Source organism: Lepisma saccharinum, chromosome 17 (assembly GCF_977018435.1).
Source record: "Lepisma saccharinum chromosome 17, izLepSacc3.1, whole genome shotgun sequence".
In the NCBI taxonomy this organism is placed as follows: Eukaryota; Metazoa; Arthropoda; class Insecta; order Zygentoma; family Lepismatidae; genus Lepisma; species Lepisma saccharinum.
In genome coordinates, this window is record NC_139245.1 from 5,329,126 (window position 1) to 5,473,304 (window position 144,179).

At 38.0% G+C, this 144,179-nt stretch overlaps 4 protein-coding genes across 8 annotated transcripts in view; 3 read left to right on the forward strand and 1 right to left on the reverse strand.

The window, feature by feature from the left end:
• The first annotated feature begins 11,727 nt into the window (after positions 1-11,727).
• On the forward strand, positions 11,728-40,108 carry LOC146001166 (uncharacterized). The gene is made up of 6 exons (XM_083138456.1): positions 11,728-11,858; positions 23,974-24,085; positions 27,848-27,977; positions 30,978-31,133; positions 35,754-35,905; positions 39,323-40,108. Exons 1-6 carry the CDS (start codon positions 11,849-11,851, stop codon positions 39,495-39,497), a joined length of 735 nt encoding a protein of 244 aa, XP_082994582.1. The 5' UTR covers positions 11,728-11,848; the 3' UTR covers positions 39,498-40,108.
• Positions 40,109-43,914: 3,806 nt separating this feature from the next.
• On the reverse strand, positions 43,915-55,763 carry LOC146001167 (mitochondrial import inner membrane translocase subunit Tim21). 4 transcript variants are annotated; one of them, XR_014443537.1, is made up of 6 exons: positions 55,679-55,763; positions 52,942-53,185; positions 48,614-48,848; positions 46,783-46,882; positions 46,011-46,227; positions 43,915-44,194 (listed from the first exon to the last, which is right to left on the reverse strand). XR_014443537.1 is itself a non-coding variant. In XM_083138457.1 (5 exons), exons 2-5 carry the CDS (start codon positions 53,165-53,167, stop codon positions 46,111-46,113), a joined length of 678 nt encoding a protein of 225 aa, XP_082994583.1. In that variant the 5' UTR covers positions 53,168-53,185; positions 55,679-55,763; the 3' UTR covers positions 45,586-46,110. The 4 variants fall into 4 exon arrangements, 2 of the variants coding, with proteins under 2 accessions (XP_082994583.1, XP_082994584.1); XR_014443536.1 differs by having other exon boundaries at positions 43,916-44,173; XM_083138457.1 differs by lacking the exon at positions 43,915-44,194 and having other exon boundaries at positions 45,586-46,227.
• A 1,270-nt stretch (positions 55,764-57,033) lies between these two features.
• LOC146001488 (solute carrier family 66 member 2) lies at positions 57,034-103,006 on the forward strand. 2 transcript variants are annotated; one of them, XM_083138859.1, is made up of 6 exons: positions 57,034-57,176; positions 62,337-62,598; positions 67,536-67,672; positions 74,964-75,044; positions 87,664-87,880; positions 92,882-103,006. In XM_083138859.1, the coding sequence occupies exons 2-6, from the start codon at positions 62,396-62,398 to the stop codon at positions 93,075-93,077; spliced, it is 834 nt and encodes a 277-aa protein (XP_082994985.1). In that variant the 5' UTR covers positions 57,034-57,176; positions 62,337-62,395; the 3' UTR covers positions 93,078-103,006. The 2 variants fall into 2 exon arrangements, with proteins under 2 accessions (XP_082994985.1, XP_082994986.1); XM_083138860.1 differs by lacking the exon at positions 74,964-75,044.
• A 20,141-nt stretch (positions 103,007-123,147) lies between these two features.
• The window catches only part of LOC146001776 (ubiquitin-conjugating enzyme E2Q-like protein CG4502), a 63,921-nt gene continuing 42,889 nt past the window's right edge, over positions 123,148-144,179 (forward strand). Inside the window, exon 1 of the mRNA XM_083139497.1 lies at positions 123,148-123,239. The gene's annotated coding sequence lies outside the window, so the exon portion shown is untranslated. The remainder of the gene's footprint in view (positions 123,240-144,179) is intronic.

Consider the following 144,179-nt stretch of genomic DNA (forward strand, 5'->3'; position numbering starts at 1 on the left):
TGAACCGTTTGATTGTGTTCACTATATATGGCAATCACTTCATTCTTTACTAAGTATGAAGAGCACAGCTGTGCAATGCAGTCAGAAGCACTGTTATCTTTTGACAGCTTGAAAGTATTATCTGACAAGGATAAGCTAAGAATGTCTTGCATCATCATGAAAAGAATTAAGGTACAAATCTTCACAGCACGTACGCCACAAGTTGTCATGTTCTGATAAATCGTTCAACTGAAATATAAAAGCAATATTACAATATAAGTGAGATACTTGGTAAGAAACAACCATTAATTATATCATTAAAATAGTTATTAATTAACACAATAAATAATAATTTATCCTTGATAATCATTAATTATATCTTTGGATGAACTTAATGTGGAACTTCATCTTAACGAGACATGAAGAGGTGTGTGACCTTTTACAGTTCTTGGAAGGACATCCACACCGACAATGGACATATTGTAGCCACACTCTTCGCATATTAATAGGAAGATGTGATCGGACTTTCTACAAGTTTATCCGGAGCTGTAGTTTTTTTTTTTTTTTTTTTTTTTTTTAATGTCACTTTTCTACATCTTTATGTTATTCTCGGCAATGGAGTTAAATGATGATTAGATGAAATTGATGAAGTTACAAACGCAATGCATCATACAATGCGATGACAACAATTTGACAATCTAAGGTTTGAGGGATCCCTACCTGGGTATGCATGTGTCCTTTGTCATCAGCTTCAAGTAATCACCATTCGTTCTCATCTTCACGATTATTCTAAATCAGTATAAATGAGACATAAAATAAAAATTAATGCAAATACAATGGAAAATAGAATGCACAGACCTAGAGTCAAACTAGAATCTTCTATTCTATTTGTTCATGTCAATTTCAGCTTTCTCCTGCTATTGTATGACTGAGAAACAACAATAAGAGCATGCAGTGCGATTGGACATTATATGTTGCCTAATTTTCACCATTCCAACACCCGAAAACTCTTCTTCTACCATCTCAGGTAAACTTCGGAGATGTAGAGTGATGATAGCACACTGCATTAGTGTCAAATTACAGGTCTGATGTGGGTTCGACATGATGACGAGGTAAGATTGCATGAACCACTGTCACTAACAATCTGAGCTTTCAAGAACTAAACATCACTGTCACCCGCTCATCATCCTGACAAAGAATTTTTTAATCTTGAAAAGGTCCCAATCTTATCTGGTCGACAATCGCGAGAAAACCTCTTCGATGTCACCAGACCGTATGATATTTTACATTAAAATTCTCGGCAAGTTTTAAAAGATTATTATAAGAAAGAATGTAGAAAATATTTCTACGGTATGTGTTTTATATATATATATATATATATATAATGTATACATAATTACGACAAAATAACGTGAATTAAAATGCTTAAAATATTTTGGTTTAAGAGTCTCTGTAATAGGAGGAAAATATTAGAACAGCTACTTGTATAAACCAATTAATGATGTATTAGATAATAACTCCTTTCTCGATTAAATACGTACATTTTAATGTACGAAAAATTATCTGCGCAATGGAAATATTCTAAGATTTAAAAAATTCAGAAATATAAAAACTCACTGATAAATAGAATGTGTGATAGTTACAATAGTCTTGCTACTGACCATGAGCGCCCGCAAGGGTATCCCCCCCCCCCCCGAGATATCTGAGAAAAGACAATTTAATTCGAGTGGTGATATTTTAATATAAATAATATTGTTTTTTTGTGTGTGATTTGCAGACTAAGTTATAGCAATTACTGCCATGTCGAACAAAATAACGGAAGACGTTTTTACCCGAGGCATTAGAATCATCTTGACTGCCGGAGGGTGCGCCAGACGAAAAGGTTTTGGTCGAGACGGGATTGGGAAGGGAAATCTGGATTGAAAAAAGTTGCCATTTCCGGACCAGATTCAGGATGGAGAACTTTTGAAATTTACGGATGCGGTGAAAATCTCGAATTCTACACACTATTCCCTCCCTTTAAAGGGATTGTTTTCGCACTTCTGGAATAAAATCAGTTAATTTCAAGAATTTTTTGACAATTTTAGCGCACAAAATATCAATAATTAACCACTTCTCAATAAGATCCTTTGGAATTTCTCGTCTGTTCGTGATCCCGGAAATCATTTCCCCAAGTCAGCATCTGAGTTCTACAGGGTGTCGCAAAACTCTTTCAACAACGCTTGGTAGCTGGTAGATATCATAAAAACAAGTAACTTTTCCCTATAAAGTTTACCTCGAAAGCGCTTAGTTTCTGTGCTATAAGCGCTACGTATGCAACACAACACAGCAAACGCTTGCTATGACATAACTAGGGAACGGAACTTTATGTGCTAAAAAACTCAGAAATATTTATTTTTTATGTGTCATAAATGTTGAAAATATGTGATAAAAACAGGAAAATATGTGACAAAAATAAAAACATTTGGTAACAAAAACAAACTATAACATGCATTTTAAACACCTGAAATCAGTTTCTAAATGATTACCTCTTAGTGAGCTATTTTTTGGAAGAGTTGCAGTGGATCACCATAGTTTGTTTCCAAATTCTCCATTGTAAATCTGTCACGATTATCTCTAAAAAGCATCTTATATTGTGAGAAAGATCGCTCCGCGTCACAAGAAACAATTCTTGCATATTTGAAGCACGAAATGTCACTAACGCTGAAGTTTTCAAAAGCTTCCTCTTCCTCTACTTCACTTTCCAAAACACGTGCAATTTGGCACAAAGTTTGAAAACCTTGTTTTTTCCCAAAAAATTCTGTACATTTAGACATTTGCACTCGTGCGTTAGATCCAGTGAATTCTTTCAGTTTCGTTTCTACTATACGCGGACGATTCAAGCTTTCGTATGGAATTGGAGAGAAAGGACAGGTTTCTTGAGATGTATGCCAATTCGACTTTTAAGAAGGGCTCCATCAACAGTTCTTGCAGAATTCTTCTTTGTCGAGATCATTTACAACAGATACAATTTTTTCAAAGTTCTGGGCATAACATCTGCATCCAACCAAGTGCCCTATCGCGTAACTACAGGTGTAGGGGGAAGGGGAACTTCAGGACATTTTTGTTTAAAAATGTCTATTCTTCTAGGCGACTTGATAAAAACTTTCTTCCCATTTGAAACCAGTTCATCGACTTTGGGATAAAGAGCTCTTATCTTTTCACATATTCTATGCAACGCATGAGCCACACATGTAACGTGCACCATTTTGGGGTAGCTAACAGCAAGGCCTACTGCATGTAAGCTGCAGCATCTGTCAAGAGAAGAACATTGTCAAATTTTATGCCTTCCGGCCACAATAGCTGCATTGCTTCATTAAAAAGCCTTGCTATCGTTACGTGTAGCCAGCCCCAGCTACTTACAGCTATTTTCTCCCAATAGGATCGTAGGCGAGGTGCCAGAAGTCTGCCAGCGAGGGTGCTTAAAGACAAAACAAACCTAACACTCTCGATATGAAAGAGGTGCGGAGAATAAACATTTTTCCTTCGAGGATTTCGAGGTAGATGAAGTCAATGAGCGATTTTATGCATTTAAAATGAAAATTCGCAAAATATGTATTTACATACGGAAAACTGGAAAATATGTGTTTTTATGTAAAATAAAATTTGCTGTGTTGACATATAAGGCTATGATCAGAATTTTGGCAAAAATGAGGGTCTCTATCTTATCGCAGAAAAAACATTTATTTACCTGAAGTTCCTTTCCCTAGACATAACTAGCAGGGGCGCGTGGCAGGGTTGCCACTAGCGTTCCTCGTAAAGAGAGACGACTTAAAAACAACAACTTGGGAGTCTTGCTTGAGCAAAATCGAAAACATTAATGATACTTGCGATGTTGTAAGAAGTATTCACAGTATTTATAAACTGACCAAAACAAATAATGGGCAGACTGAAATTCAAGATTACTCATTCTAAAATATCTCCATAATTGATTGATTGATTTGGTTTATTTTAATTCGCTTTTCTGCCACCTTTGGCTAATCGCGAAGATGAGGATGATATGATGAAATAACAAATGACACCAATGTCTACACCAGGATTTAAACCCGAGAAACCTGGCGCCGTAGCGAGCTGTGCTAAGCACATCACCACGGAGTGTTTCGTACATCATGCAATATCAACAATTGCAAGGGACACGTGAGATAGGGGAAATCCACGAACGAACAAATGTAAGCATGATGTGTTTGCTGCTTCGTTTCGAACACGCAGACTGTAATGTAATTACATTTTATTTATTAGAAATAAAGTGAACTAGCGCTATTGCAAATCGAGTTCGTTATAAAAAGCAGGCTGAAAAGAAACAAAAATCTCCGGCAGATGAATATTCTTGAGCCACTTCGGTGACTGAGTACGTTTAGTGATCAACACATGATCCCTCTCTACCGAATGTTCCGGACACGAGTTTCGACCTGGACAAAAATGTCACTGAATCTTATGTCCTCGTATTTACTATTTGCCCGAAAGTGTAGGAAAATTACGTACAATGAGAATAATATAAATTCACACGAATTATTCCGGAAATTCATCTAGATGTCAGAATCTCGCTCGTTTGCTACAAAACGTTGTTTCCAGGGTGAACTAAAAGTTGACATTTTGGTTGACATTTCAATGTTGATATCAAGTTGCTACAATGAATGATAAATATGTACAATTTATGACGTGTACTCAATGGTTTCCTTTTGATTATTTTTTTTTCACGTTCCAGAATGCTAAGCAAAGACACAAAATGAAAAAACTAATTCGCACACATGAAAAGAGTGCAAATTACGAGGATTTCTCTTGATGTACCAATATCAAACAATATCGTGAAGTCCAGAACAAACTAGTACAGGCAGTAAGTATGCACCGAACTCAATGTAATTCCTTTCAGTGAAATATTAATTTCTTCCTACTTCTTTAATAGAGCATTCAAGATTAACTAGTTTGAGTGGAAAGAGAGAGAGAGAGAGAGAGAGAAAGAGAGAGATGGGGGAGAGAAAGTTTTTAATTCGCATGTTCCTAGTATTGCAAATAATCGTTGGAATTTTCTTGATACCAATTTTTGAAACATATAATTTTTCTTACATGCATATCAGTTGTCGGTAAAATTTATAGGTTGCCACTGTTTTCTAAAATAAGCTAGGGGTCTTGGGTTCGAATCCCGGCTTGGGCATGTATGTTTGTGAGTGTATATTCATCAATTTAATAATATCATCACTCATCACCATCTTCGTATATTAGCCAAAAGTGGCACAAACAGCTAAGTAAATTAAAGCAAATCAATCAAGCAATGAATGAATCAATCATTAAATTAAAAGAGCCTCGCAATTATTTCCTTATGAAACAAACACGGTTAGCAATAACGCTATTACAGATAGGAATAATTTTCAAATAAATTGTAATAATCCGGGTTCGAGTCCTGGTCGAGCCTGCATATTTCGCTGAAAATTTCTACATTTCAGTCTGCGTGTTCGAAACGAGGCAGCAAACACATCATGCTTACATTTGTTCGTTCGTGGATTTCCCCTATCTCACGTGTCCCTTGCAATTGTTGATATTGCATGATGTACGAAACACTCCGTGGTGAAGTGGTTAGCACAGCTCGCTACGGCGCCAGGTTTCTCGGGTTTAAATCCTGGTGTAGACATTGGTGTCATTTGTTATTTCATATCATCCTCATCTTCGCGATTAGCCAAAGGTGGCAGAAAAGCGAATTAAAATAAACCAAATCAATCAATCAATTATGGAGATATTTTAGAATGAGTAATCTTGAATTTCAGTCTGCCCATTATTTGTTTTGGTCAGTTTATAAATACTGTGAATACTTCTTACAACATCGCAAGTATCATTAATGTTTTGGATTTTGCTCAAGCAAGACTCCCAAGTCGTCTCTCTTAACGAGGAACGCTAGTGGCAACCCTGCCACGCGCCCCTGCTAGTTATGTCAGAGAAAGCGTTTGCTGTGTTGGGTTGCATACGTACAGGATAGACTTTAAGCGCTTATAGCACAGAAACTAAGCGCTTTTGAGGTAAACTTTATAGGGAAAAGTTACTTGTTTTTATGATATCTACCAGCTCCCAAGCGTTGTTGAAAGAGTTTTGCGACACCCTGTATAATTCACGCGCCGTCGTTTTGAATTACTGTTTTTATACAGTAGGTTTTGAGGCGTAAAAACATGAAGCATAGGTGCGATGATGGTGATTAAGTGATATTTGATTGATTGATTTGCTTTATTTTACTTCCTTTTTGGTGGCACTTTTGGCTAATTTGCGAAGAGGGTGAGTGATGATATGATGAATGGACACACTCAAACATCCATGCCCAGGCCAGGATTCGAACCCTAGACCCCTGGTGTGCTAGCACGATGTGCTAACCACTCCGCCACGGGGACCGGCTTACAAACTTCTTGCCTAAATGTATGAATATAAGTGCATACCTGGTATCTCGGGTTGTTAAGGCGTCCTGGGGCGTGGTGCTGATCACATCACCCCCACCTTCGGCCGTGATCAAGAAAGTGTGGGGTCCTAACTCCACATCTCCTATACCCCTTAATGGCGTGGTGCAAAGCACAGGGGAGCACTTTACCTTTTTTTACCTGGTATATGTAATGTGATGTTGTGTGTGTATGCATATGTGTTTATATACTCGCAAATAATTTGTAGAAGTGCAAAGAATAAGAAATAAATTACATACTTTTTGTAATTATCGTAGTCTGGTTGGAGCAATAATATTTTCCCCCTCAAGCCTGTGTTACAAATCCAAAAGCTCCTAAGCATAATCTGCTATTAGGTACATCAAACCACAGCAGAAATGGCTTCATAATCATTTTTATCAACGTTTGTTTTGCGTTTTATTGATGATAACCAATAGAATGATTTATAACAACAGATCCTAAAGGCTATTGTTGCAAAGAGTGAATCTACATTATACACCTATTTGTATGGACGCTTAATGGTTATAACATAAATGTACTTTGTTGCTTTCAATAAAGGCTTTAGATATTAGCTATAATGGAATCGATGCGTACCCGATAACAGTCACGATTCGCTTAAACGTAACAGCATTCAAAAGAGTTTTACTTGCGCATTAATTTGCCCATACAAAGCACTACTTGCACTATACTTTCCGTCACTTTTGTGCACACATTTTGCTCCAAAACGTGTCAATTGACACAAATATATTGACTCCAGAAACGCATAAAAATGCATAAACTGTTAATTGTACATTTTTCTGACTCGTCAAAATACATCAGTGTGCTTATATCAGCTGCTGTTGAAATCAGACACGATGATTTCAATGAAACCAAAATCGCACGTTTAACTGTGTTAATTGATGCACCAAGCTTTGATTTGACACATTTAGGGTTGTATACTCTGTCCCATCTATCTGTGGAGCAAGGCCGCGCATAGCGTCAGAGAAGGGGAGGAAATCGAGTGGGCAGAGCGAAGCAGTACACGCTGCTGCGAAGGCTGCTAACTCCCCCTCCACGCAATCCCATTCCCTCTCACGTGTTCATTGGTAGAGCCGTCTCGCGTCACTACTTGCGCAGAGACTTATTTTCGTTCGCCTGCTCCAGAGATACCTGGGACAGGGTATATGTGAGCAGGACCGGCCTTAAGTGGTTTCGGGGCCTGGGGCATACAATATACGCGGTGGCTATAACCAATGTTTTTTTCAAAGGTTTGAAAAAATCATGGATTTTTGTTCTGACGTCTGAAGAAGGACATGACAATTATAAACAACTACCTGATTCCCCGGGTATTTATTTATCCCAATCTTCTATTAGACAGGAAAATAATGAATTCTAACTATAGTGTAAAATGAACTTTGAGTTGAACGGCATTGGGAGTGTCACTATACATTTCAGCGGCCCCGAAAACTATGGATTCCACACTAATATCGGTCGTTTTACATGTCACCCCTTCCCACCCCCACCCCTAGCGGTGTCTTGGAGTTGAATGTCATTGGGAGTGTCACTATTCATCTTAGCGACCCCGACAACTAATGATTCCACACTAATATCGGTAGTTTTCGATTATTTTTAAATGTCACCCCCTTCCCACCCCCACCCATTGGGTGCCAGGCGTGTCTTGGAGTTGAACGGCATTGGGACAGTCACTATTCATCTTAGCAACCCTGTAAACTATGGATTCCACACTAATATCGGTCGTTTTCGATTATTTTTACATGTCACCCCCTTCCCACCCCCACCCATAGAGGTGACAGGGGTGTCTTACCCCCACAGTATTTCTTTCCAGATTGGAAGTGATACATGTACCAAGTTTGGTTGAAATCGCTCCAAGCCTTCGAGAGTTATGCCGGAACAAACACATATATATACACACACACTGTGTGACCAGACGTCCTCTTTTATCCGGACATGTCCTCCTTTTTAGGCGTCTGTCCGGCGTCCGGGCGGATTTTTTTAGAAATCGGTAAATGTCCTCCTTTTTTTTTTTTTTTTGGAAAGAGTATACTGCATTGGCGTATGCTGCACAGAAAATGTATCCATGCATAAGGATCATCATTTATTATTTTACATCTAAAGGTTGGATGTTTTACTTCGCTTGGAGCGCGTTAAATATTTGAGCAATGTTTGCTGAGCATCTGAGAGCTTGTCTACCATCATTTTATCCAAGGATGTCATCAGTATCATAAGAGAGCATACTGTTATACAATCTCTACAATTCTGTTACGAACGAGTCATTCATACGCTATACCAAGGTTTTAAGGATGGGAGAAACGAATATGAGGCAGGGTGTAAAGTAGTCAGTCACTTTCCCCTGCTGATGAAAGAGTGCCAGAAATGTTCACGGCAATAAAATTATATTTCTTGTCCCAACGTAAACTACATAAAATATTAATTAAACGATCCGTAACAGTCAGGATTCTAAATGGACATTTTATTGATTGATTTGTTTGATTTATTTATTTTACTTCGCGTTTTGTGCCTCTTGGCTAATTTGCGAAGAGTGATGAGTGATAAAATGATGAAATTGATGAATGGACATTCACAAACAACCAAGCCCGAGCTGGATTCGAATCCGGCACCCTGGCGTCGCAGCGCTAAATACCCCCTACACGGAGGTATCCCCCACCATTCACACTTTTTCTCACTTTTACACATTTCAATTGTTACAGTTTCTCAGTTTCCTATCATCTGGACAAACACAAATACCCATACCTTACTCGGGACTCGAACCCGGAATCCCTGGCGTTGTAGCGCGCTCTGCTAACCACTTCGCCACGGAGGTTGACACCACTCGGCCACAGGGTCCGGCAAATGGACATTTTAAAAAGTGATAAATTCTTGATGTCTTCTTCATTAGTGTCTGAAACTTCTTGGAATTTATTAGAAAAAGCACTCAATGGGATATGACGTGTAGAAATCGAGATTTCCGCATTGTCGGGAAATTTTGAATATTTTCCGTCCCGACATTGCGAATTTCCCCCCCCCTTCCCACCTCCCTCGGGTTAGCTAGGGTAATGGCAATTGTGTTGCGATTTTTTTGCGGTATCCTCTATTTTTGGGCTTTGTCCTCCTTTTTCGCCATGCCCTGTCCTCTTTTTTGAATGTATGTGTCTGGTCACCCCAAAACACATCAATATAGAGAGATTATTTTACGTATATATTTCGTATTATTACCTGAGAGGATTAAGTATAACGTGTTGGAGGGTAATTAAAGTTTCGATACGCTTTTTTCATTTCGGATGTGTCGCTGTTGCAACGTTCATTATCTTTTATTACGAAGCTCAATATCAAGCTATTATTTTCCCCATTAAACTGGCAATTTTTAATCATACCAACAACATTTTCCATAACAATTCTCTTTTGTTTACTTGTCATTGAATTTTATCCTTTAAGTGGATTTATATTTTTTCATTTTAAATAATATTTTCCGTGATTTCATTCTACAATTAACCGAATACTACTGAGAATACGAGTTCATAATTTTTCAGTCCAGGTATGTCAAAACAATCCATGAAAACCGGAAAATCAGATTAGTTGCATAATTGGAAGCAGCAGTATTTTATAAACTCGGAACAAACTGTGCACAAACAATTATTTGTATCTGAACACGGGGCTTCCTGTAGTTCGTTGCCTAGGGCGAGTGTCAGAGTTGCCCCTACCTATACCGCGTTTGTTACAACCTGTCCCCTTTCCCGCGCTAGGGAGCGCTCGACAGTTTCGGTGCCAATGAGAAACGAGGAAAAAAATCGTCTGCTGGGCAGCGAGGAGCGAATGGAAGCCAGAAGAGAGGCGCTTACGTAGACGCTGTTGCGACGTTGCTTATTTTAATTGGCTGCCTGGCTTTGACTTTCCCCAGCACCGAGAAAAGCCAGGGAGCAACTAGCGCGGGAACCGGGACAGGTTGTAACAAACGCGGTATAAGACCGGCTCTGTGCGGGGGAAGGGGAGCAGTGGCACAACCACAGGAGGGCACGGGGGGACGTTGCCCCAACCTTGGCCGGAAATCAATTTTGATGACAAACATTACCGGCCAAGGGCACCTGCGGGGGCACAGAGGGGTAATGGCCCCCTCGATTTCAAATTTTATGCACATAAAAATACATTTAGTAAAATTTTCTCGCTCGTTTCGCTCGCAATTCCTGCTTTTCTTAGTCTCATGAAGTTCAGAGCCGTAGCTAGGGAGCGGCGGTAGTCGGCCCGAACGATCCAAATGAAACAAGTTGTTAAAGAGAAAATGCCATGGCGCCCACTGAAATTATTTGCACCCTATTAAATCAATGTTGTTTTCAGTTTGCAAGAAATTGGATCTAATTCTTGCTAGCTTCGCTCGCAATATGGTTGTTTTCTGTAATGTGTTGTAAATTACCAGAGAGAGAAGTAAGACTTATCATAATTGATTTTGTCTTAAATACATGCACAGTTGTTTTCAGAAGAGGGAGCGCGTACATTTGAGAGATCATTTTTGTTAGATGATTTTATCATGTAATGTATTTAAATAATATATGTTGTGATATATGTATTAATGAAACTTTCAATACGTACGCAATTTAGTGTTATCATGTTGCATACTATGTGTAAAACATAATGTCGTACGTGAAAGTCAAACATGTTACATGTACAAAAGGAATTATATTCGGAATGCATTTATCATGCATTTCCTGCCATTCAAAAATACAGTTTATGCGCTTGTTTTCCATTATAAGTTAATGTGAAATTGAAAGTTTTGAAGAAAATATTTCAAATAGTTTGTTCCAACACAAATGCTGTAGCAGCGACTTCTACCGCTTTTTTTCGTAATTTACTAGGATAATAACTACTTTGATACTAGCACACGACTAATAATAATAATAATGTCATTATTATTATTATTATTGATACGTTTATCCTGGTACTTGCCCCCCCCCTAGACAAGAATTCGTGCTTGCGCCTCTGAGGGGAGAGAAGGGGGAGGGACAGGAATTGTTCTTGGTCCACTTTAAGCTCAGATGGCTAATTGGGATTGGACCTACAGCCATTCTTTCCCTCTGCATATGTAATTGTGAATCAAGAATCAGGCAATCATTTACATAGCCACGAAAGCTACTCCCCCGCTTTCATCTCACCTGCCTACATCTCCAATTCTACCCCTTCTCCTCCCCTTCCCCTTCCCCTCCTCTCCTCTTTATCGGCGAACAATGAACAATCTTTCTTTTATGTCACACAGATATGGAGAGCGATAAGAATTAATCTAATAAAGAGAATATTCAAGATAGTTTCAGTTTGTAGTGGTGTAACACAAATCTTATCAATTCCTGCAGTAGTACTAGCACTGCCAAATATACTACTAGCTTACTATGGGACAAAACAGGTGACCGTTACAGAAGACGACTTTTGCGCAGATGCAGAACAGTAAGTTGATTTCATATTTTTTAAAGTGTAAAACTCTTTTGAACAACACATCTCTGCAGTTGATGATGTGATGACACAGATATTGGTAGAATTGTTTAAAAAGAACCTTGTTTCATGCGACTTCGGTGGCGATGCCCAAAGAGTTGTCACTCCCGGAATATTGGCCACCCCGTGTCTTTCCCCCAAGTTTGACAAAACAATCTTACTATCAGTATGTAATGAAATCAAGTTTAAAATATAGGCCTATATTATATGAACGTGTGCAGTGTCAACAAAACTGGGGAAGGGGGGGGGGCAGTATAGTCGACGCATTTACTTTGTTAACGTCGAAGAACTGAAGAAAGCCGCCGCCACAAACGTGGCTGGGGATAAACAGCGGGCGAGTTGTTTTCGTCCAATCACACTCAACCTTCAGCCAATGGGCGCAGCTGTCATTCTGCTCGTCTAATCCACGTGGAGTCTCAGTCACATGACTGCGGATACGCTGTTGCCGTACTTCGCAACTTCAATGTGGAGACCGTGTGGAAGGTACTTCTGCGCGGAGGGACAAGGTGGCGTAGAGTAGATGTGTGGCAACACTTTGCGTTGAATGTGATTGTTTCAGCTGGTGGGCGCGATCCGTGGACTTCAAAGCCAACCGGTCGTTAACGTAGCTAGCGCGTCGACCAGAGGCGTCTCCTGAATGCATGCGGTGCATGCTGCGCATGCGTCAATTGTGGGGAAAAGGACAGCTTGCTCTGCGACGACATTAATGAGCATTTCTACATTCTAATTTCTTCATTTTATACGAGAACGCTCAACTAAGCTTATATTACATTTCTTGGATCGGAAGTGAAAGAAAGGAATAATTCTTTTCCCACAATTGACGCATGTGTCACTTCAGATGCAAGAAAAGTAATATAATCTTAGTTGAGCACTCTCGTGTAAAATAAATACTTCTCCTATATGAAGAAATTAGAATGTAGAAATGCTCATTAATGTCGTTGCAGAGCAAGCTGTCCTTCTCCCACAATTGACGCATGCGTTCACGAGACGCCTCTGGCGTCGACTATACTTTCTTTTGGTTGATAAGGCTTAGCATTAAGATGCTCACGTCCACACAACGTTACATCTACCCACTCAACTCCTAACACTATCTCGGTCAAATAGACGTACTGAAACACACTACATACCTAAGAAAACGACAACGAAACAAGTATCATATTAACAAACTTTGTAAACCGGATTTCTTCTGGACTACCGAACAACCCCGGTACCAGATCCTGCGAATTACATTGTAACTTGCAGGAGTGTATTTGTGTTCTTTGCACCAAATAAAGTCACGAGGAAATGAAAACGGGGGAACTGTTATTCCGTGGAAAAGAGGCTCTGGTCTTTTTAGGTACCAGAATTCAAGCGCAGAACTGGCAAAAGTAGGGGTGGGCAACTGCCCTCCGTTGCTTCCCCTAATCGCCGACACTGAATATATATGTGATTGGTTTGATTTACATAACTTCGTTTTTCTGCCACTGTTGACTATTCGCGAAAATGATGATGAAGAAGAAATTGATGAAAGGATAAACGCAAACATACATGGACATAGGCGTGCGCAACCCCTAATGTGTCCGGGGAAAAATGTAGAAACTACCATTAAAATATAGAAATAATATCTGTGTTTAATAAAATCCCCCCACACACACGTCACTCTCCCCAAAATAATGTGATATTGTCTACTATAATAATAATCGGTAATCATGTTGTAAAGAAGATATAATTATTTTACTTTAAAAATTGCACAGAGCTCGTCCACAAATCGCACTTAGGGCCTATATAGCCCAGAATATCATGTCAAAATATCATCTTTATGAACGTAATAGTTTCAGTGAAGAAGGAACGTGGGAGTTACGCTAATTCCGCTTACTACAAGCCGCAAAACCCCGCAGTGCGGGAGGGGACAAGTAAGCCTTTAGGGGGCCCTCAACCATTGACATAGTAGAGGGTTCGCATATGTGAAAAATAAACGTAGTACCTCAAGGGTACAGAAACGAATACAATATATACAGGTAAAGTTAAAGTTCCCTGTGCATAAAGCACCCTACCATGAAGGCACATTTAGGGTATGTGGGGGTAAGACCGCACATATTTTCGATGTCAGCCATCTCGGAGATGATGTGATCAGCACCACGCTGCGGCCGCCTTTACCCCCCCTCCCTACCAGGTACCATTTGATTTGAGGCTCGGTGGGCCACAGAACCGCTTTATGCGGGGACAAAGTCGGAAGAATTCCGTTCTTAGATCCCCAACCCCGAGTTTCCCGCATGGCAGTCAGACTAAAATCAAATGAGGCAAGAATTTCACGAGAAATGCAGTTGTGAACGTTTCTTCAACCTGTCTTTAGTCAGGAAAAAATAGGACTGCACGATTGTAACAAATGAAATGTCTCATTTTCCAGGTGTAATATATATATCACATCATCCCCTTCCCATTTAAAAATTTTGAGTTGAGTTCAATATGGCGGACGTCCGCTTTGTTCCTTTCCTCCATAGCCTAACCTGTTTCTATCATGACCAAATGTTTCCGACCTAACTTCTTTACTTTCTATAGGCGGTGCTAATGGTCTTTTGAATCACCCCCTAGACACTTATAGGTGGCTGTGTTCATGGGCGTCTGCAAAATTTTTTCCAGGGTTCGCATATGTATTTTTTTCAGGAGGGGCAACAAGGCACATTTCCCCCCATAATAGTGTTGTCCCCTCAATAAGCATTGCTTCGATTTGAATTTATCATGTTCAAGCAATAATTAACACATATTTTTGTGGCTGAAATGAAAATAAATGTGTGAAATATATAATTTTTTGGCTGACTTTCATTTTTCAGGGGGGTATTGCCCCCCCTTTCCGGACGTCCATGACTGTGTCAACACGAGATCAAGAATTACACACACACATACATATACCGTTGTTGTGTGTGTGTGTGTGTGTGTGTAAAGGTAGGTGGGTAGCTAGAGGTGGGGGGGGGGGGCTTTGGCAATATGACGCCAACATTGCACAGACAAGCAACTGAAACTTCTCTTAAGGCAACCCCAAATAAATAGTCTGTGTACGCCTATGTACAGTCACCGGCAATAAAATCGAGACACCTATATCCTGAAATACTCGCTTCCCTGCAAGGCGTTAGGTGTGTTACCCAACTGTACGGCAATAGTAGCAGTTGCAATTGAAAATTTGGTATTAAAAATCTACTTATCGCCCTAGAATTAGGCAACACACCATGCAGGGAAGCGAGTGTTTCAGGATATAGGTGTCTCTTTTTTAATTTACTGGTGACTGTACATGGACAGCACGCAACCACAAATCTCACAGAATGTTTAGTTCGCTGCACTTTTGGCTCTCTCTGCATTCGCACGTCTAGTTGGTTACACCAGGTGCTTGCAGCCTCGTATCACTCCTTGCTTTCGTTTTGAAGCCAGTGGGCGGGAGCTTATGGTCTGAGTAAGATGGCCGCATGCTGCCGCCCGCATCTACTTCAACCAATGACTTCACAGACAGAAGAACATCGCATCGGCTGCTGCAAGCGCACGCGACTGGAAGGAGCATGGAAGCAGGCTTCAACTACTACAAAGGCAAACTCGAGGTCTACTTTACACTTAAATACTACAAAACGAACTATAACTAGCTTTATTTGCAGATGGAATATTATTCCTTCAGGTTTCCTGTCGCTTCTGTTAGTACAGCCGTGTGTTGAACAGGCACCATTGCGTCCTAAATCTTATTCAAAAGTACATAAAATTACATGCTTTCTTACGGCGTCTTCGAATGTTTTGGTCTGGCTTCTCCGGTTCTGTCTTACTCCCCCTTTCTTACCTCCATGGGTTGAACGTCATTTCATTGCACCAGCCTAACACCGGATACACCTGCACTACACCGAGTGTCAAAAAGTGTAGCGAACTAGACCGAGCTGATATACAGAACAAAAACAAACTATAAATATATATTACATATATAATCCTAAATAAATAGTTCTTCACCACGCTTGGGCAGTGTTGCCACAATATGAGAGCACAATTTCCCTTTCCAAGGTGCAAAATTTCCCTTTTTGGATCAATTTTTCCCTTCACCTAAGCAAATTATATAATAATAATAATAATTAGTAGTAGCAGCAGTAGTATTATTAGTGGTGCTGGTGGAAGCAATAGTAGTACGTACTTAAGTATTCCGTTGAATTCGTTATTCGTTTAAATAAAAAATATATTATTTTTAAATATTCACATTTCAGTTTCATCACTTCCTGACCGTCCCAGGTTTGAATCCCATTCAGGAATCCATTTAATTGTTAATCCTCATCGTTACTATTTATCCAAAGTGGCATAAAAGCAACGTACAATAAACTTAAAGGAGCAGAAACAAGTAGGCATAGCAAAATAAATAACATAAAAATGTGGCGATGAAAGTCGAATTTAACATAATAATAATAATGTAGACAGATGAGCTTAAAATTTCCCTGCAACTGTGGTATTATTCATCGAAATTCCCTTTTCCCTTTTGGCTAAAATTTCGGTCTGAATTTCCCTCCAAAGGGAAATTTCCCTTCGTGTGGCAACACTGCGCTTGGGTTGCTGACTGTTTTAGATAAATAAAGATGGTGTAATGTAAGCTTTATTTATTAGAGAATTGGATCAAAATTGACAAATCTGACCATTCTATTGTCACGCTTCCTCACAAATCAGGGGGGTCAGAAGCGGAGAAAGTATACTATCACTTCCACCCCCGCCCCTCCAAAAGAAAAATCTGGATAAGCCAAGGCGTCGATTTAAAATAAATTTGGGGGGGGGCAAGGTTGGCATATTCAATATTTTATGTATGTAAATACATATAATGTCTGTCCCTTTACGTGAATTTGGAGGGGGGCAGAAAGTGCCTTGACCCCCAAAATCGGCTCCTATGCCTGCCCCTTAGGTTACTTTGTAGTATATCACTACTTACTTTCTACAAGTGTCCTTTCAACAACTGTACGTTATGTTAAACACATGTTCCCTTACAGAATAAAAAGTGACGAAAACAACTTGAACATTGCCCTTCAAAACGTGTGTATTGATAACAAACGTGTTGCCTAGCAACCAAAGAATATAACTTCAATATCCTTACATAAGGTACAAGAAGGGGAAGGAGAGAATCTAACAAATAAATAAAATGGCACTAAATGATGTGAACCGCGACAAATGTACCCTGTCCATCCACGTCCATTATCGTTCCATTATGTGACGAGTCGTTGAATGGCAGTTGTACAAAATCTTTCTTCCTGCTTTTTATGCCTAACTTAGAGTCCAGCGCAGATAATTCTGCCGTGCAATGCGCGACAGAACTAAAGAAGCAGTGTTGCTAATGGAGCAGATAGAAAAATCGCTGCGGTGCGCCGATGCACAGCTGTTACGTACAACAATAAAATTAGAGAATTCAGGTCTATCTAACGTTGAGTTTTAAACGTCATGCATTATACCAGGACTAGGATTAATATGTACTAACAAGTGACTATGTATGTAGCTACATACATATGGACTAAAAATTCGCAAAATATGAACTAACACATAAGTAAAATTACCAAAAATGCTGCAAAGAAGACTTCTTCATACGATTCCTTATTTGAGTGATTTCAAACAAAATAAAAATATATATATTATTTTTCATTGCATTAATGCACTGGTGGCGTTCTAACTTTTCACTCCCAAAACCCGTATACACTGGTATGGAACTGCAACGGCAGAGAATAACATGCCAACGTGTTAAACCGCTACAATTGCACCATAACACTCCTCCTGAAGCAGTATTATTATTTCCTCTCTGAGATCGGCGACAGTCGGTTGCCTTTGTTGTACATTTACAAAGGATGCCGGCTTCCACAACAATAACAAGTACATATACTGCCACTAGACGATAAGCTGCGCGGCTTTTTCTTTTGTTATGAACCAGGGCCGGCGCTAGTCATTTTGCCTCCCTGGGAGGTGGCGGCAGATGCCGCTCTATTTCGACCCCCCCGGTCATTACGCAGCAACGGAAAATTGAAAATCAATATATTCCTAACTAAAACATCAAAATATAAAATAAATAATGAGACTTCTTATGCTATTTCAATACTATTCAGCGCAAAAGAATATCTCGCTCGATCACAGTTTTCAATAGGCTTATTTTTTTCTTCTCTTCAAATTTTGCCGCTCTGGGCGATGGGACGGTTCGCCCTCCCCTTCCGCCGGCCCTGCTATGAACTTGGTCACCCATCAAAGCATGGCAATTTTAACACAGAAAACAATATGTATCGCATTAAGCAGCAAAAATGACAGCCTCCTCTATGCAATTTCTACAAGAACACGTGCCGGAGCCAGAGTTGAAATGATGTTGGAGCCACATAATTTATTTATTTTGAATAATTCCAAAATTATGAAATATGAACAATTTGTTGCTGCTGTTCGCTGCTCTCTTGCCAAAATGCTTTATTGGGATGCTAACACCATGACTGGCTTCCTCCTTCATGAACTCGTGCACGTTGCTTAGAATTTCCCGAGCTTGGCTATGCAAGGTTTTTGATTTCAACTTCGACAGAACTGGAGGCATTATGGAATTTAACGTTCATCAGCAAACACACACTTTTACATAAACACACGCAATACACGCACACAACGTCAAACCGGTCAAATACTTAGTATAAAATAAAAATATGGTGCTTCCAATCCAACAAAACTCACCGCCACTTTACCTGCTTTCCCCTTCCGTGACAGAAATAGTGCTTCATTATTACAGTTGGCAACACTAGTTACTAGCTAGCCAATGAACATGCACTGCATAAAAGAAGCAACGACTCCGCCGTGCTATATTGCCACATTGCCGTCCCTGCTGACCGGTGGGAACCGCGAGCTGGAGCGCTGTTCAATTGTTTTCAATGAAGTTTGCGCGAGTGTGTCCAGGAATGGAATGACAATATGGCAACAATAGCGAAGGTTTTCGAGCAGGGTAGAACACGTGATGCTAAGAGAGAGGGAGACGAAACGAAAATACGTTTCTACGCAACGGCAAATTTACGTGTGTGGCACTCTACCTAGGTACAACTGTCAAATAGCGTCAGGGCCGGATTAGGGGCTTGAGGGCCACAGCTCCAGCTATGGGCCTAACTTGGGACTTAATTTTGGGGGGGCAGGTACGATCTTGAGTCGTAAGTTTTTGGGGGAGCTGAGTTGAAAAGTTTTTCATCCCATAAAAATATTGCCCAGGATTACAGCTAAATAACTGTTACATTTGCGAAATCATAAATATTATTATTTATAACTTAGCTCCTCAGGTCTTTGGATGTTAACAAAAGTATCCTTAACTTGTAAATTTTAACAAAACTGAAAATTTGGTGGAGGGCAAGTGCCCCCCTTGCCCCCGCCAAGGCTTCAGCCTTCATCTGCCCATTGGCAGAATTTGCTTTGAGAAGGGATAGGGAATGAAAAATTCTGATATTTTGAAATGTAGTAAAAATATACAAAAATATAAGTTATGTTTTAACTGAAATTATATGTAGGGAGGGCTTTACGATGTTGTTTGCCCCGGGGCCTCCACATATACAGGGTGTCAACAAATGATTGAAGCGGTTTTATGATGTTACTGTACATGTATTATTGAACGTATCACGAAGTAACTTTGGAGTTTAGTAGAGAAACTCAAAAAGTTTTGTGACACATTACAAGTTACGGGGGTTTTCTGTTCCCCGTGGCGCATATTAGTGACTTTCCGAAACTCAATGCTTTTTGTGCAATCTCAAAATGTAGAGTTTACGGCCCCTCCTTCTTCAGCGAACAACTATTACGTAATACGGGTAGGCCTATCCTGACATGTTAGAAAATTGGCTCATGCCACAGTTCAAGACAGACATTGAGAACTTTATCCAGCAGTCGGATGGTGCTCCACCCCAGTTCCATCACGATGTTCACGAATTCTTAACCGCCAGTGTGTCAAACCGATGGGTTGGTGGCTGTGGAAATGATGATCAACGACTTAAGTCACGTGTTTTATTTGCATTAACTTCGTTCTTAGAGTGAATGGAGAATAACTTAGTTATGAAATATCGATTTACCATTTCCGAATAGTAGTCGTAGAGTGCATGGTGGCTACAAAAAACATAGCTACGCTCAGTGGCGAAGCCTGACATTTTTACGTAGTCATCGCAAGACTTGCGAAACGTCAGGGTCAATCTTTCAACCAGGGAAGGGGGAGGGGCATTCCTACATTGATAATGATAACAGTGTTCGTACATGACGTGTGAAGTAGGGATGGCTAAATCTATTCTAAAAAAAAAAAAAAAAAAAAAATGGAAAAATTGTTAAACTTCTCTCTCCGAAATCCGGGTAGTAGAATTTTTGAATCAAGATTTTTAGATTTTCTGGAATCCTGATATTTTTGGCCATTCCTGGTGTGAAAGTAAGATATGTAAGGGAAAAGGTTCTGTTTGAGTAAGTATGTCTATCACCTCGAGAACAAAAATCTTGATCAATGTTGTCATTTGTAAGCATAGTAAACACAAAACAGCAGGAAGTACTTCGGGCTTTGTAAATCAAGAACATTTTTTTTTTTCCAGAAATCGATATTTGAACCGCAGGTTCCAAAAAAATTAAAAGAAGAAATACTATGAAGAAAATAGGATGGATCCAGAACTGATTTTTTTCAGTTCTTTCAAGCAGTAACCGTGTGGAAATTTATGCTTTTGCTTACTATAATCCTCTACGTCTCTTGTTTCCCCTTTAATACTAAAGAAGTGAGACGAGGATTGTCTTATCGGCGCAGTGGAACGTAATTATCATATATTAGGTACTTAAATTATTCAATTTAAACTTAATATTTTTTAACACATATTCTTTATTACAAATAATATTATTACTTATACTTTCCAAATTTAGTTAACTCAACAGAAATTTCTATGGATTATATCCCCGTTAAACTAGTACAGTTAGTCCCATTTGATTGTCACCGTCAGTAAGTAAGGGCTACATGAGTCTGAGCCAACCGCAGTCCCGCCCAAAACCCCCACAGCCAACATGACCCAGAGCAATCCACCTAAATAATTAAAACAAAAACAAATTCCTTTTCTTGCTCTTTTAAGAACTCAAAATAACTATATTAATTTTAGGTAAATTACATCCGGCCATGCAGGCCCCAAAAGGGTGATAGACGGTAATGCAGTATACTCAGCCTGTCCAGCCTTTGTCCAGTCCGTCCAAAGTCTCTCTCAGTCGGCAAGGATCTGCCACGCTAGACCTCTCGCTCGCCCAGCGCAGAAGCCCAGCCAATGGCATAACCTTCCTGAGTCACCTGTCTATTGAGTCTCAATACGTCATTCATGAGTAATATTACACTATGGGCTTACATTACTTATATTTTTTCTATGCACCATTACTTTCATGTGTATTCTGTGTAAGTTGCGATGCGATGCGATGCGATGCTCTTCAATATTTTTCTCTCTCTCAAAAAACAAGAGCATTGCGTGCTTTGCAGTGCTGGACATTCTGAGAAGTTTCATCTTCATGTCACAGAAACCCTGACGTGTTTGTAAACAAGGAGGCTGAAAAAAAAGGTATCTTATGACCAGACCTTCAAAAGCGAGGGAAAAGCGGTCGAAGGACCTTGGATTCGCAGACCTGCTGCGATGAGCTGGCCCGCCTGACACCATTGCACTCAACGGAAACGCAGCGGGACGGTTGGGCACGGGGGGAGGGGGTTGTAGAACTGGGCTCTCCTATCGATGCGCTAAACTTAGCGAATCTCTTGCGTATTTCTAGCTGTTTAATGGCGTTACTTGACTAATTTCGCTCAAATATGCGAATATTCTGATTTATTTTTTCTTCTCTAAAATATTTAAAAAGCAATATTTTTATTATTTTGCTTTGTCATCGCCGCATCTCCCGATGACCGCCACTGGCTACGTTCTATCCTGAGAAACTCCGGAGCAAGGCCGCTCATAACGGTAGAGAAGGGGAGAAAGCGAGTAGGCTCAACGGAATCCCATTCCCTAGCACATGTTTATTGGTCGAGTCCTCTAGAATCACTACTTGTACTTGCGTAGAGACTTGCTTTTGTTCGCTCGCTCCAGAGATCCCTGGGACAGAGTATAAGCTTTTCTTTCTTCTTCCCTTCCCACAAAGATTTTTGCTTGATTAATTTGGATTATTTTACTTTTCTGCCACTTTTGGCTAATCGCGAAGTTGAGGATGAGTGATGATAGGATGAAATTGATGAAGGATGAAAAGTATGCGTGGACAGTCAAGTATTGGCATATTAATTAACCCTTCGTTGGTATACGTGTTCTAGAGTAACGCTGTTGGTACACGGTGAGCGTGGCGTTCACATACGAATTTCATCGGGTTGTTGTCATTTTTTCGAATACATCTTTACATTCAACATATTAAAATTAGTTTGTAAACATCTATTGGCTAACATACAGGGTGATCCAAAAGTGTGGGGACACCCGAATAAAAGTTGAATAACATACTGTTCCACAAAACTAACATTGTAGGTTTGTAATAGGGGTAGGGAAAAATGTTATAGGGCGTATGACGATGACGGCCGCCATCTTGAATTCAACTTCAAAAGGTTAAATGGAAATGGAGTGATATGATTTATCAAATCAGACTAGAATTTCACGAGAAATGCAATGGTGAAGGTTTTTCGACGTATCTTCAACCATTAAAACGTTATGACTGAATTCTTGTACCAATTTGCTCCTTTTCGTGGTGTCAGAAAAAAGCATTAAAGTGTATTTAGCGCGTCAGTAACGCATCGAGATCAAAATGACGTCTAGGGAGAGAAGTTCGCATGCCATTGCACACGATTTTAATCGAGTGCATGCAGGAAGAGCTGCGCATTACGAATGGTTGTCTCAAACAATTACAGTGTGACGCTCCCATTGAATGAAAGGTCCTTCACAGTGACAAGGCTAATGTTTATGTTCATAAGGAAGTTCATAAACAGAATATTTTTTTTTTTCCATAACAGACATTTTAATGCTTTTTCTGACACCACGAAAAGGAGCAAATTGGTACAAGAATTCAGTCATAACTTTTTACTGGTTAAAGATACGTCGAAAATCCTTCACCATTGCATTTCTCGTAAAATTCTAGCCTGATTTGATATATCATATCACCCCCTTCCCATTTAAACTTTTGAAGTTAAATTCAAGATAGCGGGTTTCAAGATGGCGGCCGTCATCGTCATATGCCCTATAACATATTCCCCCACCCCTATTACAAACCTACAATGTTAGTTTTGCAGAACAGTACGTCATTCAACTTTTATTCTAGTGTCTCCACACTTTTGGACCACCCTGTATATCACTTATAAGTTAAAAATGAACGAATGTATTATATAATAATAAAATTTATAATTTGTATTACAATATTACTGATTACCTATTATGAGAGACGAATTATCAAGGAATAATAACACTTTTTATAATTTTATTTGGAATTTACTTTTCATGTTTACTAATTTGCATAATAATAGTAATAAATTCCATAATTTGTTCTTTGGTGACTAGAAGGATGTACATTCTACTTCGTAGTTATCCCACCCAATATATTGAGAAAGGATAAGTAAATTAGGTTTATCTTCATAAGGAAATTTATCAGTTTGCTATCACCTATCAGGATCACTTTTCAATGACTTCTTAACACCATCATCTTCTGGGCCTTGAGAATCGAACCCCAGGACTTCTCTTTTCTCATCACGTGGTTCAGCAAGCCTTGCTCAGAACTGCCGTTCTTCATTCGTGATGACTTAATAGTCAAATAAAATAATTGCCGAAGAATCAAAAAGAAATCAGCGATACAACACAAATTCAGTGAGAACAGAAATATAATGTGTTAGCAGAAATTGGTTACGCGGTTGGTATACGTGTGAGCGTGGCGCTCTCGAAACATAGAATGTCATCAAGGCAACATGTCTGTGCAGACTGAGAACAATGCTACAACATGTAAGCATGTAACCTGTGTGGCCATAAACATTACAAATGATAGCTACACAACACCAGAAAGTGATATATTATCTGGGCCTGAAAAACTTACAATTATATCCTACGTACATCAACATAGGGTTAAGCTTATTTTTTATTTCTTCTAGGTCCTCTGCTTGCCGCAAAGATGAAGTTCCCATTCATAGCAGTTTTTGTTATGATGGCCACATCCTGCATATCCCATTCTGAAAGCCAGGGAATGTTAGAAATGGAACCCATGTAAGTGAATTAATTCTTACTCAAATACACAAGATTGCCTGCCAACGAATTAGACTCGGCCTCCATGTTGGAGTGGTCAGCGTAACATGCTACAAAGCCAGAGGTCCCATCCCAGGATGGAATCCTATTCAGGAATGGATGTATTGGGTTTGTTCCATCACAGTGGTGTAGTGGCCGCCCCCGCAATGCGGGAGGGCCCCGAGCTGTTGGGGCCCCGCAACGTTCTCTCTCTGTGCTCCTGAAATTTTATATAATCCCAGAAATTCAGTAGATAGTGTCGCTTCTTTAAAAATTGGATTTATGAAACAGTTATTTGGTTCTCAGTAACATATCGTAGGACGACGTCTGCGATAATAAGCGGTGGCGTATTGTCTCAGCCAGAGCGCAACTTGGCATTATGGGTCAAGCCAGAGAATGGCTTTTTGGGGTGAAGGCGTATCCACCTCTGTCCTAAAAATAGTGTTTACTATCCTTTAAACAATTTCGCCAAACAGTATTTTTTTAAATATATGTGTATTATATGTAACTTAATTCAAAAAAACGTTTCGAACAAAAAATACAAAGGATCACGAACAAAATAGTTGGCTGTGTGAAACCTCCACTGTCCTTTTGGCTGTGCCACTGGGTTGAAGTAACAGAAAATATTTCTAATTTCTTCATCCAGTTATTTATCAGAGATCCAGACCACCCTGATTTAGTTTCGACAAACTACTAAATTGATATATAGCCTAAGTCGATGACAAAGAATGGGAAGGCAGGGTAGTAAAAGTTAATTCATTTTACAACTGGAGGGAGAGAACTAACTTTTGTGTGTCCGTCCCACTCTGACATCAAATCGATTTTTTTTCCACTGAGGGGGCCCCCAATATTTTGGGGCTCCTAGAGAACTGCCACTGCCACTGTTCCATCATCTTCTTAACAAAGGGCAAAAGCCATCATTTCTTAATACATGGCAGTTCAGAGTGCCACGTTATATGGGTAAAGAAATGTTTCACATGGCAGTTCAGAGAGCGTGTCATAGGTTGTATTGAAAGCATCCGTGTCTCTTGACATTAACAAGGCATCAGAACTCCTAAGCAAGGAGTTCCCAAACTTTTTCGTTTCACGGCATCCTTAGGCCATGTCCGAAAGGTGCAAGATCGTACTTGAAGCGAACATCCTCCGAGTATGGTCTTGGAATGCGGTCTTCAAGTCGTGGACTGGAAGTGAAAGTCTTTCGAATTGCACTTCGACTGCAGCGCCAAATACGATCAGTGGATAAAACTTAGTACTCGTTGTTTTCCCCACGGTTTAAACACTTGTTTTTCACCATCGAAATCACATACATTTCTACACATTATAAGAACTTTATAACTAACAACTTGCTGGCCCATAACGTATATTTAACCCATGTTGCTGGCTTTCTACCTCCGTGATTTTAAACAAATGAACAACGAGTGCGGAAATCACGTGACCTAGTCAGCTCCCGTCTGTACTGCAAGCTGTGCACTTGCGTACTTCTGTTCTTGGCACTTTTGAACTGTACTAGTTGAAGTCACTTCCACTAAGACCATACTTCAAGTCCGTTCTTTGTACCTTTTGGACAGAGCCTCGGTGTTTCAAGACATTTCCTTGGCACTCAAGTCAGAATGTAGGCCTATCTAATCCTTGCAATGCTCAGTTAGTGATGTTAGGTTGCTTGCCTGAAGTTAAAAAATAAACACATATTTCAAATTCAGAAATATTTTGTGTGTAAAAAGTACTAAATAAGCACATATTTGGAACTATCATGTCATTTCACTGAAAATATTGGAACATTTAGCGGCACCCCAGGGTGCCACGGTGCACACTTTAGGAACCAATGTCCTAAGCTATAACATAGTAACTAAATAACTAACAAGCATCTTTTCAGATCGTGTCTATGAATGGAGAAAAACCGAAACAGTTTATTAAATAAATGCAATATGAAAGAGCAAGTAAATTATTGCTATTTATATGTTCAGTAATTTATTTGTTACAAGAGTTTTTATTGATAGTATTAGCCTATTTGTTTTCATGCATTGCGGTGGGGAGTTGTGTGTGCAGGCCTGAATTTCCCAATAGGCTTCATAGGCCCAGGCCTAGAGCGGCACTTTGGTAGGGGCGGCACGATTGTTTGTCTTAAATTTATAAGGAATGCCTAATTCTCGGATTGGCTCTTTTTTCTCCGGACACACGAATGGAATGACTTAATGTGGTTGTATCTATTGTAACTATAAGTTAACGAAGAATATTTCTTAAGAGAGAAAGGCTAGCAGGGCTCGGAACTAATTTACTAATTTGTTGTTTTAATTACCGACATTGTTGTTTCGAATGTGCAGTATTGTGCTGAGCCAGGTTGGCGATTGCGGCAAGAACGTGGAGCCTGCCGCTTGCTTTTGAAAGACAACACCGGCTTGGCTGCGTTCCAGGAACGCCGTTCCTTGTTTCTGCCGGCATTGGCCGCATATCAAAAGCATGTTATTCGCGTTGAATTGTTGAGAATTAAAGTGTCGGCGCAAGCATTATTAAAGGGGTATCGCATTGTACTATTCTACTGTTAGTTGCTCAAGAATATTATTCAAGAAGTAGGTGGTGTGTCGCATCTCGCATGTGTCAGTGTCCGACGTGTGTTTGTTGGGGTAACTTTAAAACGTCATTATGCTCATTATCAGTGATGAAAGAGTAAGACTCAGTGGGTCAAAATACAAAAAGTGAAAAGTAGAAAAGTCATATCGCTTTGTTACATTTTTTGTATGGTGGTACATGTTAAAATGTAATTTATATAATTTATGTCATATCGCTTTGTTACAGTTTTTGTATGTAACTATCATTTAATTAATACTGCATGTCGTTAATAGTAAAAATAGTAATACAGAAAATAATGTTGTTTTTTTTCTTGATAAATGGTATGGGGGGCGGCAGAGCTTGTTTGGCCTAGGGGCGGCAAAGAGGTAAATCCAGCCCTGTGTGTGTGAAAGCTTCGACCGAGTTCTATTTGTGCTTTGTATGCAGTTTTAAATGGGCAGGCCATGTGGTACGAATGGGAAGAAGAGTTACAGGATTCTTGTTGGAAAACTTGATGGTAAGAGACCTGTAGCAAGGCCAAGCAGAAAATGGGGGGGGGGGGGGATAACGTTGAGATGGACCTAAAGGAAATGGGTAAGGATGGAAAAGATTGGATTGATCTTGCCCAGGATAGGGTCAGATGGAAGGCTTGTGTTTCTGCAGCCATTAACCTTCGGGTTTGCAGAAGGCTAGAGAGTATGTAAGTTGTGCAAATAAAGTAAGTGTTAAGTGCTGAAGGAAGCTAAACTGAAACGTCCTGGTTTTTACGCTGGCCAGAATCTGGTCAACCTACCAAATGAAGTAGAGGGCCATGGACGTCTGCAGGATTTTTTTCCGGGCACATTTTACTCCCTAATAGCATTTGCCACGTCAAAAACACTCTTCCAGTTTGAAGTTGTGTTCCTTCAACGTCCTTATTATAATAATTGTACATTATTGTAAATTGATATTATATAGTTTCTCTCTCACGCACACAATATTGTGGTAAGCTTATTTGTATAATTATTTAATTTTGGATAAGTTTTCTTAGTACACTTGAGATTAAAAAAAAAAACTTTCAAATTGATAAAAAGGGGTAGGCAACCATGACTTTTTTATGGATGCAGTTGACAATGAAAGCAGTTCCTTTCAGCACACATGCACAACATTTAAAGTTTTAAGAAAATTAATATGAGCAACATTTTCTTTTCATTCCAGGTCGCAAATAATTTTGGATGAAAATAATTATGACTACAGTCTTTATGTGGATATATTACTTGAAACACTCATAAAATATTTGATAAAATATTTTACATCACAGAAAGAATTAAACTTTTCTTCCATGTCGGTATGGATTATTTTACTACCTCTAACACAATTTATTTTTAAGATCGTCATTTTGCTCATTAAGTGCACTATGCACAATTTAGTGTAATATTACAGTACAATAGTACAAATTTTGATCATATAAATGGCTACAATAATTTATATTGTTCTTTACTTCTAAAGTGATAGTTTACAAATAATTATATGCAGTCATGAGGAATGAAAATGTTCAAAGTTATGGGGTTAGAAAGGCAAGATGAAGGTCTGTGATCAGTAAATATGTACAAGGAAAGAAGCTACAGAAAATGAAAGGCATACAAAATACGAGGGTCATCCGGAAAATAACTTCCATTTGGGTATAAAAGAAACACCAGGACATTGTGTTATATTTATTATATACAACTGAAAGAGACAACTCTAAGCTATATTTCTACATAAGCACCGTATCTGTTGAGACACTTATCATATCGGCGAACAAGGTTTACATTACCCATGTCAAAGAAATCTGCCGCCTGTGCATTCAGCCATGCAGTAACACTGTCCTTGAACTCCGGGTCATTGTTGAAGCACTGTGCCCCTAGCAACTTCTTCATTTGTGGGCAGAGGTGATAATCGCTAGGGCCAAATCTGGGGTGTAAGGAGGGTGGTCAAACAATTCCCACTGAAAATGTTGGAGAAGGTCCTTCGTTTGAGAAGCAGTATGCGAGCGAGCATTCATGCATGAGAACAATGTCAGAACTCAACATGCCACGACGCCTGTTTTGAATTGCTCATCGCAATTTCTTCAAGGTTTCACAATACACTTGGGCGTTGATTGTCGTGCCTCTTCCAGAAACTCCACCAACAGTATTTCTTTTCTGTCCCAAAACACAGTTGCTCAAGGATAGTGTTACTGCATTGCTGAATGAACAGGAGGCAGATTTCATTGACATGGGTATAGTAAACCTTGTTTGCCGATATGATAAGTGTCTCAACAGAAACGGTGCTTATGTAGAAAAATAGCTTAGAGTCGTATCTTTCAGTTGTATATACGAGGCTTGTCCGGAAAGTAAAGATACAAACACATTTGCACGTTAGGGGAAAAATGTGTACCAAAGTTGGCAACACTGGCAGTAACCGTGATCCATACGACGAGGATTGGGAGTGAGTCGACAGTGCTGCGTTGAGTCTTGTGCGAGGAACACGCGTTGGAAATGGCAACGGCGATACCGAATCCCGCCAAGTGTGAAGTGCACGCCGTGATCAGGTTTTTGCAGGCACAAGGAAAGCGTCCATCGGAGATCCACCGAGAAATTGTGACTGTGTACGGGAACGTAATGAATCGTCAAAATGTGGCGAAATGGTGCCGTGCCTTCGCAGAAGGTCGACGTGATGTTCATGATGAAGAGAGAAGTGGGAGGCCGTCAAAACAAACGGAGAGGCATGTTGTCAAGTAGAATCCGCTTGATTCATGACAACGCCCGCCCCCATGCAGCGAATGTCACCAAGGATCTGCTTGCACAGTTTCAATGGGAGGTTCTTCCCCATCCGCCATACAGCCTCGACCTTGCACCCAGTGACTACCACCTGTTCCTGTACCTCAAGAAAAATCTTGATGGAAAACACTTTGCCGACCACAATGAAGTCAGGCAAGAAGTCACAACTTGGTTCCAGATGCAGGAGGCGGATTTATACGATTCAGGGATACAAAAACTTGTTCCGCGTCTGAACAAATGTTTGGACAATGGTGGCACTTATGTGGAGAAATAGCCTTTGTATCAGTGTATCAAGTGTAACTTTAGTTACGAGCAATACATTTATTTTATATCTTATTTTTGGTTTGTATCTTTACTTTCCGGACAAGCCTCGTAATACGAGGTGCATTCAAGTTCTAAGGTCTCCTATTTTTTTCTTCATTACTAGAAGCAGTTATAGATGTGAGAGTTGTTCGAGAAGAAGCATCCATTCTTGAAGGTTGATGAGGCCAGATGACAGCACGAAACGGTCCATAGGAAGCTAGTGGCACTATATAACGATGGACATGTTTTTGATACTGGAAATGACATCACTTACATCGAAAGAACAGTGTGTTATTATCCATTTTCTTCGCCTGCATGGAGTAACACCCATCGATATTCATCTTAAATTGACTGAGACATGCTGTGGTGGTGTCATGGACGTGAGCAATGTGCGTTTGTGGGTCCGATAGTTCAAGGAATATCGAACATCATATGAAAACAAACCAAAGGAGCCTCACCCACGAACCAGATGCCAGTTACTCCATTGCTGAGAAAAGAGATATTTTGGGACAGCGAAGGCATTATGCTCACGCATTGCTATCCTAAGGGTACCACAATGATGGGTACAAACTATGAAACTGATTTGAGGACCAAGTTGCTTCCAGCATTGCAAACGAAACTGCCGGAAATGGCTGAAGCTGTGTTCTTTCATCAGGACAACACACCTCATTGCGCGGCCATTGTTCAGCTGCTCTTCATGGAAAACAAATTTGAAGTGAATCACATGCTCCGTCCATACTCCCCTGACCTTGCACCTGGTGATTTTTGGCTTTTCCCAACGCTGAAGGACTTTCTCCGGGACCGCGCATTTCCCTCTCCTGCTGCTATTGCATCGGCAATTTTCCAGTGGGGCAAGCAGACCCCTAAAGAAGCATTCGCGGCGGCCATGCAATCATGGCATCCACATTGCAAAAAGTGTGTACGTCTAGAGGGAGACTATGTTGAGAAGTGGATGAAGTTTCATCTCTGTTGTGTAAGTTGTTTATGAAAGAAGAAATAGCAGACCTTAGAACTTGAATGCACCTCGTAAAAACTCTCATAATGTTCTGGTGTTTCTTTTATACCCAAACGGAAGTTATTTTCCAAATGACCCTCGTATATACTAAATAATTTGCAAAAAGGTATTTCATTTCATAAGAAATTCCCTTAACTCATCTTTATTTTGTCCAAAGAAAATGAAGTTTCAATACCATTTAATATAGTATTATTTTAAATTACTATTTTAAGATTTCTTTTTCTTTAAGCTTTATGCTGGCAACGTATTTGTGACTAACGTAATAATCAAAGCAGAGTCATTTCACAGTTCCTACCTGAGAAGGCAAGGCAATGCAACTTTTTTCAAATATGGCGATCTTGACGTTACATCCTTTGAATTTACAACTTTAATTGACCAAGTTAAGGTATGTACTTCTTTCTCTTCCATATTTAGTACCATAATGTTTTGCACTCAATCTACATAAAATAATACTCCCTCTGTCCCATAATTATAGTCCGGTATGCCAAAATGGTAACTTTTTATTTATGTTCTTTTGGATATTTGTACTGATCCTTGAGTAATAATGTTGTATGAATCATTCCCATGTTTCATTTTCTTCTTCTGTATACACCAATGTCACAGTTTGCATATTGGACAATTATTATGGGACAACAAACAAACGTGTACCGGACAATAATTATGGGACAGAGGGAGTATTGAATATATGAAATAAGGTTCATTCTTGAGCTGGGTGTATTTTATTTACATTCAATCAGCATAAAAATATCATCAGGCCCTAAAATCATGTATTCACTTCTGTGAATTTTAAAACTGAAGAAGTAAGTTTAAATAGTATTAATAGTGAGAGCAATAAGGACTTATATCCACAGTTGCTTATGGTGCAAACTGTATAATCGGTGCTTTATGTGCTCCTCTGCCAAAAAAATTACTCATCTCTATCAGAGCTTACTTAATAATGGATGACATGGCCTGGATAATGACATGATTCCTGTGTGATTGGAGCTTCATGAGATTGTGAAGGTATGCAAGACCAATTTATAGCCATTCTCGCATCACAAGGTATCTAAATACCAGAGTATGTAGATGTCTGTTCATGACTTTTCACCAACTGTTCCAAATTGACCCACAGATTCTCTATATCGGTGGTTCCCAAAGTAGGTGCTGTGGCTGGCTTACAAGGGTGCTGCAAAATGTTTCAATATTTTCATTGAAATAACACTTACTTATTAGTGTACACATTTTTTTTAGTACTGTTTACATATAAAATGTTTTGGAATTTGAAATGTGTGTTTATTTTTTAACTTAAGGCAAGCAACCTAACCACACTAATGGAGTATTGCAAGTGTTACATAGGCCTACATTCTGACTTGAGCACCGCGGAAAAATCTTGAAGCACTAAGGGTGATGTGAAACAAAAACGTTTGGGAAGTACTGCTCTATATGATTGAAATCTGAGGAATTAGCACGTCAGTCAATGAATGAATGAATGAAATAATTAAAAGTTTTGGGTCCATCAGCACATACACCCATTTTGGACTCTTGAATGTACACAAGGACAAATCCTCTTATCTAAACCCCTTACCTTAAAGTTAACAAAACAGGTGTAAAGAGTCTCCTTGGGAAAGGTTAAAAATGTAAGGTTTGGTTTGAGTTGGTGTTTTAAGTCCACTTTATGCACAGTAAGGCTAATCGGGACTGGACCTACGGTTTAAAGTGGGATCCGAACCACTGACCATGTGCCTCCACCAGGTATCGAACCCGGGACTCCTTGATTACAATGCAACGATGCTACCACTGCACCATCGGGAGGCCTAAAAATGTAAGGTTCTAAAGGGTTCTGCACATGACATGTACAACAAATTAAAAAGATAAATAGTTACTAAAAAGTTCTCAATAGTGTAAGAGGCCCAATTTCGTAAAAAGCTAAAAACAATTGTTAGAACACAGTCATCATCTCCTAACATGGATGATAACACATGGGAAGGTTAAAACTCTGTCTGAGGAAAGTAAATTGAGCACATTCGAGAAGAATACGCTGAACACTTAAAATAACATTACATACACGACACAGCGGAGGGTCCAGCTCTTGTAGCAAATGACCATGAGTGAGACAGCTGTGTCCAATTCGAAGTCTAGTTAAAATAATATCTTCTCACCGGGAGCGACAGTATGAGGAATGCCATGTACCAATGGTGGAATTCATAGCATGTTACCTCCCTGTTACCTTGTTTCACTCTTCCTGCAATGTGTAAAAATGAAGCAACGGAACACACTCTGCAGATCCCTGGCTGGCAGAAGGTGGACGAGAACATTACTATAAGCATTGACAGACTTGGCGGCAGCACATCAGTCAAGATGAGAATGTGTTGCAGCATTAAACTCAAACACCATGTAACTTGGTGCACGTGGCAATATCATCCAGGAAGACAACAGTGAGAAATCAGGCAAAACCATGGTTGACTCAGTAGCTCAGTTTGTAGAGCTAGAGACCCAGGTCCAAGTTCTGGTCGAGCCTGCATTTTTCACTGAAACGTTTACATAGGAGCATCCATGTTGTGTGCATCACGGAGATTCAGGCTAAAGAACAGCAGTAAGTCATTCAGAATGCTTGTTCAAGGTCTTAGTTACTTGTACATGAGTAACCAGATCACCACCAGAACGTCACAGAACCCTGTCCAGCTCAACAATACCTGCAATGAAGTACAGATGAAAGGTTGTTGGGCATACACAGAGCCACCTATTTATGGTAAATAAAAGATCAACATTTCGGTACAAAAACTTAGCATATTTTGGGATCAAAAGTGATATATAAAATGACATTTTGGTGTTAAAATGGTGAATAAAAACCTACATTTGATTTAAAAACTATTCTTATTACACAAAATTAGCATTTCACTTCTAATAGTAGATTTACATAGTTTTCAGAGTATTAACTTTATTCTTGTGTAAAGACGTCATTTTTTGCTTATCAAATACAAGGTGGTGCAAAAAGAACACATGTTTTTGGACTAAGTGTATCGTCGTTGATTTTCAAGATACAAACGTTTTATCAACACCAAAGCCATCGGTAAGAAATGCAGTTTGGATAGGTATACAGTGATGATTTAAGTATGGAAGATTATGTTGGAAATATGACGTCCTTGTTGCTGTACACACATCTGGAGCCTCTCCTTTAAGGAACTTTGTGTACAGTAACAAGGACGTCATTTTTCCAACATAATCTTCCATGCTTAAATCATCACTGTATACCTATCCAAACTGCATTTCTTACCGATGGCTTTGGTGTTGATAAAACGTTTGTAACTTAAAAATCAACGACGATACACTTATTCCAAAAACATGCGTTCTTTTTGTGCTATATTGTATTTACAGCAGAATTAATCACTTTTCCATGATTTGAATAACTTACAGGATAAATCAGACCTCAGAAGGTGTTGCGTCAATAAATAAACCCTAAGTTTCATGTTTAAGAGTTTATCTCACATCTTGTAGAGGAGTGAAAGCTATATCTCTCTTCCTTTCCTTTCTTTCTCTCTTAGCCTCTCTCTCTCTCCTTCTTCCTTTCTGGAGAGAGAGAGAGAGGCGTTCTCTCCTTCTCTCTCTCTCTCTCAATTTCCCGATCCCAGTCCTGACCCCCCGAGAGAGAGAGAAGAAGAAGAAGAAAGGAAGTGTCTCTCTCTCTCTCTCTCTCTTTTGAGAGAGAGAGAGAATTCGACCTTCTTTCCTTCGAGAGAGAGAGAGAGAGAGAGAGAGAAAGAGAGAGAGGATGAGAGAGGAAAGAGAGAAAGCTCTCTCTCTCTATCTTCTTTCCTTCTGTCACTCTCTCTCTCTCTCTCTCTCTCTCCCCTCCCAGGGTAGATAGAGAGAGAGAGAGTGACCTCTTTTCCTTCTTTCTCTCCTTCTTTCTTTCTTTTCCTCTCTCTCTTCCCTTTTCTCTCTCTCTCTCTCTTAGAAAGAAGGAACAGAAGGAGAGAAAGAAAGTAAGTCGCTTCCACCCCTCTGTCTCCCCCCAAGAGAGAATGAGAGAAAAAGGTCTTTGTCCCTCTCTCTCTCTTTCTCTCTCTCATACAGAGATTGCTGCTCATCCTCATCCTGTATTACTAACTTAGCCAGGCAGGGTCAACATCAGAAACTACACTGCTAACAGGGTGTCTACCAAAATAAATCCAAAACTCTTGACTTTTTCTTGACCTTGTGCTTAACATTTATTTAATCAGCCTCTATTTACGTATGGTTTGAAATTAAGAAATTTATATTTTATGAAAAACCCCTACCACAAGCCAGTTAACATGAAAATTGAAGCTGTACTTTAACAAGAGATTTAAACTTGCTTTAATTTATTAATGCACATAAAAATTAATGCATCCGACTTCATCCTGAATGGGGAATGGCCGCATTACACTACTTAATGTACTTTCTTTCTTTCTTACTTTCTTGACCTACCTGTTGATTTCTTGACATTCCTGACTGACCTTGGATCATTTATTTCCTGAAAAATCTTGACAATGGTATTACTAAATTATAGAACTATTATATTTTCCAGTATTATTATTAATAAAATGTTATATTCTGATTGGTATTGTGTTAACATTAAAGAATTAAAAGCTTGAAGATTTTTATGGAAAAATTTGCTCAATGTGCTCTCCAAAATGAATACACCAAGAAAATTTTTAAAAATACTGACAGTCTGGAACTCTTTGCTTAATAGTTGCCAACATTTTGAAAACTACACGATTTCTTTCTCAAGGCACCCTGGATTTTGTTTAATGTACAGTGTACACCATTGGTGTTGATGGTAAAAACAACTAAAATTGCAATAAAAACCATCAACGTTGTTCTGCTGCAGGTGAACACGTGATTGTCTGCAGGAAGAATTGCATCAGGAATCCAAGGACTGGTGTGTGTGCGCATTTTGTGGTGTTTGAAACACTGGCAACTATTAGGTAGAGAGCTCCAGACTGCAAGTGCCTTTTTAATTATTGGTTGTAATTCACAAAGATAAAGCAAAGATCATTTTTTGCAGGTTGTAAGTGTAATCTACAGTACAAATAATGAATATCCATTTGGCAACACAATTGAAGCCACAGTCCATGATGTTAGATGCATCAATACTTTGAAGATAGACTACCATAAAGGGGAACTGGTTGAATATCAGGCAGGCTTCTTACCATTTGAGTAAGTATGACTTACTTGTTTTTCTCATTGTTCAGTAACAATAAGACACATGTGGATGGACGGTTTAGTTCCATTTATCAATCCTCACATATAAATTTACAGAATAGCTCTTACCATATTGTATGTTTATTTTGGGGGGAGGTTCTCTCATGCTGTATGTAATGACTTTGTACAATTAACTTGTAATATCTGTAGGGGTGTGCGGGACAGAAGTTTTTGGGTCGGCACGGGAAATTTTTTAAATCCCGACATTCGGGACAGGAAAAATTTAGCAATTTCCCTACAATGTTCAAAATTTCCTGAAGCTTTGGAAATCTCGAATTCTACACGTCATTTTCACTTTAAGTGATTGTTTTTGCATTTCTTGTACAAAAACTAACAATTTTCGATAAGTTGCAGACATTTACAATGCAGAAAACGTCGAGAATTAACAACTTTTTAAAATGACCATTCGGTATTTCCCAACTGCTTGGGATCCTGAAAAGTCGGGAATTCATTTCCCGAAGTCGGGATCGGGACGAGAAATTTTATTCCCGATCCCGGTCCTGACTTTTCGGGATCCTGCACACCCCTAAATATCTGTAAAGCATTGATTCTTCATTTTTATTTAAATAATAATAATAATAATCAAAGAAGCCACGGTAGCTCAGTCATTAGGGGGTTTGACTACCATGCGAGAGACCCGTGGGGGAGAACCGGGAATTTTTCAACCTGTTCAAGCAGCACCGGCACCCACCCAGTGTCGTATAAAGTGGGAACCTGAAGGAAACGGGGGGGGGGGGGGGGTTTGAAGGCAGCCAGGGGCATGGTGCTGATCACACCACCTGCACCTTCGGCCGTGATCAAGAAAGTGTGGGGCCCTAATCCCACACCCCCTATATGCCTTCATGGCGTGGTGCATAGCACAGGGGAGAACTTTTTTTTTTAAAAAAAATAATAACCAATATCTTATACAAAAATTGTGTATGCTTTGAAAGAACACAATTTATTTTAATACCATTGAGATAATTTTTGTTTTTAAATTTTTGGGGTTATCTCTATATTCAATCAATTTCTTTCATACAAATATTATAACATCAGACTAAACTTCTAAAGAGCTTTTGGATTGAAGTGATAAGCGCCACCAGCCACTTGTAAATGAACCTTCATAAATAAACGTAACCTTTCCTACCGAAGTGACACAAGCTGCACAATTGCTTGTCGCTCCATGCAGTTAAGCAGCCTTAAAAAACTGGGCTGTTTTCTCAATAATTTTTCAAGGTGACACATTAGCATGCATTGTGTCACCTTGCTCTATTGGCTGTGCTTGTACAGTGAATGCTTTTTCTACAGACTGGAGGTTCTCGCCATTTCAATGTGAACGTCCTCTATTATATGTTGACTGTTGCTTCTATCTGAAAGCTGCCTAAGGAAAAAATATATATACAGTTTCTCACAATGCTGTTCATACAGATGAATTGTGAGAAGTAAACGAAAGCAAAAATTACAATAAGCCTTAGTACATTAGGCATTCTTCCTACATGTAATTATAACACATATTGTGATTTATTTACAACCGTTTGTTCCTCCACAAACTTTATTAATAACAAAAGAACATTATATTTTAGCACAAATTTGATATCACATTTCTGTTCGTACAGTTGCAATGAAAACAGAAAAACAAACATAAAAATGTTACAAAATGAGACAATTTAATAGCCAGACTCATAACCCTTGGCCTTAACAATGGTTTGGCATCTCCTGTGCATATAAGCAACCAAAGTCTTGCAGATGTCTGGCCTGATCCCCTCCCACTCTAAAGCGACGGTCCTCTTCAGATCTTCTTTTGACTTGCACTCATGTTGATGGACACGTTTCCTCAAAAATGTCCATAAATGCTCAATCGGATTCAGATCTGAACTTTGAACTAGTGTTTTCAACTGCTTTGGTACATTCAAAATCAACCAGTCCCTGTTGAGTTGAGCAGCATGATTGCTGTCGTTATCCTGCTGGAATGTGAACACACGTGGCAACCCCATTTGCTGGGCACTTTTTTCACTTTATTCTTCAGGATATTATTACAGACATGTTCGTTCATGATTCCACCAATGACTTGCACATTACCAACTCCTTTAGTTGACATACAGGCCCAGATCATAATAGATCCTCCACCATGTTTTACCGTGGGCATTGTTTTGTCAACATTGTCCTGCGTATTTGCCTTCCTCCACACAAACTTCTGATCCTTATGTAAATACTCTTTAGCAAATCCGACTCTGTCGATACGTTTGCCCTGTACGAACAACATTGTGAGTAACTGTATATATATATATATATATATATATATATATACAGAGTTATTCATAAGTCCTTGAAACATTTCAAATATTCGTAAGACATGAACTACTAATCAAAAACAAACATTTTGTATTCATAATAAAGACACACTCAGAGTTTTGTTTCCAATATGACAAAGTTACAAATGCTCTATGTGTCGACCTTTTGTGATGCGGCAAACGTCTATGCGATAATCCAGCTCATTGCAGATACAAGCTAAGGCAGCATATTAGTGATTCAGTCCCTCGGATCCTGGATATTAGTGGGCAGTGAGAGGGGACATAAACAGTTTCCTTCACAAACCCCAAGAAAAAACTACAACGGACAAACTTCTTGCAAACTCAAGAACACAAAATGCCTGCTCCGTATACTGAACGACATATTGCTACTATGGCCTCCTAGCATCAAAACACAGCAACACCGCAACACGCATTGCTTTCATAAAAACTTAACAGTGTTTCTCTCTCTATTGAAATTACAGTTCTAACAATCTGTTGCGTAGTTTGATATAACTGTTTTAAATGTTTCACTGACTTTCAATAACCCTGTACTTCCAAATAAGAACACGACTGTCATTAATATCAATGTAAAACTAATTGTTGTCAGTTAATTTTGGTGAGTGGATGATAAAGAATATCGTTTGACATAACAATGTTCTATTACTTTGCTAAATATCTTTTTTTGCTCTAACAAAATCTTGACCCAATTTCATGTTGTCATTAATTTTAAAAAAAATAGTAACAATAATTGATTAGACAAATTTCTTAGTTAATTGTCACTCATCATAATTGTTACTATAAAGTAGTATTGATTGATTTGCTTTATTTTACTTCGCTTCTTGTGTCACTTTTGGCTAATTTGCGAAGATGGGGATGAGTGATGATATGATGAAATTGATGGACACTCACAAGCATCCATACCCAGGCCAGGATTTGAACCCGGGACCCCAGGCATTGTAGCAAGATGTGCTAACCACTCTGCCACGGGGACCGGCAGCCATTCATGCAGATCAAAAGTACAAATTTATGATTGTTCATGAAAATATTTATGTGTATTATTGAAACAAATGTTCATGCATGTCTCCTTCATTTTCATTTTCAGGCTCATAGAAAATGAAGTAAGTTTTGTGAATCCATATTATTTTGATGACTTGCTGGAGGACACAGTGTATACAATAGTGGATGAACTGGAGGAATTCAGTAGACACTATACAGAAATGCTCAAACCTGCAATGAACAAAGCCATTGAAGAAGTTGGCTTTCCACCACCACCATAAAGATGTATCATCGTTCCATACAATTTCAGATATGTTATACTGTATTTTAAGTGGCAGCAATTCTTTGAAAAAAAAATTGGAACAGTTTACATATACAGTCCATTTAATACAGGATGTCCAGGCTAGAGGTATACAAAAATAACTGTGTATAATGCAAAAACTGCTCTTTGTATTGTCTCGTAGTGAAGCTCAGTCGATTGACCATCGATACAAGATTTCAGTAGTCCACTTGGACGATCAATCGTGCTGTTGAATCACGCATGCGCAGGAACTGCATGGCCACTGCGATCCCTAGATTTGACACCATTAGACTTTTTTTTGAACGGAACTTCATTAAAGATATTGTGTACAAGAGGCAAGTTCATGATTTGGGTGATTTGAGACAGCATATTGTTGGGCTAATAACGCCTCAAATGCTGGTCAACACTTGGCACGAACTTGAGTATCGTTTGGATATCTATCGAGCTACAAATGATGCACACGTTGAGGTGTACCAGCATGCATAAAAACTTTCTGAGTTACTTTGTACAAAACCAGGACAAGACAGTTAATAAACTTTACAGATGCTAAAATATATGTGTGTATTTCTAGCCTGGACACCCTGTATAACTTACCCTTCCATTTAATAAATATATGTAATAATGTGATCCATAAAACATTCTTAAATTTTTTTTGAAATGCTGCATATTTCAACATTTCAACTTGCATATCAAAACGTGTTTCCTCTCCAACAATTTATTTTGTAGTTTTCCAACAGTATTGTCATCATATTCATACTGACAAGTTAACCATATTATATGAAAAAGAGCTAGGATAATGTACTGACCTTCACCAACGTTACATAACCTCAAGATGCTGCCTCAAGGTTGAATACATTAGTGATTTGGCTTATGGTCTCATCTCTGAAGGTTCAGAGTTCTAGTCCATGTCTAGGAATGGGAGTTTCTTTGCGAGTGTCCCTTCATCAATTTAATTTAATCATCGTTCATCCTTGTCATCATATAATAATAATAACAAAAACATGGCATAACGGCCCATGAGGCCTCACCGATTGGAGTGGTAGCAACGCCGCCTTGTAATCAAGGAGTCCCAGGTTCGATACCCGGTGGAGCCACATAGTGGTTTGGAACCCACTTTAAACTGTAGGTCCAGTCCCGATTAGCCTTACTGTGCTTAAAGTGGACTTAAAACACCAACTCAATCAATCAATCAATCAGCCCATGAGGGCCAGTGCCTACCTACCAACTGCCGGCCTCACGTGGGAGATCATCAAACCAGTTAGGGAGTGAAATGTGGTCAGCACAATGAACCCCTAGTTGTTATTGTAAGTTTTCTATGACCTGGTTACACTACTCATTCGTATCTCCCCAATTTCCTCATGATGGGAGGTGGCCATGGGTCCCATACACAGGCTGAATTCTCAGGAGAAAGTTGTTACGATTCCCTTAGCAGACTCGAACCTGCACATGTCCTGTAGCCTGAGCCCAACCCAAAGCTTGCAACTTAAACCGCATGGTCAGGGTGCAGGACCCTCATCATCATACCAAAAGTAGCATAAAACAAGAAAAAATAGAAATGCGATACAACTTGAAGATATAAAACAGTGAATGTTGTGTTGAAGCAATATATCTGATTTCACGGCACTTGCATTGAAGAAGCGATGATAATAATAAAAATATCTAATAATAATAACCCGTGGCTCTACAGCCCTGAAAGTACCTTGGCCTATCTCCCGACTGCCAGGCTCCCTCCTACAATCCTACCTCAGATCTTCAACTGGTAATCGGGTGAACAGGGAGGATGGAAATGTAGACGAATTATGGATCCAGATGTTTAAGCGATGGGATAGCAAGGGGAAGATTGGTTTCCAGGTCACTCTGGCCGTAATCAATGCAACGCGCAAGATACATTTCCAGTTTAAAATGGCGTAGCAGTGGGGGGGAAGGGGGAGAGCAGGTAGGGGCGGGGAAGCTAAATCAGTTACCATGTAGACAACGTTGCTTGAGGTGGGAGACATGTTTTTATGGTTGTTTTTAGGTTTGAGGTTCATGCTTGGCAATGTGAGAAAGTGAGTTTTTATGCACACAAAGGGCAGTTTTAACAAATACCTTTTTTAACCATGATCTTTTACTATCACCTTATTCCTTGTTCTTTGTGTAAATTGACGTAGGCATGAAGTGCACCTGAGGAAGAGACAAGTTGCGTCTCGAAACGTTGTGTTTTCTATAAAACATATAGTCACGAACCATAACTAATCATTTTTATAGTATTTTTTTAAGTACTTATATTGTATTGTAACAACGTGAGTACGTCGAACATGCCTTTTTTTTATAAAATGGGTAATGGGGTGACGTGGGGTCAGCACGTAGAACCCTCAGTCGTTATAGGAGAGTTCCCAGACCGGGTTACGCTACTCACTCGTAGCTCCCCAATTTCCTCATGAAGGTGGGTTGCCACTGGTCCTATACACAGGCAAGAACCCAAAGACTGAACCAAGGACGACTCGAACCCATGCCATCCTGAAGGCCAAAGCACAGTGCCATAGACCGGACAGCCACGGAGGAGGACATAACCTCCTAAAACTACTTTCAATTCTGATATCTGCATTTGTGTTGTATTTGTATTTTTATTATTTTATGTTACTTTTGGCTGACTGCAATGATGAGAGTGATGACGATTAGCATGAAATTGATAAAGGGATACTCACAAAGAACATACAACTCCAGACCAGGATTTGAACCAAGTTTATTTGGTGGCAAGATAGAAAATCAACCACTTAATGCATTGACGACCGAGATGGCACATTCTTTCAGTTTCTAGCAGTGATATAGCATTCACTGTTTATATCCAGTGGCGGCTCATGCTACTTATTGTTAGGAGGGCTGCATTCATAAATAAAAAAATAAAAACAAAAAAAAAACTTTACCTTAACTGTTTGAAGATGAACTCCATACGGCAGTCTTTCATTGTAGCGAACTTGTCAATCACTCATTTTTACTTGTACGATTTACCATTCAGAACACCAGATTATACTATAACTTACTGCCAGAAAACAAATAACTATTTCAATCGATTCGAAAACTTAAAACTATCACGCATTTACTGACAAGCGAAACGGACGCATTACATGGCCGGACACTGTGTTTCTCTGTAATCACATGTTTATGTGCGGTGTCGCCATATCATAGTGTGAGAGCTTTCAATTTCTACCACTTGCAACACCACTGTACATTAGACTGCAGTGAATGCAGTCCGCTTTTTAGCATTGACAAGGGCAGGAAGGGAAGTGGAAGCAGTCCTTACGTTAGAGTTAACATGGAGATGTACTGGCAGTCACCGTGGGGAAAGCGGCTTCATATACCAATTTGCCACTTGTCGCGTGCCAAGTGAATTTGAAAGCTCCACACAGCGCAACAGGACACAGTAAGATAGCGGAAGTATAAATATTTAATTATTGCACTAATGGCAACAAAATATAATTTGTTTGGAGGGCTGGCCGCCACTGTTTATATCCCATTTTGGTAGAACTGTCAGACAATTTCTCACAGGTAAAAAGGTGATTGTGAAAGATCAGGCACAGCCAGGTATGGTTCAGTAGCTCAGTTGGTAGAGCTACAGCATGGTGTGTCAAAGAGTTGCATTTGAGTCCTGGTCAAGCCTGCACTTTTCACTGTAATTTCTATGTATGTGCCAAATCATAAGAGAAAAATTAGTCAAGCAAGTTATGCAATCACATTATGAAAGGCAAGGAATTGATTATCATGCGTTCTCCTAGATCTTTCTACTTCAGGTTCCTTTAAATAGGTCGACACCAGGTTCTGAAAGAGACATCTCTCACTAAGATCATCATTGTTCTTTAAACAATCAATATTTTGTAACTTACTGAAAATTTGTGAAACTTGTGGATAAATGTGATATGTAACTTCAAAGTCGATGTGTCATGATCAGCACCATGATCCATCCTCTCTTTACACCATGTTTGCTCCCAGGTACCTGCTGATAAAAGATTTGGTGAGCCCCAGACCATTCCTACCTACAATCTTCAACCCTGGGAATTGAACCTGCATCTACCACTCAGCGGCCAGACATTCAAATGTAGTTTGAACCAGTCTTTTTTACTAGCTACAGTCAGGCGTGACAGGTTAAAATAAATGCTATACTCTGTCCTGGTTATCTCTAGAGCAAGCAGATGAAAACAAGTCTCCGCCCATGAACACGTGAGGAAAGGGGATTGTGTGGAGGGTGAGAAAGTGACTGCAATTACCAGACTTCACTCTGCCCACTCGATTTCCCCCTTTCTCTACCATTATGCGTGGCCTTGCTCCACAGATTCCAAGAAAAGAGTTACATACATTTCATTTTTTAGCATTTCAACTAAATTTAATAAAAGAACAACAACTTTGGAGTTTGCATTTATTAAACACGTATTGCTCTCATACCAGCATTTTCAAATACATATATAGTTATGACTAGGTTGAAATAGAATCAGAAAATTATTCTTTTTTTAGTATATGATCAAAAATGTATAGGAATATAGAATGGGTTTCACATGAGGTAAGTAGTCACTCTTGCAGTATTAAATTACTTCTTAATTCATTGCACTGTTTGGATTCATGCACTATTCACCACTCTAGTATTAGGCTGATTAATAGTTGTATGCTCCTCAATTTCATTACCTGATGAAACAAGGTTGCAGTCTTTGCAATTATTAGGAACAAATTCTTCAATATTCTACTTTGCTACCTATGCAATATTGCTGTTAGAAAGTGGTTGCTGGTTGAGATGGGCTACACTGCTATAACATATAAATAATATTTGAAGGAAAGTTTTAAAATTTAAACGAAGTAAATTAAAGTTTAAGCATCAATCAACTACATATCTCTCTACATATACACTCTATTCCTTTCAAGCAAACTCAACACTTTCCTAGTACTTATGCAGTCTTGCCTAAGAACAGGCTACATACAAATTAACCCAGTTCTGTCACTCCACAGAGGGATGCTTGCTTACGATTCTCGTGGTGAAAGCAGCAAGGGACATTCATCTGGAATCATGCTACCTCAATTGATTGATTGATTTGTTGTTTTAAGTCCACTTTATGCACATGAAGGCTAATCGGGATTGGACCTACAGTTTAAAGTGGGATCCGAACCACTATGAGCCTCCACCGGGACCACTAGATTACAAGGCAACGACGTCACCACTATGGCATCGGGAAGGCCCTCATGCTACCTCAAGCTCTAACCTGTTTAGTGTTGTCAATCCATGCTAAGGACAAAGTTTTGGAAACTGTGTGTGGACTGTGAAAAACTATTCTTTTTATGTGTGCTTTCCAGACATTTAATGGCTACTAACACATGATCGATTTATCCGAGCAGGTTATGTTCACTCTAACATTCAATAAGAAATATAAAATTACTTTTCAAGAACTTGCCAAAATGTATTCATTTCTTGATTTTAAATTTGTTCTTCTACTAGGAAATGCGAACAAGACTAAAATCTAAAAAATAATAGCTGATAACCTCATCTTCACCAACCTTTTCGATAATTATGATCAAATTGTCAATGTAGTTTAGATATCAATCAGACATCTGGACTGTAAGATTTACTTTCATATTCTTTCTAATATCTAGCTAGTATTATAAAAGTGCAAATTTAATACAGAAATTTGAAGGAACCATAACTTTGCATAAGACTGTGAACCATAAGAACGAAGGAAACAAGTTTCTAAACTGAATCTTTTTTGGGAATGGAATCACAAGAACCGAATCCAGAAGTGGAAGCAAACTGCTTGTTCATTTTGCAACTTTTTCTCTCGCAGACTCCAAAATGCACGTAAATTTCAGACGATCTACAAAATTCCCTGATTATTCCCTGACAAGCAATATTCCCTGACATTTCCCTGTTTTCCAGGTTTTCGAGATGCATAGCAACCCTGAGTAAGAATATGGCTATATCAGTATTGGTTCAAAGCTGTTGCTAACATGAACATCTCTTATAGTTTTCTTGTCTTTTCTTAAATCAAAGTTTGAACTGCAAAATTGGGGCATTTGTATACAAATCACAACGTATGAAATGAAACTTTCAATTGCAATATAAATCTTTTAATCACGCATCTTGAAAACATACTATTGTACATAAAACACACTATTTTCACAAAATTCAAATATCGTTCTGCCTTTGGAAGCTCTGCGATATAATTGTAAAAATTAAGGCAGCATGGTCTATCCGTTATTGTACATAAAATATAAATTTTAATGTCATCAAAACATACTTTTCAAACAATTCTTGCTATTTCATTGTTAACTTCACTTCATTCTTGTGTAAAATAATTCCAAAGAATGTACATAATGGGATTCTATCTAAAAGACTAGCATACAAAATTATCTACTACACTCATTTTACCAGAACAACAATATACAAAGAAAGTCATTGAACTACAGCTGGCAAAACAGACAGCTTTTACCTAACATTTATGTGCAGTATCTACTTACAAAGTAGTAAGAAATTTACCTGAAATATTTTTTTCAGTCTCATGTCTCATACATAAATATCAGGCAGTTAATACCAATGACTTTTGTTCAGTACCCACTGCACATTGCAATATTCATTCCTATGATGTAGGCTCAGTTGGTTCATCATACCTGTTATCTTCCAGTACAATTACTTGCCTAGGGAAATCATCCAGTTGAACAAAAAAATACCTGTATTCAAACTTTCCAGATTCATTCTGTAAAATAAGATAATTTACAATTATTGTGTTGACTGGACAATAAGTTACAAATTCATATTTACAGTATTATTTAGTATATTATTGGAATGATTAATAAGACTTAGGTGGGCACGCGATGTGGCACGAATGGAAGAGGAAAGAAGAGTTTACAGGACTCTTGTTGGGAAACCTGATGGAAAGAGACCAGTAGAAAGGACAAGACAAAGATGGAGAGATCTTGCCCAGGATAGAGACAGATGTGTTGCTGCAGACATGAACTTCGGGTTTAAGAAGGCTAGAGACTTAGTTAGTATTACATACCTTGAAAACCTGTGTAAACAGTGTTTTTGAGAGTAGTATGTATTTTTATTAGTTTGAAGTGGAGCAAAGATATTTTTATATTTTACAAAACCATATTTATTAATCCACACAGTGTAAATTTTAAGAAGTTTACTTTCATGTACCTAAAATATTAAATTTTTTCAGTCCAACTAACCAGATTCATGTTAAATGTTTCAAAACTTTTAGTTTTCTCTAAATGCTAGAATTTAAATACATGCATAGTTATCTTACCTCTTTCATTTCTAAATGAACAGTTCCCATAGTTTGTGATCCTTTGATATAAAATTTCATTCTTAAATAATTAATGCCATCTTGCTCATAGAAAAGATGACTGAAAGAATAAAATAAAATTAGTTGTAACAAGTTTTCCTTTCAATAGCATAGTAAAAAAGAATTCAATTTTCAATTGCTCAGTCATGGAACAACACCATTAAGTTCTCCCTTCACTGTTTGGTTATTCAGCCAAGTAACATTATATGAATACCTCATTAGGTGTACAAATGCACGACACACACAAAATAAATTACAAAAGGTAAGCTCAGTAACAGACAAAGATTCTATATTTTGGTCAGCAGAAATTTAGGATTATTTCCGAAATAAGTGTCTCGGCATATAGTTGAGTAACTCTTTTACCATTTATTATGAAACTTTACATTGGACTAAGGTAATAACAAGGAAAACTCACCAGTAATTAACTGCTAGGTAGGGGGAGGGAAGCAAGTAAGTATCGGGGGTGAACTTTTGTGTGATGCTTCACACATATTGACTAATGATTAAGGAAATATTTGTTTCTTAAAACCCATAACAATTACAAAATAAATAATACAAACCGTTATGAAAACGTAGTAATATATTATTGCAGATAGTTATCTACTAAACACTAAAAAAAATTGCAAGAGAAAACTGGTAAATACCAATAGCCACTTATTGTATTAGATTTCTACATATGTAATAAAGAGTTCCAAACATGATCCCTTTCCTATGGTTTTAATATACGAGGGCAAATTGAAAAGTGTTTGCCCCTATTTTTTTTCAGCCGAAATATTAGTGTGATTGAGAAACTGAGATATACAATCAATGCAATAGTTTTTTTGTTTTTTTGAACGGCCCAGCATCAAATCTCGGCTGCTCCAGTTTGTAAAGATGGCCATAGCATTTGTTAAAAACAATAAAATTACACACAAACCGCACGATGAAAAACACTTAGGAGTTCTTCCAAGCTTCCTTCACGGACTCATCTTCAGGGCTCCTAAGTGTTTTTCATCATGCGGTTTGCATGTTATTTTAGTGTTTTTAACAAATATGTTGCCAGCATGTGACAGACATAAGAAGTTTTCTACTGTCATATGGCTATAGTACTCAACACGTGCATGTCATATGAGCAGCGAAGTGTTATTAGTTTTCAATGGAGCAAGGGACGAGCACCCATCGAGATCCGTAGCGAAATGCAGCTGATGTATGGGGACAAGTGTCTCGCTTTGAGAAGTGTGCGGTGGTGGTGTTGGTAGTTTGAAAATGGCCGAGGAGACCTTCATGACAATGAGCAGTCGGGGCATCCTGATCTGCCTCGGAAAATGTCCTTCAGATGCACACGCAGATCCGCTTTCACCATTGACCCACATGGGCACTGTTTTCCGTTGTGTTTATGATATCGTTCACAAATCCTTGGGGTATCCTGGCAGGACAGAGGTTCACTTGCGACAATGAAGCTAAGACCGCTGTCCAGCGGTGGGCGATTCCACGATCAACCGGCCAAATTCTACAACAGCAGCATGTAAAAACTAGTGGTGCGATGGGACAAGTGCCTGAACCGCTGTGGTGACTATGTGGAAAAATAGTGCAAGGTACATAGAACAATTCCTATATTTTGATTTCCCTGCATGTTTATTATTTCGGCTGAAAAAAAATTGGGGCAAAGACTTATTGATTTGCCCTCGTATAATTTCTACAATATTCAATATATCAAACTGGTGTATATTTTGTCCAAACAAATACACAATATTATACAAAAACGAATGGTGAAAATATAGTATATGTTTGCAAGAACTAGTGATTAGCTTACCTGACATGTCGTCTTCTGCCTCTCCTAGTTTCTTCACCAAAGCCTTTAATAGGCTCCCCTAGCAAACTAATAATTTGAGGTTCCTTTCTGCACCTCTTCAAGGCTCTTGAATAGATGGTATTTGGACTTTTACTTGAAAATAATTCAGCAAATATGGTATAAAACATTAAAGCAGTCACTCCTACGCCAATCAATATTATCCCTGTGTATGATGCAGTTTTTGTATTTTCTTTCACTGCAAAAGGTAAAAAACAAGTATGGGAAAACTACACAGATTCAATCATCCTATTTTAAGTAACCTCTGCCTTTATTTTAAAAAGCAATGTTAACCATATGAATAAGATCATGTCAAATTCGAACAACACTGTACAGCCATGCTATTATTTATACATAATTAGGTATGGACATGTATGATACTCATATTCTACAGGGTGCTCGGAAATTCCCCTTACAAACTCCTAGGGCTAGTAGAGGTGACTCAGTAGACAATATTTAGAATAGGAACCCATGTCCGGAAACATACCGTTTCCGTGCTACAACCATGACAATGTGTCGGATGTGCCTGTGTTGGTATAAAACCGGGTAGGCAGTACATGACATCAGAAGATCACCTGATGACCTAAAGTGTAATCATTGACATTTATTACAACCATGTCAAATGAGGTGTTACGTAAGGTACAGAAGTGAATGACATGTGACTCAGTTCATAATACAAACAAATTTATTTGGTAACAATGCCAAGCTAACAAAAAAAGAAACGTACTATTCATTGATCACAATAACACTTGTGTCGACAGTGGAACGCAACAATTTGTTTCTGTCTTCTGCACTGGATGTGTCGCATACGGCCCTGCTCAACTACAACAGTGGCTCGATGTGACTATCACCAACATTGTTGCACACATTGTACAGACGAATCATGTTCCGGTACACTCGCTCCATCACACCTGGTGTCCTGTCAATCTCTTGTGCAGCGACAATAACTTGTGCCAGCAGTTTGTCCTCTGTCTCTACAGGAGTGTCGTACACCATACTCTTCATACAACCCCACAAGAAATAGACCAATGGCGTTAAATCCGGCGATCGTGGGGGCCACGCAATTGGACCACCTCGGCCTATCCATCTTTGCCCGAATATTCGGTTACGATGTCTCCGAACGTCACGTGTAAAGTAAGGTGGTGTGCCATCGTACTGAAACCACAGTTACTGACAGACTTTCAATGACACAGAATTCAAGAACAGGGCCAATACTTCCTGTAGGAAGATGAAGTACGCGGTACCCGTTAGCCTGACTGGAAGAAGGTACGGCCCGATCTCATGACCATTCAGAATACCTGCCCACACATTGATAGCAAATCTGTGCTGTCCCCCGGACATGCGTCGCATGAGGGTTTTCGTCTGCCCAGACATGGCTGTTTCGAGAATTGAGAACACACTCCCCAGTGAATTTACATTCATCTGTGAACAGAATTCGACGTGGAAACTGGGGATCGTCGATGCAGCGGTTCAGAAACCATGTGCAGAAGTTAACACGTGATACAGAATCGGCTGGTCTCAAAACCTGTACCCTTTGGTGTTGGTAAGGATGTAGTTGTTGCTCATGCAGAACATCCCACACGATGCTGCGAGAAACACCCATTGAACGTGCAATTTTTCGCGTACTTATTGACAAGTCCTGTTCAACGTGGTGCAGTACAGCCTCTACCAATTCGGGCATGCAGCACCACAGTCCATCCTGTCGGCAGCGAAGGTACCTCGTTCTCGGAGCCGTTGCGTAATGCTGGCAAAAAGGATATGCGATGGAGTCGCACGTTGTGGATAACTCTCTTGATACAGACGACGAACTGCTCTTCCATTCCCTTCCGCTGCGCCATACACAAGGATCATGTCCGTGTATTCTGCAAACGTGTACTCAACCATGTTCATCGGAGATGCACAGGCATGTGGATGGGGATCCAGGCAGGATACCGTGGCAGGTTAGACGTCATGTGCCATCAGGTGCTCTTCTGACGTCATGTACTGCCTACCCAGTTGCATACCAACACAGGCACATCTGACACATTGTCATGGTTGTAGCATGGAAACGGTACATTTCCGGACATGGGTTCCTATTCCAAATATTGTCTACTGAGTCCCCTCTACTAGTCCTAGGAGTTTGTAAGGGGAATTTCCAAGCACCCTGTATAAATCTGACATAAAATTTCAATAGTTATTGGTTTCATTAATTACTGTTGCATCAATATACGACAGTATTTTTTGTAGCCCTTATGATGCTTTGTTAAAAGTTTACTATATGCGCAGACAGACTAACCAGGGCTGAGTCCACAATATAAAGTGGGATACAAAGCACTGTGCAATGATTCATATTGCATAAATCTGTTTCACCATGGTAAGCTGACTTACGAAAAGTACAGGAACCTTTCTTCCCAGACAAAAAAGAAAAAAATGCTTAGAGTCAAGTTAAACCTGCCATTTTCTTCCCTTTGAATCATAGGCGGAGTTCTGGAGGGGTCAGGGGGGCCTGCCCCCCCTCCCCCAACTTAAAAAATACTAAAAAAATAACACATGATGAAGTTCAGTTACTACATTTATTTTTGTTATGAAGCCATACCGCAATTCTTGACGTTTGGCATGATGGCATGTGCGGTAATTATGCCGCAATAGCAGGTCTTAAACGATTTGATTGATGTGTACAGTTTGAAGAAAGAAAAACGTAAAATGACTTTGTGTTAAGTCAACAGTTACTGTAGAGGCATCAAAAGAACTTTTCAATTTAATTTTTCTAAAATTTCTGAAGCTTACTATTGTACCGTAACTTTTTTAAAGTAATACGAGTATTGTATTAATAAAAAATTAATGAAATGCAAAATGCAATAATCGTACTGTTTTGCTTCTTTTAAAACTGACAACCAATCTACTAATTAATATTTGTTTATATTTGTTTACTTAAGCGAGGAATTTTAACATTTTCAAATCTAAAAGGCCTAGAACTTGGTGTTTTTAAGTTGTTGTTTTTAATTTCCTTGGGAAGGTCTCCGGAACCCTTATAAGCTAGGGGATATTCAACAACCCTGAGGTACATCATATGCTTCTCCCAGAGTCTGCCCCCCCCCCTCCAAAGCAAAAGCTCAAACTCCACCCATTCTTTGAGTTTAGAGAATCCTTTTTTTGAAGAAGAAGAAGAAGAAGAAGAGAAGAATGATTATTTTTTACTTAGATAATACGTCCGACCATGTTGGATACACAAAGGAAGGTTACATTAAGAGCCTGCCACACCTTCCTCTTGTTTTTGATTGTAATCAATCCTTATTTTTCTTTTAAAAAAAGTCACAGAACATAAACACACAATAATGACCACACGTGAGGTTTTCAAAATGTCCTGTACTCTTGTGTGAAGAGGTTCTGTGAATTTGGTTACTCAGAATCACAAATTACTCAATAACTAATAAGTACACTATTTACATAACCTAAGTGTGTTGAACAAAATTAGAAGTTACACAGTCTGCACTAATCAATAATTTTAGAAAAAAATATTTCCACAGTAATTAAATTATTTATTTTGTCGCATTAATCAGAACTCAATTCTCTTTTATTCATATGATGGAAGATGAAAGTAAACTTTTACAACAGAAAAGGTGACATTCTTGTATTGATTGATTGATTATTTTACTTCACTTTTCTGCCAGTTTTAGCTAATCACGTGCTAATAAACAACAACATGTGTCCGAATATTTATAATGATACCATGCCCTTAATGGTCCAAATTCCTTTTGTTTTATTGTGATTTCATCATGTTATGAATGCAATTTTAACATGGTTCGATTTTGATTTACTTCTGTTAACACATACTGCGGAGTTTTGGTGATTACATAAGATTTTGTTCAATATATGCTTTTGTAGTTAGATTAGGCAGGTCAGGTTTGGTTCTCTTAGCATTAAAAAACAGTTCCTAAATGCATTCTACTAAGGTTCCGATTTACTTCTACATTAATTCCAACTCTTCTATGATACTTAATGTCGCTTTCCAATGGGGAATACCTTGTTCATGGGATGCGTGCATGCTTGGTAAGTTAATTTTAAGGTGTTTTTTTCAACATCCAATCAGTGCTCATTACTTTAAAACGAAGGTTCAAATTTCGTGTGAAAATTATTGCCAACATTTTAAGATAATTAGTCTTCCTGCTAGGAGAATTTGAGAATTTGAAAAATCATACAACAACATATCCCAAGATAAGAAATTTTCAAATCAACACAATATCGGCATTTTAGTTGTTCTGTTGCTGAAACAACAGCATAACAAAAAAAATTTAAACACAACCATTACTCACTCTGCTTAAATGTCGACACTTCTGAAGAACCTTTTATTAGAGATGACTTTTCTTTGTCCTTTTCCTTTTTAGAGCAATAACGCCTTTGGATGAAACATGATGGATATGGCACACTTGTAGTTAAACTGACTAATTTTGCATTTCTGTACACTGTATGAAGCCAGTGGCTATTGAAAAATATGCTGCATCTAATGAAGGATGGAGCAAGTTTTGAAACTGTAGCCATTGTGTTACAAATTATATCCTGAAATAAAAACCATAAAATTAAATATGTTAATAATACTACCATGACTATGAATTCTTCCTTAAATACTAAACTTCATAATTGGTTATAAATTTCACCATGGTCAGAGTTACAACGGTTGGGAGAATGTATGAACAAAAAATATGGTTGGTGTTTTACATCAAGTGTAATAATACAGAGCATTCCCCGACATTCGCTACGAGACTTGGCAGCAAGCGGCCCGGCATCAGCGCTTGTCTTTCCCGGTGAACGGGATCTGGGACAGTCGCTAGAGTTGGCTATTAAAATTACAGTTTTCATATTGTGTACTAACCTTGACTACAGAAGGTGTTGAAATGATGCCCCTCTGCTGCAACACATTCCTGGCATCTCCGAAGGAAATTGGCATTTACACGTGCAAGTTCGCCTACTGTAATTCTCCCGATTTCTCGTACAATACTCTCTTCTAAATCACGGATGGTGTGCTGGTTGTCTTTGTATACTTTATTTTTTAGATTTCCCCATTTTTCTTTCCACTTTTATTCAGAACTGACACTGTTACTCAAACTTTTTTTACGAGGTTTAATATAGTGGTCCTATGTGGAACGGGAACACCAGGAAATTTCGTTGTAAAACGTCGTCTCACTTCTCCACAATTCCTCTTTCCGAAGTAACACTCGACAACATAAATCCTTTGTTGTAATGTAAACTTTTGTGGTGCCATAAGCCACAATCGTCACCACACCGACACAACAAATCTTCCGAGGGAGGATTATACTGGCGTCAGTCTGCAACGAAAACAGAAAGGGAAAAAGAGCGAAGGCAGGGAAAGCGAAGAAAGTAAACAAAACAAAAAAACAAAATAAAATAAAACAAAACAGACTGTAGCGTGCGACTGTCATGGACCCGTTCAGCGGAAAAAGACAAACGCTGACGCCGGGCCGCTTGCCACTGAGTCTTGTAGCGAATGTCAGGGAATGCTCTGTATATTATACCTGGATTATGCATTGATTTAATACCAGCTGAGTTAATTAAATATGGTGGGAATTCATTAATATGTCAAATTCATAAATTAATTGGTTTAAGATGGAATAAAGAAGAAATTTACCAACAGTGGAAAGAATCAATCATTATTCCTGTGTTTAAAATAGGTGATAAAATGAACTGCAATAATTACCATGGAATTTCTCTCCTCTCAACATCATATAAAATATTACCTAACATTCTTTTAACAAGACTAACCCCATATGCTAATAAAATTATAGGTGATCATTAATGTGGATTTAAACGTAACAGGTCAACTATAGTATATGTAATATATGGTATATATTACACAACATATACTGTGTTACATATAGCAGCAAAAAGTGAAATAATATAATCTAATTCGGTAAATCTTCGATAGCGTCCCAACGGATTTCTTCATTTTTACACAAGAAACTACTTACCGAAATGAGTTTCTGTAGCATTTAGAAGTTCGTGTAGGCATTTTCTTTCATCGAGAAAAAACGATGTTGTCCGTATATGCTAAATTGAACATAATGAGTGCTAATGGAACCTAACCTAACAGGCTTAACCTAACCTCGTAGGCATACCTCGTCCCCGTGATGGTTCGTGGGGCTACTCATGGATGGTTTTTGGGCTAACGTTAATGGTTTGTGGATGGTTTTTGGGCTAACATTAATGGTTTTTGGGGCTAACGTCAATGGTTTAATAATTATTCTTAATGTCAAAAATTGAACATCTTTTCGTGAAAAAAGAAAAATACCAAGTTGAAGAATATTTTGCAATGCAGAATACGTAAGTACAAATGTTAAAAATGACGAAATAAACGAGTGAGAGGTGTTGGGACGCTATCGAAATTTTACCTTAAATTCAATTCAAATCATGTGTCAAGAAATAATGTATGTCATGTCAACATGTCTACACTATACCAAAAGCAAAGTGTAAAGTGTTTTCTGTAAGTTTTTCAAAAAATAAAGGATACTCCCATAGAGTGACTTTGTGTTTTATGTACAAAGATGATTTTTCTCTCTTCTGCAAAAATCCTTCACATAGCTAATTTCCTTGCACTACATTATTCTTTAATTGCATAACTATCGTTTATCTGCACCACCATCAACTGGATATTTGCAAAATAAATATTTCCTACAATGTACGCTATAGTTATACAGGGCTTTTATGTTGTACTGAATATTGTGCCTTGTACCAAACAATTATTGCATAATGTCAACAAACCTAAATTTCCATTCATGTTTGAAGCTATGTTTAAGTGATTTCCTCCAATCTTCTATTGTCCTTTGGACTATGCATTTTGACATGCAACTATGAGGCATAATGAGAGCAATCTTGGTGCCAATAAAGAGCAAACTCGTTATTTTATACTGTTTAAAATTTTCGAATTATCTATCCATTTTCCATTCTCTACCCAGAAAACACAAATGAAACTTAGACAATCAACATACAGAATTTTAGGACCACCGTGCAAAGCAACGACAATTATGTTCAATTCACCTTTGTTTTTCATAGTTACGTAAATCCTTCAACGATTATAACCAACCAAGGTTGATCGCTCGCAGATGAGAAATGAAAAGTTTCGATTTATGTAGGCATTTTCTTTCATCGAGAAAAAACGATGTTGTCCGTATATGCTAAATTGAACATAATGAGTGCTAATGGAACCTAACCTAACAGGCTTAACCTAACCTCGTAGGCATACCTCGTCCCCGTGATGGTTCGTGGGGCTACTCATGGATGGTTTTTGGGCTAACGTTAATGGTTTGTGGATGGTTTTTGGGCTAACATTAATGGTTTTTGGGGCTAACGTCAATGGTTTAATAATTATTCTTAATGTCAAAAATTGAACATCTTTTCGTGAAAAAAGAAAAATACCAAGTTGAAGAATATTTTGCAATGCAGAATACGTAAGTACAAATGTTAAAAATGACGAAATAAACGAGTGAGAGGTGTTGGGACGCTATCGAAATTTTACCTTAAATTCAATTCAAATCATGTGTCAAGAAATAATGTATGTCATGTCAACATGTCTACACTATACCAAAAGCAAAGTGTAAAGTGTTTTCTGTAAGTTTTTCAAAAAATAAAGGATACTCCCATAGAGTGACTTTGTGTTTTATGTACAAAGATGATTTTTCTCTCTTCTGCAAAAATCCTTCACATAGCTAATTTCCTTGCACTACATTATTCTTTAATTGCATAACTATCGTTTATCTGCACCACCATCAACTGGATATTTGCAAAATAAATATTTCCTACAATGTACGCTATAGTTATACAGGGCTTTTATGTTGTACTGAATATTGTGCCTTGTACCAAACAATTATTGCATAATGTCAACAAACCTAAATTTCCATTCATGTTTGAAGCTATGTTTAAGTGATTTCCTCCAATCTTCTATTGTCCTTTGGACTATGCATTTTGACATGCAACTATGAGGCATAATGAGAGCAATCTTGGTGCCAATAAAGAGCAAACTCGTTATTTTATACTGTTTAAAATTTTCGAATTATCTATCCATTTTCCATTCTCTACCCAGAAAACACAAATGAAACTTAGACAATCAACATACAGAATTTTAGGACCACCGTGCAAAGCAACGACAATTATGTTCAATTCACCTTTGTTTTTCATAGTTACGTAAATCCTTCAACGATTATAACCAACCAAGGTTGATCGCTCGCAGATGAGAAATGAAAAGTTTCGATTTTGTTTTGTTTTGCTAATTTGGTATGATATATTAAGCAGTGCACAATATTGTTTTTTTCAGCTGTAAAAATTAAAGATAGCTAACATATATCTTACATTTCTGCCATTTATCACGTACAGTAGTAAATATTGCTCTCATTAATATGACGAATTAATGCATCACCGAGACAGATGCACCTATTATACATTTGGTTTAACGTTGTTTCATATACTAGTTTCGAGAAGCAACATGGAGGAAGTGTGAAACAGGTGATATCGTTAACCGAAGAAATAATACGTTTGTTTGGTGTGTATTAATGTTCTTCGTGTGAATAGGGGTAACAAAGCGTACATTTAGAAGTATCTGCTAGTTTAAAAGGGTAGTGTTTGCACATTTCGTGCTTTGGATAATTGTTTACAAAAAAGTATTGCAAGGTCTGTATGGTCCCATGTAGCCTAAACACAGTCGAAATTTGAGCATATTTCATATGCAGTCTGTTCCTAATTTGTGCATGAAGTTCAATAAAAATTGCTTTTTTATTTATATGCAAATGTGTGTCACCGTAAAATTTTGTTGTGTGAAAATTCTTGCTCTCAGGAAAACATGTCATTCGTATAAAGGAAGGAAAAGGAACTATTGTCAAAGGTTGATTGTTTTACTTAAGGAAAATTTCAGTAGTGGTGTATTTGAAGACCACAGGAAAGAAGGTGTTTTGTCCATTTTCTAGATTTTACAGGAGAACATGTTATGTCCTTTCTATGAGAATGTCTTTTCCCTGTATATGCAACCAAAACCTCTTTGCAATGGATGGAAATAGCACGTTCTATTCTTGTACAATTCCTAGTTAGAAATACCCTTCATGGAGCTATTTGATAGCACCTTTACCCCAATTTTGCTACAAATGGACAAAGCACGTTTTTTCCCTGTGGTCTCCATTTAGAAGTCAAAGAAGATTCGGTAACAGTTTCATTCATCGGAGACTCATTTCTTCATTTTTACAGAAGAAACTACGGTACTTGTTTACTATCCTTCAGACACATTTATTTATTTTTACAGAAGAAACTACGTACCGTAATAAGTTCCTGTAGCATTGTCGAACATCGGGAAGGTGTTTTGTGTGATGTGGGAATGTTTCATAGCTGAAATTCTTGTTGTTTGTTGAAAATTAATTCTCCGACGGAGAATAGCTAGCCCCACGAACCATTGGCACGTGGATAGGTTAGTTCTGTTAGGTTAGGAAACATAGTTAAAATTTGGTGTCATGTTAGTATCAGGATCTAGAAATTGGAAATAATTGCGAACCATTGGCGCTAGCCCCACGAACCATTGGCGCGTGGTTAGATTAGTTCTGTTAGGAAACATATTTGGTGTCGTGTTAGTATCAGGATCTAGAAATTGGAAATAATTGCGAACCATTGGCGCGTGGTTAGGTTAGGAAGACGTACTGGTAATGTGAAAAATTGCAATTAATTTCATCAAAACAACGTTGATCCATCTTCAGGAATGTTCAGCGAAGCAGATACGTAAGTACGAATGTCAAAAATTGACGAAACAAAAAAATTAGAGGTGTCCGAAGGATAGTAAATTTTTACCGAAACTACTTACGGAAATGAGTTTCTCTGAGGTTTCCAACGTTCGTCGAGGTATTTTCTTTCATCGTGGAATTTATTTGACCTGGAAATCATGTATTTTTCAAGAGAAATATCTTACCGACGCACAATTGCCTGCTTTCCCTACATGAACCGGATGCTGCGTACGTTTGATGACGTATCCCCCTGTCAGTATTTCCAACCCCCCCTTTTTTTTAACTATGCTTGTCTAACCTAACCTTATCGGAATGGTTCGTGGGGCTATCCGTCAACTACCCGTGCATAATATACAATTTGCACACGTGACGAACACGATAGTAGGTATTTTGCGGTGAAGGTTGGAAACACTGTATACTCACTACGGTAGTTAACTTTTGCTCGCCATATTGTGTGTTAAGGAAGCGAAAAAGGGAATAACAAAAATTGCTCTGGTAAAACTGTCAAAGCCAGGAATCGGCTGTAACTTGTTTATTCTGTAATTGTTGACATTCGTACTTACTTATTCTGCATTGCAAGAGATCGTTTAACAAGGGATTTCACTTTTGTTTTTAACGAAATTAGTATCTATTGTCGACATATCGAGTAATTATTGTTCGTTCTTTTCTTGCTTCCTGAACACTCAAAATGGCGGGCAAATCTTGACTAGCATTGTGTTTCAAACGGCAAAGCAGTGTTTCAACCTTCTTAACAGAAAAATTCCTGCATAGCCCAGAAAACCATTCACGCATAGCCCCAAAAACCATTCACGGTAAGGTTAGGTTGGGCAATATAGTGAAAAAACTGTGTGTTTGGAAACACTTACCAGGGATTACGTCATCAGATGCTCGCAACATCCAGTTCAAGTACATGGATGGAAATGCAAGCAACAGCTTTCGTGCATTGGACAGACATTATTATAGAAAAATACATGAATTAGCGGCCAAATACATTGAGATTGGGAGAAAACACTTCTACAACCTTCCGAAATTACACAGAAACTCAATTCGGTAAGTACTTTCTCCTGTAAATTTGAGGAAATCCGATTCCTGGCTTTGATAGTTTTACCACAATTCGGAAGTACGAACCATGCGAAACACATAATATCCGATTTTAATGTGTCTCCGATCTATAAAAGTGGTACCGAAGATTCATGTGCATACGCAAAACAAAGAATTGTGGATTACATATTTGGACAACTACAATGCGAATGATTTTTGTTTGATCTTTCAGACACATCATTCTTTATGATCATACAACCTAGAAGAGCACAATTTTCATTTCAACGGCTTATTTTTACTATTTTACACTTCATTAAAGTAATATTTTTTCATTATATTACATTACTTTGACATGCTATAACCACAATTTGACAAAAACAATTAACATATTATATACAAATTTTACAGCAGAGGTTATTGCCAATCATATTTTCTCTATCTTTTCTGTTACATATTTTACGTGTTACAGGTTTCGATTGTGTAATTCTGATATTATCATTAACAGATGCATATTCTACATGATTCTAATTCTCTACATATCCATAAGCCAGTTGCGTATTCTGAAAATTGACCTGGTTTATCCCAACAATTTTTATTATTGTATATAAATTAGATATAATAGAAATAAAGCACCAATGCAGACATGCAAGTAAATAAAAACAGAAGTCTGAAAATTTCCATACTTTTAAAGAAGTTGGTTTACCAACTGTAAACCAGATAACGTGGGAGAATACACTACTGCCATAAGCACACATTGAAAGGGTTTCCTGATTACTTGCAGTGTTTTTGTGCAGAATGTTTTTTTTTTTTTACATTCTGCTGGATATCCTTATGTGAGTAGGTTAAGAGTATGAATTTTGGTGCTTTTAACATAATAATTTACTCTTGTGATTTCCATGTTCCCATTTATACATTTTAAGTAAGTTAGGCTTGATGGAGTTAGTATTTCCATAGTTTCTTTCATACCTACAAATGGTTTCAATAATGTCTTGTACATATCTTCAGACATCATCATTTATAATTTTGTTGTCGAGGATGTTCTCAGGAATTTGTCAAGAGTACTAGTACCTTCATGAATAGAACCCATTCTCTGGAAGTTCATCATTGAGTAAGCCCAAATACCTGATAACACCTTGGGAGAATGAAAGTGTTCACTTTTTTCCCCATTAGTTAGTAGGGCCTACTTTTTTTTTTACAACCTTTTTATGTGTGTGACATATTTTCTAAAAAAATATGAGCGAAAGGTTAGTTGTGAAGTTCTGTCAACAACCTCTGTGTATGATGTGCTGTTTAAGATTACAAAAACAAACATCGGTCTTTCTAATTCTTTTTGGCCCAAGTTTTTTTATTTTTTTTTTATTGCAATTTCATTATGCTACAAATGCAATTCTAACATGGTTCGGTTTCGATTTACTTCTGTTAACACATACTGCGGAGGTTTAGCAATTACTTAAGATTGTGTTTAATATATTGGCAGGCCAGGTTTGGTTCTGTTAACATTCTACTAAGGTTCTGATTTACTTCTACAATCATTCCCACTAGTCTACGGTACTTACGGTCACTTGTCCACGGGAAGCGTGCATGCTTGCGTAAGGTAATTTTTAGTTTTTTCAACATAAATATTTTTTTTTTTGGAAATTCAAACAGTGCTCATTACTTTCAGGAAGTCTCAAATTTCATGTGACAATGATTGCCTAAATTCTACAATAATTAGTCGTCCTGCTAGGAAAATTTGGAAAATAAAATCATAAAACAATCGGTACTGTTACCTTTTTTCATATATTTGTTTTTATTACTATTTTACCTTTTCAGTTTGCATTTAAAGTATCAAATGTTAGTTTGTAATCCTTCACTTCTTTCCACACTCAACTCCAAAATTCATTACCCTCACAGTATACAATGTATAAACATCTACACTGATGTTTCTCTACGAATAATTTTATTTATATTATCATTATGTGCAATAAAATCTTTGCAAAACACATCAAATGTGGCATGAGATAACACAAACTCAAATCTTCATGAAGGAAATTCTGATCTTAATTTATGTAAATTCAATATGTTGCATTTTAAAAGTCTGAGCATGTGCATGAGTTACACAGACTATTGTAAGATTTTTGATTTAGTTGTATTCTGCTAGTCTACTGGATACAATTACAAATATAGTAGCACTAGTGTACAGGTTTTAATATGTTACTTGATAAGAATGTATCATATTTCGCCATTTCCTGCCTCTGGCAGGCATAGAAGTCAAGCTTGTCCATTTTTTTCTCATCTTCCACCACTCCTTTCTTTCCATGGTGTTCCAATCTTGTCCTCTTCTCCTAACACTATCTGCTTTTTCCACCGACATCTTGGTCTCCACCTTGGCCTTATTCCCACTCCTTGTGCATTGTAATCTCTTCCTGGCAGTCTTTCTGTACCCATCCTTTTCATTCGAACCATCTCATCTGTGCCTGATCTATCCTGTCCTGAAGCTTCACAACCCCCACTGTCTGTCAGATCTCCTCATTCCTTATTCTATTCCTTCTAGTCTTCCCAAATACACTCCTTAAAAATTTCATCTCCACTTCCTGCATCTTTCTTTTGTCATTGCCCAAGTCTCAGATCCATACGTAATTATTGGCACATAGTATGTGTTGTATATTACCTTCTTGCATTTAATAGGTACATCCCTGTTCCATATTAATTTTGGAACGCTTTGATATAGTCCACCATCCATTTGTTCTCTTCTGTTTACCTCCTCATCTATTCTTCCACTTCTCTCAATTATACTTCCTAGATATTTGAAACTCTCCACTACCATCAACTCTTCTGTGTCATCTTTATTCTTGGTACATTTCTGCAATTTGAGATTAAATATTGTTTCCATAATATTAATACTGTTTATCCCTTTTTAGGGTTCCATACAGGAACAAGAAATGTGGAGGTGATACGGAGTACAAATCATTAAGTTATCATGGATTACATTCTAGAAGAAGTGCAAAATGTGTCAGTATCCAAGAGCATATCTTGGATATGTTCGGCAGCAATGATGTTTGGTGGTGTTGTTCCTTACATTCCACAGTATAGGGAAATTAAACGTACAGAAAACACAGAAGGTTTTTCTTTGTATGTGTGCCTTGCCCTTCTGATTGCCAATACACTACGAATCATATTTTGGTAAGTAACTTGTGGGTATACTTGAGCAATTTTTACGATATTTTATTGCAGATTTATTAGCTACTGCCTGCTAATTCAGTATTTTGATAATATTTACTTTTAAGATTTCTGCTAAACTGTTCAGTGGCAACAGTGGTGTTTGTAGTGTTGTTATAAATCAGAAAATTTACTTGCCAATAGTCGGAATTGTAGCATTCCTGGCAACGTTATTCGAACAAGTGTTGTCAGGTAACACAGAAGACTAAAGTCCTATTACAACAGTTGTACCATTCATTACACACCCGTACAGAAAATTAAGCAGAATTCTTGCCAGGCATGGGGTAACAATAGACTATTACTCAAGGCCAGTGCCCTACTCGGATCAGTTAAAGATGACCTGAAACTCTATATTCCAGGAGTATAGCACATACCCTGCAAATGTGTGCCACCGTACGTAGGACTAACAGGATGAATCATTGAACAGAGATGAAATAAACATCAAAACTACGAGGCACATTTAAAGAAAAAGGGTCGATGTTTTATAACCGACTGGCAACAGTAACACAACTTGGTCCATTGCCTATCCAGCAACCATACTTTCGCTAGTCAGCTGTTCGTTATCGTGTGTTAAAATGGCTGCGTGCATAAACAATCACGCCAGGTGCGAGATCTGTTCTGTGATTCAATTTCTTTACGCCAAAGGACAAAATGCTGCTCAAATTCATCGAGAATTGTGTGAAGTGCATTGTGACAGTATAACGAGTGAAGAAAAGGTGCGGCAATGGTGTCGCACATTCAAAGAAGGCCGTACAAATATCCACAATGAGGAGAGGAGTGGAAGTTCGAGCATTCAGACTGACGTTTTGGTGCAAGCTTGTGAATTAAAAAGTGCAAGAAAATCGTCGCTTCACCATTAGTTCTCTAGCCATCGAATTTCCAGAAGTTTCGCCATCCATATTGTTCTGCATTGTAACACACACATTAGGATATTGGGAATTGTGTGCCAGATGGGTCCTCAAAATGTTGACAGACCTTCACAAAATGAAACGAGAGACATCGGCACGTGCCTGTTTGGATCACTACGACCGAGTGTGTGATGATTTTTTTACCCACATTGTTACAGGTGACAAAAACGTGGATTTCTTACGTCAATGTTGAGTCCAAACAATAATTCATGCAGTGGCATCATTCAGATTCACCAAAGGTGAAAAAGTTCAAGCAAGCTCCATCTGCACGAAAAATGATGGCAACTGTGTTCTGGGACCAACAGGGCATGCTTTTGGTGGGTTTCCTGAAACCAGGGAAAACAATTACATAACAAGCATACTGTGAAACACTTTCCAAACTCAGACATGCCATACAAAACCGACGACGTGGAATGTTGCATTCAGGAATTGTGCTTCTCCATGACAACGCCAGACCACACACAGCTGCCCTCATGTTCAGACAATTCAGAAGTTCGGATGGGAACTTTTTGATAACCCCCTGTATATTCCTTCTTGCGCCAAGTGACTTTCACCTCTGCACCTAAAAAGGTGGCTTTCGTCTCAACGATTTGAAGAAACTGAGGTGTTGAATTGGCTGAACTCCCATGCGGTGAACTTTTATGCAGAGGGTATAAAAAAAGCTTGTGGCATGGTACAGAAAGTGCTTGGAAAATAATGGTGACTATGTTGAAAATTGAAGTGGATATGTACATGTTTGTAACCAATAATACAATGTTGCTAAAGGTACTTTCTTGTTTCCTATAAAATATGGGCCGTTCTTTTGAAATGCACCTCGTACATCATAATGTTCCATCCAGAAAAGTGAGGACTAGCAGAACATAGCATCACAGAAGATCACAGAGTTTTATATCACCAAGGGTCACAGAGTTTTATATCACCGAGGGTCACAGAGTTTTATTTGCAGATATGAAAATCATAGCCTAATGTGCCAGTTACTGGGACAGAAGAGTAAAGAAAGACAAGCCCGAGAAAGCGCAAATGTTAACAGGAATGTGAGACTCCAACTCAGTCATGCCTGAAATCCACTTCTCTGTAAATGTACGTCATTTGCCAATAAACACCGGGATTCAAAAAGAAACTAATGGAAGGACAGAGTCAAAGCTCTGCCACTTAATACACATATTTAACCTCATACTTCTTCTTCTCCAACATTTCCTAAAGATGAGAGCAATGTTTGCACTCAAAACGTTGGATGCTAATGCTGAATTAACCTGGCTGATAGCCCGAGAACACTTGTTCATACTTGTCAGTAATTTTTTTGAACTTAGTATGATACTCATATTTATATGATTAATTAATACAAACACAATGCCATTACTAGCCTGTATATATGAGGGGAGTTCCATCTTGATTTACACTTTTGAAATTCGCACTATTGGGGTGACCTTCTACGTAGTACACCCAATTATCAACCTCACTTCCACATAGTACACCCTGGACTGCATTTTGCAAACGAATAAGGGACTGGCACTATGGCCAGTCTATAGGTGTGTTGTCCTGTTTTCTGTCCTTGTGTGTGTTAAGTGCCCCTTTACAGTCTCTACTTTTAACGAAAGTCAGAATATTTTAGTAACACGACACTGCAATTATCCTATTTTAGTTATGGTAAGGGGCTGGCTGGACCCGTATAATGTGATGGGTACAAAATAGTCTGTGCTGATGCACCCAAAATTTTAAATTCAAATTTAATAAAATTCGCACTATCCATGGTCTGCCATTTGGCTTGTCATAACGGTCACTGATAGGTAGTGCATATGTCTGGCACCAGATGTCAGCACAAAACAGACGGATGCAATACCTGTTACCCACAGTGCATTTTGCCAACAGCTGTCGGTACATGTGTAGACAGCATGGATGGGGAGCGATCAGCAGGGACAACGCTGGACGACGTGGTTTCTGTGGAAGAAGGATGTAACCACAGCAGAGATTAACAGCCGATGGATAGCAGTGTGTGGAGAGCATCCACTGTCATGAAAAACCGTGTACAACTGGGTGGATGGCTGGAAACAGGACCGCACAACAATGGAGAAAGGAACCAGTTCCGGAAGGAGAGTGACAGTGACGACGGCAGTCACCATCTTGTGAGTGAAGGGGCTTGTTGTTCAGGATAAGAGGTGTATAACATTCTCGGAAATGGAGGCAGCCACGGGACTCACAAGAGTCACACTGCATTGTGTCTTGCACTAACACCTTAAACAGGAAAGTGTCTGCCAGCTGGATTCCCAAAGCTCTGAATGCAGCACAGAGAAAACAGCATGAGTCACAATCTCCTGCAATGCCACAACCAGGTAGAAGGCTTCATATCCAAACTTGTGACCAGCGACGAGACTTGGCTTCATTACCGAGAAACCTCTGCATGGACATCATTTCACAGACGTCAAGGACCTGCAAACAGCTGTCCGGACGTGGGTGCGACACACTTGTACACAATGGATCCAGGAGGGCCTGGAGAAGTTGCCACACCGCTGGAGCAAGTGTATGGAGAGAGGCTACATTGAGATGGTGGACATATCTACTGAGGTGTAACTATTCTGTGCAAAAAATGAAAATGTAAATCAATATGGAACTCCCCCAGAGGCATGGCATGTATGCAGTCGGTGTTACCGCAGGTAACAGCAAAGTGTAAAGAATTAAAAAGTTGTTTCAATAAAATGACAACATTGTTAAATACGTTAATGAACACCGTTCCGTCAAGTAGATATTGCCTAGGACATTTTTTCTGCAGCCGACAGAAGCGAAGAGGGAGGCCGTTCCGCTACCCTGAAGAGGCAACAAGGGAGAAGACGGCGCCAATGCAAGGAAAGAGTGGGGAAGGACTTTATGGGGTTATTCATATGCCTGTTAAGTGGCCCTGTTGCCGTCAGACCTACCGGTGCAGCCAGTGTTGTCACATCGGATTGGCAGAAAAGAGCTAAATCCCACCTAAAATAGGAATACAATTTCTGTGAAGCGACTGGAGGTAGACTGCAGAGCCAAGGCTGGATTGAACTACAACTGAGACCAGTTAGGTAATAGACGAAAATATAGTTCCTTGGTGTGATTCGTGATTTGGACAAACCTTGCTGCAAAATAGTAAGTTGGCAACAGTAGTGCGTACAGCTGGGCTTCCCTTCCACAAAGGAGCAGAGTTCTGTCGTCTCCTCAGTGCTCACCACACAAACGTCAACTGACCCGAAAAAAGTGTGGTTCTTCTTCTTCCCCTTCGCAGCTCATTGCAAAGAAACGGAGACAGATGAAGAATTGACAAGGGTCTACCACTATTCATTGGATTTTCGTGGTAACTGTCTCATGAGTTGTAGTTCTTTCTAGGAGTGTTTGTGGCTAAATCACTGTGCTCATTGCAAAACAAGAACGAAATGAACAAATATCTAGCTCGGAGACATGTTTTCTTTACCGAAGTAGGGGGGGTAATAATGTCTAGCAGGCATAATTGTTGTGCTGATAGCCGGTAACACTTTTTAAAAAGTCACGCCATGCCACTGAACACCCCTCATTATAAACTGTACTCCCAATCACTAGATGGCAATCTCTTCGTTATACAAGCACCTGTTCTGCAGTATATGAATTTACTTCATGTGTAAATGCACACACCAAAGACGTTAAATAAATGCTGTGTTTCTTGCAGAATTATTTTTTTTTGTCTCAGTTGTGAGTTGTTTAGGCAAGTTTAGTTACTAATTCTCCAATGTGTTAATGGCAGTAGTTCTATATTAGCATGCAATGTTAATTGGGACAATGCATAAGGATGAGATAGATGAAGTTGATAAAAACACACTCAGAAGGAACAACTCTGCCCAGGTCTGGACTCAAACTGGGGAACATCAGTGGCACCATCGAAAGTTGATTAAATAACATGATCAACCACCTAAAGTGAAATATGTTAGAGTAGTTTCGGTGATATGTAGTGCTTCATAATAGTGACATTAAATGTGTTTATTTTATTTTTTTCAGGTTTGGAAAAAACTATGAATTACCACTCCTTATACAGAGTATTATAATGAACGCAGCAATGTTAGTGATGATACATCTGTGTATTGCTATTCAGAATAGGACAGTGATTGTAAGACCAAAAGAAAGATATTTTACAGGTAATATTAGTTTAATTGCATTGTTTTCTAGTGCCATTGTCTGTAATTATTGTCATATTTAAGGAAAGAATAACGAATGAAACACAAGAAGAATTTGTTAAATTCAAACGTAAGAGTCAAGAACTTTCCTCCACGTCACCGTACAGTGAAATGCAAGGTCTAGTGTCTGGAGAAATGCACGTTTCATTTTTGACGAAATGTGAAATAACTCATGTAATGTTAATTTTTCATGTTCCTGAAAGGTTCGAGGTGCATCACGGAGAATTTATTAATTCTGCTTTAAATATTTAGAAGCAAAAATTGACCCCTTTATACAGGAATAAACTTAATATTCTGGTAACGACATAAATGTGCTATAGAAGGGATATTAAAACCAATAAGTTGCTGACCAAGGCAGTTTATTAAGATAAAAACACTTAACACGTAACGTTTCGACCCTGTATCAGGGTCTTCCTCAGACGAAGAACTAAACTAAAATGATGAAATATACTACACACAGAAAGATTACATACACATAGCAGGGTCACAAGCCACACAACAACAAATCAAGTTGACAGTCCTTATCTAGGTAGATTTGTCCAAAGGAATTAAACATATCACCTCCTGACAGTTGTTGACTAATGGGTCTACTACACTGACAGGTGATTGGCAGGTCAAGATTAGCAACTGCTTAATATGGAAACAAGGCTTAATTATATTAGAAGGGATATGTTTGTTTTGTGTAGTAAGTGCAGTTTTTGAATCAAATTATTTAGGATTATATTTACAATTTTAAAACCAAAATGTAATTTTATATACCATTTTTGTTCTGATTTTTCACTGCTATTACACCAAAATTTTATTTTATTTACTGCTTTCGAACCCGAAATTGACTGTTTTTGTACCAAAATTTTGTGTTTTTATTTACCAAAAATATGTGTGTCTAAATATGAATAAATATTCTAGAAATGAACCATGTCTTGATAAGAAGATAAGTAATAATTATAAATGTGTAGAGCTGAAGTAATGACACTGAATATACACCAATTTCAAAACTCATACTGTTTCCTGCCAATACCAGAACTTACATTTGAACATTTTAGTAATTTTAAATTGTTCTAAATTGTTCGAAGAAAAAATATGCTGTTACATTCTACTACAACTTTGCTCTAAAATATTAGATTAATCAAAATACTAAAAGTAAGAACTTTTAAAATGTGTGTTTTAATGCAAGATTGTTAGTTATTAAACCATTGCTGACATTAATATAGCCCTGCTGACATAATATATGTATATTGTCAAAACTACATTTGAAAGTATATGCTTTTGAAATCTTGCTTTCTCTCGAGCATGAATAATTCCTACACTTTTTTTTCTTCATGTTCAGAGTTGCACAACTTTCAGATCTCCCTGTATTGTTGCACAGTTTGCAGCATGCATGGTGAAATGGGAACAAGTAAATAATTAAAAATTCAGGATACGGTTCTTAGTAGTACATCAATATGATTCACAAAGATGCTAATTTTTCATTATCAATGTGAAAGTTGAAAATATTTTGAAAACACTCGGTGGTGGTAAAGCAAATGAACAGTACTGTTCTCAAAACACTGGATGAATTTTTAAAACCCCCCAAAAGTGCATCTACATATACTTTACATATGTAGTTTGCTCTTTTCAGTATCGCAAACATTGCTTTGCTTAGCAATTTTTTTTTTGCATAGGTAAAAAGATGAAAGTTTCCTGTGTTCATAGCATTGTGTCATTTAAGCACATAGAGGGATGTGGAACTAGAGGCCCACACATTCACGATGTGGGACATATTCTGGAGGTAATGTGATAATCAGGTTGCTTTTAACCCTTCTCACTGTCTCCAGGGTCCCATTTATTAGGGGCTAGGTGACCCTAGAGCTGTTTTATACAGGACAAGGAAATAACAGTTCTGAACTTATGAGGGCAAATTGAAAAGTCTTTGCACCTATTTTTTTTCTAACTTGTTATAAGTGTTATTACAAAAGCGAGATATACGAGCGATGCAGTAGGCTTTTCTTTGAACGGCCCTATTGTAACTTATGATTTTTCCCATGGCACGGCGCTGTTATCAGTTGGCGAAGATGGCCGGATTGCTCAGGAAGTCCACGCCATATGAGCAGCGAAGTGTTATTCGTTTTTTATGGTGCAAAGGACAAACAGCCACAGATATCCACAGGGAAATGGAGCCAGTGTATGGGGACAAGTGTTTATCAGTGCTAAGGGTGCAGTGGTGGTGCAAGAAGTTTGAAAATGGACTGGAAAATGTGGAGGACAATGAGCGATAGGGTCGACCTCGTTCCTCGGTCAACATTACCCGTGTTGATGAAATGGTGAAAGCTGTTCGAGGTGTCAATGAAGGACATGACACTGAACTTGGCATTTCCTATGGTAGTGTTTACAACATTGTTCACGATTCGTTGGGATACCGCAAGGTGTCGTGTCGGTGGGTTCCTAAGCTTCTTGATGATGAACGTTGTTTAAGAAACGAATAACACTTCACTGCTCATATGGCGTGCACTTCCTGAGCACTCCAGCCATCTTTACTAACTGATAACAGCGCCATGTCGTAGAAGAAATCTGAAATTACAATAGGGCCGTTCCAAGAAATCCTACTGCATCACTCTTATATCTCGCTTTTGTAATAACACTTATAACAAGCTAGAAAAAAATTAGGTTCGAAGACTTTTCAATTTGCCCTCGTAGATCACCCACCCTTGGAATTGAAACTAGGTATTCCACATGGGAGTTAGATGTCATATTGACTGGACCATTGTTGCTTTTTTTTTGCATACTACTACAATCGAATGCAGTTGTGTTTGAATGGGTTTTGATCAAATAATTTTCAGATAATGGTCCATGTTACACAATGTTTCTTAGTTGACCTCCATGGCAGAGTGGTTAGCACAGCATGCATGCTATGATGACAAGGTTCCCAAGTTTGAATCCCAGCCAGCGTGTTCTTTGTGAATGTCCCTTCATCAATTTCACATCATCTTGTACTCATCTTTGCAGAAAAGCAAAGTAAAATAAACAACATCAATCAATCAGTCAACAATGTTTTTCTTGTGAGAACCCTACATAGGTTTTTGGCAATGTGTTTTCTCTCAAGAATCTTTGATTCAATTGGACCATTTTGAACTGAATCCTGAAGGAGGGTCAATATGAAACTTTTAGTGATTCTGAAAGAAATACTTTAAAAATTTTATTAATGAATCCATGATCAATAGTGCACTGATCCAGTTTTTTACTAATTAAATGTTATATACACATAACAATAGTGGGACAGAAAATTGCACTGAATAGAAATATTGAATCGGAAAAAAATGTCAAGAATTTTACCAGTATACTGTTTTGTATTTCTTATTTAGCTTTACTTTCCTGCCACTTCGTCTAAGTCTAAGGTTTCATGCATTGGGCCCCGAGTACGGGATGTGTGCAGGTTTGAGTCTCCTGGGAAAGCATAAATCTTTTCTCTTGAGATTTCGTCCTGTGGCCACCCACCATCATGTGGAAATTGGGTAATCTGGTCATGAAATCTACATCGACGACTTGGGGTTCGTCGTGCTGACCACATATCCCGTAACTGGTTGGATTATCTCCCACCTCAGATAAGAGAGAGTGATTAGGATCAGGTGGGAGTGAGGCCTCGTTATGTTTTTAGGATGAATAATAATTAGGTGAAATTGATGTAGAGATTCTCACAAATGAACACCCATGCCTATTATGGCATTGAACTGTGAAACTTCAGTTGGCATATCATTATGCCTTTATAGACTGATACCAATAAAGTTTTGATTAATCTACTTCATCTCTAATAACATGTTAATTGCCAGTGACCCACATGTGTGTTATTTCTGTTATAGCACGTGATTCACAATTCATCGTACAGTTTTACCTCCTCTTGATGCTTCTCCAGCAACTCAAATTGCATAACAGTCACTCCACTCCTTCATGGTACATTGCAGAAGGGGTTGTATAAAGCAGTTACTTATTTCTGTGCATTTGTCTCAATAGATTGACGAACAGAAAATACATTTAAGGTTATAGCATTGCTTTCTTATAAATATATGTTTTGTAATTGTACGCTGTTTAATTCAGTTTCAGTTTTTTTCTTGGTATTATAAGTGCAATCTGGAGACACTAGAGAAACTGTATGATTTTAACGTCAGAATAATTTCACTAAAACTATGTCCACATGTACGTATATTGGTAGTTGTTTTTCATTTCTAAAATACAATTTAAGATGAACAACACAAAATAGTATATTTTATGGTTGGTTGTCGAACCTAATTTATTATCACATCACTCACTGCTGTAGAAATATAGATTATGCTTTGTTTTATAATTCTGATTAAAGAAATAGACAAAAATGTCCCAAGTCGCAACATTTTTAGTTTTCATGTTACTTTCTCTTCACTACAGAATAGGAATAAATAGCAACTCTGTAATTTTTTTTCAATAGTCTTCTTCAATAACAGTGATCTGATTGGTCAGCAGTCTGTCTTAAAAGGCAGAGCTGTTCCTAAATAGAAATCCGTGGAGGTTCAAAGCAGCATTGCTTCTCTTTTCGGCTGGAATTGGAAGAGAAAATAAATTCATTAGAGTCACCAATTTCAGCATGGTAATGCCACACCACAAATTTCTCAAAAGTCTCTCCAGGTTTCATAGGAATGGTGTCACCAGTGCGACCACTAATATCCCCCACAACATCTGCTATTCCATGAAATCAATTTACAAATCGTACGCTAACCACAAATTCGAGAACAAACGCAACCTGTACTCAGACACAGTACCTTTAAGCATGGAATGGAACGTGTTGTTCATGGTACATTTGATCTTGTACGGATAGCTTTAGAACAAACAGCCCAAGAGAAAGATAGAAAAGAAAAAATTCTGTCAAACATCAACTTTGTGAACAATAAAAGAGAATCTGTCTCAAATAACAAAATCACATATTTGTCCAACATATGATACAGGATAACCGAAAAAAAAATCACTAGTTGCAGATGCAGGTTATGTAAGATTTACATGAAAATTGTTTACAATATATTAGGGATGGGCCGATATGAAATTTTGGCCGATACCGATAAAGTACCGATATAAAATTTACCGATACCGATAACCGATATTCTACCAATCCGATATAAAATTAGAAATGGTCCTCAAGAACCTGAATGTGTCATTGACCTCCTTAATAAATGTGTTTCAAGGTGACTGCAGAGCAAAAGAAATTGCATATTTAGACATTTACTTTTCTAGAAAGTAGGGCATGGAAATTATCCATAAAAATTACAACAAAATGGCAGAATTTTGCACTAATTATCAGATATTTATTGATATATGGGATCTGTAAAATAATCGGTAATTTTACCGATAAACCGATATGCCTATATCGGCCGATACCGATAGAGTACCGATTAATTTTTCCCATCCCTACAATATATTTTACATACAACAATGTATTTCAAGCTACTGCTGAGCAGAATCAAATAACAACAGCAATCGATGCTTAACATTAATATGAATTTTTTTAGCGAGCAAAGAATGTGTTGGGCACATTATTGAAACCATGGTTGCATTTTAGATTTTTAACAAAACAGATTTCGTTAGCTGCTTGTATATGGTTCTTGCACTTTGCTACTTGCCCGGCTAGGAGTATGAGCACTCTTCTACACCCAGGGTATGCTGGGTTTAAGTAATAGTCTTAATATCGCATAATTAACAATTTATTAACAGCAATAGCTGTACTAGTAACTAGTGAACAACACACGTGACTCCACACGTTTAAAAGACACTTCCACAAAGATACTTAGTTTACACAAACCCCAATCTTTTAATTATATTCCAGCTCTACTATTTCCAACAGATTATAAGCCATAAAATAGTCACAATATTATCACAAAAGGACTTGCAATAACACTAACTTAAACTTACATTCATGTCATCTTTCCTTTGTTTGATAACTTCACCCCAAGGAAAAAAATCTCTAACTTTTCCCATCGTTACCAACTCGCTTAATTTTGCGGAGTTGCCAACCTCGCACAGAAAATTATCATATGACCATACAGGCCCTCCTATACGAATGATAACACTAGAAATCTACTTTAACCATACATGCCGTGTTATACAATGAACGAATAACATTTGGTGAAATGAACATAAACAGAACTAATAAGTCTTTTGCTACGACAAAACTTGGGTCGTTGCAACTTTCTATTGTTTTATTTGCATTTTTTTCTACTGTGTCAAATAGTTGTTTTGTAATTTAAATGTTATAGAAGAAGGAAAGTAAAATTGAAACATACCTGCTACTGAATTTAGTTCATCCATAGCTAAACATTTGACATGAACTGTTCAAATGTCGAGAATGAAACAAAGAAGTATATCATTTGTAAGCAAGACATTATAAGTGTACGCATATTTTGTATGAAATTGAACTTTATAGACTAGGGCTGATCCGATACCAATGCCGATATATCGGTATCAGCCAATACCAGTGGTATCAGTATCAGAAAAGTATCGGTTGGAATTCATTTACTGATACCAGCTGATATTTTCCGACATTTTGGTCTTCCACAGGGTCCGCAAAAATTGCTGCACGTCACTTTCGCAGTCAAATTATCCTGGAAATCGTGCAAAATTCAAACTTTATTTTTATTTTGCACAAAAAACTGGATTTTGTTATTACATGACATCTATTTTAGTAGTCTGATATAATTCTTGAATATTGTAAAGCAAATTTTGTTGTAAATTGATACATGTAATTGGAAAAGAATATTTACACATTAATATTGATCAACATGTTGAACAATCGTATCGGTATCATTAGGAATCTGTATCGGCTCAGCCCTATTATAGACACAAGATATAAGTTTTGCATTCCAAAAACTAGTTTCTTTAAATGTTAAAACTAAAGAACTGAGAAAATCCTAGAACAGTAAACTTGTTACCACCAAATTTTGTAAATACAAATACATGAGAGCAATATAAATAATTTGCACACAAACCAAGTAACACATTTATGGTTTTGTATCATACCATAAGTCTCTGTAGATGATTAAGGAATATTAGTTCATGGAAGATATAATTAAAAAAGTGTTAAGCTCTACTTTATCTCTACTTATTGCTTCTGTGAATTCAAATAAAATAAGCCGAAAATTGCTTTCCACACATATACTATTTTGTATAGTTGTGTAAGACTATTTAGTTTTCATTATTGAAGGTTAAATAAAGAAATATTTCTTTCGCCTTCATACTAATGCACTTGTGTCTGTTATGGCAGCTGACGACATGAAACAGGATCAAGCACCGCTTTATTCTCAAAGTGCTCCAAAGAAATTTTCTGCCGCCCACAAGTTGAGCGGTATGTGTTCACATTCTTCTTGCATTATCTATATTGTGTATAGTTCAAGCTAGTTTCCTTCCTTCTCTATTTTCTGGCTTGTGGCTTGGGCATTATTTTGAGATTCCTTTTTCTATAGCATTTCCTTGCTTGGATCCTTCCTTGGTGCACCTAACACATATGTAGTGGGAGACTAGTATCATTTTCAGTGTCTATATGTGATGAATTACTCTTTGTGACTATCATAGTTTTTAGACCCATGTCCCAGTAGAACGAAACAATTTAGCAGTCTTTTCCCCTGAACTTTTTAATCGATTGGAAGTGTTTTCAGTCCCGTAACAAAAGTTTTAGCTTTATATTGAATGTGTGGAGTTCTAAATAAATTATTTAAAGTTAGCATGTGATGTATGAGTTGTAGATATGCATAGTGATGTTTACAGTCATGTAAATATGTGAGGGCTATTCAGAAATGAACATCTGATGGTTGCAAAGAAGAGAAAAGAAATTAAAAGTCTTGTGTGCTGTGCAAGAGTTATCTGCATGCCTGGGCTACTTGTCCATGTGACATTTGTCAATTTCTGGGATGAGTTTCCATATTCCTTTATCAAAGAAACAAACAAGAGTCACTCTGGACACTATTTGCTCTTCGTGTGTGTTAATGTTGATTTTCCAGACAGGGTTTCAGATGGGAGAAAAGATGACAAGGTCCATGCAGTAGGGTGGGTGATCACACACCTCCTAATGAAACTACCGTTGCAGAGCATTTGTACTTGCAGGTGAGTGGGGATGTGCATTGTGGACAGAATTGCTTTTCATAGTTTTTCCATATTTCAGTGTACATTTTTGCTCTCATCATGGTTGCTTGTTTCATGAAATTGACCAGCAGTACATCTTGGCAGTAGTCAAATGCAAATGAGGCTGTTTCTGCTCCCAGGCAGCTATTTCCTTTGTTAAAAGAGGACAGAAACTGGTCCCACAACGAGCCAAATGTCTAGCGTAGTGTTGGGCGATATATTGCAATATTGAAAAAATATCGTCCAGGCAATATGAACTAGACGATATATCGTCACGATATTTTGGCAAGATATTGTCATATTTTGGTGACATATATCGTGTCGGCAATATATTATCACAATATTTGGCAATATATATTGTGTTGGTGACATCATCATGATATTTTGGTGATATCATGGGGATGATATTTCACGGATATCACGGTACGCGAAAAAATATCATATCGTCTGTGATGATATTTTCTTGACGATATATCACAATATCAAATTTCCAATATCGTACTTCCCTAGTCTAGACTCAAAAGTTTATTCTACTGAAAAGTAGTCCATGTATATAGCTTTTTACATAAGACACAAGATTTTTAATCTGTTCATGTTATCTCTCACAGTCCTATAGACGTACATTTCCGAGCTCCTGCATAGTGTTCTCATCTTTGGTATGAGCATTATCCCTGGTGGAAGCTCAAAATTTTGCTGGTTCAGCATCTTGAGGATATTTGGAGAGCTATTTGTAAGAAATAGTGGTAGATTGTGATCGTGAAAGCAGAAATAGGATGTTATGCAATATCATGTAACACCCACCCTTTGGCTGGCCTTGCACCTTAAAGGGCTGTTGTGCCTCTGAGTTTAGGATGTATATTTCTGAATAGACTGTACGTGTATATAGACTGAATAACTTCAAAGTGCCTGTTAAAATTGTTCTATAAATATTGTTCCAACCACTGTGTTTCTCTGCACAGCATGCCACAACAGTGTTTTCGACTTCCAGTTCAGTCATAAGCTTAAATTTATGAAAGTGTATTGTTCTTGTGTCTAAGAACAATTTATGCCATGAATTTGTCGATGTATATATACTAGGGTCGTTCAATGTTGACTAAGACTTGTGGGAAAAAAAAGTTTCATAACTGTAGCATGACAACACATGCAGAGCATGTAACATAATCCTTCATATAAGACATAAGTGAGTTACTAATGATATATCCACGAAACGTACTTGTAAATGTTCTATTAATTCTGTTAATGATGCCCAGTGTGAGTTGCACTCACACTACATTGGCAGATCCATCAGATCGGTCAACGAGCATATGCAACAGCACTTAGCAGATGCAAAAAAATCCCAACCCACTACCGGACTAGCAAGACACCTCAAGTTCGATAAACACAGAATCCAAGAAGTTTCAGTTAGGCACACATCACACACCCTAATCGACACCAAAATCAAAGAGACGCATGCAATTATGCACTTTCCGCACGAGCTGAATATCGACATCATGTTTGACTTCCGCTATTACAACAGCTCAAACCCATCACGCGCAGCAGACGAAATGGCTACACCATCACACCTAGCGGTAGTCGAGGAAACCACAATAGGAACCGGAAGTCAACCTAACAGTAAAGCATAGAGTTCCCAAGTGGATAGTGGCAGAGGCCAATAGAACAATTAAAGTAAGTTTCGCTTATATATCTTTAGTAACTCGCTTACGTCTTACAATATCAACCACGTTGTTTATTCCCCTCAACATGAATAATGCTTCATGTCTGGCATAACATATTTGCTACATGGGCAGCAGTTGCAGCGAACGTGGCAGTGGGTAGTGTTTCTTGTGAAAGAGCATATGAGACCGGCTTAGATTCTGAGAAGATTACAAACATAATAGGAGGATCAAATAAAAGAAGGTATGAATGGTGACATTGTTTTGATGTAGGATGAGAGGAATGAACCACATCGGCACATTTGTCCAACGGCAGTCAATGCCAGTAAATATTGTGCATCTTGTGGAGGCGATCCTCAAAGTAACAATCTGGGACAGTGAAGCTGAGGTGAACAAATGTGCTGGCAGTGTGGAAACCATCACGAGCATCCACTGTTCTGCTAAGTCTGTGCAAGACAGGTTCCCCAAGAACAGATATTTGACAGGAGGGGACACACATAAGATTGTGAAGAGCTCCTGGATTAGTTTAAGCTTAAGGTGAATTTTTGCACTCGTTCATCATGTGTGATGAAACATGTATATGCCATTTCATCCCACAGACCAAAAGTTGCAGCATCGTTTCTCAACCTATGGGACGTGACCCACTGCTGGGTACCGAGCGGGCGTTTGGTGGGTCGGGAAGCCGGACTCGAAAACTTATTTACATTTACCAGGTGTGCCGGTTAATAATTCTTAATTGATCCAAAAAAAACAACAAGTGCATCTGGGGAGAAAGGTAACAAATGCTTTATGCAAAGTATGCACCATCGCTAGCTATACATTGTGCCCATCTGTCCGTCAAATTGTGGATGCCCTTCCAGAAAAATTGTTCACATTTTGACGTGATCCAGTCAGCAAGCCATTGTTCGACATCTTCGTAATTGTTGAAGTGTTGCTGGGAAAGTGAGACATCAATGAAAACAAGTGGTAGTCCGAAGGGGCTAAGTCTGGTGAGTATGACGGGTGGGGCAAAAATTCCCAGCCAAGTGCAGAAATGGTGTCTATGATGCCTTTCACTGTGTGTGATGAGGGATTGTCGTGCTGCAAAATCACTTTTCTGTGTCTTGTCACCCAATTTGGGCACTTTTCGATCAATGCATGGTTCAAATTGATGAGTTGTTGACAGTAGCGAACGGCATTCACTGTTTCACCTGGTTTCAGAAGCTCATGGTACACCACACCCTTCTGATCCCACCAAATGCACAGCATTGTCTTTCTTCCGAAGCGATTCGGTTTTGCGGTCGATGTTGAAGGTTGTCCTGGGTCAACCCATGACTTTTTGCATTTTTGGTTCTCGAAGTAGATCCATTTTTCGTTCCCAGTCACTATCCGATGCATGAAAGACTTTCTTTCATGCCGAGAAAGCAACACTTCACACACCGTTTTTTGCTTTTCCATTTGTCTGTTGTTCAGATGATGTGGGACCCATTTTCCTGCCTTCTGGATCTTTCCCATGGCATGAAGACGATCAGATATGGTTTGGCGACCAACATTTAACTTCTCTGCCAGTTGTTGCATTTGCATTTGTCTTCGTCAAACAGTGCTTGCAATTTGGCATCTTGGAATTTTTTCGGCTGGCCCGGACGATATTTGTCTTTCAAGTCAAAATCACCACTTTTGATTCGTCGAAACCAACGCACACACGCGCCTTGCGTTAGGACATTGTCACCGTACGTTTCCACAAGGATACGATGGCTTTCACTCGCGTTTTTCTTTTGATTGAACAAGAAAAGCAGGATGTGCCTCAAATGCTCCTTATTTGGTTTGAAGGTCGACATGTTTACCACACAAACCCAATATCACGATCACTTGCATTCAGTTGCACATCCATGCCGTTTTGACAGGTACTGTCCTGGCAACACAACATTGACGTAACAGTTGAGACTGTGCACCAACCCTTGCTTCCAGCGCCATCCAACGACGAAATTAAGAATTATTAACCGGCACACCTGGTAAATTCTAAGTTATATTGCTTTAACAATTTAAATACAACCCATGCTGTATGTATCTAAATTCTACATTTCTTTTGTTCACGCTCTACCACTGCTTTTTACTGGCATCTCTGAATCTGATGTTTAGCTGAAGGGAATCGGATATCTGTCATTTTCGTTTCGGTTTCAGCAATGAGTTATTACTTGTCACATGTATGTCGACTTAAGGTGTCACACCTATGTGTGTGTATGTGTATGTGATTGCCACACAACAATTACATATTTACTTTTCTAGAATGAAGTGTATGTAATTTGTTTAAGTAAGCGTAGAAGAGGGCTCTTTAAAGTACTCGATGTTAGCAAAAATATGATTAGTAGGGCTACGATTTTCATTACCTAAAAATCACCAAAATATGCAAAATAAAATATGCTCTTATGACCTAATATTTTACAAAATATGCACTATAATTTGAAAAATATACCCTTATAACTAGACTGTTTCAAACATCAATATCTAACTTATGCTGAAATATTTTCATATAAATACTATTTTTTAGTTCACTTTATGGCCCCTGATGAGTTGAAATGCACATTGAATACTTTCTGTAAATTTTCAATTAAAAATGAAAAAGATTTTGCTGCAGCCCCCCCCCCCCTAAAAAAAACCTCGAGTGAACATGGAAGTAAGAACGAATCCACTTGGAAAATGACTAAATTTCTTGAAAAAGCGAAAATATGCTGAATATGACAGAAAATCCATCAAAATATGCTATATCACGTAGAAATGGCTAAATATGCCAAAATATGCCCTTAAAAAGCACCTTCATTCAATTGGTTTCTTCACAATATGAATTTTTATATATTTAGGGAACACATCATCCTTACCAAAAAAAAAAAATATGCTAAGTCATAAAAAGCCTAGTGCTAATGATTATAAACTTGATGCACACCCCTACAAGTAATTCTGCTGGCACCCATTCTTAGGGCCCCGTGAAGTGTAATATGCTTCAAGGTGGATCCCGGACTGAAAATGGTTGAGAACCACTGGCACTGACAAGGATTCCCCACCACCCAAGAAAAGTAATGTGCAACTGTCTGCTTTGATAACCTTGCGAACTGCACATGCAAGGTGCTATTCGTGTGGATTTTTCTGGAGAAAAGGGTCACAATTGATGCCCAGTAATACTGCACATTGATGAATGGTGCTGTTCAGAACCCCATTCACAGGAAAAGACCAGAGATCATGTCTTGAAATGTCATTATTCTCCATGACAATGCCCAGCCCCACATGCCCAATTGACAGCAACAGCTCTGGCTGAAATGCACTGGGAGGTTTTTTTACTCCATGCTCCTTGCAGTCTGGAATTACCTCCAGTGTTTATCATTTGTTTGGGGCCAGTAAAGATCATCTTGGAGCGAAGAAATTCAAGACAGATGAAGCACAAAAAGAAGGCACCCTCAGTCCAGTTCTTTCTTCATTAACTGAATCCAGGAACTTCTGTAACAACAACAGCGATGCCTGGTGGCCCACAAAGAATATTGAAAACCGACATACAACCTTGGTGACAATGAAGTTCGACCAGAAAGGAATACGTGATTAAATGCACAGAGGCATAGGCGGTGGAATGGGTGACCCGCAGAAGTGACGCATGTGTGTAAGAGGAGGCATGTTAGCAGGCAAGAATCGTGATCCCAGCATGTTGCACCCAAGGTCACGTAAAGAACGAAAACGGGGAACTATACGCGTGACATTGAACTTTGACCAGGCACCAGACCCATACGGAAAATTCCAGATAGTGGCGCATTCGACGGAAGCATGACGTCACGGACACGATAAGGGAGTCCGCTGTATATAAGCTCGTGCTATGCACTGAGGAACCGCAGTGCATCATCACCATGGCCAGGGGCAAACCTATTGACAACACCGTGAGGAGAAGAGTGGTGGAGTTGCAACGGGATGGACTCAGTGAACGGGAAATAGGGTGCCAACTGAACTTACCCAAGTCAACCGTCCACTGCATCATCAAACACCACCAAAATACGGGTACTACAGAGCCAGGTAAGGCCCCCGGTCGAAAACGTCTGAGCGTGCGTGGCCTACGGATATTTAGGCGCTATATCCAGACCAACAATCATGTTTCTGTGGCCGAATTACGACTGTGGACTCGAGAATGCTTTCACATTGAAGTGTCAACCAGAACCATTCGCTGTTACCTACAGCGATGCGGTTACCGAGTGTACAAGGCGAAACATAAACCCTTCCTTTGCATGTTGAACAAAGTCAATCGACTACAGTGGGCACGAATGTACCGGGGATGGACATTTCGGCAGTGGAACAGGGTTTTGTGGACGGACGAATCCATTTTCAATGTTGCGTACGGGAAAATATGGAAAACAGTCATTTGTCGGAAGGAGGAACAGAATGAAGCAAAATGTTATGCACGTCGGGTACAGAAACCTGCGTCAGTGATGGTATGGGGATGCATGACGGCATCTGGGGTTGGCCCACTACACGTCTGTGAGGCCATCGTGAATGCACACGCCTATACACGCATACTGGAGCGGCATCTTCCCACAGTGCGAAGGCACCTGTTCCACAGGCGGCGTCTCATCTTTCAACCCGACAATGCCAGGCCTCATACAGTGCGGCTGACAAGAGAATGGTTGACTCGCCATCACGTGCGAACTCTGCCATGGCCACCATCGAGTCCCGACCTCTCACCCATTTAGAATGTGTGGCGTGTTCTTAAGCGACGTGTGCAACAGAGGGGACCCACTCTTATCGCCTGCCTGCAGGAGGAATGGCACTGCATCGATGTGGAATACCTTGCACGACTCGTCCGCAGCATGCCCCGACGCATTGCCACAGTTATTTCCCGACGGGGCGGCGTCACACCATAGTAAACAGGATCCCCTTAACAGTGGTCGAACTTCAATGTCACGTGTAGATGGACGAGAATGTTTCATTTTGTGTGGACACCATACATTGCTGCGTTGCAGTGGAAATTTATGTTTTCCTTTGTTCCATATAGCCTGCTGAATAAAATATGTTCAGCATATGCATGTGTTCTCTTTCTTTCACAACGCACTCCTATATTTGTGACTGGTTGAACTTCATTGTCACTAAGGTTGTAGTTTGATGCTTGCTGGATATTCCATTTCCTCTGTAGAAATAAGTCTCCCATCAGCCTTGAGTGACCCTTGTATATTCTCACACACACATATTTTGTAAATTATTAACATTTTGCAAGGCATGTTTTGAATAACTATGTTTTCCGTGTGAAGATTTCCTTGCATGTTCTATGACAGAACTTTCATATTTTTTTCTTTCCCTGTAATACGAGGGTGTACCCAAAGAAAACAGGAATTTCTTTTTAAAAGCCATGTATTTTTTTTTTACAAAACAACCTTCAAAGTACTCTCCATGACACTTAATACATTTGTCCAATCTGTGATTCCATTCTTGGAAACATTTTTTAAACTTATCTGTTGTGATGGCTGACAGCACCTTCCTCGTTTTTTCTTCACCTCTTCTACGTCGTCAAATTGCTGTCCCTTCATGTCCCTCTTCATTCGGGGAAACAAAAAAAAGTCGCACGGAGCAAGGTCAGGTCAGTAAGGGGCATGGGGCAAGAGAGTCATGCTGTTTTTTTTGCCAAAAACTTAAGCTCTGAGATGGCTGTGTGCGCAGGTGCATTGTCGTGGAAACACCAGTTCCCCATCTGCCACAAATCAGGCTTTTTTTGTCGCACACTGTTACACAATCTAGTCCAGATAATGTCCCCAGCTCTTCAATGGTCTGTCGTCGGTCTTCGAGCACAAGTTCACGAATTTTGTCGACATTTTTGTCCGTTCTGGAAGTTGACGGACGTCCAGAACGAGGTTTGTCGTCAATCGACATGTTACCGTTTTTGAAGTGAGAAAACCATTTGTACACTTAAGTTTTCCCCATAGCGCTGTCCTTGTAAGCTGTGTTCAACATCACAAAAGTTTCTTCTACATTTTTCCTGAGCAGGAAACAAAATTTCACAGCCGCACGGTGTTCTCTTACATCGGCCATCACAAAAGACGAGGTGTGAGTGAAACTGCTTTTATGAAAAAAATCACCGTGACCAGAGACAACCTTGCCCCTGGGTGCACTAAACTCACAAAGAGTTGTTCGACGCTTGCCTAGTGGGAAAAATTTGTACTACGGAAGCTCCGCCCAGCACAGCGCTATTCCCTTTTTTTTTTTTTTTGGGTACCCCCTCGTATATCCTGTTCATGTTTAATTTGTTTATGTAGTATTCAGTTGAATTTCTTTTAAGTGTAAAATGTATTTTCTATTTTGGTTTATTCGGTGTAGCTTCTCAACCTGCTGGGTCAATCATGAGACTTGAAATGAATGATGATTACATGAGATGAAATGGCCTCATGATTTCACCATCAAAGGTTCCTGTTTTAAATCCTTACCATGGCATTTATGTAATTTGTCAGTCTTCATCATTCTCATCTGACCACTATTCATCCTCATCGTTGTGTTGGGTTGATGCATAAGTTCGTAGCATTTGTATTGGCATGGGAACACTGCTGTGTTTGGAATTTATTTATCAATTAATGTTCATCAATAGGAGTGGCATTGTTGTGTTTGTGAATACGCATTGAATTTTACAGATATGAAGAAAGACAGTGTTATTTATGGGCTAAAGAACAATAAGTGTCCAGTGGGGAAAAAAACATATCTGACATATTCTTCTGTCCGAGTTTAACATAGGGGCAAAGGCAGCGGAGACGGCTCAAAACATTTAACCCTTGTACTGGGAGAATGCCAACGAGTAAAGCAGGGCAAGAAAATGATAATGTCATTACAAAGAGGGCATTTTTGACTTAAGCGTTTCTTCATGTACAGGAAGACCATCGGGCTTTAATGAAGTCAGTTTAAATGCTTTAATCCACGAGGATCCACATCAGTTGACTCAAGAATTAGCAAATGTAATGAACTGTGATCATTCAACCATCGTGCGTCATTTGCATTCCATGGATAAGGCTCAGGATACCACTCGCTTTAAATGAAAGCAATCAAATCAACAAGTAGGCCAGGAAGACAACAGCATCAAGTACTGCGACACGATAATGCACATGCACACTCCGCTAACATGACAAAAGCTGCTACCCAGGAGCTTGGTTGGGTAGTTATTTCACATCCTCCTTACTTCCCCGATCTTGCACCCTCGGATTTCTACCTTTTCATCTCTCAATCCATCAATCTTCAAGAAAGCTCCTTTGGTGACGAAAATGCTCTTCAAACTTGGCTTGATGCTTTTAACACCGAATCAGCTGATTTTTTCAGGCGTTGAATTCAAAAACTGCCACCAGCATTGGTAGACAGTCTAGACAATGAAGGACAATATATTACTGAGTAATTTATGTCTTTTGTTCAATCTCAAATAAGTATAAAATAATACTTTTGCCACTGTGAAAAAAATGCTACGAACTTGCATCAACCCAATAATTAGCAAGGAAATGCAAGAAAGGTGCAATGACAATGGAACACCCATGCTCTGGTTGAGTTTGACCCCAAACCTGCAGCAGTAATGCACCCGACATCAAAGTACCTCTGACTTTTTTAACAAACCCATTGACTTTCAGTTGGATCACTACAATCCAGATATGTCCATGACTGTACAAGCTTCAAAATGTAATTTTTTTTTCATCTTTACGTGCAAGAGAGAAATTTCTCTGATTTATTTATTTGTGTTTGCAAGTAATGATTTGTCATGATTAATTTTCTGCATAACCTTCATTCACTTTCCTTATTTTTGGGCTTCAACTTGGAGTTAAAGTATAATGCAGAACTACAAGTAAACAAATAACTAAGCATAATACAAACAACACTTAGTACATATGTTGTTATTAATACTAATGATTTTTCTAACCATTATTATTGACCTAACACACAATCTCATAGTTGCCAGGTCTTCAGTGTTTTATGTCATATTTGTATTAATTATCATTAGATGTTCCTGTCTTGAATGTATATTTTCTGTTTCTAAGCTGTGAATGAAGGGGCCTCCTCGGTGATGCAGTGGTAGCGTCGTCACCTTGTGGTCAAGGTGTCCCGGGTTCGATACCCGGTGGAGGCACATAGTAGTTCGGATCCCACTTTAAACTGTAGGTCCAGTCCTGATTAGCCTTACTGTGCATAAAGTGGACTTAAAACATCAAATCAATGAAAGCATGTGAATGAAAGCTTTAATTATTTCAAAACAAAAAATAAATTGTAAATAATAGCAACTATGGTGTAACTACATAAGACCTTGCTGGCAACTCGGTGATTGTGTTTTGTGAAGAAAAACAACCATCTTGGAACTAATACAACAAACTACATAATGTGCAAGTGATTTCCTTCCAACTCTATTGGCTCCGATGAGATGTTTGTGAAGTGTAATCAATGTGTTGCTTTAAGTAATAAGTGAATAATTTATTTTCCAGCACAATGCATAAGAAAGTTTTGTGTGTCAAAATGTTTGCAATTATACACCGTTGATTCATATATTCCATGATCTGAAGGCTAGGTAATTTAATACAATTAGTATGAAATTTAAAGACAGAAGTTAGTGTATCATTATTCATGATGTGTTTTATAGTTTGTGTGTTATGTCATCTAGTCGTTTCATGAGGGATGAGATGCATGCTTCCATTATTTTTTTTATCTTGGGAGTGTTGAAACATAATTATTTTTTTTTTTTTTGTGTGTGTGTCAATATTTAAGCATGATGGTAATGTACAGTATTTGATTTAGTAAAACATAACACAATTAAAATTTCTAACCTTCGTAGCCTGTATCCTGTTATTTTAGAGAATATTTAACACATCTGCATTTCAGTTTTACTTATCTATATTCTTCAATAATTCTGCCATTATCGCAGCATGTACTTGTTTCCTGGGAGTGTATTTAATATTTCTGAATGTTGATAGTCAAAATAATAATACTCACATTAGTGCTTATACTGTGGACTGTTAATAATGTTATGCCTTCAAGATTAATTTAATATTTGAGCATTTTGTACTGTAATATTTTCATAAAAAATACTTTTGAAATGTTTTTTGTTGATGCCTTAAATTTATTATGATAATTCATATAATAAATGTGAATCATATCGTATCTGCATTAGATGTTTGAAGTGTTTGAAACCCTAGGTTCTGAAGTATCAAATATTTCGTGGTATGCAGAAAACATGTGTTTGCAGAGCATACATAAAAATGTTATTCAGATGAAGTAATCACATTTGAAACATCTAATGCAGATATGATCTATTCATGTTTTTAATATGAATTATCGGGACATAACTATGTTATTTATTTAAGATTAGGCACACACAAGAGATGTGCTACATAGAAATTTTCAGTGAAAAATGCAGGCTCGACCAGGACTCGAACCTGGGTCTCTGGCTTAACAGGCCATTGATCTAACCACTGAGTTACCATGCAGGTAAAACAGCAATAGCGAAAAATCAGGCGAGGCCAGGCCGGCTTGGTAGCTCAGTGGTTAGAGCAATGGCACAGTATGCCAGAGACCCGGATTCGAGTCTTGGTCGAGCCTGCATTTTTCACTGAAATTTTCTACGTAACTGTGTTATGTTTAGCATCATCTTCAAGGTGTGAAAAACAAAGTGTCTGCTTATCAACTTTGGAGACCTGGTTACTACCACATTGATAGTAATACTTTAACAAGAAATAACAATAACACCAACAGCTGATTTGTAAAGTATTTATGAAACATCCTTGATCTTTTGTTCACTTGATAGACACAAATGTGTATTTCTGCAGTGTCTTTGTAACTTGCATACAGTAAGTGGATACATGTTCGTCTTTTTTCTAAAATAAAGTAATCAGTATAACATCATCAGTTGAAATAAACTGTGTTTAATAGATTTTCAGTTCTTGATTCCATTTTATTATTATTATTATTATTATTATTACAGTAGATGCATTTGTTAATTAAAATTTCATTAATTATGAGAAAGTAGTTCATTTGGTATCCAAGGTTGTCTTTATAACCAAATTCCAGGTATTCAGAATATTTCTTTCGTTGCTTTTACAAACATGTGATGTGAAAGAAAATTTACTAGAACAGACAATTTAACAAATCATTTGGAAACATACATTGAATACAGTATCCCTGTATTTGCCTCTTCATGTTATTATAAAGCTTTCCTTTCATGTTTTGTGATATTTTCTTCAGATCTAGATGTCAACTACTTTTGGGCATGGACAGACTTCCAGTCCTACATTGAATTCATGCTGGTTTTTAGTGCAGCTGCATCCACCTTCATGTACCTCTTTATCGATGCAGCCTTATTCGTTGAAGCCATCGGATTTCTTGCCGTTTTCACCGAAGCTATGTTGGGAGCACCGCAATTGTATCGGAACTTTGAGAATAAATCAACGGAAGGAATGAGGTAAGGTTTAATCCTAGAATCCAGAAAAGCCTTTGTTTGCATGATGATAATGATTGTTGAATAGTTAAGAGATTGTGGTCACTCGGCATCAACGTCTTTGCCAGTTCTTCATTTCATTACGTGCTTAATTTTGAAGAGACAAGTGAACTGTGGGTCTCCCCAATGGCACTTTGGTAATGCCATCGCCCTGGTTTGATACTCGGTGGAGACACATAGTGGTCTGGATCCTACTTTAAACTATAGGTCCAGTCCCGATTAGCCTTTCTATGCATAAACTTGACTTTAAAGCAAAAACTGAAACAAGTGGACTGATTGCTCTAGTTCTCGACACTTTGGCACTGGCTATAGTTCGTTTAACTCAATTGATGTTGAAGCATAGACTCCAGTCACACAATGAGCTTCCATTACCTGCTTCAGAAACACTACCTGATTGTTTCTTTTGCTGACACACTTACTAAGAGAGTCATGCTTTGGCATGAAAGGTAAAGAATTATACCTTACGAGCTCTGGTGAAGGGCATAAGACACATGGCAAAATTGTACTCTACTTGTTGTGTTCATTTGCTTGCTTCAACCATCTTTTGTGCCTCGTATTTACTTTACTCTTTATTGGGTTTCCACAGGAAAGTCATTTTTACATTGTTGGAGTGTATGGTTTAAATTTAGCAGGTTTGTTTACTGAATGATACCAGGAAAGCTTCAAATTAGAAATTCTTTGTACTCAATACACTGGAAATCCCTCCCGGGTTTGATACCTGCTGGATCAGTCCCGATTAGCCTATCTGATCATAAAGTGGACGTAAAACATCAATTCAATTCAAACACTGGAAATCTTATACATTATAAATGCCTGAATTATTCTGGGTGTCTTCTCCAGTTGTAAATATCCATCTAATTCTCAATGTTGTCTCAGTTTGTATACAACCATCTTGTTCTCATCTTAGTCTCCAAGTGTCAAGATGTACAGTGCTTTTCACGGTTGAGTTGGCCGTGGAGCGACGGCTAGCGTGCTGGGAAGTAAGAGTACATCTGCCGGCATTTAGATCCAGAGCTGAATGCTGTCCTTGGCACTGGACGTGTTAGTGAATCAGCATCCAGAGAGCTGGTGTCCAGTTTCCATGATGACTTTAGTGTTTTAGATTGTTTCGTTTTAGTTTATGTATTACTGGTGCTTTTGTGCACTCTAATAATGCCACACTATGCATATAATTTAAATAAAAAATGTATGACTCTTACGTGATTACGAATTCTTGTAGGGAAGTTAGAATGCATTTTGCAGCAGAATTCCCAGATTTTCCTGTGTCACACAGAGACAGTGTTCTAAAACTTGGGGGAATAGGGTCTGTTATTGATAAGAAGCGAAGGATGAAACAGCGTGTGTTTACTGAGGAGAACCAAGATGAAACTGAAGCACGATTGGAACATACTCCTCAAAAATCCCTCCGCTGCGTTGCACAAGAAACAGACGTTTGCGTGACGTCTGTGTGGCAAGCTACCAAGTTTTTAAACCTGAAGCCATACATTACAAGAATTGAAAGAATATATCAGGAGAAAAATTGAAACAAATGCCGAAGAGGAACTAATGCGTGTTAGTGAAAATTTTGTAGAAAGATGCCATAAATGTGTGTTTGTGGATGCAAGAGGACATCATTTCCAACACCTCTTGTAACAAGATACATGCTCATTTTAATTCTAAAGATCAAATCACCAACCCTGAGACCTTCTGTAAAGAAAACCACGTGCATGCAGAGATCATTGCAAACTCATAGAAGTAAAATAATCCACACGAAAATCCAGCGTTTTTACAGGATTCATTATGTAAGCTAAAACAACGGCTAATTTGTAGTATGGGATACGCTGCCGCAAATGACATCTCACTTTAAACCCAATGCTCTTTCTTTTGAACTTATTGCTTCACCTTTATGGTTAACTCTTTGCACCAGTAATCATTTCCCATAAATTTGGCTTCTTTCTTGCATGCAAATTGAATATATTTTACTTGCTTTTTTTTTTAGACAAAATGATATAACATTGTAATGTATATTTCTAAGGTTTGATAGGAGTGTATTTGAAATTTGTTTCTAGATTTTATGTAAATTGTATCTTATGTAAATAAAATATATAATGGGCATAAACAGCCATATGCAATGCTGTAAGTCCAGTAAATATATTGATGGATGAGGATCAAAACAAGACAAAGAAAGTTCGTAAATTTATTGCGGTTGGAAACTTTGACAAGCATCCTAATAACGATTTTTGTTCCGCCAAATATAGTGCACTTCGTAAAATAACTTGGTGACATGGCAAGGCAAGAAAAGTGTGAACATTTTGTAGGAATATGCATTGTAACTTTCAATGAGCTTAGAGATTTGTGTACATAATGATATTTTATGACATTGGTTATTTTCTGAAAATAATCATGTGAACAGCAAGGAAGTAGTGCCACTTTCAACTTGGCGTGTTTTATGCATGCGGGAAGGTCTCAGTGTTCAGTGATACATCGAATCGGTGAGATGGTTTGTTTACAGAAGGTCTCAGGGTTGGTGATTTACACTATATTTGTCAATGTAATTATACAAGGTAGCGGGTCCAGTTATGCGGATGTTGCATCCAGTTCGACAGCAGAGGCACTCTTACTTTCCACTTCAGACCAACTCGACCGTGAAAAGCATTGTGTGTACTGAGCTGCACGACAGAGTGGATATCACAGCTTGCTACATTGCCAGGTGACCCAGGTTTGAATCCCAGCCTGGACAGGCATGCTTTTTGTGAGTGTCCCTTCATGAATTTCATTACATCCTCACTGTCACAATTAGCCAAAAGTGGCAGAAAAGCTACGCTATGTAAAATTTAAATCAATATACAGGGTAATTCAAAATGAATGGTGCAACTTTACACAGTTATTATGTCATTACTATTTATGATGGAAAATCAGACAAGGCATCAATATAAAGAAGAACTCTGGAAGTTTTATTCCCACTTAGCAGGCTTATTCTGTTTAGCCGATGCTCCACCAGGATCGCCAGTGTCTCAAAATGGCTAATGACCAGTAGAATGCGTATTGTGTGTTGGAGCTATCGAGAACTGATTTAATCACAATGGTACAAAGACATTTCCGCATGCTTTTTGGTAGTAATGCATATGTTTTACCCTTCCGTAAGATTTGCCCAAGTTACAACTGCGAATTGTTAGTGCCTTTGAAACCTTTGAAAACTACCGTGCGTCCATTTCGATCTGCAGCCGAGAGATCGGGAGAATCGTGGCGGGCGCACTGACGGAGATGCCGACATTTGCAGCCTGAAATGCCCGCTTATTTTTATGGACATATGCAGACATTTATATAAATATTGCAAAACAAGCACTAACTTGTGTTATAAGAGTATGGTTTTAATTTTAGTAGCTTAGTGACTGTATGTGCCGATGATTTTGACACGCCCACCTCTTGTGAAACACGGCGTAGAGGTTTGTTTGGAGAACGTTCTAACGCTGCACCAATATCATCGAGTTTTGCTTCGGTTAGAATCCGTCGTTTTTGCTTAGGTGTTTTAAAATTTAATGATCCAGTTTCTCGTAATTTAAGGACAAGATGTCTAACCGTATCTCTGTGTGGAGTTGAAACGCATGGGAATTTCTGTACAAATTACCTACACACGTCTCGACACGAGTTTGTTTTCACGTAGGTACGTGTCATACATAAAAAAATCTTTGTTCTAACGTGAATCTTGCGGCTGGCATTCCAATCGTCTCACTGAAACGTCACACATACACACTACAATAACACAAACAAGTAACTGCAAGTAACCAAGAATAACACTCTTGCGCACAGTACGTAATTAACACGCTCTTGGTTTACATTGCTCGCCACTATATTTACAACTCTGTCTTCATCTAGTCGCGAAGGAACAAAAAACTCGAGCTCGGAGATTTCGGATTGCAAGGAAGCTCACGAACACTATTGACTTTTAACGGTTTCTTCTACAGCGTAATCTTGATACAGTGTTGCGCATTCAAAACCTCCAAACGATCCCCATCGGCACAAAACTCTTTCAAGGATATAAACTTAAGCAGGACGTTACTGGTCAAAACTATGATTAAAATGTTTTATTATCTGTGGCTCTTAACATCGTTTCTAAAGCGTATTTTGTTGTGTATATAAGAGCAGAACTTGGATGAATTACAGAAGAACTTTTGCGTGTTTTACACAGGTTAGTGATCGTTTTGCAATATTTATATAAATGTCTGCATATGTCTATAAAAATAAGCGGGCATTACAGGCCGCAAATGTTGGCATCTCCGTCAGTGCCGCCCGCCACGCTTCTCCCGATCTCTCGGCTGCAGATCGAAATGAACGCACGGTACTTGCTGTCTCTTGCATAGCAAGTACTTGATTATCATTTGGACCTTTTCCGCATTACAGGTGGTTCCCATGTTGAATCTTTATAATGTGAGTCATGTGAGTAAAACTTCCAGAGTTCTTCTTTATATTGATGCTTTGTCTGGTTTTCTATCATAGTACTGTGTAAAGTTGCACCATTCATTTTGAATTACCCTGTATGTATATAGTATAAACAACATATTTGGCATGTCACCTTAAACTTTCACAGCATATAACATATTTCTGCTTGATGGTTCAGTTAGATGCCATGAACTCTCTGATGTTAAAACTAGATACTTAAATAAGCTTGGTGATGAAGAGAATGTGGAATAGAAAGAATTACAATTGAAAGCGAATGGCCTCCATTGGTTTTATCATTGCCTAACTTCCATATGGCCTGGCGATATGTAGCTTAAATGTACCCTTAGGCATATCACACTAATAGCTTTTCTTGGCATACTAATTACAATGTTCCTGCCAGGAGCAATACTTGGATATTTATTAGCTGTGCCAAAACAAGAATGTTATTGTTTAATGTATGCATGGCTTGACAATTGACTAAAAAAAAATTCCAGCAAATTCATGAAGACCCAGGAATGTTTTAAAATAAAATCCTTATTATTTCAGCATTAAGATGGTTATCATGTGGACCTTGGGAGACACATTCAAGACTGGTTATTTTATCGCAAGAGAAGCGCCAGTTCAATTCTGGATTTGTGGAATTCTTCAAATATCCATTGATATCGCTATTTTGACCCAGGTATACGCATACAGGCACAATGTTGAAGGCATACGGAAGAAAAAATCAGATAACACCAATTGAATTACTTGATAAATAAAATAAATTATAATTGAGTACAATCGTTATCAATGAAGTAATAGCTTTAACCTTTGTGAAAGTATTTATATAAATATATTTTGATAAGTCAGAGATGGAATTTGGGATACTTTATGAATTCCTGAATTGTGCAGGATCATGTCAATGTTAAAATCTAGTCTGAAGTTTTATAATTTATGGAACGAAAATACAAAACTATTGTACATATAATCAGTCACCATTCAGTGAATGTAACCAGAATTAGAAGAAAACTTAAAAATTTGTATGTTTTCTTTCCAAGATGTAGCATAAACATAATGTATTAGCTTAAATATTTACAAGTGAAAACTTATAAATGTACATCTCCACAGGTTATGAAATTTCACTTCAGTTTAGATATTAAAATAGTGCAGAGAACCAGAATATAGTGCTTTAAAATTGTTCATGCATTCTTGTACAGAGTGCTCACAAAGTGGGCATTCCCTCTTTATTTTCAACATCGCGATGGTTATGGTTCAATCCTTGATATGAACACATACGTGATGGTTTAAGAGTCCATCATTTTTGTAGCACAGCCGAATTGTTTGTTATGTTCTGTCACACTTCATGTTGCAACTGTGTTTTACCTGAAGAAGACCTTTCCCGAGTGGTGGATCAGAAGAGGTTATGAAGGTTACCCAGCTCCCTTAGCCTGACCTCCAAGAAGTTCTGACTTCACCTCTGGAGGTTCATCAATGATGAGAGTCACAAATACCCGGTATCGCCCAACAAAAGTGTTATGGCAGCTGTGGAAGATGCCTCCACGGTTATGACTCCAGATTGTCTCCGCAAAACATCTTCCAGAACACAGTGCAGAATTCATTTGGCTGTGCTACGAAAATGACTGTCTCCATACTGATGTTCCGGACTCTTAAACCATCCGGTATGTGTCCATATCAAGCATTCAACCATAACCAATCGTAGTGTCAAAATAAAAGGAGATACACCCACTTTGTGACCACTCTGTATAGTGTAATTTTTTTCCAATTTGAGTAAAACGTGCATAGCAAGTCATATATAAATACGTTGAAATGTACATATTTAACACATTGTATCATATCATAAATGTGTCTGCGTGACTTAAACAAGAATAGTGGACCAAATAGTGTTTATACTTGTTAGAGAAGTGTTGTTTCTAAGAAAAGCAGTAAAAACTGTGTTTTGTATGTGCCTGTTTTGAGATGCCCTTTAAAAAATGTACATATAAACTATGCATTAGCGAATATTGTTAACGAGTTTGTATTTACTTGAGTTGTGAGAGTTTATCTTCATTTTTCTATTCACTATTATTCATGTTGATATATTGACATAATATTTGTACTCATGCTGTATGTTTATGTATTGCCATTTTATAGTGATAACATGATGTAATAGAAGTGCAATTATGAATTAATGTGTACACTTAGTTAATGCAAATTGTCTTTGAAGGATGTTTGAGCACAAAATGTGAAGTTTTACTCAGGTATTTGAGATAAAAACAATTGATCTTGAGATGAAAAATCATGATATATGAAGATGCTGACACAATGCAATTATATTTACAACAGAGGTATTAAGTGATGGGGCACCTATAAAAGAATACTCTATGGCAACTACAAAATAATGTCATGCATTTGTGCTCAGATTGGAGCCACTCATTTCTGTCATTACTGTGAAATAGTTTATGTATGATGCATAGCGTAGCTCACTCTAAGTTAGCAATATGCAGTATGCAGTTATGATTGAATGTAAACCTAGAAAAGAATGCTTCATATATATATATATATACACACATCAGAACCTCAATTTTATGTTCCTCAATTTACATTTTTCTACATTATATGAGGGTCATTCGAAAAGTAAAGAATGTTTCATCACACAAAGATATTTATTGATAATATTGAAGAAATAAATATACATGTTTTTCCACATACCTTCACCTACTTCTCCACATAGTCATCTTTGTGATTGAGGCACTTGTCTTACCTCGACACCATGTGGCCATCTGGTGATTCAACCAGTCCATGACAACATCCTGTAGGTCCTCATCACCTGCGAAGCGTTTACTTCATCTTCCGAAAGAAAAAAAGGTGAGAGCACAAAGCTGGATCAAGGGCCTCCCCGATGGCGCAGTGGTAGCATCGTCACCTTTTAATCAAGGGGTCCCAGGTTTGATACCCAGTGGAGACACACAGTTGTTTGAATCCCACTTTAAACTGTAGGTCCAGTCCCAATTAGCCTTACTGTACATAAAGTGGATTTTAAACACCAAATCAACAACATCAACAACAACAAAGCTGCATCGATTCTCTTGAATGACACGATCCACCTTTCGTTTCGGTGCACACGTGATAACGGAGGGTCGCCCTGATCGCTCTGCATCATGAACATCAGTTCAACCTTTCATAAACGTTATGCACCACTTCCACACACTTGCCATGTTTGTAACATCATCATCATAGATTTCAAGATGCCTCCAATGAATGTCACTGGGTATAACACTTTCCACCACAAATAAACTAATCACGCCATGCACTTTACAGTAGGATTTGCAATCAGCACGTTCATTGTTACAGCTCGTTACACACACTACATGAATAGGTTCGCAGAACTAACTGCACCAGGTAATTATCTACAACATACTGAACACAGTGAATGAGTGGCAGGCTGCAACGAAATATGTCCTTTACTTTCTGAATGGCCTATGTACGAGGGTCATCCAGAAAAAAAGAAACGTTTTGGTTCAAAGCACTTTGCCACGGCTGATGAACTCAAAGATGCTGTCACTACATGGTTGAGTACATTGGCGGCAAGCAAGTGCAATGGCAGTATCAACAAACTGGTATCACGCTGTGATACGTGCTTGAATTGGTATGGCAATTATGTGGGAAAGTAAAATAAAGTGTGTAGTATCTGTACCATAAATATTTTGCACACATCATTTGTCGTTTGTGTTTTACACCAAAACATTCCTTTTTTTCTGGATGACCCTCGTACATTCAAACTTAGTGCCCCCAATAAAGCAATGTGTCAAAACTTTCCCAGATCTTACATTTTCATGCATTTTAAGTTTTTCGTTGTGGTCCCCTGAAAAACATAAAATTGAGGTTCCACCGTGCAGCTTATAAAAAAAATTCCTTTCAGTTGTTTGTATTCTGTCACCATATACAAGGTGTCCAAAAATTCCTGTATCACAGGCCAAATCATATTGTTTGTTTAAAATGCCCTCTGTCGAGTTCCAGGTCTGTAGGTGGAATCGAACCTTAATCCTTGTGCAGAGGTGGACCAGATTGTGAGTCTTCATGCTGTATGCTGTATGTCTGGGATTTCAGAACCCACAGAATGCTAAGTGCAGCAGGTGCAAATCTGGTGAGTATGGGGCCCATTCAGTAGGTTCTCCGCAACTAATCAAGTATTTTATAAATGTGGTATCAATGCACAGCATAAGGAACGAAAGAACAAAAAACAGTCAATTTTACCATTTGGACTATGGTGCAGGACTTTTCGAACACCCTGTATTGAAGTTATTTACATTTAATATTATCATTTGAAAATGCTTAATTTAACTATGTAATGATTTCATGTTCCAGTGAAAGGGAGATGCTGTAGCAAATTATTTATTGAAATGAAGTACTTATTTATTTGCAAGACTGGTTGTAACAAGTTATATTAATTTGTTATTCTGTATACACAGTATGGTAGCAATGGCCACTGAAATTAGTGATATTTTTTTATAAAAAAAACAGTTTCGCAGATAAGTCAGTTCTTCATTTGAGTATTATAATATGTAATTATATTGGAGAATATGCTCCAAAAATTGAAAATAATACATACAGGAAATCAGATACTGTTATTTACCATATTTTATTTTATTTTAGTAATTAATTCACTAAGTTTTATTCACCTTGTTATATTTTGATTTGTTGTACTAACACCCTATTTCTACTTACGTGACATTCAGCAATACCCTTCCTTCTCTATTTGGATCATAGAGTGAAATGTCACTTGAACACTGTTGCCAATGTATTTGCATCCTCTGCAACCATGGCCCACTAGACACAACTTTTCCATGTTGCACAATTTTCTACATATTCCATTTTCAGCAAATGAGATGTCAGGGGGAAACAAAGTAGTTGCTGTTCAAGCTGTGGTGGCCAATTTCAAAGCCACATCCTTGTAAATACATTTGTAATCATGGTGTAGAAAAAACTAGGGTTGTTAATCATTTAACTATAACATTTGTAGTTTCCTAGAAATTAAAAGAAAAACCATTTTTTTTGCGTTCATAGTGGAATTAGACAAAGTGAACAATGAACTTATGTGTAGCATGTCATAAACATATTTATTGCAAATGAATTTTTTAGTAACTAATTAGTTCAAAAATGTTCATGAAATTAAATTATAATGGGAAATATATGAATTTGGAATTGTATGGAGTATATAACAGGTATTTTCAAAAAATGAATTTTGTGCCCATGTGTAAATTAAAATATGCATGTAAAATTTTGGTGCCTACCCATGACCCATGATAAATTACTGAAATCATTAGGGGAAAATGTGGAATTATGTTTTGTGTATGCAAGCAAATTATTTCTGTGTTTTATTGCATAGGTATACGTGTACTTTTACAGATTTTTCCTATCTATTCTATGCTCTCTTGATGTGTAGAATTTGCAAATAGTAATCAGTTTGATAAGCTGAGACTCCACCAGAACCTAACCATTAAGATAACCAATCTCCTACCACTCGTAACAAGTGTGAGTGATATTGATGATTGGGCATGTAATTTATGGTAAAGCTATCGTTACCCTTCTATGTTCTTTCACCATAACATGAAAGTAAGGTTCCTACCATTCTTAGCCATCACTTGTTTTAACCATTTTGATCTCCAAAGTTAGAAGGCTGAGTAGTCCCCAGAGCTTCTTGGATTGGATTTACCACAAAGTGAATCTTTTACATTTTGTCACAGATGTACCTAATTTCCTTACTGCTAGGGACATTGATACTCCCTCATTGCAGAAATTTTACAAACTGTAGGTAGAGAACAGTTTGTTGATTCCTGGCAAAAACTCTGGTTCGTAGTTTAGGAAGCCATATTAAAGCAATTATAGAAATTGGGGCATTATTAATGTACTCATACAAAAATAGAATTAACATTATGTTGCTTCATTGAGAATGAACTGAAAATATGAAAAAAATAGTGGATTGTTTCATTACAGTCGCACTAAATTAATATAAACGAATCTGTATGATGTGCACAGAAATAAATTGCAAATCGTAACTTGAAAAGATTATTCGAGTTGTGAAAAATGAACTTAATTTCGAGAGAATTTTGAGTTATGATTTTGTTCTAGGAAGTAATTGAATATTAATATAAATATTCATATGTAGAATTATTCTTAAAGTTAACAGTTGTTGCAAGCATTTATACATGTTTTTTGTTGTAATGTTTTGGGAAATAGCACGCTTCCTCTATAAAGGCATTTATTTGCGGTTTCATCAGTTACAGTTATAACTAGGGCTCGGAAGTTGAGGAAAAATCCTTTTTTTCCCTAGTGTCCGAAGACGAGGCCCAACATAATATATGTTAATTTTGGGTCATTGTAGGCCAGGAAAAGGTGGGTTTTATTTGTCCTTTTTTGCCTTTGTCGGCATTTTTGGCTTATTGGTCTTTTTTTAGCCTTTTTTTTTAGGTCTTAACAGCTTTTTTTTTGCAACTTCACCTTCTTTCGACTACGTTTTTACTGCCCATTCTCACTTCGAATCGTCATCAGTTCATCTTAAACATCCTTTCTGTAGTAAAGAAATAAAAAAAGAAAGAAAGAAATATATTTGGTTAGGTGAAATATGATTCTTCAAATATGATTTTTCAAATTATGTTAATCTAAAAAATATATAATGTCTGAAAGAAGATGCATTTCATTTATATAGTTTTCTCGCACTGTGTGTTCCATACCACCAGAATTTTGTATTTTTTATTCATTAAATGTGTAGCCTAATTAAAACTGAAGCTATTAATTAATTTGGATCACACTTATACATCTTTTTTTCCGTTTTTAGGTCCTTCTTTTGATTTTAATAGGTCTTTTTTGGCAATTTATAGGTCTTAACTTCCAAGCCCTAGTTATAACAAATAGGATAAATTTAACAAAATCAAAAATATACAGCTATATAATCTTGTCAGTAGTATTGCATTGTTGGAACCTAACATTTAAAATGGACAACCATTATTTGTCTGAAAATCTTATCAAATTTAGAAGAATTCTACAATTAAAGCAATACTGTACATGCACTCAAGAAGAACTTTGTGTGCGGCTTCATGTTATTCAGTCCACTTTCTCTGCCATTGTGCACTCTCTTCCTCTTCACTACCAAACCCACCAATATAGATCTCATTGCAAGTTACCTCACAATGTAGAAGTACAGAATCTTGCCACCTCTAAGTGTACTTGAGGCTGTATCATATCACAGCAGATCTTTCTCGTGTCTCCCAATCTAGGAAAAACTTCTCGGTAGATAACATATTGTGAAAGCATCATATTATTTTTGCATAAGTTGAACCATATTTCAAATATGTGTATCTGTCATCATCAGTTGAAGACTAAAATTGGTAAATGCTGTAAGTGCCACAATAATTCAAACACCGTTTTCCACGTTAAACTATGAAATGCGCCATGCTTTATAATGTGGTAAACATGAAATGTGGCTGGTAGCCCTCTAAGTAGTTCAAAGGGCATGTAAAGAGGTCACTAGTGTGCACGTTTTTACGGGCTGATGTGCGGAACGATGCGATTTCCCAACACTTTTGTTTTTGGCACTTACAACGTTTTCCACTTTTAGTCCTCAGTTGTGTTTTTCATTTACGCTTCACAGGTCAAAAGCGAAAGTTCTTCACCTCATTTTTCCATATCGTTCTTTACTACATGTAACAACTTCTTTTGTGATTTTTTTTGTGTTTACTCTGAATTGAATTATTTTGAGTGAGACTTTGAATTGAGTTTTAAGTCCACTTTTATACATAGATGGGCTAATTAGGACTGGACCTACAGTTTAAAGTGGAATCCAAACCACTATGTGTCTCCACGCCGTATCAAGTCTGGGACCCCTTGATTACAAAGCAATAGTTTTACCACTATGCCATCGGGAAGGCCAATTTAATTATTTTCTGAGTGCTCTTTTCTTCCATATTCCACATTCCATTTCATGTCCATATGCAGGATAGTCCATAACTGATGAAAACATTTGGGGTTCAAACAGCATATGGGTTAGAGCAGACGTGTGCAACTTGGGACAGGGTAAGTGCCGGTCAGCAAGGAGCTGATGTGGAAGTGAGCCATTCATAACACTGTACAGCTTCCTCACGAGCATTCCATAACCCCACACCTAAACACATTGCAGAAATGCATGAATCAAACAATAACATCTGGCCTCTGTGGTGGAGTGGTTAGTGTAGTGAGTTAAAACGTGAGCAATAACTTTAGAATCATGCAAAAATAACCAAATTAGAAATAAAAATAATAAAATTCGAACAATAACATTAGAATGAAGCATGAGAAATTTGGTTACAATTATAATTTGGTTACAAAAGTTATTTAGCGGTCTTAATCTTCTGGACAATGTGTTCATTACTAGGTGCTACAATTCATGTTTCAATGTGGACACCTTTTTTTTAGATGGATATCAGGTTGCCTCACCCTTTCTTAGGAATTTGTGCATTTCGTGCATGAAAACAGTTCTCTGAATGTTACTGACAATGATTGTGTATCACCATGCCGTGCAATGTTAATTGGATATTATCCATTGTCTTGTCTTTTTATATATTTATTCTAAAATCCCGATGCTATGAGGCAAAATGGAAAAGAGGAAGAAGAAGAAAAACTATGTTTCAAGACAGCACCTCTTCTTTTCTCAGGTGAAGAAATTTCATTTTGCTGGTTGTGGGGATCGAACTTACGACAGAAAGTTACATTCAGGTTTGATACAATGCCATCAGCCGCAGTATCTATGTGCCTACCTACTGTCCACTGTGGCAAACTTATTTTTTTGAACAGGCTACTTTTATGTGTTCACAAAACATCTGCAAGCACAACTAAACACTCTCTCATAAAGTTGCCATCAGACTAAGACTTGCAATTTTTGGCAACTTATAATGCAACTAGCTTGAACAATTTCACTCATCGTTTTGTTTGTGAATGGAGCTCTGCATGAAGACATTTGATTCATATTTTTTCCCAAGCCAGTGTTGCCACACTTATTGACCACAAACATTATTATTTCAACATGAGGGCTACCTTTTATGTTGAAATTAAACATACCAACATGTTTCTCAAGAAATTCTAGCCCATTTAGATATGTCACATGACAACTTTCCGTTTAAGAAAGTGAAGTTGGCTACAAGATTGCCACCATGTCAGTAGCTTACCCTGATTTCCCCCTTTCCTATATGTATCAGGACATTTTCTTCATGTTTCCCCATCTGTATACGTTTGCAAGATATTTCCACACCTTGAATATTAATCTATCTTTCTATTCTGGTCTAAAGCTTTTAAATTATGCATTTCTTCCTTTTGGATTCCACTACATTTGTATGTAGTATTTGCCCTCACTTAGATAATATCTGACTTTTTAAAATGAAATATATGTTTTTCCCCGTCATACTTCTAACAAACTACATCTTGACTTTTAGTATCCTGTCATATTATATAACTACTGTATGTGACATCAAACTTCCTTTCAGACCCATATTCTGCTTGTTGATCATTTGACTTTATGACTAGGTTCCTTGGTTAGATACCTGTTGGAGGCAATATTGGTTCAGATCCAACTTTAAACAAAAAAACAAACTCAAAATGAAAAATCCTCTTTATGAACACTGCAGTGGTCACACAGATCACAATAGTAATCCACTTGCTTATATCTGCATGATAGTGCCATTTGGCAACACTGTTGACCTTTGCTCCCAGTGTATCTTCCTGGAACAATGCAGGAACTCTGTTCGTTCGGCCGTTATTTGAAACAGATCCATTGTTGACTTGTAGATCTCTTATTTCAGTGGGGCACAATAGCGATCCGCATGACTGTTGACGAGACCGTTTTCAGACACAGTATTTTCATATATTTAAGTACGCGTTTCCAAAAACATGTGTGATGATATGATGAATTTTGTTAAGTGAACCAATATACTTCAGAAAGAACAGTCTCGCTAAAAAAGCATATAAATTTTGACAAATAATGAGTGAAAACTGTAATATTTGATGAATCACAATAGTGATCCGCACAATCAATGATGAATGTTTTTTCCACGGGACCTCTGCAGTGAAGTAAAGGGTACTTTGCTGTTAAGAGTACAGTAAGAGAGAGAAAGATTGAATGAGTGAGTGTGTGTGTAATACACAAAATTTCTTAAAGCACCTTTGTAACCATTGACACCTTTTCTATACTCTTAGATGATAAAAAAGTAGCAAAACGCTTCTATGAATATAACAGTTTGTTTCTGCTTCAATTATTTGTAAAACTTAAATATTCCAGACAATTAAGATCTAGTTCTTTGAAAATGTCATGATATTTGCCTTACATTTGTTTTGTAAGAAACCAAAATATCTGAAGCTGGGCTGATATAAATATGACACTTGAAATTATTCTGCGGTTTATACTTTTTTTTCCATAAATCTCAATCAAAAGTGTGTGATAGCAACTGGAATTGAATATATGCTTGTAAAGCATTCTCGTATAAAGTTTAGTCTTTATTCATGTGAAAATATAGACTGGTAACCATTTTGTATGGAGCACAATAGTGGTACTTAAAGAAATTATGTATGAGCAATAGAATGTCTAAAATTGATTTTGTAAGAGAAAAAGCTGCTGTTTTTTAAATAGTGTAAATGTTAATTTTTGTAATAAATCAGAATATGTTAAAAGTGGTATTTTGGTTATTTATGCTAATATGGTTATAAGAAAATGAAAATTCTTGGGAAAATCACAAATGCAGTGTTGCTATATTAAACTTTGTGAATCCGTAAAGCTGGAAACGGTGTACTGCTTAACTATCAGAAGTATTACCAAATTGTGAAATGTTTAAAAACTATGCCAACTCCATGCACGTGTGCACACAAACTCACCAGGGTGTCTACCAGTCTGGAAAAGTCAGGGAATTTTATTTTCTCTGGAAAAGTCAGGAAAATTTACTATTTTTCTAGAAAAAATTGTATCTTTGTAGACCTTGTACAATAGAGATTGTTTGAAAGTTTGGATGTTGGCTGCAGCAGGTGGTATTCATTCAATGACAAAGCACACCTTACATCTATCTCCATGTTAAACAAAGATCTCTGTCCATAACAAATGCTGTCTGATGCCATACCTTGGCTTATCAGTAGGTTTTGACTGCAAATTGTGTTTATATAAGATTTTGATTACTTTGAAATCTTTCTAAATTTACAGTTGTATGGTCATTTTAACTTTTATTTATATAACAATTAGAATTGAAATTTTCACAATTAGAGAAGTTATAGGATTCTCACACACCTGAAAACTGGAAAATTTCATGGAATTTGAAGCAAAATATACAATGCTCAGGTAAAATCATACGATTGATGAATGAGTCCCAATGAAGCACAACCGAGGGACTTTAAATGCTCCTGTCTGCTCATAACCCAGGCTGTTGAAGCATTTCTCTTTCAGCAAGGATCACATATCAATTTGCTTGTCTGTTTCTCATTTTAAATATGTTTCCAGGGCTGGTGACCAACTGCATTGCAATATTCAAAACTATATTGGAATTTTAAAATAGCTAGAAAATCCTTTTTTATACAATACTGGTGCAACACTTAAAATTTGGTATAATTCCTAGGATAATTAGATTCCATGAAGACATTGCTCTGCATTTGGGGAGAACCTGCAAATAGTGTGTGGTATTTGTGAATATTTCCAACTGATATTTCAGTACAGATACAGCAGCGGCAGTATTGGCTCAACCCTAATTGTCATCTATAGTTAGTCTAAAGCAGAGATCGCCAAACTCCCAAGCCATGGAACTACTTCCCACATTTGAAAATACATAGCAAAGTACATGGAATAAATGAAAATATTAAAAATAGTTTCTTGGTTCATAATAACTTTAAGATGTAATGAAATTATTCTTTAGATGGATGGGGCAGTAAAGATGTGCCACATTAAACTCTAATTGCAGGATCTTGGAAAAACTTTTAGACCTTCTCATTTACTAACTTCTGATACAATTGCAGATAATTTTAGGTTGATGTCTTGTCTCCCGAAGCCTGATAGGTGTATCGAATTAATTTATGTTGTTTCGATTCATCATTGCATGAACATTTGTTCTTATGCCTCTGGTTGTTATTGAGATACAAATATTTGAAGGGCTCTGGTCTAAAATATGGTAAGTGACATTTTGATAATTTTTGAGTTACAAAGTAAAATGTCCCATTCTTAAATTTTCCGAGTGAAATTGCCATGTCGTGCAATTTACATTGGATTTAGTGAAGCTTTTTGAAATTGGTAAATACAACTTAAAATAATTTATCCACAGTAAAGGTTCTAATAACTTTTTTCTTATTGAACTGAGAAATGACCAAAATGTCACTTACCATGTTTTACACCCGAGCCCTTCATTTGATACAGTAAGACCAATGAATGTAACTGGCACATAAGATTCTCTTTTTCAACTTTGCTTAAAATGTTGTTATTTTTATTGGTTCATGAGTAATCTTCAATGTCAAAATTTAGTTGTTTCATTTTGTCAAGAGTCCACCTGTCATGCGACTAGAATCTACATAAAGACATAACTTTGCAAAAATGTCTCTTCAAGATTGTTCCCAGGACCTGTGTAGTGTGTAGCTGACCGTTCACGAGCAACTGATAACTAGACCTTGAATTTTTAGGTTCTAAAAATCCTAAAATAGGTTCTTTAATTAGGCACGAAAAATCCTGAAGTAGGTTCCAAATGCTTCAAAATTCCTGAAAAATACTGATTTGGTACATCTTCAAAAACAAAATTTTTAAAGAACCGTAATAAATTTAAATAGCTATATGTAACAACCAAATTTTAATTTGCATACATCATTTTCAAATTTATCCACAAATTATTGTTATCCTATATTTGTGTTGTTGGCAAAAGTTACTTAATATATGATTTGCTGCACAATACCAGGGTGGCTAGTCACTGGGAATTCCTTAAATTCCGTGAATTATTGGCTTCGGGAATTCTGCGTGATTTTTTATGCATTGACGTGAAAATTTGCAACTTTTATTAATCGAAATATCATTGAATTTATACATATTTATAAATGCCCTGATGCATTTCACAGTTTAGCTTTTATTTTTGTCGAAGAAGGAAAGGAAAAGAAAGCTGCTTGGAAAATGAAAGTAGGGAAAATGTGTTTCAAACACGTTAGTCATTGATTTTTTTATATCAAACCGAGCAAGTACCTCTGTGTGACATACAAATCCTGAAAAAACTTTAAAATATATATAAAAACCTAAAAAAAGGTTTGATTTTGGCACATAAACCTAAAATAGGTTCTAACAAGCAAAATAGGTTATTTTAGACACATTTGCGACTTTATCAGGGGGACTTATTTTTACCTATGTATTAGGGTATACTTATAACTGGATATTAATTGCTTATAATCTAATTGTAATATCGAATGCAACACAAACACAACGCCATTTTAAGTTAAACCCTAAAGTCAAACTGTAAGAAAATTACATTAGTCAGATGAATGAACGACATAAATGAGATTCGCTGCAGGTTCTATTGGTATATTTTGGATTGGATGGATTCACAAGGTCTTTGAGTGATGTTTGATTCATTTATTTGGTTTATTTTACTTCGCATTTCTGCCACTTTTGGCTAATCATAAAGATGAGGATGAGTGATGATATGATGAAATTGATGTACACTCTCAAATAAAACCCATGCCCAGGCCGGGATTCGAACCTGGGACCTCTGACGTCATAGCCCGCTATGCTAACCCCTCCGCCATGGAGGCCGGCGAGGTGGGAATGTGTTTTGGATTTTCTTTGTAGATGCGAAAATCTTTAACTGCGACGCGCACATGCTTTTGCTTACATTAAAGTTTACCTTTTCACATAAACGAGAAATTGACATGTCACCCCAAAACACACGCATGCACCTTCATTTAATACCATTACATACGAAAAGAAACCTTGGCCGGTTCTTCATATTGTCCACCAACGATTGAAAAAAAAAAAAAAAAAAAGTCTTCAGCGTATGACTTTCCTTGTTTCCTCTGAGATCTGAAGGATTTCGGTTTTGTATATGTATAATGATAAAGTGCTTGAAGAGTGTCATTACGTACAGCTAATTATATAACAAATGCATGCTTTCTCAAATGTTTCACAAATATTTCAAAGTTAGACTTCTTACGAGTTGATCGGGAACCATCTCCACTCGAGTTTTTTTTTCTTTTTTAATACAACACCCTATAGATGTCTGAGAAAATACCAAATACATGGCTTCTAAAAGGCATTGGATGTGGTACACATCTGCCATAAATTGTTTAAAGATATTTTATGCGTAGCTATGGGACTTTAAAATTAGAATGAAAAGAACTGAAGTGGAACTTTATAAGTACGAGGGCCACTATTTATATTTTGAACCTTGGCAACACTGATTGAAGTTCGGCGCGATTTGACGTTTGCACGGAATCGTCTGGCATTATTGACCATAACGTACTTCAAATGTTTTGTCAATAGCTTGATTTGTGTTGTTTATGTTGCCTTAGAGATTGCGCGACAACAATAAAATGGAATTAACTCGTGAACATTTTCGTGCGATGGTTTTTTACGATTTTCGACGTGGATTATCAAGACAAAGAGTGCATCGATCAACTTACTTCCACATTTGGCGATGAAGCCCCATCCTTTGCCACTGTGAAACGCTGGTATAACGAATTTAATCGTGGCCGCCATTCGCTCACCGACGAGATTCGCGAAGGTCGTCCAAAATCAGTTGTTGTTCAAGAAAACATTGATGCTGTGCAAAACCTAATACTGCAAGATCGTCACGTGACATACTGTGAGATTGAGCCAACCATGGGCATTAGTTCCACCAGCATATATAAAATATTACATGATCATTTAGCTGTGAGAAAGGTATGTTCTCGTTGGATCCCACACAATTTGACAAAAACTCAAAAAGACGCTCGCGTCAATTGGTGCAATCAAATGCTCAATAAATACAATCGTGGTGCTTCAGAAGACGTATATAAGATTGTAACAGGTGACGAATCATGGATATATGCATATGAGCCGGAACGTAAACAGCAGTCGACTGTATGGGTGTTTCAAGATGAACCCAATCCAACAAAAGTTGTTCGCGCTCGAAGCACATCGAAACAAATGGTCGCCTGTTTTTTCGGGAAAACTGGTCATGTGGCAACTGTGCCTTTAGAGGAACGTAGAACGGTCAACTCTGAATGGTACACAACAATTTGTTTGCCAGAGGTCTTCGGTCAAATACGGAAAACAAACAAACGCCGTCGGATCATTCTTCATCAAGACAATGCCAGCTGTCACACATCTCGTCTAACAACCGACTTTATGAACAGTCAAAAAATCGAATTGATGGGTCATCCGCTGTACAGTCCTGATTTGGCACCCAATGACTTCTTCTTGTTCCAGAATGTCAGAATAAATTGCGTGGACAACGATTTTCGTCGGCGGAAGACGCCGTTGATGCGTTCAAAAACCATATTAAGAGGTGTCTCAAGAAGATTGGAAAAACTGCTTTGACAAATGGTTCGAACGAATGCGAAAGTGTATTGACCATAAAGGAGAATACTTCGAAAAACAATAAAGCAGTTTTCAATGCCAAATTCCTGTTTTTTCATTGTTAGGCTCAAAATATAAATAGTGACCCTCGTATTATATATTTAATAATGTCGTCTCTATATCCATTGGGTGGGAGGTTATTATTCCTGGATGGGGTGGCTCAAGATCCTTCTCACCTCCTTTAATCTCAACCTGCATTAAAATTAATAGATGTATATTTGTTTGCAATTTTCACATTTCAAACTCCTGATTTTCCGTTCCGTTAAATTCAAATAAACCCAGAACGAGGTCCAGAGCTTTATATGTTTCAGAATTTTTATTTGGTTTTAAAATCTGTTTTTTTGAAATTTTAAGAAAAACAAAGAAAAAAATATTTATGCAAAATATGCATTAAATAACAGGACATTCGTGTGTGCTGTTCTATAATATAATATTTCCCATGGCTTCACATTATACCTAGATATCAAGGACGTATTTAAGGGGGTTTCCTGATTCCTCTCCCCGAAAGACTTACCAAGTAGTAAAAGTAAATAATCAAAATATTGTTTAGCATTTGTTGTATAATCGATAGCTATTTCCGCTGAACTTATTGGAAGGCAAGGAATTTGGCGAATATGGCTTTGAAGGGTTCCAAAGATTTATGGGCACTACTAATATCATCCATAAAATATTAATCAGGAACTTTACTTTTCATTAAGTGGATCCAACTCCTTTTTTGTTATTCAATAAATATTCAATTATTTTTCTATTTGACATTAAATTCCTTGCCAGGGCAGTTGTTTTTATGCAAATCTGGTCGATCTTAACTAGGCTACACGTAAGCTAGATAATGAATACGTGCTGTTATATCTATATTATTCTACTATATTTTACCTATTCATGTAATAATAATTCATTATTAATTAATTTACATATTTAATTAATATTTTAATTTGATTAAATATAATAATAATAATTATATTATTATTATTGTTTGTTTGTATGTATATATATATATATGGAGGGTGAATTTTGTACCTCCCCAAAATGAAAAACGTTCCTGCGCCACTGCATGTACATTAATTGCCCTAATAACATGGTCTGGAAAATTTTTGTTCTTGGTCTGGAAAACCTGGAAAAGTCAGGGAATTTTATTTGACAGCGTCGTGAGGACAATCAGGGAGCTACGTAGAAGGAAGAAGAAGCGGATTCCGGTCTTGAAAGCCATAAAACAATAGCGATGGGACTCGATTCGCTGACCAGGCGTCAACCAATGAAAAAGCTGCTTGGGCAGGCCCTGGCCGTCATAGGACTCTAGTACAATTGAGTTTAGCTTTACGAGTTGGAAGAAAACGGTTATTATTTCCGAAAACTGTTTTTTGATCAGTAAAATTTAGTTATGAAACAAAAACCATCTTGAAGTCTGTGCTGATATGTTGAACTCTCGCCACGCAGCTAGAAGTAATTGGATCATATCCTAGTTAGCTGTAGCTGTATTATTTTGTTTGTCTCATCATTTCATCTTTCATACTCCATGTACTAATTTGGAAAACCGACGTAAAATAATTTAAATAAAAACAGAGGAAAGAAAATTGCGTAATATTTAAGTGTAAAAGGAGGTAGTACAAGTTTCATTAGTCCGAGGGGACTCCGCGCTCCACATTTTCGGGTCCACTCCCCCTTAAAAAAGAAATTCTCGGTACGGACCTGGCACAAGGTACTGTAGATATCCTATTGTAAAACGATTAACAATAGAAGCATGTTATTCTAATGGCAGTTATTCTTTTGAATCACCCTGTACCTGAACTAAATCGCATTCGACATGAACACTCCTTCCTCTGCGTCTTGTAGCTCGTCTGGAGTTGCTGCTTTTAGCTCGTAGCTGTCAAGTTATATTTGCGACGGAGGAAATTCGTTTGTCTAAAGTGGAGATTCAGATTCACTTCTCTCCAAGGTGCTTGTCTTCGTGTTCGGGGACTGCTTGTTGAGAATTCTTCCATCTATCTGCCAAAAGAGGCGAAAAGAAGGATGTGGCATATTCGATCCATATCGTCCCGCTTGTTTTTACGAACATATCTTTAGCATGCAGACAATTATATTTATCTTCCATAATGAGTGCTAGCCTAGTTTTTTTTTTAAAAAAAGTGGTGGCCAAATGCATTTACACATTCCTGGCATCTTTTGATGTAATTTTGATTGACACGCAAGAGTTCCGTCTTTCAGTTCGTCTATACTGTGGTGATTGTTTCTGTAGACTCTACTTATTTGTGGGGAACATTGAAAAATAGTCACGTGACTCAGTGACTGTAATTCTTGCACTACAGTGACTCTGTAAGGTTTCAGTTTCAACATTTTGACAATCTGGCACTGTTTTCTCACACCTGGAAAATGAGACATTTGCTACAATCATGCAGTCATAACTTTTTATTGGTTGAGGATACGTCGAAAATATTTTCACCATTGCATTTCTCGTGAAATTCTAACCTGATTTGATATATCACATCACCCCCTTAGGATTTAAAAAAAAATAAGCTGAATTCAATATGGCGGACGTCCGCTTGGAACACACCAATATGGTTCCTCCTAAGCCTAACCAGTTTCTATCATGACCAATTGTAGCCAGGGTAACCCCTTTGCATTTTATAGGGAATGTTAAGGGACTTTTGAATCACCCTGTATAGTGTTTCAAAATTATTTTACCCAAGTAACACGAGAGCCACCCCCGCAATGGCGCAGTGGTCGCGTCGTCGCCTTGTAATCAAGGGGTCCCAGGTTCGATACCCAGTGAAGGCACATAGTGGTTCGGATCCCACTTTAAACTCTAGGTCCAGTCCCGATTAGGCTTACTGTGAATAAAGTGGACTTAAGGCATCAAATCAACCAACCAAGTAACACGACAGCCGTTCGAAAAAGAGTACGAGAGAGAAAAACAAGAATTGCAACAAAGACGTGAATATAAGGCCACAATCTATCTTCTATATATACAAGAATGTATGTATGTGTGTGTTTGTGCAGCAATAACTCTCGAACGCCTGGATCGATTTCAACCAAACTTGGTACACGTATCACTTGCAATCTCAAAAGAAATACTGTGGCGGTAAGACACCCCCAGCACCCCTAGGGGTGAAGGTGGGAAGGGGACATAAAATAGCATTCTGTTGCGTGGCATTTTCGTGCCATATCCTGCACGTTATGCTTCCTGCAACACAGCACGGCGAAGTTGGTTGCCTACACGGAAGCTGCGATATTGCTATCCTTGAGCAATTTCAACACATATCACTTACTATCTGTAAAGAAATACTGTGGGGGTTAGGCACCCGGGGGGGAGGGGGGTGAAATTTTAAAATAATCGAAAACGACCGATATTAGTGTGGAATCCTTAGTTTTCGGGGTCGCTAAGATGAATAGTGACATTCCCAATGTCGTTCAATTCCAAGTTAATTTTACACTATAGTTACAATTCATTATTTTCCTTCCTAATAGAAGATTGGGATAAATAAATACCCGGACAATTAGCTAGTAAGAACTAGACGGCAGGGCAACAAAGTTGTCGCAACTTCAAATCATCCGCCATAATAAGTCTTCATTTTGATCATTCGAAGAAATTGGTATTGTAGCAACGTAATTTGAGTTCGTACAAATGGATGCCAAGATGATGTTCTGTTTTTTGAGAAATTCAAGATTAGAAGAAACACAATGTTTGCCATCTGCTTCTGTGTTAGGTTTTGTTTAAGTTGGTGTTTTAAGTCCACTTTATGCACAGTAAGGCTAATCGGGACTGGACCTACAGTTTAAAGTGGTATCCGAACCACTGTCTCATGTGCCTCCACCGGATATCGAACTTCTGTGTTAGGATTTCAACCAAGACTGGTGGATGATAACAGATGTAATTGGGCGGGATTGACGAGAGCATCGCCCGCCATTTCCCGATCACCGTGTGCTATAGAGCGTTTCAACCTTAAAAGTCATGGAAGTCAATGGAGTACTTCCCTCTCTCTCTAATACAAGAGTTTTGCCAATAGCTCTGTCCTTCTCTACCAAGGCTGCGTTGCCAGAAGTTACAAAATTTACAAAACGTAAAAGTCATAAATGTCAAACAGAGAAATCATTATCCTATAGAGTTGTTTATGCTCTATTTACTGACGGCATTATATAACCTATCATAAGTTCATGTTATCTGAAATTTCCATAATTATGCAATTTTGCAAAACGCTTAATTTTTTTGTAGTAAATACTTCAAAAGCCATAAAATTTCAAACCGCTTGAACAACTTCGCCAGTTTTTTTTTTCTATGGGATCTATGATGTTTGTAGATATGATATTCTTCGCTTGAGTGAATTAATTTGCTTAAGACAAGAGTTATATATATATATATATATATATATATATATATATATATACATTGGATATTTTGTATAAATCATCAGACCGTAACACTTGTTTTAGCAAGCAGATCTCCTTGTCGGAGTGGTTAGCACATTGCGCTACATTGCCAGGGGGTCTCTGGATCGAATCCTTCGAATTCTTTGTGAGTTTACCTTCGGATCCCACTTTAAACTGTAGGTCCGGTCCCGATTAGCCTATCTGTGCATAATGTGGCCTTAAAACAATAATTCAGTAATTAGCGAGAAACTTTTCGGTTTGTCGCAGTACACGTGTAGACCAAGCGAGAAAAGTGTTGACAATTGTTTGAAGTTATTTTTAGAATGCATTGTTACTCCACAGCACCGTTATTTATTGGGCAATCGTAGTTTGCACACGCGGGCTGTCTCGCGTATCAAATTCATTTCGCGCCACCGAGGTTACATTACAATTCAGTTGCAGGCGCCCCGGTTCGTATGAAGTGTGTAGTGTGACAATTGTGGATTGCATGTAAGTTACATATTTCGTTTAATAATGGATAGAGAAGCTGGAAAAAGACGCAGTATTGGTAAACTTCGAGGTAAAGAACGCATAATAGTTATGCGCGTGTTAAATCACTTTTTAAATTGAATGAATATCAGCAAGGCGGTCAAGATAACGGCTGATGTTGCGGAGTGTTCTGAACGTCACAAAATGCATCAAATACATAGATTTTGAAGATTTCCTATACGATATTAAGGAAGTAAATATGTCGCAATCATTAGCGATTAACAGCGACTCGATGCGCCTCCGTTTGTTGATCTGGCAACGCCGCGCTCCATTTAATTGAAACTGACTTTTATTTAAGGTTGAGACGCTCTATAGTACAGAACACTCGACACAACGATGTATCTCCCAAATCCGTGCGCAGATGCCGAAAATTAATTAACCAAAACATGTCCGAGGAACGGTCTTATGAAGAGTTGACAATAGCTTAATGTATAATATATAAAGTTGAATTATTGTACGGATCGACACGTCAGATGGCTATAACTAAATAACTCTCTAGCCTTCTTAAAACCAAGGTTTATAGCTGCAGCAACACAAGCTTTCAATCTGGCTCTATCCTGGACAAGATCAATCCAATCTTTTCCATCCTTACCGATTTCCTTTAGGTCCATGTCAACTTTACCCCTCCATCTTCGTCTTGGCCTTCCCATAGGCGTGCGCAGACCCTCTGATTAGGGGGGCATTAGCCTTGATGAAAGTTCAGTTGGGAAAAAAAACTAATTTTATCTCACTGTTTTAGTTTTATTGCATTGATGGGTGTGTGTATATGCACCCCATCCCACACACACATACATATATATACACATACATATATACGGGCCTCCCCCATGGCGCAATGGTAGCGTCATTGCCTTGTAATCAAGGGATCGATACCCGGTGGAGGCACAAGTGGTTCGGATCCCACTTTAAACTGTAGGTCCAGTCCAGATTAGCCTTACTGTGCATAAAGTGGACTTAAAACAGCAACTCAAACCAAACATACATATATAATCAATCCATTCGCTCCATAACAAACCAACAGCAAAAATGATACAATTGTCTCTCAAATGTGCGCGCTCCTTTTCCTCCAAACAATTGTTCGTGCATTTTCAGAAAAAAAAAACTGTTTAGGAGTAGTACTTATTTGTTCTTATTTCTCTCCCTGGTAATTTACAATGCATTACAGAAAATAAATTGCGAGCGAAACGAGCAAAAAGATTTTCAGATCCAAATTTTTGCAAAATGAAAACAAAATATTGATTGAATATGGTGTAAAAATTCTCATGGAACGCCATGCGTCCAGGGCAAACTGCCGCCAACCCTCGCTACGGCTCTGAACTTGACTTGACTGCAAGAAAATCAGATATTGCGAGCAAAGCGAGCAATACATTTTTACGAAATATATTTTTATTTGTATAATTTTTTTAATCGAGAGGGCAAGTGCAGTTCTCTCCCCCCCCCGGTGCTCTTGGCTTTCTGGAAGAAATAATGCAAGAAAGACATGAAAACGAATTCAATCTTGAGTATACTTTTGTCCTGCTACTGTTAGATTCTGCTAGTCTTGCTTTCCTTTACTTTCATGTGTGCCCCTCTAGGTTGGGGAGGCAATGCCCTCTGCTCCCCTGTGGTAGCGCCAGAGCACCCCCTTCCCCCGTAGTTGCTTTCAACTTTCATCGGCTTGAAGATACTTCATTTTCTTTGAGTATAATATCGTTTAATAACGGCGATAAAATTCCTCTATCCTAAATTTCTTGGTGAAAATATAATATAGGGGGATGGACGTCTGGAAGGGGGGTCAAGGATGGCCAAATGTCAACCTAAAAGTACACTGTCACACGTATAATTTGATTTCAGTCATAGTAATTTACATTAATTATTATAATGGGGATGCAGGAATGCAATAATTTCAATTTCAAGAGGTATTTTTGAGGGGGCAACACTTAAATAGGGGTAGTATGCCCCATGGAAAAATGCCTTGCTTGTCGCTCCGTGGAAAAAATCTGCGGACGTCCATGATTAGGGGGGGCATTTCCTCCCCCCTCCGTGCTCACGCCTATGGGCCTTCCTACAGGTCTCTTACCATCAGGTTTCCCAACAAGAATCCTGTAAACTCTTCTTTCGTCTCCCATTCGTGCCACGAGGCCTGCCCACCTAAGTCTTCTTGTTTTAGTTATTCTAATAATATCTGGACATCAGTGGCGTATGCTGGGTTCAAAACCTGGGCTATCTCTGTTTATCATAATGTTCAAATGGGAGGTTCTTTTTCGTTCAATTTCTTGGATTTTAAGGTGATGTGACATTGCGATTAAAATACATACATTACAATTTACTAATAATTATAAAAATATCACTGTTTCATTAATATAAAAACAATAAGAAAAACATTTCAAATATTTCATGGTTATTTATAAAATATGGAGGCCCATATTGTGAAATATTTATGTAGGCCTACCTGCGAGAATAAAATATACGCGTATAATAAGCTTCTTGTCTTGAATATTTAATTTGGACAGGAACTCCATTCTTTTCTTGGCAACCTCTGTGGTAAAATGGTTATTAGCACAGCGCACTACGACGCCAGGGGACCCGGGTTCAAATTCAGGCATGTAGTAGTTTAATTTCAAAATTTCCCTTACCTGGGAAAATCCCATGCTGGTTAGCGCATTGGCATCGCTGTAAGGTTTTACCGCCGTTGTAAAACGAAGAGTTCCCTGTCTAAGAAGCCACTACAAATACGTCACCGACCGCCTCCAGGCGCTGGTCGGGGAAGAGTTTAACCGTTGAAGCCTGGTGGTAGTTTTAAACGAAATGAGTCCATCCCCGTGTATAGAGCGAGCACAAGGAAAACAAACCTTGAACGAAAAATCCCCGCGCAGACTTTTCATCCGTTGAGCTCGGGTCATAAGGAAGCATGGTCCACTCTCCCCCTCCTCTCCTCGCGGGAGTACGGCGCACAGGAGTCGCGGGTTTTATACTATCATTTTTTCCCGCGGTCGTTGTTTGAGAGTGAAGCATCAGTCACATTTGATAGTCGATTATTTTCTGTATTTAATCTGGGCTTCGGCGATAGCCTAGGTAGCCTAGAATATACGCGCCTGCTGGACATGAATACAAATTACGTAGTTCTACATTACGTAACCTTCTCCACTCACCTGTCTCCTCATCCCTTACTGCGACCAAAACTCCTTAACAACAGACCTGAATCGATACCATCAGGACAGCCTTAGGACGCAGAAAAAAGCGGTAACGAAAACCTCCCAAATGCTAATACTGGTCACACACCACTCAGAAGATCGCATAGTTCAAATTAACACTTAAAACAATCAAAAGAAAACTCCAGGAGGAGATATTGGCCGAATGGCAGGAAGATTGATTTGCTTTATTTTTACTTCGTTTTTTGTGCAATTTTGGCTAATTTGCGAAGATGGGGATGAGTGATGATATGATGAAATTGATGAATGAACACTCACAAACATCCATGCCCAGGCCGGGATTCGAACCCAGGACCCCTGGCGTCGTAGCGTGTCCTAACCACTCCGCCATGGGGCCGGCTAATGGCAGGAAGAAGAAGAAATTGTATTTATATAATGTTATTTATGCGTTGTCATAGTAACAACGTGTACAATGTAAGTGAATTACCCCCTATTAAAGTTCTGATACGTATTTGCTATGTCTTGCGTAAGTTTACATACTGTGTTCGCATGAAATTACGCAGGTAACAGCAATTGATTAAAATAAGCTGGCAAAATGTGATGAAATCATTTTTTGAATCTATTCTTTCATTTCTTTGCTATCGGACGGGGCCCTTCAGCTATGCGGGCCATGCGGGCCGAATTTACGCCAGTGACTGCATCTTTCTCATTTAGCCAGCAATGGATTTGAATTGAATTGTTGTTTTTAAGTCCACTTTATGCACAGAAAGGCTTGATCTACAGTTTAAAAGTGAGATCCGAACCATTGTGCCTTGTGCCTCCACCGGGTTTCGAACTCGGATCTCATTCGGTATCATCCACTTTTTGTATCGGAGGCATAAGATGACGGGTTGGTTGTCATTTCTCCCCATGTCATGTTTTCCCCTATTCTTCAAAGTATACGAGAAAAAAAGAACAGTCTTATCTAAAACATTTACCTTGAAGGAAAAAGGTGTAAAGAGTCCCTTGAAAAAGTTTAAATGTGCAAAAAGGTTGTAAAGGGACGTGCACAGGACAGGCATAACACATTAAAGAAATAAGGCGAGATTAAAAACTTCCTCGTAAGCAGTATAAGAGGACCTTTCTTCCCAAAATTTCTTAAAAAGGTGTCATGATCTCGAAACATGGGTGATAAACAGTTGGGAAGATTCAACGTTTGCCTGAAGGAAGAAAAATTGGCATATTCAATTAGAATGTGCCCAACACTTCAAATAACAGTACAGACACGGCAGATTGGAGGGTCCAGCCCTTGCAGCAAATGACCATCGTAAGACGGCTGTGTCCAATACGAAGCCTAGTTAAAATTGCATTCTGGACAGTAGGAACGCTATGCACAAGTGGTGGGATTGATAGCGTGAAGCTTATTCCCTGTCAACTCATCCTACTCTTCCTGCCAAGTGCCAAGAAGGGAACTACGAAAACATTCTGCAGGTCCCTGGCTGGCAGGCAGAAGGTGGACAAGAACATCGCCATCTGCATCAGCAGACTTGGTGGCAGCACCGACTGTTTCGTTCGCCTTTGTGCCCACGCAAGTTAAAAACACAATCAACAAGACACTGATTTAGTTTTCCGTTGTTTTCTCCCACTTATGTTCGGATTGTACACTTCGTTTCCGTTTTTTATTTTCATCCAATTGTCTTTTTCTTTAGCCATTATTTATTTGTATTCTTCTTTTTACATTTCAGTTTTATGTCTGTTTAGGCTGAATGGGGGATGATTAGATGATATTTATGAAGTGTCGCAGTTTTGTCAGCTTGTGTTAAGTCCACTATGTGTCAGATAGGATCCATTAAGCCTTGTTTCCATGATATGAAAAACTCAATATGCTGACCAAGGCAGAAATTTATTTTATTTTAAAACATAAACTAAACGTAAAGTTTCAACCTTCTAGCAAGGTCTTCTTCAGACTCTGTGCCAAGTACAAATGTAACAATGTACAAAAACAGGATGATATATATACACAAACATTACTCCCCTCTAGACTATTAGAAAGAGGAGAGAAGAAGAATGAAGGAAAACGAGCGTGAGATAAAGAGTACAACCACATTCCATGTGGAAGAAAATGTTTAGCCTTTCAGGTGAAAGTTGTGTTTACAAGGTAAAGCCATCTGCTAGAATGTTCCAGAACAATTTGCCAATTGTCTGGAGGGGAGTAATTTTTGTGTATATATATCGTTCTGTTTTGTACCTTGTTACATTTGTACTTCGTGCAGAGTCTGAAGAACACCTTGCTAGAAGGTTGAAACGTTACGTTTAGTTTATGTTTTATAATATAATAAATTTCTGCCTTGGTCAGCATATTGAGTTTTTCATATCATGGAAACAAGGCTTAATGGTGTTATGATTGGCCATGGAACTAGGCGGGTGGCAGAAGTTCGCGCTGTCGCCACATCGGAGCACAACACCGTGTGTTCGGAGGTTTAAGAAAATGAAATCTCGTTGTAGAGTTGGTCTTCGTAATCAGTGTGATACTAACTGACAGTATTTGCTCGAAAGGTCAGGGATGGCACACAAGTACCCCGGAGAGAGGTCGCTCTGACGCTCGAACTAGGGCCGTGTCCAGATTGGCCAGCGCTCCGTCCCGTTCCCTCCCGTTGCTTTCGTCTGCCGTCGAAGTCGTCCGAATCTACATGTCCCCTTGCAGTATGGTTGTCACTTTTCCCGCCAGGTGTCGCCCCTAACATCACCCACCGCGCTCTAGGGCGCAGGCGCACAGGATGGAAGCAGAAGGCAGAAGCAAACCACACGTTTCAATGATTTCCACCTATTTACTACTAATATTAGAAATGTGGCATATGATTTCTTCATTTTCAATTTTTCTACATTCAGTTTTATCGATAAAATGTCCAAGAATCACCGACTTTTACATCGTCTGTTCAGTAAACGTTGTCTCCGCAAAGCGGAAGTTGCAATATGGCTGCCAAGCGCAGGGCCACAGCGAGTTCGAGCGTGCATCTGTCGCGCCGCTAGTTTCTCCCCTCCGACACCATGCCTGACGCCAATGGAGTCAAATAATGTGAGGTTACAGCAGACGACGCACTGGGACTTAGTCTAAACAAATAAGTACGTGCTTTTCTTCCTATCCATTTCAATGCTATTTTCCTTCGGAAAGGGTAGCTTTAATTATTGTGACAGCAGTTATGAAACAAAATTGTGATGTTCATTGTACATCAATGTAAAGATGAGATTTCGGAGAATACGTCTATATATAACATATACCTTACAGATGAGAATGTAAAGAATAAACGGAGTAGGAAATCGAGTAAAGCGAAGGCTCCAAAAAAATCTCAGCCAATGGGCGCCGTCGGTTCAATCGCCTGAGGTTACTGGTTTCCTATCATCCAATACGGCAACGTGGCCGACTTGAGATCGGGTGAGCTTCGGCTCGGCTTCGGCTGTGCTCGGAAGTGGAATGTTATGAAAATGCATGATTTTCTTACTCCGGTTATTATTTACCTTATTCTCTGTAAGGTATGTGTGATATATAGTCGTATTCTCCGAAATCTCATCTTTACATTGATGTACGATACGCATCATAATTTTGTTTCATAACTGCTGTCACAATAATTAAAGCTACCCCTTCCGAAGGAAAATAGCATTGATTTGAGTAGGAAGAAAACACGTTGTCTCGTTGTGTAGACTCAGTTCCAGCTCATCGTCTGCTTGTGACGTCACCAGTAATGGACTCCATTCGGACAACGGAGGTAGCATGAGTCCCCGGATGCGTATTTCACATTGAAATAGAGATTGGAGGCGAGATTTGTGTAGGAATGCTCCCTATTGGCTAGCAGACTGCCTCAATGATACAGGATAGAACACTGGCATTTATTTCATTGACTTGTGCGAACACTTTCTGTAAACCACAGACTACAAGCAGAACCATCTAGTGGGAAAAATACAACACAATCGGATAGTAATCTAGACTCAAAAAGCCAATAGACTTTCTTATTGGAAATAAAAGAGGAAATAATTTTTAAAATGTTGCGTTGGATGAAAATTCTTACACAATTATTTAATATATTGGGTCATTTTCCGCTTTTCGTCAGATGCAAACAAGGAGCATTTTTAATTCTTGCTTTAAAAATCTGTCAAAACCTTGAATACCGCCAAAACCTACTATAGTATAAGTGCGGGGCTATTTGTTTTGTAAAAAGTTGTTACAAATTAGATATTACATACTGGAAACAATAACACAAGATGAAAAGAGAGGTGTTTCAAAAAAGAAAAGTAGATGGCAGCACAAGGTGAAAGAATATAAATAAATCGCTGGAGGATAAGTATGGACTTAGTGAAAGTGAACTACAATAGAAAGATGTAGAAAAGACCAAAGCAATGTATAAAAAGTAGAAAATAGATGGAAAACGAAAATATAAGTGGTTTACATCATTCAACAAGTTCAAGCCTGTAGTCAATTGTTAGGCACGCCATACAAGTACTCAATAGTGAAAAAAATAGACCAGCCAATCAGAAACTTCCCCATTACAAGCCACGCCCCCAATCTCTATTTCAATGTGCATATGTGAAATACGCTCCCCGCGGATGGAACGGTGCTCTAGGCGACATCTGCTGCCGATTCGGACGCGGCCTAGGCAACGCAGTCCGGTTGACGTTGCCACACAGTGAGCTGGAACCAGCGACTTTTGTCCCGCCCTCGCTTTGCTTTTCCCATACGTGGCAACAGCGCAATTCTGCCCAGCCGCCATTTTCATGGCCGGGACTCGAACACGTAATTTACTGTGATGAGTGGCCCAGGGCCCGGATTTTGATTACCTAAAAAGCTTTGAAAAATGGCCTTTAAAATGACAACAAAAATCCTGTAAAATGACCTAAAATCTTTGAAAAATGACCTTTAAAATGACAACAAAAATCCTGTAAAATGACCTAAAATCTTTGAAAAATGACCTTTAAAATGACAACAAAAATCCTGTAAAATGACCTAAAATCTTTGAAAAATGACCTTTAAAATGACAACAAAAATCCTGTAAAATGACCTAAAATCTTTGAAAAATGACCTTTAAAATGACAACAAAAATCCTGTAAAATGACCTAAAATCTTTGAAAAATGACCTTTAAAATGACAACAAAAATCCTGTAAAATGACCTAAAATCTTTGAAAAATGACCCAAAAATTCGTACAAAACTCAATCTGCTTATTGAAAATAGTATATATATTCCAAGACAAACAATTTAACACTTGCTTCTTCACCTTGGTGTGTTGTACGGACTGTGAATAAGAAACTCAACAATGTTGCATTTCGCGATTTTCAGACAGGCTTTGTTGCGCTGGTAGTTAAACAGAGTAAGTACCGGAAGATAACATTCAGACAAAACAGAAATTGTTGAACTTCTTATGTTTCAGCATGCAATGACACAACTTTTTTTTAAAAAAATGACCTAAAAATGACGCAAAATTTTGCGTCAATGACCGAAACATAAAAAATGGTAAACAAATGACCCAAACAAAATGACATTTCTGCAACCTGAGGAGGGTGTTCAGGATTTCTGTACTAGTTAGCAATGTCTACGTTGCACCAGTTAAAAGATGAAATGTCAACAAAATGTGAGCCCTGCGTTGACCACTCAATACCCTTGAATTCGGAGAAGTAGCTCATGACCTATTAAAACAGTTCATTCGCTTATGGAAATAAGCTGTGTCGATGAGGTGAAAGAAACAAACAATACAGTCAAGCTAGTTATGGAGACTATAGCAGTGACATTAATGATTATATTGTGTAATGAAGAGCCAATGGCTTCCACCCACGCACTGAAAGTACGAGTTAATTAACCACCCGCATTGCTTTATACGATCAGAAACAATTGACAATCAACCAAAAAAAACAACAACTGAAAAACCGCCCAAAAGCTTAATTGACGAAATGCAGAATTGGATCTATTGAGTACGGCGCGGGATATGATTTGTGACGTCACCACAAAGATAGCAACCGAATTCGAGATTCTTATCCTAATCCCCAAACATTACGGCGAGAGAAACATGATAATTTCCGACAATATAAAGCGCATGCTTTTTTTTAAAAAAAATCTTCCCCCCTTTTTTTTACCGGAATAAAGCAGTGCCGGTTCGAACGGGAGCCCGAATGACTGGCTGGGCGGGAGTCTTTCTCAGTGTTGCCACAGAAGCATAATTTTCCTTTAACAAGGGTATAATTTCCCCTTTTCATTAAAAATTTCCCTTCATTTTAGAAAAATTGAAATCGCGTCCACAGAACTTTCTCTCTTATTACTTTTATTGTAATGGTGGTGGTGGTACTAGTAGAATTATTGCTATTTCCATTGACCTGATTGATTGATTGCGTTGGTGTTTTAGTGGGATCCGAACCACTATGTGCCTCCACTGGGAATCGAACCCGGGACCCCTTGATTACTATTTCCATTGAAGGACATACATTGCAATACGCCATGGATACATGTGGGGTTATGAGCTCCACATATACACGATTTCGGCGGTGGCGGTGTGATTAGCATCACGCTCCGGCCGCCTTTACCTTCCTTAAGGCTGGCCCCTTTATTGGAAACTGGGTGCCCCAGGGACCCGCTGCTGGACAAATTCGCATTTGAAATCTCCCACGCCGGAAATCTAAGATTGTTGATAGTAAATTGCATACTTTATGAAAAATTTGCGAAATATGAAAAGTTTCATAAAAGTTAGGCGTGTATGGCAGGATGCATAAGTATTACGAAGTAAACTGTCCGTCGCCATGTTTATTTGCTGTGTGTACTCAATGGGAGCTTCCAAAATTGAATCAAAATGCCAAACAAGGTGGTGGCAACTTCTGCACAAAAATACACAAAAATCCATTCCTTAAGAACGCGTAGGACGCAAGAAAAAAGAGTAAAGGAAATGATCATGAACCATTTTCCAAGCAATATTTGTGCATCCCAGTGTACCTGTGATGTCACAATTTGAAAAGTAAGATTATACTGAGAAGATATTAACTGTACGAAAGATACATCATGTATTTCACACTCTTAATTAGATTAAATGTCATTTGTGAACCGGATCTCTTCAAATTTCCCCTTTTCTCCTGGTATTCTGCCCGAATGTCCCTGCTTCGAGTGAAATTTCCCGTCGTCTGGCAACACTGAGTTCTGTTCCTCCGCATTGATCGTTCGACAGATGCACTGCGCATGCGCCGCGCTTTGCTTCCCCTGGAAGCAGGCTTCTCGGTTAGTTGGTGTCGTATGCTGGTGGGTTTTACGGTGTCATATGTGGTTGCATTTTGTCCGGTCTGTAGGCCTAACGAACATGGATCAACCTTACCTGGTGAGTAGTTTCCGTTCGTGTTTTTAAGCTAGCGTTCTGCATTTGTTTCTTCTGTTCAAAGCTTCTGTGCTTGTTGAACCGGGACACGCACTTGTCGAGGCACAGCAGTGCAACGTTTAATGCTATGACCGGGAGCTGTCGTCTTGTATGCAGCAGCCTGGTTCACTTGCCCCACGGCGTTTGTGCATTCAGGAAACGTTAGTATTCAATTAGCGTGTGCGACTGTGTACCTAGGCTACCCTCATTTGAATGCAGTATGTTTGCAGCTTGTACAAACATTGAAATGTACCCCTAGTGCACTGACATAGCAGTTGACTCAACTACAACAGTCAAAATGATAAGACACTTCAACCTATTTTTTGTATTCTTTCCTCATCGCAAATCATTCCTTTTCTTCGTGCATTATCGTAAAGAGATGATTATATTTGGTGTTAAATGAATCTAATGTGCTATTAGGCTTCGTTTACACTAATCAAATGAGCCTTGTCAACGTTTTTCATCGACAAGTCATTTTCTGCCACAATGTAATGAATCGTAGACACTGCGAATTAAGCTTTTTGCTTTGAGGGCGGGTCACTCGGTGGCGTACTTGTGATTTTATTTCGGGAGATAGGTTTTTTGGATATTCAAATTTGTATATGTTACCAGTCAGTACACTAAACAATTGCCTAACCTAAATCATTAAATATTATGATAACATTTATACATAATTTAGATAACAATTAGTATAGTTATTTACATTCTAAGAAAACCCCCAACTCATACACTAAAAGACCTATCAATGTAGTCCAATTCAATCTAACATATATGTTAAGCTACGATTTGTTTCAACAACAGTTCTCTCATCAGCCATACACTAATACTGAAAACATTTCATTTTTGTAAAACGTCTACACCCAGCAACAATGTAGACAAGTAAACAATGTGCTATTTAAAAATAGAACTTCAGGATGAAGTAGGATGCAGCTGGATTAAGGCCAATGAACTGTTTCCAGTGAACAATTTGTTCACTGGAAACAGTTCATTGGCCTTAATGAGAAAAGAAATTGAAATTATAGATTCCACAACATAATTTCAAAACCGGCTCTTTTCTATGGTAGCGAATGTTGGACTAACATGGACAACATTCGCTACCATAGAAAAGAGCCGGTTTTGAAATTATGTTGTGGAATCTATAATTTCAATTTCTTTTCTCATTTGTTTTCGAAAATTTCTTTTCAAAATTATTATTTATTTCATTTTTCTCAACATCTTTGTGGTGTTTGAACTCTGAAATATGACTTCCCAATAACAAATCTGCCTCACCCTAACAGATGTTTTAAAATACGTAGAACTATTCTTTCACATATTTTAAAATTGAGAAACCTTTTGATATATACATCTTGCACTAGTACTTGTATTTGTAACGTAACAACGATTAAAGACAATTTATTTGGATTGGATTTCAAAGTTTTAGTAACAGATTCAAATTCCTTTTTCATACATATAACTGTAAAAAAAACACGTTCATTGTTATACATTATACTGAAAAAGAAACTGCTGATTGAACAGAACATTCAACTACTTACTTTTGTTTGTAAAATTACAATATAAGAGTATATACGAGGGTTGATCAGAATGCTCTGCCCCTGGCTTTGCCAGAGGGCCATTTCACTACTCTTAATTTTCAACATAGTCTCCTGCAACCTCAATGCACTTTTCTAATCGGTGCTCTAGGGCTTCAGTTCCGGCACCAGAAGAATCTTCCGACTGCTCCTGGAACAGTACGTTCACAGCATCCATCACTTCAGAATCGCTGCTGAAACTCTTCCCACGCAGACATTTTTTGAGAATTTTTAACCATGTCATGTGAGGGACAGAATCCCCTACTGTCTTCTTTGTCATTATGAATGTCCGTTGATGACAGGCTTTTTTCAGCAAATATTTGATGACTGCACGAATATCCGTTTTCTCCATCTTCCTTGGAATGCTCACACACCTCTCACATTTCAGTCACATGTGGAACAAAAACAAAAAGGATGAGATCAATGAAACTTGGTGGGCGTTCCTGATTAAGATAGACTAAGCAGCAAAATAAACATTTGTCCGCTCCAAGAACTGGAAGTGCGTCAGGGGCAACCCCTCATACAAATTCGAAAGGAAAGTTTTTTTAAAGCAAAATTCATGTTTTATTTTAATTTTTATGTTTGATTCTAGTTTTTTTTACGTATTTTACGCGTAATTTTCGTGTCATGTAGAAAACCTTTTTTCGCGTAATTGCACAACCCTGTTAATGAGTAGAGCAATGGCACGGTATGCCAGAGACCTGAGTTACAGTCCTGGTTAAGTTTGAATTTTTCACCAACACACGGCATATACTTGTTTACCCAAATCTGACGAAATGAGAATTTCAGTTATGCCAGAGATCTCATGTTGACTAGTTTTATCTCGTTCTCGTCTTGTTTCGGTTTCACACAAGCGCCACGCACTCAAGGGTTCCCACAAGCGGGCACTTGCACCCCCCTCCCCCGAGATGTCTGGAAAAAGTTCATGTCATTCGAATGGTGAAATTTTAGTGATATTTTATTACAAAGAATATTGTTTTCTGCGATTTACAGGCTGCCAGTTACAGCCAACAAAATAACGAGAAAATATTTTCACAAAAGACATTACAATCATGTTCACTGGCCTAACTTGGGGTGTGCGGGACGGGATTGGGGAGGAAAAGTTAGTAATAATGACGTTTGGGACTGAAAACATTCTTCATTTCCCAAACAGATACGAAAATTTTCGAAATTTCCCGAATGCGGTAAAAATCTCGAATTGTACACACTATTTTCCCTTCAAGCGATTGTTCTTGCACTTCTGGAATAAAAACTGTAAATTTCAAGAAATTTCAAGCACTTATAGTGCAGAAAATATCAAGAATTAACCTCTTTTAAATAAGATCCTTTGGGATTTCTAGGCTGTCCGGGACTACGAAAAGTCCTAGATGTCTGGATCTGACCTTAATTATTCACATCCCGTCATGTTGAATTATTACTTCTTTAAAGTATCCTTTGGCACGTAAAAAAAAGGATCAGAGGTACCATGAAGGACAGTAGATCATTAAGTGGTCTCTGTTTGATATCTGTGCACTGTGAAAGAGTACAAGAAGACACAGAACTGTTCATCAACAAAGTTATAGACATTGTTGGACAGGAAGCAAGGCGGTTCCAGTTCCTATTTATAGAGGAGAAGGTCTAAATATGGGCGAAGGTTTAAATATGGGTTTTGGAGTTATCAGCGCTCCCGGGCTGCAGCCTGGCAGAGGCTATGGGAACTGGTTATCTGTCAAGGACAAAGGTTGCGGCGCCAATTTGCAAGAGAAAGTGGTGGTTAGTTTCGGCCTTGGACGCTGTTATAGAATTGCGACCTCCGAAAACTTTTTGCAGGTATGTTTTAACTCAGCGTTTTCTGAATTCTCATCTGCTTTGTATAGGTTATGATATTAGCGGTACATAAAACAAATGTGGGTTTTTATAATACCATGATTTGTTTGTGAAATATGTGCCACAGAGAGCGAAAATAAATTGAAGAAGAAAAATAGCGTGATGGTCAAAATATGGGCTATGACATGAGGTCTGATGTTGAGATCACATTTTCAACAAATATTTGGATGTTTTTCTTAATTTCGATTTTTCCCATTCCGCGTGATTTTCAAAACAACAGATTATTCATAAATATGAATTTTATAATGTTTTAGCGATGAATGACTGTTTTTTTAAAATTTTCATTGCTTTTTGTGATATTGCCACTAGTAGCCCATATTTAGACCACAATTTTGAAATACATCATTTTACCATTTTGTTGGAAATTGCTTTTTTTTTAAAAAAAAATGGAGGCCTTCTATACTTTAGCATGCTATTACATTTAAGTATATATTTCATAGATATGCATTTTAAAGGCAGGTGCTTGATATATTAATTTTTCCCCTCCGAAAATGACAAAATAAAAAGGGGGCCCATATTTAGACCTTTTCCTCTAATAATTAGTGGACTCGAGTCTGACCTTGTATACAACGCCAAGGTATTTTCAATTAAATTTGAATTTTATGATTCGTAAAGTAATAATAGTAATATCAATATAATAATTATAGTAATAATAATAATATAAATTTCAATGATTGGGGCAAGATGTGAAATCTTACTTGCCCCCCACCCCCGAGAAAATATCCTGCGGGCGCCTTTGTACACACTCCTTTTTTTTTCATGTAAGATCAAGTCTAACATGGTTTCGCTACCAATTTGGCATACATTCAGAGGTCCTCGTCAAGTGTCCTTCAAAAGACCCCGTTGAATTCTCCCGTCCTGACATTTAAACGTTTCTCGCGGAGTGGGAGGATGAGAACTTGTGCGGATTTCTGGGTAATTCGCGGGAAAATGTCTGCGACGTGCTTCGTTTATTCGATTAGATCTAAGCAACCGCGTAACACGCCAGATTGTGGCCACGTAAAAGGACCAAGCACTTGTCTCAAATTGGCGTCTGTCTAAGTGCTTTAGTCTCTCGAAACCTTTACTTCGAGTGAGAACATGTCTGCGAAATCAAGAGAGATATTCTTCGATTTTTTTTCTCTCTCCCAAAGTGGTTACGAGGGTGAAGAGTGGTCCTTAAAAGCTGAGCGTTGCTTTTCGCTTCTCGCTGGCTGATTGACTTAGTTGAGACGTCTTTATTCTGTGTAGAAGCCTTAGACGTACAAAGGTAAATCACACACAGGAAGAAAAAATGCATCACGTTTCATTAATTCTCTTCATATCAGTGGCGAAGCGTGACATTTTTACGTAGTCATCGCAAGATTTGCCAAACGTCAGGGTCGATCTTTCAACGGAGAGGCGGGGGCACAATATTTCTCTGCGATAAACGCCAAGGTCATTGTCAATTCAATGTAAAAGCTCATACCACAGACCTTACGACTACAAAAGAGACATAATTCTATCCCATACGACGAGAATTATTAAATATGATGGAAACTGAAATGCAATCACCTCAATTGTCGCGTTTAAAGGTAAGAAGAAACTTTATGGTTCGCCGCCAATTGTTGTTTTGATAATGAAAAGCATATTCATATCGTTCAATGTGTGCTTTTCCTCTTAACAAGTGGAAATAGCAGACATTCGAGTGGTGTGCCCAGGATTTTCGAAGGAAGGGGGAGGGGGGTTACGTGTACTTTTTAGTAGCCATTCCTGAAGTCCTCATTTTGCTATCTTTTCCTGCCTTTTCTTTCTTCTTTTTTTCAAACAATATTAAGCCTAAGCAGAATCATGATCCTCACCAACCCTCCTTGAGCACGCCACTGGATACTCAGAAGAATCTTTCATGACTCCAGACAAACCCTGCCGTGGCTGTAAACATGGGGATGGGGGCTGAAAAAAAAGGCCTGTTATGACCCAGACCTTCAAGAGTGGCGGAAAGTACAGGTCGTTCGACCTGTCTGCCTGGTCGGAAGTGTTCGGCTGTTCTCGGCACTGGCAGAGACCAGAGAGATTCGCACCATTCTGCGATGAGCTGGGCCGACGAACACCATTGCCTTCAATAGGAGGGTTCGGCGCGAGGGGTAGTACTGGGGCCTCATTTCGATGCGCTAGGATTAGCGAATCTCTTGCGTATTTCAAGCTGTTTCATGCTCTCGCTTTCCTTATTTTGCACAAATATGCGAGTATTCTGCTTCTCTAAAATATATAAAATGCAATATTTTTATTATTTTGCTTGGTCATCGCCGCCTCTCCCGATGACCGGACGCTCGCCTCTGCTTCATATGCATCATTTAATTCAACCATGCGTGTAAGTGTAGTTTATTTTCGTTCGTTGATCAAAACTTCTGAACTAATTTTTTTTTTTTTTTTTTGCATCAAGAGAAAATTAATGAATCATATTTCATTTACAAGAGACAGTCAAATCAAATCCTTAATTTGTAGTTGTTTCTTATAAAGTGGATTTCTGTGTGTAGGGCTGCACAAGTTTACTGCATTTTAGCACAGACCTATTGCTGATCTACTCTAGTGTCCAAAATTAAAGCAACAAACAGAAATCCTTTTCTCGTGTGATTTTGTTTTGATAAATTAGCCAAGTTTAACTGTTGCTATCGTGATTTTTTTGTTGATAAATCCTGGCACATTAACGTTAGTTTATTTTCTATCTTAAACCAGTTGTCTATAGTAGATATATATCTTCGTTTGTAAACATTTATTTTGTATTTATTCATTTTACCCCGATTTCAGCTAATTTTCCAAGGGGGAAAGATCCAAAAAATCCAAAATTTACCACTTTTATAGCATGAATTTTTTTTTTATCAAAGCTTAGCTCATAGGGGAAAATATTCAAAAAATCCAAATTTTACCATTTTTAGAGTAAAAAAATAATTGTGTTTTTTTATCAAATTTAACTACTCATTTTTTATAGGGTAAAATTTACTTTTTGAGCCTAAATCAGTATATTTACAATTATCCAGATTTTAAGAGAAATAGAAGTGTTGATACTGGTTTTTAAGTTATGAGCACTGCAGTGCTGTGTAGTGTATAGTGCTGTGTAGTGTATAGTCACTTATGAGCCACTGCGAAGGCTTTTCCACCCATCTGCCTGCGAACTGAGGCCATTGTCGAACTCTCTCCTTCATTAGTAAACTTGCTGCTGTGGTTAGCATGCATAGAGATATTGAATTTTCATTTGCTGAGAAATTCCTGTAAGTTTTAGGCTGACAGAGGGCAAGAAACCGCTCCCCTTCACTGGCGCAAGTGTGTATAGGAGGCGCCATCTTTAAAATAACAAAAAAAAATGGCGTTTTGAAGCTCACTTGATCAGTGTTGCAGCCTAGACATAGTTTTGTAAATAACAGTTGATCTCTCATGTAAATTTAAACTGTATAGTTTGCCCTGCAATTGTTATTGGACTTTTAAGATTTTAATTTGGCTCTTGAAATAAATATTTCTTTTCATCATTTATTCATGTGACTGGCTTACATTCCATATCTTCTGTTAATCTTATTAAGTAGTTTTATTGTTGTTGATTTGTTTTTTAACATTCCAGGGAAGTACTTTGAAACAGCAAGTTAAAAACTTCCAACATATTTGTAGTACTCGGGTCTGTATTAGGCTAGAAAGTCTCCATATGTCATGTATTTATACCATTTAGCGAAAAGTATATTTTCCGATACCCTCCAACTTGAAACTCTGATCGATTTCACGCTAACCCAATACTAAAACGAGTCGGTTTGCAACAAAAATGACTCGTCGAGTCACGTGTGGTCCGGTGCACTTACTGGAGCACTATTTTGGAATTTAGAGAACAAAACTCGCATCAATTTTGGTGGGTTATTTGGTCCATAATATTTTGGAATACTGTGAGTTGTATGACATAAACGGAGGTGAAAAAGGCAAGAGCAGTCGTCAGAACTTCTCTAAAATATAAAATATAAAATGTTTCCAGCTGTTAGACACCTTAGAAGTTTGATTTGATACTTATTTATTTATTTCGTCTTCTTTTACATTGCCTTTTCTTCCACTCACCATGTTTACAAAAAAAATGAATGTGGAACATTGAAATATTGAAACAAGAAAGGAAGAAAAAATATATATAAAAATTACAGATAAATAAAAAAATACAAATAAAAATAAAAAATTATCTGCACCCGCCACTGTATTAGGGAAGTCAAACATTTAATTTTCATTATATAATATGTGTAACTTTAACAATTTTTTGAACGTCACAATTGAGGAAGAGACATGTATTTCAGGTGTCAACTTGTTCCAAAGGTCTGCTGAGGTAACAGTAAAAGAATTTGCATAAAAGTTGGATTTGTGGAGTGGAATGGAGAGCAAAGACCTTTCGCGCGATCTGGTGTTGCGGCTGTGAAAGTCGGAAAGATGTTGAAATCGGTTATAGAGATATTGCGGGTCTTAATTTGGAGTATTTTGTACAGTAAAATGAACTTATGAAAATTACGTTTATCCCTTAATTTAAGCCACTCTACCTTCGCAGAGTACGATATCGAATGCTCTGAATATTTTAGATCGATATTCAAAACGACGGGAAACAAACAAGTTTTTCTTATATTGCAAACGTTAAGAAATTCTACATTGAGAGACGTGGGGCCAAATGTTTTACATGCAGATACTGTGGAGCGATCCATATGTGCATTTGGCGTGCATCAATACGGTGGTTTTTAAACTTGCTGTAATGAAAACAAACTTAACATAGATGATGAGCGAAATAGTCAGTAAAAATACGTTGTTCGTACATTCTAACTCTATACATTTAACAAAGTTTTTTTTTTATATTTGTTCATAAATGTGATTCCTATAACTGTTGGGAAATATATTTACATTCTGTGTGTTTGCATAATTTTGTACATTTTTCATATTTGCTCTTTCGCATCGATTATCTTCCACTTGGATTATCGCGACGATGAGTTGAGCGATGATTGGATGAAATTGGCGAAGTGACACTCGCAAAAACACGCATGTACTGCCGGGATTCGAATCCGGAAACTTTGGTGACGAGATCGATAGACTTCACGCGGTCCACCAGTGATCAAGCTTGAATTAATTCGTCAATATATGCACACATTTTCCGTAATTAAATGAATATTAAGTGGTAATCATTATTTCAGTTCATTAGTTTGCCACATTGATTCATTTTCCAAAGCTTTTATAGTATCATATCTCACGAAAAATAAACTAAAATTTGCATGCCCCATTTCAGGGGAAGGATTAATATAGAGTACTGCGAAACTACAGTTAGCGCTATGTTGTTTTCATGCAATTATTGAGGCAAACAGGCCAAATTGCGTCTCTCGCTCCATTTCATAGAATCCATTAGTACCCTCACATCCACCAGCATAACCAACAACATGTAATAATTGATGTTTGCATATTCCAACCTTTTCTCTTTGCAATCACTCATTTCCGGTTCTTGCATCCATACAAATTCCTGTTTTCCTCTCATATGTGGGTGTAATTAACTAGAAAAACATAGCCGGATCGCTGTAAAACTAGGCACACACAGGAGGACAGGTCTGCTACCTGTACGTATTAATGTCGTATTGTGAGGGAAATGGTGTTCATCTGTTCATCTTGTTAAAGAATTGTCTGATTCGTTTGAAAACTCACATAAATTGCTGTTTGCAGATGATCTGAAATTTTACAGGAAAAAAAGCAGTCAAGAAAATCCATAAAAAGTCAAGAAAGAAACAGGTAGGTCAAGAAAAAGTCAAGAAATTATGCTTGTGGTCAAGAATTTTTGCTATTTTTTTTACAGTATAGTGATTTTACATTGCTATAAACCTGTACTGGGATTGATAAAATTTAATATTTGGAAATCTAAAATTGTATTGAGTTGTGTTTACTATTTGTTAACTTTTTTCTTAAGAACTTCATTCTTGTATGCGTGATGTTTGACACACACCTTCTGCTTTTAGGGTTTTTTGTTAGTCTGGTTACAAACCCTTTTATCGGACTTCTCAAAGCCTTCTTAGGGTTAGAAGGACCAAGCCCTTGCGTGGTCTGTGGTGCAGGATTTATTTTTAATTATCCTATATTGGTTAGGAATAAAAGATCATCCAGATCTCTTACTAGAAGATTTATTTAAACACTTTTCAAACAGACAATTCACCAGATACAACCTGTAGGCCTAAACCTATTAGTTGTACCGAAGTTTTTAACCCTGGTCTTTTTGATGATGCAGGAGAACGCCTTATTCAGAGTTGGGTTTGTGGAATATCTGCCAAATGGAGTACAAGTACACAAGCCGAACCGGAGAACAAGGCAAGATATTTCCCCAACGTCCCCTGAACCATCAGCTTTTCAGCAACCAGGAGAATATCACGCTGGCTTACAAAGGTCTTGCTCTTTTATATCAAAAACTTGTTTACATTTTACCAAGGTAACTACATGGTTGTTTACATATCTATAGTTTCATCATTTCTGCAAGAATTAAGTTAAACAATCCTTTACCTATTGAGATATTAACAATAACACATTTTTAACATTTTTAAAGAAAAGATTTCAACATAGATTAATACAATACAGATTGAACAGTTTTGTGCTTTGAAAAAGCATGTGTTGACTGGTGCGACACAAGTTTTCTAAAATTATTAAATAATCCCCATCCAGGATGAAGTGTGAAGCATTAATATTTACATTCATTAATAATTAAAGCCAGTCTATTAAAGTACAGCTTCAGTTTGCATCTTAACCGATCTTGTGGTAAGGGTTTTTCATTGAATATAAATATCTATTTTCTCATTTTCCAACTATACCTACGTAAGGGGCGATTAAATAGAATTAACGTTAAGAGAAACAAATGAAGGTCAACAGAAAGGAAAAATAGGTCAAGATAAAGTCATGAATAAGTCAAGAATTTTGTATTTGTTATTTTGGTAGACACCCCGAAACAAGAAGACAGTATTCAACTACAAAATGATATTACAAAGCTAGAAACATGGACAAGAAATAATGATTTAACACTAAATATTAATGAATGGCATTGTGTAATACATATATACTCGAAGGAAAAATCCAGTTGATTTTCACTATCAAATGCACAACCATACTCTTGCAAGATTTTTTTCAGTCAAGGATTTTGGTTTTATTTTTTATTCAAATCTCACATGTAAATTAGTGATGCATTCAAGAACCTTTGGTTTATTTTTAGACAGGGGAGGGTTTTTCAGAATATTGAGACATTAAAGTAAAAGTGTTCCCCTGTGCATAGCACCACGCCATGAAGGCGTATAGGGGGTGTGGGGGTAACGCCCCACACTTTCTTGATCCGGTCGTGAGTGGGGGTGATGTGATCAGCATCATGCCCCTGACCGCCTTTACCCCCCAGGGTTTCCCCTAGGTACCAATGTTATTCGACGCTGGGTAGGCGCCGGGGCCGCTTCCACCGTTAGAAAAGTTCCCGGATTTGAACCGGCCGGGGATCGAACCCGGGACCTTGAGCATGGTAGTCAGACGCGTTACCGACTGAGCCACCGCGGCATTAAAGTTTTGTATTATTCATATGTAAGATCAAAACTCGAATATCCATCTGTCATATAGTATACACATACAGCAAAATACAGTGAAGCAATTGAAAAAGTTCGATCTAGATTTCTTTAGATTTTTTAAACTACAAAGTTCAGAAAGTTTACCTCACATTTGAACACTATGATAACCTCTTAATGTCGATTTACAAAGCTGTATCATAGAAGAACACTACAGGAAATAGTATTTTTATGGAAGTAGTTAAATCATGAAATAGATGCTGAGCATCTACTATCCCAGATTAGTTTTCGAATCCTGTCTAGGAAATGAAGTTTTACTTCTGAAAAAGGCTAGATCTGAAATTGAAAAGAAATCTCCAGTTACACAATAAATTGCTAATCAAGAATGAGACCATTGACATATTTTCTATGAACCTAAGGGAACTCAGCAAAGCCATTATTAACACACTGGCCTTAAACACATAATTTCTAATTAAATGGTATACTAAAAGTAGCACCAACATGTTACAGGAAAACAGATGTAAATGTATTCGCTATGTTTATGGACTCTGTAGCTAGGTATGTACCTATTGAGTTCAATAAATAAATAAACAAATCAGGAGACCATTCGTTTTAACCCGAGTCCAATTTGACTGGAATTTCGTTAGTCCGCCTCCGCGACTTATCGGTTCAATCCCGCAAGCCAGAGTGTCAAACCCGTCTGTACTCCGGTGTTCATCCTCGATTGAAACGAATATGGTTTTTGAATGCACGTATGATAAAAATATTAAAAATAATGCATCTCTTCTTCGTATATATAAGGGATCTTACTTTGGCAAATTTAGTTTTGATCCTTAATAAAGACAAGTGAAAGTAAAGTTGAGTCTTGATGAGAAGACGACGAGATGGCTGAGAATATTTAAATTACAGAACGAGTGGAAAGCCTTCCCCTATTTGCAAAGGTCACCAGTACAGAAAGAAGAATGAAAACCAAAGATGGTTCGATAATTTTGGGTAAACAATGTCTTCAAGTAAATTTTTGTACCTGTTAAAAATATGTCTTACGTTGCAAATATTGTCCACACGCATCTAAGTCTCTTACAAGATCCAGTTTCGATAAGCCCTAGTTTATAATGCCGACTGTAAATCAAATTTTTGTCACTTTATTTAAATATTTTACAGATATTTAGTACTTTTAGAATGTTTTCAAGACTTCAATAACGCTGTGCTCTTAGTATTTTTTAACGATTCTATGTATTGTATAAATGTTTCAGTTTTTTTTATTAGAATCCTAAACATACAGTAAAACCTCGTTAATCCGGACTAATGGGGGGATAAGATGACCGGTTTAACGATAGTCTGTATTAACTGAAATTACCTAAGCAACAAAACACGTTTATTATGGTGTATTTAAAGGGCATAGGCCTAAATGCACTATACAGTACAGTACAAAGTCTGGAAACAGACTTTCATCAGTGGTTGACTGTCTTTTATTTGAGAAGTTTTCTTGTTAACTTCTAGTCACATTTAAAACCTTGCATTGTACTTTTTGTTTGCCTTTTGCCTGTCCGGATTAAGCGAAGTCCGGCTTATCGAGGTTTTACTGTATATGGGGGATTAGTTACTTTCCTTTTCATAGTGGTGTGAATTTTAATTTTCCCGCGAAAGTAATGTCGCCAACTCGATGGCCGTTCGAAGGTTCGAGTCCTGGTGTGGGCAGGACTCCCTTTGAGTAGTGTGTTTGCTACTATTATTAGGACACACATAGCGTACAAATGAAGAGGTCATTTGATTAAACAGCCCGATTTGGCTACACTTAAAACTATGCCAAGATGCCCATATGCCCCAATTGCTCAAGTGTGATATGCTCTCAAAATCCCAAGAACCCTGAATCCTAGTGTACAAATGAAGAACCCTCAACAGACAGATTTGCCTACACTTAAAACTATGTCAAGTACCCATATGATCTTATTGCTCATAGTGTGCTATTCTGTCAAAATCCCAAGAATCCTGAATTCTAGTGTACAAATGAAGAACCCTCAACAGATTGATTCGGCCATGTGTACAAAAGCTACATCTGTGAGATTGTTGTCCATAAGCTTGTTAAAAATATGCCCCTCTTGATATTATTATAGCTACACTTAAAACTAAGCCAAATATGCTCATATCCTCATGCTCTAACAACTTATAGATCTAATTCAATATAGGATTACCTTGGACAAAGGCAGTTGCAAATTGAATTGTTACGTGCTTTCTTTCTAATCTTTGATCAGTTTATTGCCCGGGGTAGTAATTGCTTAGCTCAGAAATGTATTAATTTTCCCGATCGAAATTGTCTGACAGACTAATACATTTCTGAGTTAAGTAATTGCTTAGGGGCTTTCATATTCCATTATTGATATGGCATTGACTCCAATTCACTGGAAGAGCATAAAACTTCAATTAATATTTCTGTGTAATAGGGGAAAATTCTTAGTAAAAGAACATTACCCTCTTGCATTACAGCATGCAAACCCGACTCTATTTCCATAAGTTTTATCCTCTGAAATAATATATACACAAGTAAGACTTTGAAGAAAATATTCACTGCAAAGCTGATATCCAGCTTAGAGCTCCCGGTCTGAAGACCGGTAGAGAGTGTGGGCATAGCTCTATGGCTTTTATGCCTTGTAATCAAGAGGCTCCTGGGCTCTGATACTCAGTAGAGCGTGGCATAGCCCTATGGCTTATATGGTTTGTAATCAAAGGCTCCCGGGTTTGAGGCCTCTCCATGGAGAAGTGTTAATATTGCTGCCTTCTAATCAAAGGCTCCCGGGTTTGAAACCTGGTAAAATGTGTGGCCTCCCTGATGGCAAAGTGTTGGTATTATTGCGTTGTAATCAAGAGGCTCCGGGTTTGAGGCCTCTCCATGGAGAAGTGTTAATATTGCTGCCTTGTAATCAAAGGCTCCCGGGTTTGAAACCTGGTAAAATGTGTAGGCCTCCCTGATGGCAAAGTGTTGGTATTATTGCCTTGTAATCAAGAGGCTCCGGGTTTGAGCCCTGGTAAAATGTGTAAGATTGAAATACATGTGGCAGAATAATATCCCCACACGTGAGATTTTGAGAATATTCACTGCTAGCTGATATACAGCTGAGGTTTGATACCTGGTAAAGTGTGTTATACAACAGCATAATAGAGCAAAATTATTTTATATTGGGGATCACCAGAGCCTAGTTACTGCTGTTGTCTGGGTATAAAACCACCAGCTCAGCCACTAACTGCTGTTATAATTGTTTTGGCATATTATCCATAGTTCTGTTTTTTTGGACCAAGAAATTTTATATAAATAAACAATAAAAATGCCAAACTTGAAATATTGCATATTAATGAACTGCATGCCCTGTTTGAGGATATCAGAAGACAAGTCCATGATCTTACTGCTCAAAATTCAAAATTGGCAGTTGTTGAAAATTTACAGCAAATTGTAGCTAATATCAAGCAACAGCTAGGGACCATGGAATCCAATCAAGCAAATGCTTTGTCTGTTTTTGCCACCCAGCTACAAGAGATTGTGCAACAATACAAGAAACTTGTTGTGGACATAAAGATCAAGCCAGGCCATGATGATGTTGTTAGGACTATCAATGAGCACCTTGAATCTGTAACAAGTAGATTGCTTACAGCAGAAAAAGAAATAACTGGCATAATCGAGAATCCTAAACATACAGTAATTCTTGAATTGTACAGTATCCCTAACAAAGAATATGATTCACCATTTACACCAGGCGACAAGATATATATGCTGTCCCCTGCACAATTTTATTACCAGTTTTTTGTTGGGGGCACACTTAGACCAATCAAGATCAAATATTGGCTACAACCACAGGCACACCACTACCCTACCTTATCAATAACAAATGCTGATAACAAAGCAAAAATCACCAGTGTAGAGTTAGGGGATTTTACAGATCCCAATACATTAGAAACATCTTATGCTGAAGATGATGGTTCTCTGGAATTTAATATACAAATAGGGGACAAACTGTATTTAGAAAATCCTGTAGTATCAGCTGCTGAACACCCTATAGTTGCAACATTCTTGTATACATACTATGTCTAGACAAATTATTGTTGATGAATTACACAGACAAGCCAGACATAATTATAAGAGACTGCCAGTGGTTACAAAAGGCATAGATGATTTATGGCAGTGTGACTTGGTTGAGATGTCAAGTGGACAGCTGAAAAACTTGGACAAGATCAACAAGGGCTACAAGTATCTACTCACTGTCATAGATACATTTTCAAAATTTGCCTGGGCTGTGCCACTCAAATCCAAGACTGGAAAATGTGTTACAGAAGCCTTCAGGACAATCATCAATCAGAGTGGAAGATCACCGCGCTATTTGCAAACAGATAATGGCAAAGAATTCTATAATTCTGTGTTCCAACAATTTATTAAAAGCCAGTCAATACAACATTACTCGAGTTACAGTGATCTCAAGGCCTATATTGTAGAGAGATTCAACAAAACCCTAAAAAATCATATGTATAAACAATTTACCCTCCAAGGTAATTATAAATGGCTCACAATCCTACCAGAACTTCTACATAAATATAACAACTCGGTCCATTCGACAATCAACATGAAGCCCTCTGAGGTAACTTCATCTGATGAGCAAAAATTGATCAGTACTGTTTATTATCCTAGATACCAGCCAACAACAAGAAAAGCCAAATACAAGGTGGGTGATCAAGTAAGAATCAGCAAATATAAGAACTTATTCAAAAGAGGCTTTACCAGAAACTGGAGCACTGAATTATTTACAGTGGTTCAAGTTAAACCTGGGACCCGATACACATATATAATAAAAGATCACCGAGGAGAAATTCTCAAAGGCAGGTTCTATGAAGAAGAACTCAGCAAAACTAAGCAGCCTAACACATATCTCATAGAAACAATCATCCGCAGAAAAGGCAACAAGATACTTGTCAAATGGCTAGGACTTCCAGAACACAGCTGGATCGAGGCAGACAAAGTGATACTATGAACACCTGGGATGTTATAAAGAGACTGCCAGAGCCTGAACAGCAGATTAAGAGAAATGGCAAGCTGTTGCCTGATAATATTAGATGTCTTATTGTTGGACCATCGGCTTGTGGTAAAACTACACTAATGATTGATAATTTTTTATTGGCACCCAACTGGTTAGACTGGAAAAATAGGCATTTGTATGTCTTCTCTAAGAGCTTGGAACAATTAAAATATCAGCAGCTGATGAAGCTATATGATGGACTGGATATAGTCACTTTTGAATCAGATGTTAAGCCACTCCATGAATGTCTTGATAACTCTGTTGTTGTATTTGATGACATTATACTGGATAATCAAAACAAAGTTAGAAATTTCTTTACACAGGGCCGACACAAAAACATAGATTGTTTCTACCTGGCACAGACTTTTTCTAAAATTCCGAAGCAGCTGATCCGAGACAACAGCAATTTTATATGTGTGTTTCATCAAGATCATACCAACCTCAAACACATACATGATGAATATGTAGGTGGGGACTTGAGCTACAATGATTTTTCTAAGTTTTGCAGTAGGTGCTGGAACCAGGACAGCTATGGGTTTGTCACAATTGATATGACAAGGAAACCTAATAGTGGCAAATACAGAAATAAAATCAACAATTTTCTAGACATTGAAACATATATAAATAACCATGAAAAGACCAATAATTGATGATCTTAAATTAAGAGATTATCTTGTAAAAAGATTTAAGGGATGGAAATCAGAGAACCGAGGAATCTATGAACAACACAAGCAAACAGAACAGCCTATTATTGATGCTATTAGTGAATTAGGTAAAAATATCAAAACTGTTACAGAACAAAATCAAAATTTGATCACAGAGCTTGTACCTGTAGCTGCTAGGAACATATTAGATTATCCAATCACCCCACTTTCTAGTATTCATACACCTAGTCCTGTTGCTCCTCGAAGAATTGAAGCTACTCAGGATCCTATTGAATTGGGTCTTCTTGCTCAAAAATATTTAAGCACACCTAGAGACAACAAAGATGAGGTCTTTGGCCTATATGCTGACACAGAGCGTGATGGTAGCATCATACATAGAATTGGCAATTTCAGAGTAACATTTATGGGAGATGATCTAATTGTATATTCAGAATCTCATCTTGGAGAAAGAGGTGGTTTTGTTAAGTATCCCGGCACACCTGGATTGTGGGAACTGATGACTAGGAAGAGACCTGGCAGTTATACAGATCAAGATTATGAGCATTACAAAGAAATATTAATAAAATCAGATGCTCTACACCAGAACAATGATCCCACACAAAAAAGAGTGAAGTCTAGCAGTGGAGCAAAATACAACAACTTAATCAAGCCCATATGGTCACAGATCAAGACAGGTAGTGTGATCAAACAATACAACACCCTGCCTAAAGAATTTGTGTGGGTTGATGATGTCAGGAAACTTGTAGATAGGTTGCTGGTGATAGCTGGGGAGGAAAATGCTGGCAACCACAATTTTTACAATGAAAAGGTTGGAATTATGGACATGATAAGCACTAAATTGTCTAATTTTATAGTGAATGACACTAAGGGGATTGGATATCTTATAAAAATTATTAATACTCTACCACCTAAATTTTGGAATATCTCTGAGGGTCGGGGGCTGGTTAATGACATCATAAACAAGCTGCCATTTGAACTCACATTCCAGGCTATCAGTATTGTGGTCCAGGCACAAAACTAGATCATAGATTAAACAGAGGTGATCGTGGTGTTAATCCGCTAGATGCTGCTTGTAGAGACCATGACATAGCATACAACACACATTCTGATCTTGACAAGAGACATGTTGCAGACAAGAAATTAGAAGAGGCTGCATTTGGTAGATTTGTAAGCAAAGATGCTTCTTTAAGTGAGAAAATAGCAGCATTGGGGACCACCATAGCTATGAACACCAAACAAAAACTGGGGTGGGGGTTGTGAATATGTATATAATAAACCTACAATGAAGGCCAAGGGTGTTATGTATCAGATACCTTATGCAGGTCTTAAATCTCTTAAAACTATTGATAGTCTTTTAACCAAAAAGCAGCGCAAGAAAAAAATTCTTGTCTTGCCAAGGGCATGGTATGAAATTGTTGCTTAGTACCCCCCAATTAAAAAAATTACAACAATCTAGAAAAAAATCACATGTGGGTGGATTTATATTTACTATCTCGGCCATCTTAGCAGCTTTGGGGGCTGTTGGCAGCTTGGCTGGGGGATCAGCTGCTATAGCAAAAAGAGTAATAGATGCCAAGAAGAATAAGGCAGAATTAGATGAATTGAAGCGCCATAATCTGGCCATGGAGAAACAAGGCAAAGGTGTTAAAAGAGCCATGAATAAGTTTAAAAAAACAAGAGCCGCTTACAAACCAAGATATTGAAGCTTTAATCAAGCCACTGGGCATCAAAAATTTTAGAGGTGTGTACATGTCTGATTCTTTACCAGAACAACCACTCAACAAAGAGTGTGGCATAGTTAATTTGGATAAGTACAAAAATCAGGGCACTCACTGGATCTGTTATCTTAAATATTTAAAAAATGAGGCATTTGTGTTTGATTCATTTGGAGGTGTTCCACCTGAAAATTTAGTAAAATATCTAAAATCAACTAATCTTTATTACAATAATGCCCGTGTTCAAAACTTCAAAGATGTTAATTGTGGACATCTGTGTTTATCTGTTCTTAGATATCTGTCTCAAATAAATAAACCATCAATTGAAGATTTTCAAAAGGCCTTGTGGTATCTGAAACATCATGGGGGTATTCCATCTCACCAGCCAAAATTCAATATTGAAACTTACATTACATGATGATATAGTATATCCCAAAACAATAGCTCTCAGAGCATTTTATGGCATGTACTTGATCCCTAATATTACACACCGCAACAACACAATTGCAGTTGGTGATCAAAAAATTGTCATCACTCCAGGGCAGTATAATCTGTCCACTCTAAATGCTCAGTTACCCAGAGGTATAGTGTTAACTCAAAATTCTGTCACTCACAGAGTAGAGATTGTGTCTGCTACAGAAACAGTGGATCTGGGTACTATAGGAGAGCTGTTAGGCTTTGAGAACAACACAAAACTTGAACCAGCCATCAAACACACTGCTATTAATATACCTAAATTCTTAGCCATAGAGACTCTGAATATTCACTGTAATGTGGCTGAGGGTATGATCACCAAATCAAATGGCACAGGCACTCACAAACAAACTGGCATCATTGCAACATTCAAACCTAACTCTGAATTTATGGAGCCCATCATCTACACTCCATCACCAACATTATATTTTCCTGTGTGCCATAATAGAATAGATTACATTGAGTTGATGGTCACTAATGAAAAAGAAGAATTAGTTGATTTTGCTGGAGCCACAACAACTGCTATCATAGAAATTAATATTTAAATAAAAATACATACAAAAAAAATGGAAAATATTGAGAGTTATGAGCTACAATCATTCCCCCCAAACAGGAGGACATTTGCAAATTTAAATCAACCCAACACAGAGATTGAGGTTGATCTTGATGTAGGGGATGGCTTTATACACCCCCACAGAGCAGATCTAGACATCAAATTTGATGTTGTAAAGCTCGATGGTACAGATTATCCGGCAAATTCATATATAAGATTGGTAGACAATTTTGTGCCACATCTGTTCTCTGAAATTGAGATCAGAAAACATGGTGTTGTTATAAACAGAGTAGATTACCCTGGCATTACCTCTACAGCTTTGGCCACATTAAAATTATCCAAGACCGAGGCTTGTTACTACAAAATAGGTGGATTTGAGGCTGGTGATAAGATATTATCTAAGAACCACACAATGCTGTTTCCTATGCGCCTGTTGCCAGGATTCTTCTCAGATTACAAAGATATTATGTGGAAGGGTGGTTTAAGAATTACATTTAGAAGAGCTGCCAATGATAATAATGCTTTGATGAAGTACAGTACATTAAACTCTACAGGGGAAGCTCTGCCTAATACCCTACCTGATGAGGGCAAGTGCCTTATTCAGACTATGGAGCTAAGAATCCCGGTTGTTGAATATGAGGCCAGTTATGCTCTTAAATACAAAGCAGATATCCTAAAAAATCCACAGGTGCCTTTACAATTTTATACATATCAATGTGTGCAGAAGCCTGCCACTGGTACCTATTATGAATTTGATGCTACAAATTCATTCTCCAGTATACAATATAACATGCCAGATTTTGTGGTGGTACTGTTTCAGACTGGAAGAAACAATAATCAGGAAAAAAATTCAAGTAAATTTGATAGCTGCAACATCAAGATCATATATCTTAAAAATGGCAGAAATGAGGTGTTTCCTAGAGAAAATTATAATTTAAACATGTCCAAGGATGATATTCTTAAATTATACGAGGCATTTACAGCATACAAAAGGGTCACCACTGGCAATACTGACATGTATTACACACCAGATGAATTCAAAGCACAGAGACCCATGTTTGTCATCAACACTTCAAAAAGAAAACAAGTTGTGGTTAATGACAGGACAAACATTAAAATTATCTGTGAATTCCACGATACACTCCCTGATGACACTATATGTAGTGTTATTCTTATAGGTGAAAAATCATATGTTTATGATGTAAGAAATGAGAGAGTCACAGAGCAATTCTAGAGGGCCTCTGCATATTACATTGTCCTAGTACTAGATATACAAGTTGAGCCTGGTGCCCAATTGAACTTAAACCGGAAGTAAATATGTGTGGGTGTGGGTGGGTGTGGGTGTGGGTGGGTGTGGGTTTTATGAGCATCTTGGCTTAGTTTTAGGTGTAGCCAAAAAAAAATATCAAGAGGAGCATATTTTTAACAAGCTTATGGACAACAATCTCACAGATGTGGCTTTTGTAAGTGTAGGCAA

Bases quoted from the DNA above. Each gene is read 5' to 3' on its own strand.
- LOC146001166 (XM_083138456.1), top strand. The intron at 24,086-27,847 runs GTAAGTGAATTA...TTTTCATTCCAG, and splicing joins ATGTTAGAAATGGAACCCAT to GTCGCAAATAATTTTGGATG. The intron at 31,134-35,753 runs GTATGTACTTCT...CATTTTTTGCAG, and splicing joins CTTTAATTGACCAAGTTAAG to GTTGTAAGTGTAATCTACAG.
- LOC146001167 (XM_083138457.1), bottom strand. From the start codon at position 53,167: ATGGCTACAGTTTCAAAACTTGCTCCATCCTTCATTAGATGCAGCATA. The intron at 48,849-52,941 runs GTGAGTAATGGT...TACCTTTTGCAG, and splicing joins AGTGTCGACATTTAAGCAGA to TGAAAGAAAATACAAAAACT. The intron at 46,883-48,613 runs GTAAGCTAATCA...TTATTCTTTCAG, and splicing joins GGCAGAAGACGACATGTCAG to TCATCTTTTCTATGAGCAAG.
- LOC146001488 (XM_083138859.1), top strand. From the start codon at position 62,396: ATGGATTACATTCTAGAAGAAGTGCAAAATGTGTCAGTATCCAAGAGC. The intron at 75,045-87,663 runs GTATGTGTTCAC...TATTTTCTTCAG, and splicing joins TGCCGCCCACAAGTTGAGCG to ATCTAGATGTCAACTACTTT. The intron at 87,881-92,881 runs GTAAGGTTTAAT...TTATTATTTCAG, and splicing joins AAATCAACGGAAGGAATGAG to CATTAAGATGGTTATCATGT.